This window comes from Anopheles bellator, chromosome 1, assembly GCF_943735745.2.
Source record: "Anopheles bellator chromosome 1, idAnoBellAS_SP24_06.2, whole genome shotgun sequence".
NCBI lineage: Eukaryota > Metazoa > Arthropoda > Insecta > Diptera > Culicidae > Anopheles > Anopheles bellator.
Genome location: NC_071285.1, coordinates 20,668,352 through 20,812,197, shown reverse-complemented (window position 1 = coordinate 20,812,197; position 143,846 = coordinate 20,668,352). Strand labels below are relative to the sequence as shown.

Sequence of the window (143,846 nt, the reverse complement as noted above, 5' to 3'; positions counted from 1 at the left end):
AGGACTTTGAATTAATTCATTCGGTTTTACAAAAGATGGCATTACTCACCTAACCATAACGCATTTAACGCAGCATAGGTTTTTGGGTTAAACAGTAAACAACACCTTTTCTAAGCATCTGAAAATATCGAATTTCGTTCCTGGTAAAGTGTTTTCCGGGGAGTACTTCTTCATCACTTCTACATGAAGAAAAGTGCTACCGAAGGTCTTCGTATTTTGATAGATGTTTATGGTGAACATGCTTTTACTGAGAGAACGTGTCAGATGTGGTTTCCGCGGTTTAAAAGGACTGATTTTGGCTCTCCAGACCAAGAGCGACCTGAACAGTCAAAACAGGTTGAGTATGAAAAATTGGCAGCATTGCTCGACCGGGATGGTTGGTAGGAGTTGACCACACGACAGTTTCCCATCGCCTGAGTGCTGAGGGAATGATTAGAAAAATGTCTTATGGGTTCGCCATGGATTGAAAAAAAGAGAGATTCAAAGCAGAAAAAAATTTGCGGATTATTGCTAGCAAGGTAGAAAAGAAAGGGGTTCGTCACTGATCATGAAAAGTGGATGAAAAAGGATTGATTGCTAAAGTCTCAAACGCAAAAGGGCCTGGATATAGCATAGGGAACCAAATCCATCGCAACCAAAGCGAAATATTCACTGCAAAAAGGTTATGCTGTGCATATGATGGGATACGAAAGGTGTGGTGTACTGTGAGCCCTTAAAATCTAATGAAATTATTGATGAACAACGCTATCGACAACAATTAATGTGTTTGAATGAAGATTTGGCCAGTAAAAGGATGAGAATGGGATAAATAACATGATAAGCTGATTTTTCAACATGACAATGCTCGACCACCCATTGTAAAACCTGTCCAAACCTATCTCGAAAATTTTCGGGCAGGACTGCTCCTTCGGACCACTAATATGTGTATTAACAATGTTGAAATTATCTCCCAAAGATTATGAAAACCGAAGTTTACATAATTTTTCATTACCGGCGCCGGTATTCAATTATGTCTCTGTTGCCGAATGCGAATGTCTTTACGGAACATAAGCATCGCTTCGCTTCAAGTCCGTGACCCGTTTCGTTAGAGTATTGACCGAAAACACACCCCAAACACGACACGACTCCAATCAAATGTGTCGAATTTGCGGTGGGGGCCGGCAAATTGTCATCGGAACCGTTCCCCGAGACACGCAATCACAAGATTCCCGCTGGAATTCAACCATTTCCCAAGGAAAACTATCGTCCTTGGCAAATTTCACAACAAACTTGGAACTGGAAGGCGCTGCGGAAGGCTAATGATCGAAAAGGTCCTGATCCGCCACCCAACGCTCGGGCGGATACGGACACTCCGCCAATTCCGACGGATCCGAACCCGAAGACTTCGGAGTCAAACAATTAATTACCTTAATTAAGTTACTCCTCCGTTCTCCTCAGCAACACCCCAGAGCCCACCCCGTGGACGCAGCGGGCTTCCTTCGCTACCTGCAATCAAGAAGTGGCCCCAGGAACGGGCGGGCCGGCCATGAACTGCCGTCGGGCACATCCAGTTGGATCCAGCGAATATTTGAATGCCATCCCCATATATCCATACCACGCCAGTTCCGGGTCCGCCGCGCACTCCGGTCCGGGCCCGCATGTATATTCATTCGACGAATTGATTAGGCAAACGGCAAGAAAAACTCTTTTCACTTTTCCGGCGTTCGGCGTTGTTGTTGTTGCCGCTAGGCGCCGTAGTTTCTTTTCCCATCCATCCGATTCCCTGAATCGAAAGATGTCCTAAATTATTCATTTATTCTTGCCGCCTGCCCGGAGACGCATCCTGAGACATCTTAAGCACCACCAGTGAAACGGAAGAACGGAAACGGAAATTCCTTCGCCCTGGCGTGTCCTCTTCGAACGAAAAATATGCAATCACAATAACATTCATTCGCAAAAACCGGACAACCGGAGCCCGCTCGTCGTTTGGCAAATCTTGATGGCATGGAAATGAAGATACGCATAAATGAAATTGGTCTCTTAATTAAAAACGGACCCGGAGCCGATGGATTGCAGAACGTCCTTATGGCCCCGGCAAGCAAGATGCTTCTAGATAAATTCTTTTCCATGCCGAACGATCCTTGCTGGCAGCATAACGAGCCCGGGGCAATAACGAAAAAAAAAGCAACGACGATAAGATTGATTAGACTTCATAAAACGGACTCGCTCGGCTCGGCCGGCCACTCTTGTTTTGTGTTGGCTTGGAGGGGATTTTAAAACTGCGCAACGGAAGGGTTTCAACGCTAATTGTGCACTTTCTTTGAAACAACTTTAAGGGTATGCCAGCATGTGCCACCTTTTACTATAACTTTGTTTGATTAGCAGATAGCAAACCTTTTCCGTTGCTAATCGCATCTGGATAAATTAAGTAGTAGACGACTCATGTGCAGCTACTTTCATGTTTATCAAAGTTTTTATTTGTACTATTTACGAAAGACAAACCAATACTCTCAAAATCTTTCTATGGTAAGATTTGTATTCTTTTACAGTTTATTCTTATTGTTTGATTCAATTTTGTTTGTTTCTACTAGTTTCTACTGGTTTTTTGTTTCTACTGGCAATAAAAAATATTTCGATCGGTCAACTAGTATGTCAGAATATCTGTTTTATAGTGCTTTTTTATAAAAGCCTTGACATGATATCAACTATAAAATGTTTAACTTTATAGTTTGATAATTTATACTTTACGTTTAGTATTTCCTTTTAAATGTTTTTCGTTTAGAATATTTTGTTATTTATTTTCTTTTGGTGTCGTTTTTCGTCCAGTTTTTTTTCGATTCATTCGATTCAATCTGGTGTTAACGATTACTTTCATTTGCCTTTGAGCCAAACATTGATTTCGATCAACTTCACCTCTGTCATTCAAATCAATAAATGTATTGCTTGATTCGCTCGGAAGATGATGCGTTCTACAATTGCTTCCAAGCAAATGATGCTCTTTAAATGTAGCTTTAAATCGATGAATGTAATTGAGTTTGTTTATCTGATTCGTCACCATCAAATCCTGGTTGGGTAGCGAGGAACCACACCACAAGTTCCGCTTCCCGGTTCGTGTAACCCTTTTATCGTGCCATCAAAACATGCTAACCGTGACTCCGGTACCAGCAGCATCAGATACCGCCCGAAGAGCATCTCGAACAGCAAGAATCCGTGTTACATGATCGATGTACCGCATCCTAATGAACAGCTCAAATTAATAGCCGGGTTTATCGGCATGAACAGGGTGGCAGGGATTGACAGGTTGCCGGCGACGGTTGAGATTGATTTGTATGGCACCGAAACCGAACGCTCATCACTAGTCATCCCACGGAAGTTCCTTTTAATTACGATGGCTCAGCCGAAAGAAATGATCATCGCACGACTAGCTGACTGATGGAGGCGGCCGGGAGAGATTGATTGTAAATAAAATTCGTGCAGGCCAATAGCAGACCCCACGGGTTTCCCAGGCGAAGGAAGGTGTGACACGAGCGCAGTGTGCTGACAATGTTCAAGCCCTGATGGTCTCTGGCTTCGACGATGATCTCACCCTTCGGCGACAGGGGCTCGTTTCGTGGTTGTCATCGGCCTTCGACAATCAGCGTTGATTAAGTTCGAAGTCGGCATGACAACTTGCCGCGTGGCTCATAGACGAAAGGGAACCGACCGTAAGGATCGACAGCAAATTTGACATCAATTACGGGGCAGCCCATTGTAGGGATACGGTTCTGTAGTGTTTATAGTCGTATAAGAACGCACAATGGTTGAAACAATGGGTACAATTACGCACAACGCCATGCGCTAATTACGACAATTTGTGTAACTTTGGTATGTGCCTTGATTGCAGCGCTGGCGAAGGGATGCTAATTCAGCAATAAAGTCACTCCGGCGAAGCACCGGCCCGTGTCATAAAAGAGAACCGAATGGCAGATTTCCTCCACTTCTTTTGTGTGAAAAAAAGATTAAATTAGCTGCGCTTTTGGCTTTTGGAATTCTGAACGGAGGATTTAAGGACTTTAATGGTCTTAAAGTATACCCTAAAGCCGACGGTTTTTTGATCTATACCGGAATTAAAAATATTGACACGAAAAAATTCATTCAAAAAGACTTCCGATTTTAAGGAACGTACTGCGATTAAAATTGGCAAGAGTTGCCAAACAGGTACCGATCAGATCGGTTTCCCTTTTCGCCCAAAACGAACATTTCGAAGAATTAAAAAATGAATTCCATGATAATTTATGCACGGGACGGTTCCAGGGGTCCTCAAAGTAGGTGGATCGAGAAGTTCCTTGATTTGGCACTTAGAAGTGTCAGGGAAGGATTTTAAATCCCAAAATGCATTAGCTCAAAGGTTGACGTTCGGGACATTTGGATCGAGACTGTTACCTCAACGAAACGACACCAGCAAGCAATCGAGCCTTATACGAGCACAAACCAAAGGCCAATCGCGTCCCAGGAATCAAAGAATGTCATTAAGCATCACAATCCCTCCGGTTCTCCCGTTCCATGACCGGCTCTGAGAAAAACGCGGTCGAAGAAGCGTTGCGAATCCGTTGGTAATTGGCCGTAAAATTCCCGTTCCCGAGTTGTCAACGAAAACGATCAAAAGACACAGAGCGCTCGTTTCAGGTCACCTCAATATGTGGGCACGCTCAAGTGGGAACCCGCGTTCGTGTTTCCCGGGTGATCTGCTTTCACTTGAACGCTTTCACTCTCAACCCTTCGGTCGTGAGCGAAACGATTCCGCACACACATCAAACTTTGGCACCTTCCAATTGTTCGGCCCAAAAGATTTATGTCAAAAATGCTGATTAGCTGATTTACATAGCCGTTCAGCGATTGACACTGAACTTGAGACGGACGTTCCGAACAGGTTACAAGCCATGAGCCCGCTCTCCGGGGGTCAACGGAGCTTCTCTAACCCATCTGCTTTGGCACTCATGGGGCATCATCTGGTACCCTTTCGAGCTCGGCACGAGCGGGTTGCGAAGTCACGATCTTCAGACCAGCTCAAGACGTACCACGGTTCCGCGCAGATCTCGTCGGCTTCAGTAGCATCTCGGCGGTCGGCGGCTCCAAACGGCGCCTCGGTTCCTCGGTTCGGTTCGAAAAAACGTGCTTCGAAACAAACAGACCCGCCACATTCGCTCGCGCGATCACCTGGATCACTGGCTCGTGCTGGCAGCACTGCCGCCGCTACGCCTGGTGTGCTGTCGTGAGTGAATATCCGTTCCGTATTGGCGCGATGGCGTTGAACGCTTTACGCGTCGTCGCCTAATTGCTGCAACGCGGTCTTAAGTGCACTCTTCCCGTTCAGCGTTGCAATAATAACAATTGCTCTCCTACTAAGCGCGGCCTCTTTACCATCTGAGGTGCACACGGCAACCATGGCGTATCGCGCTCTGGAGTATCGCTCGCCAACTAGCTGTTGAATTATTGATTGGTGATTTTCTCGATGGCACACACACGCAAACACACGCGTAAAACCTTCAACAAACGCCATCATAACCTTAACCTTCGGCGGTGATGGTGTCTGGTGCCTAGAAAGATGCTGACTACCGAGAACGTGCGGGTTTCTCGATCGTGGTGCAAGAGTGATTCGAGAGGTCGAAGGTCCTGGATGAATGATCGGGCTCGATCGGGTGAATTGAGGAAAAAGAAGATTTACGGTGAAGGTTACAACTGTTCTCTATTACACAGCCGCTCAGCAATATCGCGTCAGAAGCACGAGTCACGGTGAAAAATTAGTGCGGTGCTTCCAATTGATCCGGGGTTTGATTGGCAAGCTGCGAGCATGAAGATGAGAGTAAACGACCGAAGTAGCCCAGCAGTTGCGGCACTTGGTGAAGGTTGAGTAATAGACCTACTTCACTTCGATTGCCAGTTATCCTGATGGAAGGTGCTTGTCTAGGCTAAAGCGTATTTGATATAGGAAGAAACAGTCCTAATAACCGAGGGTAATATTCTATGAATACCAGAATTGTTTTATAGTTCTTGAGGATTGCCAATGAACTGATAGAGCATAGGACTACAGTAAATCTACTTTATAGAGCTTTCTTTATTTTTATCGCTCTTTGAATCATCGATATTTATTTTGATGGTAGTCGAAACCATCGTTGAGATTGTTTAATTTCAATACTAATTGAGATATGTGCCACTTGACATCCACTAATAGCGTTGGAGTGTTTGATTGGGCGATTGAAGATAGTTTACCGTTGTTGACCAACCATATAGTAGATTTTCAACTTTTCCTTCTATCATTTCACGGCGTTAACAAAATCTGTTTAATCAGTTCGATCAACATCAAACTGTGTCACGGTTCCTCCTTTCGCCGCTTTCGCGAAACCACCCTCCAAAATAATCACTTTCTCCTCAATAAACTTCGAAACCAGTCGGCTATTTACGGCCCTGTTTGCCCAATTGTTGCCCAAATTTTTGCCGTCCAGTATCAACATACGGCCACCTGCTACTGCTGCTGCTGGACAATTGTGTAGACAAACACTCTCTCGTCGATGTGTGACGCCGCCAACCTCCTCAAGATGGCACTCTGGTAACATGTGACATGACAAATAGTGGCGTCCACACGTGACGACCAACTGCAAATGAGGTCCTTGATGTTGTAATTAATGGTCTCTCATATGCATCGGACGGCCCGATTTAATCAGGTGCTAATTTAGAATCATTAGCACTTAACCAGACGATTCCCATTCCTGTGGAAGCACACTCGATGTCAAATCAATTTGTCCGATTTTGGTCCCATATTTGTGGTTGGTCCAATAAAATGCCACTCCACTCCAGCTAGAATGCATTTCTTTGTGAGGCGGACAGATGGTGGGACCTGCGGTGACTCCGACGAAGCAATCCACCAAAAAAGCCATCCGTCTCCCCCACGTAATGCCTCACAACTTATTGCACGATGGGTTGGGGAACGATATGCAAAAGTGCGGGTTCTCGGGCAGATGGCACGCACTTTGTGACATCTGTCAACCCTCCGGCGTGTGTATAGTGAAGTTCTCGAGCGAGAGAATGGCAGCACTTCACCATAATGACTGCGATTACTCACCGAAACTAAATCAAAACCCCAAACCGTCAGCTGTGGGCACCACGTGTGAGCCAGAAAAGAGAAGGCATTCCGAATGGCGGCTGCGGAAAATGGCTGCAGCCCCCACGTGTTTGACATATCGCTCCCGGCCAGCGTCTCGCCACGCACAAATCAAGGTCACGGGCCTCGACACAGTTCGTGGAAACAACCGACGCACAGCCGAGATCGATACGAAAAGTAGCACAGACGCTCGCGTGGCACGGGTTTTCCCTCGGAGCGAAAGACGCTAGAAAATCCCAAGAAGACCAACCGACCGCCAAGCCGTCACGTGGGGCGACGGAAAGCTTTCGGGCCTATTTTCGGTAGCACGTGGTGTTCGGATGTTTAATATGAGTCGGCCCTCCCCGGCTACTCATTTGCATCTGGAACGGAGTACGAAAACATAGGTAGCTACCACCACGCGGGTTCTATAGCCACCCTAATGCGCCGAAGCCGGCGAGTGTCAACGGAACCAGCAATTAAGGGTGGGCTTTGAGCGGCCCCCTATACCCTGGTTGGCCAATGATGTCGGTCCGCAGTAAGGCGTAAAATGAAACGAGCGTTGCTACGCCGCTAACTTTGGCATTGGGCGCGCCAGTGAACAATCAGAACTTTTGTACTACCTCGCACCGTCACAGGTTTTAATTTGAACGAAACTCTGGGCCGAATTTACGAAGGTATTGCGGACTTTGAGCAAGAATTGTGGTTTGGGGAAAGGCGGAACACCTTTCAGGGCTGGTCAGTCAGACTTGATGACTTAAACCTTAAAGCTTAAACCTTAAGAGAAATTCTAGTCAAAAGCTGGAACTAACCAATCCACGGTGAATCACCTTGGGCTCCTTACACCTAACGGAATCGGTAGTCGGTGGCAACGTGCCAAAAAATCGCACTTCACATACAATACCCGTCAACCGTTCCGGTATCCATGACGGTCCCGGGTAATGGACGACCCGCTTCTGGTGGCCACAAACAGCATCCCTTTTCACGCCACCATCATTCCCACGATTTGTCTCTCATATTCAGCCGGTGGCTGTGGCCGGTTTAGATGTGCTGAAATGAAAAATGCGACATTAAAGAAAAGCGTGAAGAAGGCCATGTTGCCATGTTGCTCTTTTTTGTCTGGGCTTTTCGCAACCGACGCAACTGACGCTACATTGCTCAGCTCATCAACTCAGCACCACGCAAGCTCCGAAAGCCTTCAAAAGCGCCCGCTGATGAGTTTCTCGATCTTGGCACGGCTTGGCGATCTCCGGCACGGGCTGCTCCGGTTGCCCAGTAAATCTTGTCCGCCATTGTCCACGGCGCCAAGGTGCAGCCCTCTCAGTGGCCAGGGCTGGCTGGCTGTATCCGCATTACTGCTGGCCGTTTCGCTCTTGGCAGACCCCTCCAAAACCCTGCAGCAACGGGGGGCCAGGAGAGCAAAAAAGTTAATAATAATAATGGAAGAGTGCGGATCACGTCATGGCCCGCGTCCAGAGAATGAAACTAACTTGACATTTGATGTACATCGTCCATTATTCTTACGAAAAATCAATAAAGCTTACTGTGAAACGTGACTTGATGTGTCTTTGGCCGTTCGCTCCCTTTTTCTGCGATATAAATCAGTGGAGCGCCTTTTTTTTGTTGATAAATTCACGCCATGTATTGTGTTGGAATATATTGTTTGCCGTTGTTTGTTGTAGAGCGCAAGATGTACGTGCTGGGAGCATAACATGTTGCGGTGGCTTTAAGGCGACCACGTGGCGACCACAGATTCGGTTGGAATATCGGCAAGCCAATTTAAACGGGTGCCTGTGAGATTTAATTTAACAACTGGCTCTTAAAGTTTGTGATCAACTTATGCTCCAAGCAATGCATTTTTATTTTTGCAATTACGCATTAATTTGAATACCATATCCATAACCGAACAGCAATTGCGACCCCTGGCCAAAGGGGCCCAATGTTCAGAACGTCCAGAATGCGACGAAGAGTCTGGGCTGTGTTGGAAGAGAATGTTTTTGCATTAAAAATTCCTTACCAAACACAGACGCGGGCACGTGTTTTGTCCGTGGTCCGGTTTCGTATGTATATTCACTCAAAATGAGGCGGGAACTCGTTATGCCGCGCTAATTTGAATAAAAACAGCGCGCGGCATGAGAAGCGAAAAACACATTTCCTCTGCGCATCGATTGACCCGCAGCCCAAATAGCGGAGGGTTGTTCCAAAAGTGCTTGCAAGCGGCAGGCTGACGCATAGATATTTTATGCAATAGCTCGCTCGCATGTACTGATCAAAATCAATAGCATAACTTTTGTACCGGTTTCACCATCTTGACGTACGCCGTGCTTCTAGCGGGGTCGTTGGCGCCATTTAGTAACTGTAAATGGATGTCTTCTTCGGCCAGGAAACAGCAAAAACAGGATTGTTGAGATCACCTCAAGCAAGTGACAGGCCCGTCGCTTCCTCCGACAAGGCTTCGTCGCATAACCTAGACCTTCACTTCTCGCAAGGTGGCCAATACGCCCTCGGGCTCAGACTAGGACCAATTCTCGGAGTTATTGAAAACACCTGATTCGGTCTAAAGAATTTTAGTTAGTTCATTAGTTCTCTTCTTCTACGGTTTGGTTTATTGGGATGCGGTATGATACAAAGTATCGGTATTTTTGTTTTTTTTAATTGTTTATTTATTCATTAATATCTATTTTGTCCCTTTCAAAGTAATCCCCATCAGATATTATACAGTTGTGTCAGGCTTTTTCCCATCATCGAAGCACTTCAAAAAATCATTTTTTGTGATCTTGTTCAGTACCTCGGGGAATCCGGTTTTTTCTCCTCAATCGTCGCGTGGCGTCGTACTTTCGAAAAAATGTAAAAGTGCCCAGATTTGGGAAATACAGTGGCTGTGACATCAGTGAGTTGTTGTTGGCCAATAATTCGCGCACAAGCAACGATGGTCTTACGGCCAATTTAAATTTTTCCAAATTCAGGCATTTCTGGAGGATTGCTTCGCGTAAATTTCAAATAACTTACAGATTCCTTATTGACCATTCTGCCTTGTGGCTAGAACTCATGATGCACCACGCCTCTGCAATCGCAGAAAACTGTAAGAAAAACCTCCACATTCGGTCAAATTTGACGCGCTTTTTTCGGTCTCAAAAGGCAGCTTTCATTGGGATGATTGAGCTTTGGTCTCCACGTTATAACCAAAAACCCATGATTCGTTACCAGTTATGACCCTCTCGAGCAAATTTGGGTCGTCGCGGGCAGAGTTCAACAGCTGCGTAGCAATGTTAATGTGATGCTGTTTTTGGTCGCATTCGGTTGAAAATCAAAGATGAGCCAAAAAAGAACTTGCTAACATAAGTGGCTAACGTGAGTAGCAACATAACCCCACAAACAATTCGAAAATCCAATATACCCAAGGAAATGCAAAATTTCTTATACTTTTTGAATAAAAAACGTAAACAATACCTCAAAGGTTCCTTACGAATACAGCAGAAATGTGCCAATATTGGACAGCTTCAGAAAATGCACTGCTTATTAAGTTAGCTAAAGGACACTGCTAAACGTACTCAGAACAATTCACCCATTTACGCCCTCTCCCCAAAGACTTTCCGAGCAGCCCTCGCCTTGTTTCACACGCCCACAAGCTCTTCCGCTTGCGGGTGTGTCTGAGGGAATTTGTGACGCCAAGCGTCATGGTATTCAAATGGACCCGCGATGGTCAGAACAGAATTTAACCGGCCCAACAGGAGATCGGAAGCCGGGTTGTCTGGACGGCGTGGGTTCCGACACATACATAGGAGCAAACGATTTTGGGCAGCGTGTGACTTCATCGCCACGGACCGTCGGATCACGGACGAGGAAGTGTTACTCATTCTCGCGTCTGCACCGAAACCGGTCGAAACCAGTCTCGGCAAACGTCACACATTCATCGTCAGAATTCGGTGCTTATCAGTGACGTAGTGCGTGAACGCAATCGTGAAGCCCGCGAACCGTGACGACACGATCGTATTTGTTTACAGTCCCCACGCAACGACAGAAGAGTTGTGACACTTTGTTTACTTTCTCTGAAACGCGTTAGTCGGACAGAGAGGCAGGTAGTGAGTGACAGAGAAAAGAGAAGCCTAGAGCACGGCGGAAAAAGAGTAAACCGGTTCACCGGCCGCACAGTGGGGAATTTGTATAGGAAAGGCGGACATATTATTTTTAGGAGGAACCTATGGACTTTTCTCAACCTTTTTTGTTGTCTTTGCATGTGTTTTGTTTAAATTCAACAATTTAAACAACAATGTGTAATACACGCGTTCAAGGTTTTACGAGGTTTTTTCTTTATTTCGCGTTCAAGGTTTTTTCGTTATTTTAAGGTTTTTAAACGCCTGACCTATGCAATCTGCATTACACCAAAATGTTTTAATGCACAATCGTAAAAGCAAATATCGAATATCTGCTACAAATCGATTTCCTTATACAAGATTAATGCCGAATGCCAGGTACAGATTTTACTTAATTTATTTAAATAATGGAAAAGGCATAAAGGCAAAATGTTTTGTATGACCGTTTCATAGGCTACAGAGACCAGGCGCCTCCTTATGCACCTAGAGGTGTTTTCTTAATAATTCTAGCGGACAGGGACGGATCGGGCCGGATGCAAAACTTACTGGAAATAAATAAAATTGCCTAAACTTTAATTGTAATACCTAGTTCAGTTTCGCAAAGTCGCGCCAAAATTTAGCTGCATTACCAAAGTTTATGAACTGTAGTTTTTCGTAGTTGTCTATACTAATTCCCGATAAAAATATACTAGCAACGCCAAACGTAAAAATTTGATCATTTCATATGAAATAGGGATTTATTACCTTTCGAATGATGTATAATATTGCAGAACTGTGCTAACGATCGCGTTAAAGTAGCTGATAAAAGTTGGTTTTAAAGAGCCATTTTTATCACTCTTTTGACTTCGACAGATTAATTTTCCGAATCTACGCAACATGGAAGGTTAAAAATTAGGGTTTGTCATAGATAACTTATCAATTTAAAAAAATATAACTAAACCCCTCTGCTTTTGGAATCGAGCAATGACCGCCTTTTCCCCATAGTGGGCCGGCTCCGAGTGAGCAAACTGTCTCGCTCACTCTCTCGAAACGCACTCGCGGTTCCGTTGAAATGCTTTTGTATTTAGCCTGACTGCATCTTCTCAGTCAGTCCGTCCCAAACCGCCAGAGAGAAAACTAGTGTCACAATACGAGAGCGTTTGTGCTTCTGTGTGTAGCTAACGGTGTGCGTTGCGTCCGTGCCACGGTTACTGAACGCGCGGCTCTCCCACAGCTAAAAGCGTGCGCGAGATTGCGTAAAGGCGTCGAAAATTGATGAAACCAACAGCTAACCAAACCAGACCGTGGACCGTGAGCGTGTATGTGGCGGGCCGTTGTTTGTGCGAAGCGTTTGTGAGCCGAAAACAGTAAATCCCGCGGACGCCGCGATCGCCGATCCGTGTGTTTGCCGTTTGACAGACAGAATTGTGCGTCCGAGCAGCCGGTCCGGTATCCCGTCGTTGCAGTCGTTGTCGTTCCCTACTAAACCCCGATGCTCACCACCACCATCAGGCACCGGCGAAAAACAATGAGTCCTCTTCACCTTCTGATCGCCCTGTGCTCGTGTTACGGTAAGTGAATCTCGAGACATCTGAAGCCCTGCGGTGCGCGTGTCTATTGTTTCCTTTTCAGCCACCTGACAATTATCGTGCCCACGAAGACGATAATATATTGCCAAGATCCATCGCCAAATCTTCCTAAGCCTGAGACTGATCTTTGGAGTGACCTTTCATAACTCGCTTATCCTGAAGCTTTGGACCAGAAAAAAGCTACCCAAAAAGAGAGTTCGCGAAAACCAGTCGAACCGGCTAAGGTGGACATTCGATCCTGTGCGATCGCAACCTTGAAAACTGACCGATGCCGATGCGTTCCTTCGCCGCGAGCTGGAAGCCTTTCCGTACATGGAACAAAACGGTCCATAAAAGCCCAGAATATCAGTCCAATTAGCAGTCGGTGGCGTCGATCTAGTTGGCAATGATTGGCCGATCGGGAGCAAAAGTAAAAACCGCAGCACTTTCACTGTCCGCTTGGCGTGACGTGATCCCGTAATGCTCACTTCCGATGGCCTCGGTCAGCTACGGTTTTTGGCGGTTCTATTTTTACAAAACCGTTCGCCCGCGATCGTGTATCTTTTTTTCGGCACTTTGCCGCATGACAGATGTCAGAACGTTACTCGAAAAATCTGATAAACGATCACCGTCGGCTTCTGCTGAGGAACAGCCAGGGCGTCGTGTTAAATAACCACAACGGAATGCGTTTTGCTGCTGCTGGTGAGCACTTCAAGGGCCGCTTTCGAAGGCTTATCGTTGAACACGATAACGGAGCACGATGGCGCCTTATCACGACAGCATCGACCCGCATCGTTGTAAGCTCTTAGTGAGCATTTTTATCGTCACCGCCAGTCCGAGGTTGAATGGTATTTTTAACACATTCGTCAAACGCCCGGCCATCGGCATGTTAATTGGCAATTACGTGCGCGCGCTGCCAACGGTCTTGGCCTCGTAAATTGTGATAAGACATTTTGAAAATACCATTCCCAAAACTGCGAGCTAGGAGAATGTTAGCCCGGAATCGGTTTATTCTATTGACCCATAGCTTTGTAAACACTGTAAAGTAACCTGGGCGGCCTTTATCGTTAAAAGTAACCCTCCCTTACTCGGTACAATTTCGAAGAGGACCACCATTTGGGCCAATCATTCTATTCTGACAATGTGACCAGTGTTTACGCTAGGTGCTGTTTGCGCAGCTCTATTGATACCTTCTTCGACGAGAGAACACCACATGTTCGGTGATTCATCTAGAATTCCTCAGAAGGGTGTTATCTACGCCGCACGGTGTTATCAGAGCTGACTCGGTACATCGGAACTGTTCGCAGGAAAATACCTTGACTAACTTCCCGTTCAAACATGGAGCTGCTAACGGAATACCTAATACAGTTTCAATTGACTTTTAGGTGGACCCCAGAACTGTTGCCAGAATTGCCTATGCATCACATCATTCGATCGCCGGTCGTTCGATCGTCATTCCGGACCCGAATGCCGAGGATTCAAATTTCGAAAACCGAATCGAAATATGTCCGACTCCCAGCGGGAGCTGTCCACGTTCCAAAAGATTGATTTGCTCTAAATTCCTTATTTGGCTCACGAATCGCACCCTCTCTGGGGCTCACAACTTGTGGCGTGCCGTGAAACCATTTCGCGTTTCAGCATATTTTTGCAGCAAGAGCACAGAATGGGCTAGCAATAAATCATTTAATTTGGCGCTGCTCTCATTAGACACATATGTTGCCGTTTCGGTCGTCTCGGGCGCCAATCTCGGACTCGCCCCAGCGTTCCATCCGTGCCGGCTCGCCAGTGGCAGTTTAATCATTAACTTAATCGATGTTTATGCTGCCCGCAGCTCTTGCCGGGTGGGCCCTCGGGCTATAACAATCGCGTTGCGTGTTGCAAAAATAAAACCTGGCAAATTGAAAAAATATGGCCGTATTTAAAGTGCTTCACGGTTAAGGCCACGCTCCGCCGTTCAAGTGGTGGCGATTGAAAAGATGCAGATTGGGCTGACCACGGCAGCTCGAAAACAAATTTGTTGCAGTCCAATTTGGCGCTACTTGCATCTAGCTTCTTCCAGCGGTGCTGGAAGTTTGTTCCTCGCCACGGAGTGAAACGAGAAAAACGTGTTTATTTTTGAAACTTGAACCTTGAACCGAGCCCAGCTTGCGGGGCTGGAATGTAGATTTGGCAGTTGCTTTCTTTTCTTTTATATCTTCACTACAACAATTAATTTGACGGAACTGATTCTAAGATAGGAGAGAGTATAAAGAGTTATCTTCATAACGCACGAAACACTTAGAATGAGAATTCGCAATGTTTGTCATTCAATCTCTAGAAGCAACCAGACCACGTTTAATAATACATTTCACCCGGTCTAGAAATGGGATTCCAGTCATCCTGGCTCCAGCACTGGCGTTGCTCGAGACATAAATCAGGGCAACATGCAATGAGTGAACTGTAACCATTTCAATATGAATTCCTTGTACGGCTTGCAGTACAAATGTCCTCCTATATTGCAGAGAATATCTTCCCGATGATTAATGGGTGAAGCGTTTAACATTTCGAGACGCACGTACGCCGGGCGAACATCAGGACAGACAATTGCTCCGTGCCGCCAGTTCGCGGGACCGGCTCGGAAAATTAATGAGTCACTCAATGTCGCCCCATCGCGTATATGAACCTCATCACGAAAATGGCATTCCCAGATCGGAGGCGACCCACGACCGTCGCGTCTAACGTGCTATCCTGAGCGTTCCGATCTTCCGGTTTAACCTTTGCCAGTCGTGAAGTGTGCCTTAGAGTGACTGCAGTTTCTCAATCTTGATAAGTCACGAGCGCAACAGGACTGAAAGTGTGTCTGTTGTACTTACCCGAAGGTGTACCTCGAGAGGTACCTCCACGAACCGGGACAGATTTTTAAAACAATGCGCCAACGCCATGCAAGGTTGGGCCATGCCGACAAGCTGAGATCACCCACCGGATTGGAGCACTCCCAGATGGCCTCGAAGGCGCGCCGTTAAAATGGAATCGATGTCTGGCAACCTTCGAACTGCGCGTTGCCCTTCGGCCCAAGACAGTACTCAGTGGCGAGGGTGGAAAATCAATATTTACATTAACTCGGACCCACTTCTCGCGCTCTCTCCTCAATGGCCGGACTACATTTGAAACTCTGTTCAATTACCGTCCCTTTGCAGGTCTCGCGGCGCCCGCCTTAGCCCAGCACATCGAGACCGTCCCGTCATCGATGACGTACTACAAGCCGCGAGAGAAGAACGTCGATTTGCTGTGCCGATCTGACAAACCGATCGAACGGTGCCACGTCCGGTTACCCGGCTTCCCCGATAGCCCTCCGGAAGGATTCGATGTGACCGCGCTTCCCGATGGTGTCAGCTACTACGGCGAAGGTCTCGCCCGCGGCGAGTGTGGCGTCCGTTTGGCATCGGTACGAGCCGACCGGATAGGAAAGTTCGTCTGCCTGCTGACGATCGGTGGCCAGCAGCACGAGGCGGCCATCGAGTACGGTATCCGGATTGCGCCGCAACCGACGGGGCTAAAGATCTCCAAACAAACCGACCTCGTGGACGGTGGGATTCGTGCGAATCAGCTCGTGAAGGCACGGTGCGTGTCACGCCAGGGACTGCCGGCAGCGAATCTGACCTGGTTCCTGGACGACAGCCCGCTCGATGCGTCACTGTTGAAACCACTCGAGATCACCCAGGAGCTGGTGAACGATCAGCTACTGCAGACGGTTCAGCAGGATGTGCACATCTTCGTGACGCCGAAAGACAACGGCAAGATGCTGGTCTGCGAAGCGCAACACTACGCCCTGCCCAAGAACGTCCAGCGCATCCTGCTGCCACTGAACGTGAAGTGTAAGTTCCAAACTGCTGTCTGGCAGGTGAATCACCGTAGGGTACCCGGTTTCGGGGGACAGATCCCACGGTCATCGGAAAGTACGCCATGATCCGACAGTGTGGACTGTGTCTCTCGACGAGGGGCACTTCAAACGCCAACCGACCGCTAACTGTTTGACCAATAATCGGATTGGATCGAGTGCTCGTTCGCTCTCGTAACGAGTGCCTGGGCTGAGAAGCGGATTATTACACTTTTTGTGTTACTTTTGGATTTCGCCAAACGAATCCGGATTACCGATGATCTCCCGCCCCGGTTAATCTTGTTTGGCGAGAAATCCGTTTATGTTTTACGAGTTTCCAACCGAAACGTGTCTTTTCCCATTTATTTTTTCGAAGCATTAAATCGATCCCGAAAAACAGGGGCCCCTGCAAGGTGTTTACCTTCGTCCGGAGAGTTGGCCACTAAAAGCTTAATGGTACGCCGGCGGGGGGCGTAAATCAATGGGAAGTTTTAATGTGGGCGATATTCGCCTTGTGTTTGACCAACATAAACAGAGCCGCCACTTTTAACGATCCCCCCCTCTTTGGATTTGGTGGAAAACTCACACTGGGTGATCCTCGAAACGATGGAGGAAATTTCCATTTCAACGGCGTTTTTATGCAAGATTTAGAATGGAAATATGACTCAAGAATAAGAGGTGTGTGGAATGGGCCATCCTCCGGTAGGACATGAAATATTCATAGCCACGCACAACCCGTGTGTCACATTTGCGCAGTAATTAAGCGGCAAATGCCTCTACCGAGCTCCATACCGGCCCATGGGAGGCCAGTAATCGTCATGCTTATGCTAGGCTGGTGGTTGGTAGGAACTTGTCAAAGTTGACACAGTGCCGCCGACAACAGTGGAGTCGATTATTCCAACCGTTTCCGTTTGATCAGTGCCGCCCATGAACAGTCTCACTGTTATCGATCCGCAGGAATGCGTCTGAGTAGAGAAGCCTTTGCATGTTGCTTTAATGTTCCAGAGGCTCCCGGGGTGCTTACGGCTAACCTCACTCGCTATCATTTCCCGTTTTTGCAGTTGCACCGGAAGAAATTCCTCACATCCACATCGACGAGCTGCCGGCGACCGGAAGTGCCTCGGTCAACATCACGATCCACGCCAATCCCCAGCCCACGACACGCTGGAAGGTGAACGGGCGTCTGGTGAAGGAAGGCGAAACGGTTGACATCTACCAGGCGTACATCCCACGGCAAACAGTAAGACAAGCCCGCTTCCCGTTTCGTTCTTATCAAACGTGACCACCCCTTGCTTACCCTTCCCTTCGTTTTGCAGGGCGCCGGCGAGTATATGGTGCTGCTGAAGAACAACGACTGCTCCCAGGAACGGGCGTCACTGTTTACGCTCGAGGCCTCGAATGCGCTCGGCACGCAAAGCTACGTCATCCGGGCGCTGAAGATGGACGAGGAGGGTGTGCCGGTGGATAACCGTGTCCGGGACGACGACGACGACAGCAGCGGCGCCACCTTCTGGCTGATCAGCGTGTGGACATTCTTCTGCTCTGTGATAGCGACACGTCTGTTGTGAATCCAATTGTCCTAACCCAGGGGGCTGTATCCTGGGGCTTTCGGGGAGCCGCAGCTTTGAGAATGCTTTCAAACTCCTGTCCAGCCCACCAAGGGGTTAAGGGTTGTTGGTGGGTTGGTTGGCTGGGCTTTTCGGTTTTGAAAGTATTCTCAAAACGGACCTCCCGCGGGGCGCCCCGGGTGTGTGTGTAAATGGGTTCCAAGCTGTACAATCATGCGATCCTTCTTCCTTCGTGTCATAGTTCCTCCACCGAAAGTATTGAAAATCAGCCCTCGAAATGTGGCAATGTGAACGGGAAAGGATAAAACTCGCAGCGCCAGGCATTCAGATTTCAGATTGGGATTAGAGTCCCCGAAAAGTGCTTAACCAAATTTCTTTACCATTTCTTTAGAGTAATCGCTGCCCGCGGTGTAGCGATGAGCGTGTACAGTGAAAAAAAAAAAGAAAGTAAACAATGAAAAATGAACAATTGGCAAAAAGTGATGACGACGACGATGGATATATCGATGTGAGCGCATTTAGGAGAGCAGAGAGAGAGAGAGGGAGAGCGATCGGAAGCCTGTAAGGCGCGGCCAATGTATTACAATATTTATTTATTTCGTATTAACTCTCTACGAGGTAACTGATGATGCTTTAACAAGTACGATAGTGAGTAATGAGCCAGATTAGTGTTTTATTGTGCCCGCCTAAGATATGCCCGTGCAAATATAGTACAAGACGATGCCGAAACCTGTTATCGATTGTTTTTGCTGCCCCAAAATCGTCAAATAAAGTAGTTTTATCGTCAATTGAATGCGTCGATTCGATTTGAATTTGTTCCGAGCAATGCGAATTGCATACATTTTGGCGCATATTTGGTGACGACTCAGAGTGTTTTAAAGATCTTCCAACAGCTGAAATCTCCGTTTTAGAATCCTGAAACAAAACCCCTGGTTGCTGATACTCCCTTACCAACTGAATTCTATTCGACGGCACAGAAATCTCGGGCAGTGGACCAGGAACTCCATGACGCATTCTTATTTTTACACAGTCTACAGTCATGCTCCTGCTGTTTACATTGGGCCCGAAAACAAAATGAACGCTAGACCGATGTGTTCCGATCCATTAACCGATGACCATTGCAAACATTAACCCGCCACCACAAACCACCCGCCGTTGGGGCAGAGGATTGAATTAAATCGCGCCCACCGCTAACTCCGCAGAGGCATTGACCGCTCCCGGGGGGTGTGATTTGCAAATGGCAGCGACACCAGGGTGTACCATTTACCCAAAATTTTCTATCCACCCCAGCCCAGCGAAATGGCGATCGGGTGGCGGCGGGTGGTGGGCTCAGAGGGGGCGCAATCGGTGGTTGCCATAAAACGATAAAAATACTTCCTTCCGCTCTGCCGAGACCAGCCAGACCTAGTACCGGTATCAGGTAAGTGGCCACATTTCGGCAGTCGATGGCGAAAAAAGGCTCGGTTAATCGACGTGCGGCCAAACAAAATGCCATCATCCGGACCGTACAAACCGTTTCACGGCCCTTCCGGACACCGGAGAGTCATAAAACCGGGGCGTTTATGAGAGTTCGTTAGGACTTTGGCTCTTTGGTGGGGCTGTGTTTCGTGGAGATTGCCGAAAAATTTTAATTCCACCCAGCTCCGCGAACCGGTTTGCGGAACCAAAACAAATAATTAACGCTGACTGAGGATCACCCGCCGTATGGAATCCCCGCCGGTTGTTGGGGATGGGTGCGACGTAGAAAAAACGAGCATAAATTTTTGGTTTATTGCCATATGTCTTGTGTTGTTCTTATTTCCGTCAGCCTCCTCCAAACCGATCCGCTAACGCGCCACTTCCTTATGCGGAGCTTAAGGCTCCCCCTTGCGGGGTGATTAATATGCACCCGAAAGGGCGGACTGCGAACTCGAACTCTGCCAAGAAAGCCGGCAGCGCGCGATAATTAAGGTGCCGATCGATGCCGATAGATGAAAGAGGAAGTTCTTCAAACAGCAAGCGCGCTATAGAACCGGTCCCCGAGAACGCCCGCGAGCGGAGTTCCGGATGCTTGCGATCGTAAAGATGCGATCTTCTGGTTTGACCGTTTTCGGGGGCAGGTCGACAACTTAAAAGCGACCTCCGCGACCGAGCGGATCCTCAGTTCAGTTCAACGGGTGCCCGTTGAAGGAAGTTTGATCCGAAGTAAGCGTTCGAGTTCGAGACCTCCGGCCTCCGGCGAATCGAAGCGAAGCTTTTGTTCTAAAGTTGTGGAAACTCGTTGTGGACACAAAATGTGCAACAGTTGGATTTATGGTGCTGTCGTCCTGGCGCTGGTGGGGTTCACTGGGGCAATCCAGGTGCAGACGGAACCGGTGGGTCAGGTGACCGTTGCCGAGGGCCAGAAAAATGTGAATCTCCTGTGTCTCGTCGAGGAACCGATCGACTTCTGCATGTACGAATAATTGAGTGAGTCTGGGTAACGTGTGCTAACGTGTCCTTTTCCTTTGCCTCAGAGTGAAAGTTCCCGGAGCGCCAGCCCCGTTCGCGGCCAGCGATAAGCTTCCGGCTCCGGTCGAGGGCGTTCGGTTCTATGGGCTCGGCTGGAGCAAGGGATCGTGCGGTATTACGATCGACACGATCAAGCCGTCCCACGACGGACCGTTCGAGTGTACGGTTTCGGTGAACGGTCAAACCTACAAGGGCCAGATCAACATCAACATATCAGGTGAAGGTTGCAACCGATATCCACCACCGATATCGAAAGACCGGCTTAAAATGATGTTCCCTTTGTGGTCCTCCTATCCCAAGCAGTCGCACCACCGGAACCCCCAAAAATCGAGCTGGCCAGCAACGTGGAGTCCTCGAACGGGGAGTTTGAGTTCGGCAAAAAGGTGATCCTGAAGTGTACGTCACGGGATGGCTGGCCATCGGCCAAGCTGTCCTGGTACCTGGACGGTGTCCGGTTGACGGATGATCTGGGGGCCGAATTCGTGGAGATCAGCAACCGGCGTGCCACCGTCCAGCAGATCTACCGCCGAGCGATCGCGGTCGAGGACAACAAAAAGCAGCTGACGTGCCGTGCGGAACATCCCGCCTACGAGGGCGGCTTCATGGAAACGAGCTTACCGATCAAGCTGAAGAAAGGTACGTTGAGTGGTGCGTGCTGAAACGAGTTAGGCCCTTAAATTCTTTGTCCTTCTAGTGTACACCAACGAAAAGCAGGAGGTGAAAAAGGAAGCCCTATCAGCGCCAGTTAAGCCGAAATCACCGCAGCTGATAGTGTCCAGTGCGGTGGAGCAACAGAAAGGATCGTTCAAGGAGGGCAGCGAGCTGGTGGTGCAGTGCGTGTCCCGGGACGGCAACCCACCGGCCGGGTTCCTCTGGTTCGTGAGTAAGTGTCCGGCCCAAGGAAGGTTCTCTACGAAGGTTCTAACCCTATTCCGATTCCACAGACGATCAGCTCATCTACGAAGGTCTGTCCGCCCCGTTCGTTAGCCGTAACATCCGCGGCAATACGGTCCAGCAGACGCTCAAGTACCCACTGAAAGCCTCCGACAACGGCAAGACCCTCATCTGCAAGGCACGGCATCCGGAGGGCAGCGAAGAAACGCGGCTTCCGATCCGCACGTTTTAGGAGCACTCTAAAATAACTGTTTTGTTAGAACCTTTTTCGGTATTCACGGCCCTACTTCAGCCATTGCTTGTCTGTTTAATAAATTATGTCTAGTACAACTTTAGCAACCTGATCGCTTAATTTAAATTAAATAAACTAATTTTAATTTAACCCTATTTTCGATCTGCGACGCGACTTTGTGTTGCAACGTCGCATGACGCTCAGCGCGTTGCGCGCCGTGGTGAATAACCATTCCATTTCACCACGCGCCGTTTAAATTTGATTTCGCGTTCGTTGGTTCGATTACTGCCAACGGTCCCGTGTTTCAAGTTTGGCATATATGCGGACACACATACAGTAGCACGGGCAACAAAACCCCGTATAAAACGGAGCGATAATCCCTACCGAACACATAATCAATTCCGTTGCTTGTGCTCTCGTTCTGTTTGGGGGATGTTTCAAACATGCGGCCGATTGCCCGTGGTGGAGTGTTCTGGGGGTTTGTAGTTGCTCCGCACCTCCTCGCCCTTCCTCGTACCATAAAGAAGATCACCAACACAACGGACGACGGAGGGCTTTTGACCGATTTAACTTAAACGGCTATCGCTCACGGAAGAATCCGGCTACGGAGACCTCCGACCATCCAACACAGACCCAAGCCAGAACCATAAACTTCGCGTGTTCCGCCGCCAACACAGAAAGCGCCTGCCGCCCCCCTGTCGGATCGATTTTTCTCGCCCACCAACCACCCACAGCCCACCAACCCCCGGCGGTGGTGGGAGTTCGTTTCTTTGCCGTTCTGTGCTTCGAACTCTTTTCTTATTTTGACACCGCGCAGTCAACATGACAAAGAGAGAGCCACAACCCACCGACGTTCTTTTGCCGCATCCCTCTGCCGTCCGCCCTGTGCTTTCTTGCCGGCCACCATCCCTAATGACCCCTCGGAGAGGGAGCTCAAGCATAAAGAGAACATTAAGCGAGAAGTGGCGGCCATGGACCAACTGACCCGAAACCGGCCCGCCGCTGGACGGACCCCAACGGACCGGCCGGTGGCTCCGGTCGATAGCTTCAAACCCTCCCATACACACATACGCAGCCGAACGAAAGCCTTCCTCGACGAACGAAACCAGTTTTGGGATCGCACAACCTCCTCGCTTCGGCTGGGGCTATGGAAGTCAAGGATCAACGGTGTGTGGGGCGCGCCCGCAACTTGGACGATCATAAATCGAAGATCACAGCCGTGAGCACGATCCATGCGCTCGGCCACCCCTTTTGGACCCCAAGAGTGCCCCAAGAGAGTTGCGGATTGCGTGGAGGCCACTGCGAAACATGATCTTACAGTACGCGAAGGCATATTGTATCCCCCGCCGCCTCCGACCTCCCCCAAGAGCTGGGCTGATGCTGCGCCGCATTCTCGCTTCATGGCGGAGAGCGTTTGCCTTTCTCTTTTCGGTCCATTCCATTCTTCGACCCCCGAGGAGGTTCCGTGCTGGTAGTGGTGTGCTGGCTGATGGGGTCTTTTCGTGGTTCGCCCCTACAGGGGGGAGGGCCTTGGCGCGTAAGACGAGTAGCGAAAAGGATCGAATCTTTTGTCTGCTATCTAACGCGTGGCAAAATACGGAGTCCAGGACCTTGGCGAACAGAGTGCGCCGAGGAGGTCCATTCTTGGACTTCTCCGCACTTTACGAACTAGATATTCTGGAGATTCTTCCACAAATTATATTCGGCCTTACTCGATGGATTTCTGGCTGCCCAGCACCGTGGATCAGCCGGCCGCGAGGGGGTCTTCAACCGCCGCCGCGTACTTCTCCTTTTTTCTACCGGCGCGTCATCGCGACGCCGTCGTCGTCGGTGTGTTTGTGATGGCGCGCAGACCCGCGACCTGTTGTATGGCCACACAACCTCAAAGGGGGGGCTGTGGAAATGTACATTTGCGGCGGGGGGAGAACAAAGCGAGACGATAATGACGAAAGCACAGGTGGGCCGCACACATCTATTGGCCGGCCGGTGCGCTCGTCTGTAGTGGTGCAGTGGGTCCCTCGGACGGCCGCTTTTTTTCCTGGCTTCCCGCGTTTGGGCTGTGGCGTGGTTGGAACACGTCCAGACCTGTGCCCAGCCCAAGAGCAGCTTGGGACACAGGAACGCCACAAAAACCGCACACTTGAAGTGTAGCGCAATTTGGCGTGACGTCATCGGGAATGAAATAGTTAAGGCCATTAGAGGGGCTTCGGGATGGAGAGCATTAGGAACGACTTAGCGGTCAGCAATCCTGTTTTTAACCACCGCCTCCTAAAGTCCGAAAGTAGTTCTTGTAGTGGAACCCTTTCCTTTGGGAACTGGACGCGTAAGCTTAGGACTCCAGGGAACACCGCGAGAGTCATGAGTCACTACCGTAACACAATTACGTTCGGCCCTGTTTCACCACTCTCCCTCTCTCCCTTTATCTCGGGCACTACGAATAGGCGCGAGAAAGAGAGCGAGCGAGACGTGCTAAGAAAGCGAAGCATAAAGGAACATCGAAACGGGTGGCGCAGCGTTTGCAAGTGTTTGGCCCGCTGCTCGCGGTTGGCATGGCACACAGCTACACGCGCCGCATTGTGCCTCACGCACACACGCGCGAGCCGCGGAGGTAGGCGCGTGAAGCGAAAGCCGCGATCGCCGCGCCATTTCGTTGCGCGCCGCAGAGAAAGACGGACGGGTGTGTGTTCCGGTGGTTGGTTCTTCGTCCCAGAGCTTCGTGTGTTCCCTTCTTCCCTAGCCCTCCGCCGGGTCGTGATAGATCCACGTTGTTTCTCGCGGTTCCTGTGTCCCCCGTTGTACTTCTTCTGCTGTTTGTGTCCAGAGAGTGTACGGTGTGGGGTGAGTTTGTTTCTTGGGCGCACTGGAAGTGCCCCAGTTGGGAGGAATCCACGATCGGTGTGTTCCGCTGCAAAAACCCCTCTACAGACGTGAGTGCAACAAGTGTCCAGATCGCCAGAAGGTGTCCGCCGACACTCCAAATAGGAGAAGACGAAGTCACGAAGAAGTCGGTTGCCGTCGGAAAGTGGCCATCCGCGCCACGAAAACAACAACCTGCTGGAACTTCGCGCGCGCGCCTGCTCTCTGCTTTGTGGCTGGTTGGAGCCTCCGGCGAGAGTGCCGCCTATATCCGGTTCAGTTATGGGGGTCCCCCCGCGACCCAGCGCTTGATCCTGTGCCTGGAGCACGCGGTGGCTTTTTTGCGTGGAACAATATTTGTTTAGGTCCTGAGAGAGCCTTGGTTTATTCGTGGCTGGTCGGTAGAGTGTCCTCTCTGGGAGGGGGACCCCCTGGCTGCTGCCGGACAGTAATCTAAATAATTAAAAAGATAGCACCCGGATAATTGTAGCAGCCAGCCAGAGTCAGGTCAGCAAGCCATTCCGGTGGCGAGAAGGGTTCGCAACCTCAGTAATGGTTGTTTGCTTACCCCGAGAGCCGCAAAGGCAGAGAGCGAGCGTGTCGCGTCGTCCTTTGTGGGGGTTGTTGGGACATTCTGGCTTTCTGGTTCTCCAGTTCCGGGATGGAGCCACCCGGAGCGAACCTTGACTGAGCTTTTCTCCTTTCTCTAACTCTTCTACGGCCGCCCCGCGGCGGATTAGGTCCACGACGCGCGCGAGTGTTTATTCGACCGAAGTGCCACAAAGGAGTTAAGATTGTTTTTTCAGCGAATCCTGCCGTGGTGAGTGAGCCCCCCACCGGGTCACTCGGGTGATTTGGTTGCCGGTGTGTCAGTGCCCCGGAGTGTGTGGTGGTTACTAGGCCAGAAACCAGACGTCGCGTGAGCGCGCCTACTACGTGAGGCGATTGATGTAGAGTTACTACACGAGGTGTCTGTGGCTGTTTCGCTTCTCTGACATAACACATAACACGTCTCCTGTCATCTAGTTCCCATCGTCGCCAGAGTTTCGCGAGCCGATAGAAACAGCGCTATCGGGTTTCTGAAGTTCTTCGAAGATTCTTCGTCCTAAAGTGTGCGCGTGTTTGCGTTGTGAAAAGTGCGTGCAAGTGTCCTGTGAAGACCACAAAACACAACAGCCCGTTCCAGCTGCCGGTCAAAAGTGTCAAGCGGCCGATCCAAAACCGCGCACCAACGCGTCGACTTCTTGCAGAAAGTGCGTGGCAGATAATTGCGATGCGCTCGTCGAAGATGCAAACGTTCCTGTCCTGCCTGGCGGTGTGCGCCGCGTTCACAGGTAATTACACTTGCAGCATCGGCGTGTTGTTTGTTGTCTAGTGTTTCTTCCACCATTTCTAACCCGCGCGCGCCCTTACTAGAGACCGACACAGTCTGCTGTCTGCTATTCCGGGGCTCCCATTTCTAGGTGCAGAGAGAGAGAGAGAGAGAGCGACCCGGAGGGGCCGACGGAAAAGGTGATTGTGTTTGACTATTAATGATAAACTTCCGGAAGAGGGCGACCCCGGAGATAAATTATCTCTCTGTTGTCCCCTGACAGTGGATTGGTTCCACGCTTCGGTTGCGTGTGGGGGGTTCATCATGCACTTGGTCCGGGCGCTCTGGTCTGGCCACGGGGTTGTTGCGTCAAGATGGAAAGCATTAAGAGGGAAATTAAGTAAAAACCTCTCTATTTTATTCTCCTGCGCAGCAGCGCAGTCAACCTGAACGCGCGATATTCGAGTTTTCGGGTCCGGAAAGACTTTTCCTTCCAGGTCGATAATGAATATGGGAATAGAATACGATATTTTTTTGTTGGGGGGAGTTCTACGATTAGAGTTTATCTGTGAAGCATTTTTCATCCGATTCTTCGAGGTGATAAAGTTGGCGGAGTGTTTCAGGTCTGTTGTCCGCCCAATTTTCTCAAGGTTGGCCACCGAATCGTGTCTGGGATCTTTTCCAGATGCCACCGGAGGGCAGCTCTTCGAATGCTCTAATGTGTTACGTGTTAGAGACTGTTGAGGTTTGGATCATACGTGGTGCTAATGGTTTGCAGGTCTCCCCACGCACCACCACGAGTGTGAGCTGGCAAATATTGCTCGTTAAAGTGTCGTGTCTGGCCAGAGTGCTAATTTATGGCAATAATATTCCTATATATCACCTCGGACGAATGGGGCCGTTGGGCCGGCGTTGTAAAGCGGGCGATTGGGGGGTGTACGCGTCGAGATCACTCATCACACGGCGCATGATGCCCGCTGCATTACCTGTAAGTGCACAACAAGAGATACAAGGAGAGAAGGTCATAAAACTAATCAACATATTGTCACGCAAGGGTATTAAACTATTTGTGGAACTCCTCTGTGCTCTTTCAGCGGTGCGCGCCATATAGATTAAGTGTCAGTGTTTTCATTTCATTTCATTTCATGTTATAATAGGAAACGACGCTCTGTAGGAAGAGAGGAACAGGCTACGACGTGGATCGTCCCAGGCGTCCATGTTCTCTTACATTCCAGCGCAGCGTGCCTTATTACCGTGTGCTGTAAATTCCTCTTTATGATGGCTTGTCTCGGTTTGTCACAGCGCGAGGGGGCGTCCAATAATCGGGGCCCCGTTTTAATTTCCTCCCAAACCCGAGGAGTGTACGGCGCTTTGTCCGCAATTTTAACGGCTGTGTGCCTCTTCCGCCTGAAACCCCCGATGCAACAGTGTACGGGGAAAGCACCCTGACAGAGGATAATTCTCGCAGGTCAAACGATCACGTAGCGCCGATAAAAGGTAATCTGACTTTCGTTCTGACGTTCGACAATGGTTGGTGGTCCATAAAACGTTCTGGGTCGCCGCTGAGGTGCCGACAAAAAATGGGGCCCTCTGGTCAGACTTAAGTATGTCGAACTCTGAATGCCATGAATTGTGCTGGTTTTTTTTCTCTCTATTCATCGACTTCGACACACGGAAAGATGTGGTCCTATGACTTTTTGCACACTTCCGGCTTTGATACCTATTTTTCAAATGATCCAAAGTTGCAGGCTTGTGTCATCATAAACATGATATTTTGCGTAGCCCCACAAGAAAAAGTCCAATGGTCTTTTTTGTCAAATCAGGAAAAGGTCATGTCAAATCGCATGATCTTGGTTTGGTGGCCAATTTTTATCAGTGGTGGTCCATAAAACCACATGTCTTCTAAGTCCATATTCCATACGATCGCTGCCAGATCATGTTTTAAGTACCACAGTTACGGCTTTTACGTTGATTTTGTTTGTCTACGTAGCCACCAAGTGAAACATGTGCCTCGTCGCTGAAGAAAATTTTGTTGTGGAAAAATTAGCATTTTTGAATTCCCATTTTTGTGTAAACATTTTAATAATTTTAGTGCGTTGTTCTGTTGTTAAACGATCCATTTAAAAAAATGGCAAACATTCGACTAAGTGTCTGTGATTTCGAAACTATGAAATGCATAACCTTGAACCTGGATCTTGATCTTGCATTGTTTTGGTGCGGACCATATTTCCGAGGAGCGGCAGGTCTTTCTTTGGAAAGTTAAAAGACATGAAAATGGCAGGAGCGTACAGGTTCACATCCTGCATTTCACCAGAAATCAAGTGGCGCACCTCGAGAGCCAGAGAAGAATAGGGTCAATAGGGATCACCCAGCTTTTGGAATCGACTTGTCGTCACGCGTCGTTCAATTGTTCGTTCGTCAGCAGCGTCAGTGCTGAGGTTCCTGTAGGAAACGGGACGTGTTCGTTCACGATTTTGGGACCTGTTTGCTTGGGGGGTACCCTATTATAACGCGCAAATTTGCGCAGTTTACCCAAAACACACCTTGGTCTCGCCCTGGTTTTTGTGTCATCCGGGAAGGTGCCCCACCGCAGATAAACCTTGTCCGAGGGATGTAGATAAACCTATGGGGAGAGAGAGCGAGAGAGCTATCGAAGACAAAAAGTGTAGTCATCAAAGCGCTACATTAATCAAACAGCACGGCGTCGCACTCTCTCGTCACTTTGGGGGCCAAAGCATATCAGCGTCACGAACCTGTCGATGCAGGTTATGGCGAATTCTCACGTCCGACTCATTCAACTGGCGCGCGCAGCAGACAGAGCCACTATAATGAAGTGTGGTGTGTCTGCCATTATTTTCCACATTTCCACGACCCGACCCGAACGAGGCCCGGTTTTCCAAGGATGATAAACAAATGGGGAGGCCAAACTCCACTCTCTCTCGCTCTCGGTGTGTTCCGTTTTCCGTGTGGCGGTGCCCCTTTCAAATAATAAACCCCGTTTTGGGGTTGATTTTTTTCTATTTTATGAAATTTCGAAATGCAAAATACACTTTTGTTGCTTCACGCGAGTCGCGAATGTGCGCGAATTTTGCGCGGCCGCGACAAACATCACGGACAGTGCGCTCTGTGTGTTTTTTTGGTGCTTCTCGTCGACACCTCATGAAGAGGAGGGAATCGCCCCTTGTTTCGTGGGGTCCCTTTATTGACGAATGTTGAACGGTTTTCTTGTTTATTTCAATATTCCCCTCACGAGGGGGGCTGCCTTACGAGTGGACGACGGGTCTTTTTCAATGTCGGCTGTGTTTTGCTTTTCTGTCTCCATTTTTTACTTTATTAGGTGCTGTGTTTGCGTTTTTTAGATTTTTTGTTTGTTCGAGTTTGGCTTCTTACTCCAAGCGCTGCGCGCTGCCCAATATGTGTTGACACGCTGTAACGATGCGTCACCCTCTTCATGGTCACATGGCGTGTGCACTTTTTCCTATTTTATTTTTGCTCCAACACTCGAGAGGGTCCCGCGGAATCGAAAACAGCTGAATCGGTGGAAGCAGCAGCACGTTGCGTCTAGTGTGTGCGAGGAGCCAATTTCCAGAAGAATGTGGCGGTGTCGATTGGGGGGAGAAAACTCAAGAATTTTCCAGCCGTGTACCGTGGGGGGGAAGGAAAATGATTTCATTTCCAAGACCGCGGTCCCGAGAGTGACGGTTCCGCAGTTCCCTCCTTTCGGGAAATAATATTTAGAACGGCAAGAAGAATGTGCACCCCGCGCAGCAGAGCGACCTCGATGAGTCAATCGCGCCGCGGTGCTGCTGCTATAGGCCAGGGCCACCAGGCCGCTCCAGGGCATCGAAGAATCGCAGGCGTCATCGCGTGCTGTGCGCCTTTTCCCCCCAATATATCACGTTATGTTGTGTGTGATGCACTCCGTGGAACGGGTTGACTGACTGGCTTGCCTGACTGTTAGTTAATATCCGATGTAGAGACGAGAGGCAGGAAAGTTGACGAATGGCAGAAAAGTTGAAGGACCTCCGCGAAGAGAGAAGGGCTCACATAGAGGTCTAGGCATCCACGAACAGGCTGTCAGAAGAGTTGGTAAGGTGTTTTGGGAGCTCTCCTAATAGCGCGAGCGGCAGGTCCGCTTTTCTTGACAGACATACGGCGAAGCCATGCGAGGGGCTTCACATACACATGCACATCACTAGAGGGGGGAACCGTTGGTTGATTTTAAAAATATCGTGATGTAAAACGGGTTGTGCCCGCCGCTAACCAGACCTGCTTCGCGGCTCTCGTCGTCGCGGCTTACACAAACCGGGACGGGACGAGATTGAGAAGAGAAAGTTTGCCACAAGCAGCGCACACGGCCCCTGCCCTGTGTGTGTGTGAGTGTTGGAGTAGGACAGGTCAGGCGTCGCGGGAGACGCGCGGACAACACAACCCAAAAACGGGTTTCGGACTGACCGAGTCGTTGAAGTTGTTTGATATGGTGTGGTGTAAGGGAAAACGGGAGTGATCTTTAAATAATGACGTGACAGAGAGAATGGAAGACCTGAGCGAGAGAGAGAGAGTGAGCGAGAAATACAAGAATTGGAGGTATGATGTTCATCTATCCCCACAACACCGAACCACACGACCTAAGATGATGATTTAAGCGCTGATGAAGAAGAAAAGGCCGATAGAGCGCGCGCGCCCGGTCCGGTCCGGTCGCTGGAGATTTCGGAGGAAGATAAATAAAATTGGCGCAAGTCCTCGCGGCTGGCTGGTCTATGAGCCGCCGGCGCTGTTGTCCACGAAGGTAGAAGCGAAGCGGAGACCCAGAGAGCGAGAGAGGCTTTAAATCTTCATCGGACTTCGTGATGAAGACGCAGACACAGCGCGCAACCTCTAAGGCGAAGACAACGCGCGCGCGAAGAAGAAGAAGAAGGCAGTCTGTTGCGTAGGCAGGCAGAGCCAGTCTTCGTCGTCGACTGGACCCGCTTCTTCACTGTTACGTCTCTGTTTTTCTTCGCGGTCCCCTGGTGCTTCTTCTTGCCGTCCGGGGTTATGTGTCAAACTGTCAGATAGAGAACAACAGCGAAAACCGGTCCGCGGTGGTGGCGGTGTGGTCCGTTGTCCGTACTCTCCAAAATCTTCTTTTCGGATATTCGTCCGCGATACCCGACTCGCGACTTGACTGCGGCGCGGACGCGATAAACCCATCAAAAGCCCACGGGAGAAAAGGATCTAGTTGAAGTTGTGGGGACTGGTAGGTGAGGTGTAGGGAGACAAATGGACTTTTCGGCACCGCACGCCACAACCCCGGCGACACTCCTCAGAGACAGTGTCTCCGTTCTGCTCCGGTGGGTCATTAAAATGGAATAAATTCAAATTCACAAACGCCGCCATTTCTACACGGGCGCGCGCCGCGTCTGGTCAGTTTTGGTCCCCTGGGTCCTGGGGTAATCTGTTTTGCTGGCCTACATATTCTACCCCTCGGTCCTGTGATCTCGCCTAGACTGAGGCAGACAGAGATCCTTCTAGGAAGCGAGAGAGAGAGGTCTAGGGCTAACTTCTCGATTGCTTGGACCGGGAATACCTGAGTAGGATACCTGGACGAGAAGGCACACTCCTCAAATAGACTCCGCTTTCGTTTATTGAACACCAATTAGCCTATATCGGAGGTATGTGTTATTGTTCGGCGATTTAATCCCCCCGCTCGCTGGGCTCTGTTTTTACAACACACAAGTCACCACGACAAAGTGGAAGGTTGTAAAAAAATTAGATCCGACTCGCCCGAGGGTCTCGTTTTTGGGCCGCACCCAGGACTCTCTGCGCTTCCGACACTCGCAGGCAAGCAGGCTTCACACTAATTAGGCTAATAGGACGCGGGCGGCGCTCACCCGCCGAAAGGGCAGGGTAAAATATAATAATAATAATGCCAAAGGATCCCTCATCCGCGTCCGCCTCTAGGCCTAGGCCTAGGGAGAGAAGGTCCTGGCTCTCGCGTGCACACACCGCCGCCGGTCATTAACCCCCGCCGGCGGTAATGAGACGCGACGGATTTGGTAATTAGCTTCGTTTTAACGAATCCTCGCCGGACCCTCGGCGCTCGGCTTGGCCCGTTGTCTGTCCCTCAGGATACAGTTTTGGACACTTGGAGCAACAACGCAGAACCGAACACAGAGCAGCAGGGGTGGTCGCCGCGCCCTTCACCAGGGAAAGAGAAAGTCCTCGTTGGACGCGCGCAGCGTTCGGCAATATTTATGTTATCGTCCCCGAAGTTATCGAAGACGCGTGTGCGGACGAGAAATGCGCGGGGATCTCTCCTCCAGGAGCAGCAACCAGCAATGAACGAGGCGTGAACGGGAAAGGGAGAAGCTAATTATTTCCATTATGCAAATTTGGCGATGGATCCCCGGGAAATTTGTGGATTAATAAATGCGCAAGCTTGGCTCTGTGGGTATGTGTGCTGATGTTGCTGATGTTGGCATTATTTCCACATTAATCCAGCACGACCTGCAGCGCAGAGCGCCAGGCCCTAATGACGTGCTTCAAGCGGAGCGCGCCATCTGCTGGATGAAGTCAATGTCTCCCTCACAATGCGTCGCTCGTCAACATGGAGACGTCAATCCCAAAATAGTGCAACCCTCAGGAATGGGGTCTCTGCCGATGAGGTTGACGTAGGACCACTGGCGGCGCTGCGTGGTCGGTCGTATCTTACTCATATCTTATCTATTTTCATCGATAAGTAGTAATGCGTGCTTTGCGAGGCCAGCCTGACCTTCCGTAGAACACGGCCTAACGCTGGTTGTAGTGGTGCAGTAGTAGTTCCGGCCACTGACACGATGGAACCAGTGTTGTGTTGATGTGTGGTCAGTTACTAGCTGTCCAGAGAAGTGTAGTTACAGCCTCAATAGTGTTGAATCATAGTTCCACTAGTGATTCATCTGGCCACTTCTACGTAGATTGAATCATCACTTAGGCGTGTAAACGACTCTCCATAGGTGTCAAGGCGAGAGAGACCTGAGCGGGCGCGCGCGCTCAAGTAAGTCAATTAACTTACCTGAACCCGCCACCGCCTGTGACTAATGGACCGTAACTCATCCGCAGATTGGTGTGCACGGAGTGGATAGACTCTTCGGTCGTCTATAGACCCAACTCAAAACTTCTGATCGATTTGGAACTTTTTCGAGATACCCGAAAAAAAATCTCTGCCCTGGACATCCGGGAGGGTCCAAGTCCACCACTCTTGTGGACGTGATTGAGGCGATGAATTTTCGGGGACAACTGTTTTATTTTCTTCTCCTGTCGGTCGAGTGAAAAAGTTGTAAATTATTCAACGGTGACTCCCCAGGTTTTGGAAAATAAACGAAACGATACCATCCTGCTCTGGTTCCCCCGGTGGGGATTGTCCACTGGTCCACTCGGCGGACGTGAACATTATCGGGGGGTGCACACGCTCTCTCTCTTTCTTCCTCGCGGTGCCCTGCAACCGGGTGAGGTAACAGTGTTCTGCAGTGTGATGGATGGACACGGTCTGTAAACTTTTGCCTCCAGTCACTGTAAATAATTTTTGCATACACCACCAGGGCCCCTGCGGCCTCTCAACGTTACGTTTCGGGTGGTACTGTACCATGGGGTCCCAGCCACCACCGGAACATGGCGAGGTAAGGGAAGCTGCCATCGCCGTCCGTAGCGCATGGTGGTCTACACTTTGACTGACACTAACCAGGGTGAGTGACAGGCTCACTTGGCACACACGGGCCAGGCAGGCAGCTGGTGGCACATAATCGATGCACTGGAGAAGTAGTCACACACCGCGCCCCGACGGCGCTTCCTCCTGTACAGTTCGGCCCGGCCAAGCTGTTGTTGCACCTCATGAATGTATGTGCTCTTTTGTACGGAACTCGCTCGCTCTGTCTCTCTCTATGTTGAAGTTGCAACCCGTGACTGCCACGGAGTTCCCATGGTCCAGACCTGCCCGATGGACAGGAGGAGCTGTTCCGCCCCATGTTTTATTTCGACATCCTGGACCTTAAATTGTGCACACATCACCACCACTACTCCTCCAGTCACATTCACAGTTCGATATGGGCCAGTGAGTTCAGGTTCCGCCTATTGTTTTATCGCAAAATCCATTCCCTGTCGCCACACAGGTCTCCGCGGTCCAGGAGGGTGCTCTATGACGCTCTTTTCCCCGGTCTACCCCTGGTTTGTTGCCATTGTTCTTGTTCTGCTTTCTCTTGGCTCCGAAAGTTGTTGAATACCCGTGACGTCATTTTGTGTCCGGTGGACCAGCTCAGTGATTCGTTAGTTCGATGACCATTGCGCCGATGTCGCAGCGCCGCGCGTTCAGACTTGCGGATTTTTGTGTCTAGACTAAACAATTGGCACTTTGGGGTGCCGCGAATGCACACACATAAAATCAGCGGCCCCAAATCGTTCAACCGTGTTGGATGGGGACGAGACCTGCACTCTAGGGGGGGAGGTCTATAAATCGATATTTTACTGCCGCCAGCTCGCCGGTGACATCATCCATACACCCTCTTTGAGAAAGGGTGTTAGAAATGAGTAAGACCGTTGGGGGGTAACATTTTGTTTTCGCTCCAGTCAACGCCGCGAACATTGGCGCCTTTAGACACGGGGATGATGCCCTGGCTGGGGGTCTCTATAATATGTTGCGCGTCCCATATTGTGAAATACAATGGCCCGCGTTCTTGGCCTAGTATTTGGTTTTCTGGTTGAAACCCCCCAACGAAGGCCAAGAAGTCGACATGTGAGGTGTGTCAGCGGCTGCGACGGTGGCCCTCTCCAGACTTGAATGAGGCGAGTGCGTTCTGAATACCGAACGACCGACGTTCATCACACCGGAGGCCGCCTTCTTCTCGGCGGAGTGAGCTCATCAATATTCTCGCAGCGCACGACATGCGTGCAGAGCAGTTTTGCGGAACACTGAATATCCCCGGGACCTGGGACGCGGGACCGAAAGTCCCGTTTTGTGTCCCGGTGTGTCGCACCGGGATGGCGCTGAAATCACGCTTAGCGAATTAACGAACTCTCTCTCTACCACGCGATGACTGACGGCTTCAAATTTCACCGAGCAAATTAGTTACTAGCAGCGCCAGATCAGCACTTTTTCACGGCCAATCTAATCTCTTTCGAGGATTTTCGAGGTGATAGGATGTGATAGGGTGCTTTGGAACTGGCTCATCATGGAGGGAGATATAAACTATCTGGCACCAGAATTTTGGGGCTTTTGTTGGGACACTGACTGTTTTGGTCAGCGTAAACACCAACGTTATGTCTCGGGTTCCTCGGATGTCGTTTCGCTGGGCAGCAGTTCCTGGTCTTTCTGGTCGTTTTAATCAATTTAGTTGAGAATGACTCTATACTGACGACTTTGTATTTTTTGCCAAATGATGTGTCACATCATATTCGATGTTATTTTCGATGTTATTGTTGTACCTAGTATTTTGGTCTACATCATCCAAAGCCTCAGATTCATAATGAGGGGGCCAACCCATTATGATAGAGGACGTCGCTTTCTGGACTCTCCCCCGTTTGTTTGCTTTATTCAAATTGCGCCGGTTTGTTTGTTTGTGGTCCATGAATGTTTCAACAAGGCCTAATCGGTCGGCTGTTATCGATGGCCATAGGAGAAATTCAAATTAGGAGTTGAAGTGAGGTGTACCACTCTCTACACATTACTCTGTAGCTAACTGCGTTGGCACGTTTTTGCGTGCTTTTCTCTTCCGTCAACAGCGACGCGCGCGGTGATTAGGTCACCACCACCAAAGGAGTTCTGCGCCGTTTTCGCAACACCTCCCTATCGCTGCCCGGCGCGGTTCCGCCCGAGACATTCCACCTCGGTCTGCTTCCGTGGTCCGTGGTTGCTGATAAGATATAAAAATACTTATCGCCTGTATGGGTGTGAACGGCTGTCACGGCAAATTGCGGCAAATTACACCGTTTCCAATCCCCCTGCATTATCAGGGCACGCAATGTGACGAAACGAGAAGGAGAGACAGATAACACCTTCGCCAACACTCAGCCGAGGTCGGTATTTGCATCGCGACGAGTGCCTTTTTTATGGGCTCTGCAAATAAACGCACACCACCCAGTCAAGTGGTTGTGTCCTATACGCTGTGGGGTGCAATCGAACACCGCCACCGGATGCAGCAATGTACCGTAATTAAGAACGCAACTGAACGCGCCAGGCAGAAAAAGCTGATCTCTTTGCATTTGCACGCATAGGAGACGTGTGGTGCTGTTGCGTGTGCGGCCTGCCTGCCGCTCGCTATGTCGCAAGAAGGCCTCCCGTAGCAGCAGCATACTCGGTAGCTGCTGGGCCCTTCTATCAATTGCTGGCGGCGACCCTTGGAAAGGAACGTGAAACGACTGCGAATTCCATAACACAAAGAAATAGTTTCACTCACTCAGAAGCGTCAAGAAAAGTGGGTAACGCTCTAGAACCCCAGATCTCTCGGTGCATGCTGAGAAAACATTCTTGGCCGAGAAAAAAAGGTCAACCGCCATTGGAGGTTGTTTGCGTTGGCGCTGGAAAGTTTTTTGAAATTACAACACATCAACCAACACTCTGCTCTGATTGTCATGCTTTAAAGGTTAACCATAAGAAAATGTGTCTGTCTGATGGAGACTTGAAAACTGCGCCCAACCAACCTATTGAGTTGCAACTTTCAGGATTAAGTTGTATATGAAAGAAACATTGGTCCTCCAAATTGCTAACAGTTAAAGTTTTTTTTTGATAATTATTATAATGATAGTAGGTTTACAATAAATTCATTTTTGTAAATTAAATTGCAAAGAGTGTGAACAATGTTCAACATTCATTTTTTGGTGACAATTTACTTATTTGATGTTTACGTATTTCATGCATTTAATATGTTTCTATCGTTCTACTCTTTTGTGGAGTGTTTTGGTTAGGTTCAGGTTTTTTACAGGTCTATTTAGTGTTTTCTTGTATTTTATGCTTTCAATTAGTATATGCTTGTTGATGCTTGTCTTACTCTTGAACCAATTGGACGAATGAAGGATTAGTTCTATCTGGAATATTATAATATGGTTCAATGCATTCTTTAAGAGTGTATCCGAAAGAGTTAAGCGTGTGTTTAAAAAAATGCGTTCAACATTTTTCTAACGTGTTCTACCTTAATATACAGAATTAAAGTTGCGCGCGTTTATAAATCTTGTTTAATAATTGTTAACGATTCCAGCTTTCAAACCATTCCATTTTAGACACGCTTTGTGGACAATTGAAAACCATTAAAGCGCAACCAATTTGAGAGTAAAAATGTTGTGAAATAAATTAAATAGATTTTAAGGGGGTAACATATGGGGGATAAGATAACAACTTTATTTCTAATGCTTTTCTGAGCCCTACTCTTAATGGCTGCTCAACCTGAATTTTCATGACATCGACACGCGGAGCAAGCGGTTGATAGGGCCAATTAAAGGAACCTAATACTACCACCGCCGGACACATACACACGACGGAAGAGACGTCTGCGAGTTGCTATCCCTCTCTAAACGATCGCCCAGAGTGTAATTGGTCAGCAGTTGTTGCGTTGTGGTGGGATTTGGTCGGCAGCCTGTTTTCTGTTTAATGACCATTTTCCCTTTCTCGAACCGACAGATAATCGAAACCGGAAGTGTAGCTTTCGCTCTCTTTCTCTCTCTCTCACACACAACAGAGCCGTAATAGGCGGGTAACCACAAAACAGGTGTCCGTCTGGCTCATGTTTGCTGCTGTAGTGGTGGGTCCAACGTTTTCACGGTCAAAACTGCATTCTCGGGGGTTGCTTTCTGTGTCTCGTTTCTTGTATTGTGGTGGTTGACGTGAAATGGGATCATTCCCGAAAAGGAAGGATTCTTAAACACAAACCGAACGGAAACGGGTTCACACGGTACGCTGCTCACGCTTTTGAGGGACAAAGGGATAAAGAACGCGCTCGACCTTAATAACGTTGTTTCACAAGGAGGGCCGAAGGGTTCTTTCAAAGGTGGCGATACTTTGGCGGTAATAAATACCGGGTCCTTCCAAAGCATTTGACTCCTGTTTTTTTTCCCCTGGCGCGTTAAAGTTGGTCGCAATATTTTATCGAAACACCTTCCGTAAGCCATCATCGGCAGAAAGGCAAGGCTGTGTGCAGTGTAGCGCGGTGCTCGTAATATTTTAGGGCTTTCCGGGATCGCAGGATCTCTGTGTGGTGTCGCCCCAATGAAGAAAGAGAGAGGGTACGCAGAGTAAGTTGTCCTAAGAACCTGGTGGGGTAGGCCTTCAACCGTTACCAAGCCCCCGACTGGGCGTTGCGGTTCAGTGGTTCTTCCCGGGTTGAACTCTTCCATTTCGTTCCCTTCCCGCGTGCATATGTGTGTCGCTGTGGTCTGTTGGTCTGAGCATCTCCCCAGGTTGGGGTTACAGAAGCAGGAGGTCTGACTTCGGCGACCAGCGGTCAGAGGTGTTCGCTTGACCGAACTCGCACCCCTCATAAGCACCACGGGGAGCTCCATCATGGATTTGAATATATTTTGAAAATAAAACGTCAGAAGTAGGAAAATAAAAGACCGGTCTCCGTGCTGCCTGCGACTCAGGGAACTACAGCATGCCGAGGGATTTATGCTGAGTCCACGGGGTCCCTTTGTTGATAATGGTTTTTTTAATGTCAGCATAACAAAAATTGTATTCGAAGACTGCGCGTCTTGTTGGAGCGTGCGACGCTTAATCATCATCGTCATCGGGGTTTCAGCAGACTACCAACCAGAGTGTGCGCATATTACTCATAAAGTCATTTTTTAATGCTCCGAACGAAAAAGAGAAACTATCCGAGGTTCGAAGATCACCGGACGACGGCAAATGCGTCGGTGGCTGTCAAGAATTCTCTCTGTTAATGGTGTCCCTGTTCAAGACCTTCCCCAGTTTTCGAGACCAACCTCTCTAAACCTATGCTTCAAACATAGCGCGCGCCGTCCACGCACGGTGCCTTCGAATTAGAGAAATGAGTTTCCGGGGCGCGATAAGTTCTCAGTCGTGTTTGGTGTCTGAACCCAGCGGACACGAGCAACTGTTGGCTACAGATACCCCGTTCTCTGGGATTACGTGAGTTTGGGGAGGTAGATTTCTACCGGTAAGGGCCCGAAACCCCACCGAAAAAAAGGTGACGACGATCGGTTCTTAGCAACTCTGGAATGCTGCTGGGGTCTTCGGCGGCGAGGCCCAAGTGAGGAGATTTTTCCAGTCCGATAAAATGCATTACCGGGGGTCACGGATCGGTGCACTGGCGGGCGGCCTGTCCAAAACAACCGCCTGCCTGCCTGCCGTCTCCCAGCCATCGGTCGGTCGGTCGGTCGGTCGTTTGCGCGTCGCGTTGACAAATAGATTAATTAAAAAGCGACAGTTGACTTAATGGTGCGGAAGGCAGATTATTTCCCTTTCGTTCGTGATGGGTTGCCGGTTGGGCATAGGCGTCCCCCAGCCCAGCTTTTGTGGTCTCTTCCTGGATTTTGGTGATCCTGGTTCTCCGGGGGGCGGGTTTTTTACAGTAGCAGATGGTGTGGCGTGGTTCGGTGATGCTTGGGCAAGGGCTTCTGTTACGTCTTGAATTTTGATGTAGAGCAACCAAACTGTAAAGTTCACTTGCTTGGAGTTCTTTGGATTACTCAAATTCTCGACGCTTTGAAATGGTAAATTATTAAAAAGTACAGCAAAACAGCTGGAAAGTGGGTAAAAAAGATAGGCATAAGTGAAAAGAATATAGTTGAATAAGAAAATAGTGCGAACAAGGAATAGAGATAGACAATTTTATTAAAAAGAATGAAAAAATGTAAAACTCAAAAAGTAATAAGTAAACACATAGCAAATGAAGGTGAACTCTACTGTTGAGTGTTTTCTAAAATCATTTAATAAACATTAAAAATCTGAAATGAAAACGTTAGCTTGAGTATAAAAAGATAAAACAATAAACAATAAAAAAGAAAAAATGGTCAAGAACTTTCAAAATTGAAATACGAAAAGAGCGACAGAAACATTATAATAAACTGAATAAGAATAAAAATATCGAAATTAAATTAAAAATGATGCTCAAATGTGCAACAAATGAAACGATTTATAATTTCGAAATAACCGATAATCCATTGCGCGAGACCGCGTTTCCTTTTTGGTTTTCTCTAAAAATTTCCAGCGCCAACCGATCGCTCATAGTGCATCGCGCACGTATCCTCTACATAATCGCATAACTCACACAGTACATGCGCAGCCCATTTGCCTTCCCAGTGCTGCTGCTACTGTTGTGTCTCTCCTTCTTACGCCGGACCACGAGGAGGCACGCACAACGATGGCCGTTGTGACGAGCGGTGGCCGATTTGCAATGCAAGTCAAGGCGGCCAGTCCAGTCCAACGACGACGACCTACTTTCCAAAACGCGTCGCGTTCGGCGTCCGTTTTATGTTTTTTTTTTGCTGCTGCCGGCGCTTCCCTCGAACGCAGCAGAGAAGCGAAGCATACAAACAAAGCGTTTAAACATCTCGCACCTCCACCACCACTACGGGAAGCGAGTATCTTATGCAAAAAAGTGGATGGCAAAACATAATATTCACGAGAGAAGAGAGAGGGTTCGCGGAAACACGGCGCGCGTTCGCTCGGGTGCAGCGCAATTGCATCTTCGCAATGCAATGCATCTTCTCACACACCGGCACCTCTTCCGGTCGTTGGTTGGTGGCTTCTCAAGGGCGTTCGCGTGCTCGTGCGCGCATCATCATCGTCGTCCACAAGTCATAAAGCCCAGAAGCGCCCAGAAATTCCGAGGGAGCTAGAGCAAGTCGCGCCCATCGAGGTAACATCAATGTGTATGTGTTTCTTTCTGCGCCCTTTCTTTGGGCGCTTCTCAAAACATACTTTTCTTGTGGGGTGCGTGGCGTGTGGAAATTCCAGCGACCAACTAACCAACCAACCTACTGTCTGACTGGTGCCCAAACCGCGGGCGCTTCTTTCCCCACATGATGTGACCGTATGAAGATATCAGAGTTGCTGTGTGTGGACTTGCCGTTTGGCGAGCATTTTTCCAATATTTTATGTCGACGGTGGCTGTGGTGGTGTTCAGCACAACAATCCCACCGCCACCAGGGCAAGGGCTTTAGACTAGGGCTTGAGAGGAGGATTTAGTAGGGCACTGTGGCGGTGCATCTTCGCGTGTGCGTTGGTGGAACTTTCTCACATTTGCCCGAGCGCTGCTGTTATCCACCACATCCGGCGCGCTGTCTCTTGTGGACACACGTATTCCGGGCAGTGTAGGTTGCTGTGGCTTTTCCTGCTTGCACTGCACCGCTACTGCACTGGTCGAAAGTATTCGAGCAAAGGCCCCCTCGGGTTTGAATGCTAAATATTGGACATTTTAGTGACACCCCAGCGCAACCAATTAGAATAAAATTAGTTCAATTGAAAGTTGAGTAAATGAAATGAAACCAAATATCGAAACCAAATAAACCACGGTTACGGTTACTGATAGGTCCTGGGATAGGTTTTCACCGAAAACAAATGGTGTATGTGAACAGAACAGAGTTGAAATCATCAGATTTGAACTGGTCTTTTTCGATTTGATCAATTCTTCAGAAGTTTTGTAAAGTTTGATCGACTTTCCAAGATCTTCACCCAGCCATCTTCACGTAGTTGTTCGATATGAAAGATGTTATAGAGTTCCTTCTACCACACTGTGACTAATCTCTCTGGAACATTAAATAAAATATAACCAGAAGGCAATTTTTTATGTCTCACAATTTGTTTTAATTCAAATCACATTTTTTGTGTTTTTTGGTCAATGATCATACCAAGAACATTGTTAAACGATGAGTTGTGGGCTTTTTTGATGGCTGCTCCCAAAAAACCCTCTGTGTTCGTTCGAATACTTTCGACTATTTTTTGTTCCTCGTTATGGACCTAACCAAGTCCGTGTTTCTTGTGGTTGCGTGGCGGTGGTGTATCCTTCCGTTTTGGCATCATCACCATCGTCATCAGCATATCGGGCCCAGAGAGAAGAAGAGAGAGTAAGATGCAGATTTTCCAACAGTGTGTCAGCAGTTTGTGTGCATTACAACGTGCTGCTGCTGCTGCTGCAGTACACATCATCATAATCACGGTGATTCAGCATTTCATTTCTTCGACCCCTTTCTTTTCTCATCTGTGTTTACATCTTTCTTTCGAGCAGCTTATCTGGATTGGTGGTCTTGGGTTTTATTTTTCCAACCCAAAAGAGACGATTTGCCGCTTCTGGATCACGGCGCCGCTGCCTTTTACTCTCCGGTGGGTCCTGTGGGAATGTTCTCGTAACGGGTTGGCTGGTGGTGGTTTGTCGTTGCTTCTGAGAGGCGGCCCACCGTCAAGTAATCGACCTTCACTCTTCGACATGATCTTCATTTGTGGCCGGCAAAACTTTTACTTTCACCTTTCGCTCTCTTCTCTCTTCGGAGTCACGAGTATCTGGGCTGCCCTGAGAAGAACAGAACTTTTGTTGGAGTTAATTCCCTCAAACGATGTTGCGAGCCGCATCGCATAAAAGTGTGACGCATGGATGCACCTTTTTTGTGAGCACCAATAGACCTTAAGTTAGACAATGCTTCTGGATGCCTTCGGGGGGTGATGGGAAGAACTCAACTCCATTCCATTCGCATTCTCCCGGGTTTGGTGGGAGCCGCCATAAACATTTGGGAGAGGCTCTTTATGAGGGTGCTGCTGCTGGGTGCGCTCACTCAAAAATTGAATGGCACATAAAAATTCCCCAAAAATCTAATTTCAAACCGCAATCACCTCATATGGCTCTCTCCGGCGGGGTTCTCGGGGTTCAGGGCAGGGCTCCGCGTTCTGATGTGTGATGGCGGTTGATGACGCGCGAAGAATCGCTTCGATTCATCCCTCTTTTGTTGGGTGTCGGGGGTGTTGGTATGGCCTTTCGAAAGCGTGTGCACTGTGTCGCAGGATGTGTGTTGCGTCTTCCGGTTCCCGGTTCCCCCAAGCCCCCGTGTACGTTGACATCATTTACATGGGTGATGGGTTAGAACGGAGAGATGGGAGCCGCCTCCCAATGGGTGAACTAAAAAGGCATCTTTTGACAGCAACTGTCATGTTTGTTTATATTTTGTGAAGCGCGTCGTGCTCCATGAACGGTCGAAGTGTGTGATTTGATGGCGGAAAGTGTTTGTTGATTGTGGATGCGGTTTTAGGGTCTGTGGGGGTGCTGGGTCGAAGTCCATCCCTGTCCTAAATGTATGTCATTCATTTTTCTGCGCCCTTTACATGTTGGGATGTGCTGGGATGTAACGTCTTTGAATAGAGAGAGACGGTAACAGAGAATACGTTCGATCCATTGAAAGATGACTGCTCCTCCCACCGAGCTCTTTGGAAAATTAGATCGACATCCAATCTCTGATAGCGCACAGAGCGTGTGCGTGCTCACCTTGCGTTACACTTTTGACACACATGAAACGACAGACGATGGAAGAAATGGTGAAAACTCCTCATGAAAATGGGTCATATTCTAATGAATTTTCTGTAATGATTTTTCTCTGATCGGGATCGAACCTTTCTATAGGATTTTTTTACGGCTTAGACTACATTATCTGAATCAATCTACAAATTATTCTTAGGGATAGAGGATTAAGAATGCATCAGCTTATTTCCCTTATGTTTGAAATCATTTTTATTAGAAATGGTGAAATGGAAAGCAGACTATGTTTTTCCCTCGATGAAAAAGTACCGAATCAGAGTTGCAATAATGCTTTGATCAGTTAAGCAACGTCTCTTAAAATACTTGGAACATTCTCAGGATACCCCGAGGTCTGTTTTAGGGTGAAATCTTGATCAATAATACGTTTTCATCCATGAATTATCACTATTTTCATCCAGTTGTAGTAGGATTTCCAGTTAACGGTTATAAAACGGAGAAACTAAAAGCGTCGTGATTCGTAATTCAATGAACCTGTGAATAGCACTGCTCAAACTCATCGCCATAATCAAGCCTTCAACAATTGTTATTATATAAGCGATTAAAAGGCAAATAAACACATATATTCGAAAGCTATCCAAATGCTCAAATGATGAACTTTAAAGAAGTCTGTCTAATGAACTAATGCATTTAACAGTTGTTGTTGTAACAGCTTAACTATTGTTTGAGGTTAAAAGTTATTTTCGCTCGCTTTTGGAATCGATTTTTTAAATTTATTTTTACTGCAGCTTGGTAAGTGAACATCAGGCTTCTGAAGTTAATGGAGCTGAAGATATTCAGTTATTAGAAAACACATTTAACACGCATTTTCAAGTCACCTATTAAGACACGCACTTTTGTCTGATAAAACTTAAAACTTTAAAGCAGTTTAAATTGCGTTGTTTGGTCTGACCGAACGCTGAGTTACTCATCGACCCGTTCCTTAACATGCTTAACGCTATTAATGTTTATAATGTTAGTTGTTTTGGCGATTGAACCCCACCGCACCCGCAGACCAATAGGCAATCGAGCAGACAGCCAGCCAGACGGGCCCGCCTAGACTAAACACTTGGTAGCGGTTCGTCGGCCGCAAATCTCTGGCGCAGATACGGGGAACTGGGAACTATTTATTTCGCTTTTATCGGCCCAATTTCTGATCCACCCTCCCCGGCAGTTCCGCGTTCCCCGGCCACCTCTTCCTGGTTCCCGGGACCACCGACCCCCTTTTGTTGTGGCTATGCGCGACGGCGCAGCCCCACTGAACTTTGTGCCGATTTTCCCGATGTGTTGCGTGTGCTGTGTTTGCGTGGAAACGAATTTTCTTTTCCATCAGGCACTGGCCGACAGGGTGTGGTGCGGGGGGGGGGGGGGGGGGGGGGGGGGGCCCCCAATGGATGGCGCAGCAATTCGTTTTGTGTACCACCATCCGCCACCCGCAGGCTGCTGCTGCTGCGTTGTTCCGAATGAGAAATGGCAATGTGGGCCGCGCGATTCGCGCGATGTTGAGAGAGCGAGGATAGAACGAATGGACGCGGGTTTTTCGGGACCACCTATTGGGGTGGTGGAGCTCCCGGTGTGGGGGAACCACCCCCCAGTCCTAGTTTGGGCTACTGACTGGCTGGCTGGTGGCTGGCCACCATTAAATACCGTGTGGCCGATTTTCGGTTCCGATTTGCGCACCACACCATATCTTCATCGTGGATGTGTGTGTGCTTGGAGAGGGGTGTCGGGGTGTACTGTGCGAAAATGTAGAACTGTGAAAACGGGACCACTTTTGGGTCCCGACTGGGTTTTGGTGTCCCATTCGTGCCGCCGCCGAGGCCTCGAAAGCTTCTCTAGAGTGGTGAATTTGTCATCCCCGGGCATGTGGTGAAAACGGGTCGCACCATCACCACATCGTTAATTATGTCACCTCATTTTGTTTTTTTGGGGGATAACCCGTTCCGGCTCGCTAGTGGTCCGGCCCCCAGTAGTGGCCGCCGGTCAACACTTTCCCGGTGCTCCGGAAGGGTCTCCGATTGCCTCCGACGCCCTGCGCATAATTTCCATCCCCCTCTAGTAGTGTTGGTGGTGAACAACAGAGCACTATGGGTATGTCTGTGTACGTGAGTAGTGAATGCCGAAAGAGGACAGGAAGAGAGCACGCGTGCCCCAGTGGCGCACATATGCAGATGACGTTAGCGTCGGCTGTCATATCAGCGTGGCCCCATGGTGAAGTAGTAATTCGTGGTCTCAACAGCAGCCCCCACATACACACCACCGTAAAGGGTTGTATGGGGCAGGTAATCATACCGGGAACCACCCTCACACCGCGTGGGGTTCTTCCGGTGTTTGTGGGGCCAGTGAGAGAAACTATCACCCCCAGTGGTTGCTGTTGTGTTGTGGCCGTTGCTCGCGGGTGGACGCCACTTGACGACGGTGGAAGGAAAAATAAAACAGGTCGCGCGGGACCGGCGACCGCCATTGCCACATGCGCGAAACACAAACCGCTCGACCAATTCTGAAATAGGGAAAATATGGCGCCCCGTTTATGGTGCCCGCGAGAAGAGCGTCGAGTGTTTATTTTCCCTTCCATTGGCAGCCTGTGGCTGGCTGACTGGCTGGCTGGCAACACTGGAATGAAGCGACCACTCGAGCACCACCAACGAGAAAGAGAGCGGTTTAAATGCAAAAGCGAAAAAAAGTAAAATAGGCAAAAATAATATGTAAAGGGGGCAAAAAGTTATAAAAATGCAAAACCAACAGACAAAGAAACAAATGAATAACAAAGCAAAATAAGATCAAAATAACTGTGAGAAATGAAAAAAAAAACAAAATGAACAAAAAATTAATATAAGATTGAAGTTGATGAACAGAGAAGAGCTCTTCGATTCTAATACTAAAACTAACGTAATAAGAAATGTTGAAAAATTGTTGTAAAGCCAACGTTGCTTCAACTTTCACTGTTGTAAATAGATGAAAATAAATTCATAATTTTTGTTGATATCTAAGCGGACGACATGTCCCCATTGCGCGGCCAGATAGATAGTGTTTAATCGGCAGCCGGTCGACAGTGAGCAAATTTACGTCCACCTCCATCTTCTTGGCAACTTTGAATGGTGACATACTATGTACCGCTACCGCTTCAAACGAGCGGAAATGGTGCACCCGACAGTAGTAGTGCTCTCTAGTGCCGGCTTCTCTAGCTCTCGCTCCTCTCAGTAGCAGCCTCGGTAGCTTTCCGGCCAGCGCGCGCTCTAGTGGTCCGGGTCTTTGGCGCTATTTTGCCAGCAATTAAATCAACAGCTTTACACAACGCGCACCGTCGTCGTTAGTGTCGGTGGTTGTGGTGCGGCGGCAATCCAGCTGTACGAAAAAGAGCTTTATGCAGCAAGCAGCATTACACGAATGTGTTGCTGTTGGTGTGGTGAAGGATGTTAGAATATTTATTCCACCGCCCGCCAAGTGGTCTACTTTGAAATTTTCTCGTTTTAACGTCACATTTCCGTCGTGCGGACTACGGCAAATAATAATAGACCTGTTTCGGCGGGCGCCTTTTTCGAGAGCCGCACTTACCTATTGCGTACTGCGCACTGTTCTGAATCGACTCTATGCGGGATGCTCTGTGTCCACAATATTAGTTGTGCGTTCTTTGCTTTTGAATTTTCTGTTCTAGACCACCTCCACCCCTTTCCGGGACTTCGTGATTTTTTTGGGATCCTCGTTACTCTTGAGGAGACCACCAGATAGATGCGCTCGTTTGGGCGGTTCAAGTTTCTTTGCGATTTTTGAACGTCACAAATTGAAAGCCGTTTGTTTTTGTTAAAATTGGAAATAGCATGAAACGTAGAAAAAAACATAGAAACACAAAAATAATCTAGAAATATATAAAAGAACATAGAAATGCAAGAGTAAATCATAGAAACATCATGGTGAGTGCTCATAGTATGCGCACAGCAGTGGAAAACAATCCACAGTAGAAGAAGTAGTAGAATACCATTGAACAGACACTGGTAATTAAGCGGTCCAGGCGCGTCCTCGTGCGGTTCACCATGATTTATTTACTGCAACTTTTCTATCACGTCGCCTGTAATTTGTGTTGCTCTGTGCGTTTATGTGGTGGTACCATTAGTCATTGCTTTGGGTGCTGTGGTTTTCAACGGCAGATTGCAGTGACGGAGGCTCTCACCGGGGGCACCGTTTTTCGAATGTCAACTACACGTGGAGTTGCTTTGATCACCGTGCACTTGATTGTCTTTAAGAAAAAAATCCTTGTAGTCATTTATACTGGATACTGGATTCCGGAGAAAATTTAAGATAGCAGATAAGGAATTCAATTCAAGATCGCTATCGGAACACAGGGAGAAGTAGAGAGACGGCGATACTTAATATCTAGGATACGCGTTCGCGTTTCTCTAAGCCCAATTAACCTTTCGCAGATTGGTTTGGTTGTCCTGCCCTCTCTCTTGACCGCGACCACCGATCGGTTTCATTTTCCTAACGCCCGAGCCATCGACATTCGTTTCTCCGGCAACCCCCCTCAACCCAACAACATTGAAATTCAACGCCCCGTCGACTGCCGTCTGGCTGTTTGCTAACGGTTGGCGTTTTAAGTGTTCAATTACAAAACATTTATAGTTTTATTTTACCGAAAAGATGTCAGCGAACAGGGCTCTCTTTTTCTGTCTCTCTCCTTCCCTGTGCACCAAATCTCGTTTCCGACATCTTTAAACGGTAAACAAATCCGGCTCGGTTGCGAATTCGATTCCCTCGCCCCTGGGGCCTAACGGAAAATGAGCAGCTAGCCAGTCTGGCCTTGGCAGGCGTTAAATGTACGCTCTGAACGGTTAGCTATACGAATGTGAGACATTCTCGAGTTTCAAAATAAAAACGTCTCGGAACCGGTTACTGTGGCGCGATGCTGGTTGTGTTTGCCTACACACATCTCGCTCAACTCTGGGCCCCTTCGCGTGATCCCGCTCAAGAAGAAATGGTGGTGTTTGGTAGCGTCTTTTGAAGAAGGCTACTTTATGATTTTCTGTTTTCGGCTCATGATTCGTGAGATTGTTGTATCAACAACATTCAACTGCAACTTGTTTCGATTTCGATTTGAGCTGCTCGAAACTTGTCCTTGTATTCTTCATGGTTAAAAAAGGAATAGGATTAGACGACTGGGCATCGGTGACAGACCATGGTGTGTACACCGAACCAATACCATAACTTAAGCAAAAGGATCTAGATTTCACGTAAAAATGGTTCTCTGTCAGCGTTAAGGACAATTCCCCCAACTGTTTAGTCGTATAATGGCCAGACGATTGGCTTCTGATTACGACTTTAAAAAGTTTACGTGCGGGGGCCCGTACCTAGCTCCCCCCGACAGATTGGCACAGTCCTGATGCTCTCTTCTACGCGCTCCCCCTGATTTCTGGATGCCAAAAAACGCCCAGAAATAGAGGAGTGTCCCGCTGGGATTAGCAATCAGTCGCTGCCATTCGTCGTCGCTCTCTTGCTCTCGTGCCAAAGTTAGCTGGAGGCAGCAGCAGCAAGTAATTTCGATTGATTGTAGGTTTAGTTGACTCTTCAAGTCAGTTGTGCAGAGAACCACCCAGAGGCCGTCGGGGCCGGTCCATAGACAAGGGTCTATTTTTCGATGGACCAAATCAATCCCAGAAAGTTAGCCAACAGAAAGAGAGAGTTCCCCCAGGAGTAGTCCCCATGCCCAGTCCAAATCGTTCCATTTCTCATCTGGAGTTGGGTAGAATTTGGAAGCAGCGGTTTAGTGACAGCGGCAAGTTTCGGTCGAGATAACAGCGCCTAGCCTGGGCCATGTCTAGAGTACGTCGCCTGCAGCATCGGCCAAGTGAGACGGTATCACGGCACGAGTTAATTGCTTTAATAACGTGTAATCACTTGGTTAATCTCTCAATGAGGGGTCGGTCGGGTCGGGATCCCTGGTTCTGGGCTGCACGAAAATGTTTTTCGAGCACGACGTCGGGCGCTCTCCTATTATCTGATCGATTGTGGAAAGGTGGTCTGTGTATTCGGTTCGGACAAATTGCTAATGGATTAATGGCACACGACGTCGAAAAAAGGGGGAGCCCTTATCTGACGGACCCGAGTCCGGGAAGTGGATGTTGTAGTTCCAATTAACTCGCAAGCAATCGCAAGCAGAAAATGTGCCAAGTCTCTTCTCCAATGGGCAGTTGTTTCAACATCCCATTTCTCGCTGGGTCATCGTTGCCGTTGCCGTCAACCAATCGATCATCTCAGCAAAAAAAGGAAACGTACTCCACACCACTTCTTGGTGCCTGTCTTGGTGGTGCCTGTGTCAGGGGATCATAATTGCATCCGAAGCGCAACAATGCTGTCGCTGTCAATCACACTGAGTCACTCCCGGTCCCCCGGGGAAGTCACTTTCTTTCGCCGTCGTCAAGTTGACACTTGTGCACTTCCGTCCGCATTGGCTAGGGAGCTTCTGGTACTATCGCTGCTGGAGACAGGTTCCTCCTTCCAGGTCCCTAATGAGAGCCTAAGCTTTTACTATCGATTTTCCGCGTCCGATCGGGCGGTTAATGAGTCGAAGAACATGATGGATTGGTCCGGGCCACGGCGCTAGAGAGTCAGTCACCACCAGCAGCACCGAGCGAGAGAGAGAAAGTGAAGGAGCTTTTGCTTTGCGGTGGTGACTCCCGTGAAAAAGGTGGCCGTTCGAATAAATCTGACAGCACAAAATTAGAAAGTGAATATCTGCGCGAATGCGCGCGCACTCAGTTTCACTCTCTGTTTTTTCCCCCCGTAAGACTTCTAATGGCCTTTGGCTAATTTTTACCCAAGGTGTGTGCATATGCGCAAACAGGCAGACACCGTACCAGGGATGCTAAAAAAGAGACCGCGGATCGGTCAGAGATGATGGAGGTCGCCGCTCGGCTCGACCGTCCGGAACTCCGTGGTGGGGAAGTTGAAAGAAAATCGAAAGTCCGGTGGCGGCCCCGGCCGGCCCACAGACCCCAGTCTCCAGGAAGTCCGTCTGATCCGTCGATTTGTGGTCCGTGGTTGTTGGCGGGTTGTGGAGGCTTGGCCCAACGAGAGGGAAAAAGGTGATAAATTTTCGAAGGGAAATTCGAAAGCGCCTGGCTGGTTGTGCTTTGTGCGCTCTGTGCGCTTGTATGGAGTTTGCTCCATTATTGCTCTGGTTTTTTTCTGACCTCCGAGACCAGGCTAGCAAAAGGGTGGAGCTCTCTGTTGTTGCGGTGTTTAGAGTTTTGGGCACAAACTAGAAGACAAGAAGCGTGCTCGTGCCGTCCCTTTCGCCGCAAGAGCAAAAGGGCCTCAGTCTGTGTGGTGACCTCCATTTACGCTCTTGCTCCTGGAAGTCAGAGATTGTGAGGCCCCCGTGATTAACTTCTTCTGGCCGACAGCTGTCGTAAGGATTTTGAGATGGCGCACACCACAGTGCGGTGGTCGGTCTCCATTGAAAGTGCTTCCCCCTGGGGGCCTTTCTCGACCACATTGATTTAAACTTTCTAAATAAAAACGATAACAATTTCTAATGGGTGGTGGATACATTTACTTTTCTGTGGGGTACTCCACCACCAAGAAATCAAGGCGTGTTCGATGGCGTTAAATTATGGGCTATTTCTTGCCACGGCGCGCCAATTCTTCTCGGCGGAAACTCTTGTGGTCTGGTCTCGGGGTCGCCCTGAGTCCGGTGGTCCACGCCCATGTAATGGCCCTGTGACTATGCCGGGTGGCTGCCACTCTTCCCCAAGATTGTCGTCGGTGCGGGCGCCAGATTAATGAGATATTGGAACAGAATGGAACACCGAGCACACCGAGCTGCTCCATAATTCACCGACAATGATCTCCGCCATTAAACGAAACAAACCGTCATTTCGGTGCTCGATTTCGATCTTTAGTGAAAGCACTTGTCTTCATCGGTCGCCTTCCACCAAAATGGGGGCTCGCACCCACCAACCCCGGGGCTTTTGTGGATTACTCGAATCGCCCCGGACCCGGAAGCGAAAAGAAGTACGCGCGGGTCCAACTGAATGTCGGGCTGAGCTTTTCATCATCGACACCTTTTCTCCTAGCGATGGATGGATGGTGGATAAGTTCCCGGCGGGCTGGGTTGACTTCCGGTCTCATTTCCCGAAAGGGGTTTAAATGGGTTTCATTTTTTTCCAGCAGTTTGGAGCAGAATCGGTCTATCTACGACCCAAAAAGTGTTAGTCTGGGATTTATTTTTTTTTCCTTCGGCTTCGAATTTTTTTCTCTCCGGGGTAAGCCCGATCAGGATTCAGAGACTCTACTGAGTTTATCCTCACACTATGCTGTGTGGGCCGCGCCTCGTCGTAAGGGAAATTTACTGCCCAATGGAGGATTTAACCTTGCGCGAGCGTTGGGAGAAGGTAGCATATTTCACACCCATTATTGTGTTTTTTCTGCCTCTTTCGAGTGTTATTATTTGCCACAACTCGCGCAGATCACCCCAAAAGCGCGTGTTAAACCCCGCCGGCGCTCTCGGCAAGGCCAATGCTGCCAATGCCGCGAGAGAGAGAGAGAAAAACGAGGTAAAAAATGCTACCAAAGGAATGAAAAATTCAAAATAATTACTTTCATTTGGTTAATTTTTGTTTTGTTTTTTTTGCCTTGTTCGTTGGCGTGTTTTTTGGCCCTCGCCAAAAAGAATGGCGACCTTCCCTCGTCGAAAAGCGCGGTGTGAGTAGGGGATACAACCCCCCCAGGGGGCTGGATGGAGGGTGACCTCAAGACCGTGGAAAATGTTAAAATTACCGAACATGATTTACAAAACAGCGTGCTCCCTGCGCGCACTGTGTTGGGGCATATTTTTCATAATTTTTTAACTGCTAGCTTCCTCTCGAGGCATGTGAGAAAATCGCAAAAGGACCGGCGCGGTGTATGTTCCGTGGTTCACTATTTTTGGCTCACCGGCTTGAATCTGCAAAAAGCGCGACGACGATGAGTGAAATAAAGTGCACTTCGCACAAACCTTGCTCAAAGTTAAATACACAAATCTTTTACTATGAAAATAATGTCGGCAAACACATCTCATCATGTGAAGGGCGACAAAATGTTTGTCCGGAGGTCTGCAGGAAATGTACGACAGTGAGCGATATCGACATCCATTGTTTCTCAAAGGCGGGTCCTCCCTTAACAACCCAACAGCATATTTGCATATCCGAGAACCAGAAAAAGAAGCTTAAAAGTAATGCTTGGAAAGTAAGCAATAACGCACAGCCACAGCGCCCACACGGCCCCAAAATGGATGGTCGCGCAACCGAGAGGCCCTCCCCAAATGATGTGCCTTCGAAGGCACAAAAAAGCCATATTTTTGTCATATGTTTTCGGCAACTTTCGCGGAACGGCGTGTGCCGCGGCCTGTGGCGGGTTCTTTACGATCGCGATGCGCGACGTTTCCAAATTGTGTGCCCTTCTTCCGAGGTCTAAGTTTTATGAGACTATCCCGTGTTCTGCGCGGCGCGAGGAGTGAGTTTTTATTTATGATGGACATTAAAAATAGTTTTCACTTTAGAATTGTTCCCGGCACAATAAGCACGAATGCGCGGGGATATGATGTAGTGTCCCGGCGCGCATTGTATTCGAATATGCTGCAAAAGTGTAATGAGGAGAGAGGATGCTTCCGATGGGAGCAAGTGGAGATCCTTGGAGTGGCTGTCGCCGAACTGTTTTGGGTTTGTTTTCTGTCGAGGATAGTTTCGAAACAATTACTTAAGCGAGCGCCAATCGTGTACTTTTTGGTTTCTCTTACCGCCGGAAGTTGTTGGAACAGAGACACAATAGTAAAACATGGCAATTTCATCAACCCCTGTGCAACTGTTCAACACGATACTAAAACAAAAACAGAAAAGAACGAAAGAAAGGAAACATGTGTTCAAGAAAGGTACTAAATAGCAATATAAAAAAGAGAAAACAAAACAAGAAAGGAGCACTGTTAGATAAGGAGAATAAAGTAAAAATAGTAAAAAAATAGAATGAAAGATCAAAATTTATACAACGAAAGATAGAAACACTTGAGATTCGTGTAAGCAAAAGTATATGTGCTGAACATAGCAAACCATTTTTCACATTTATTTCCATTTCACATAGCATTTCACACAAGAAAAACGAACCATGCCAAGACGGCCTCAAGAAGATCGACGAAAGAAAAGTAACCGAAAATTTATCAAATGAGTTTTTCTTGCTTGAGAGTCGCTGCTTTCTTTCTGTTCTACGCTTTTCTCATGTCGCCCACTGAATCCAGTGTGGTTCCGGTTTTCGGGGGAATTTTTTTGTTTCTTTAAATTTGCACGATCTCTCCTGAGTGGGCTCTCCTGAGTGGCAGCAAAAAGTGTTAGTTGCGTGTATTTTTTTTGTCTGTGCCACAGAGGAAGATGATTTTTTCGAAGCATCGCCCCCCGGCTCAGAATGGGGGACTCCTCCGGTCTTTCTCGCCCTTCCAAATGTGCCAATCTTCTGTACCCCCTCGATTGTGGTGGAAACAGCGGCGGCAGCTGGTGTGGCTGACTTGGCTGGATGGATGGTTCAAAACCAGGTCCAGAAAAGCCACCGCAGAAGCGCAGCACAGCGAAAGAAAAAGATCCAAAGTCGTGGAAATAATTTATGACCGCAAAACAATTTTCCATTCATATTCTGGTTTTGTTGTTGTGCGAGTTCCTCTTTTGGGTTTTTTGTTTGTTCCCGCGTCTCTCTCGCCCAAGAGTTAAAGTTTGTTGGTGCGACGCGCGATACATCGCGTGTCCAGTGCATTCTCTCTCCGTCTCTCGGTTGCTGTTTGAAGTTTTATGTTTGCTTCTCCAACACCGGGCACATCCTTAGAGCCGCCGGAGGAGCTCGCATCACCGACGGTCAGCGTGAGGTGGGTGCAGCATTATCACGAAAGGAAGCGGTGAAACTTCACTTTTGACCTTTTGAGGTGCTGCACACACACGAGGCGCGCGCGATGCTCCTTCTTTTTGCGCTGTATGCTGTTGTGTTGTGGTCGGTTTAGCATGCTCCTGCAAATAATAGGGACCGCGCACCATAAAAATAGTAATAAAACTGTGTGGACACAATGAAACCAGCCAGCAGCCAGCCACCGAAGATGATTTCCGGGCTATGGAGATCGCAAAGAATTCCTTTTTCGAACGGAAGGGGCACCGACGAGCGTGTGAAGGCGAAAATGTCCGTCACAAAACGCATTTGTGGAGGTTGAACTGTAGAAGGCTGAATCTGACGTGCATTGTGTGTGACGAGAGCCGTCTTTGTTATTCGATAATGTATGGTTCGTTTTGAAATGCATACGCAGTGTACGAAAATCGCTTTTACTGTCCTTTAAAATTTTAATATGTATCCCAGCCAGATACAGTGCGGCAGTTATGTTTCGGTACTGTGGCTATTGATGCAACTTAAAAGCACAAATAGTATAATGGGTGAAACGATGAAGTTATTTGTGATAACTTTGAATGAAATTGTTAAATTATTTTGAATAAAATTGCGTTTCATTTCTGATCATATAAATTTCTCCGCTCAAATCCAATTTTTTGCCTCCTAAAAACCATTTATTTGACATTCTTTTGCCGTAATACTTCCTCATTTCTTTCCTTATAATAATTTCTGTTGTACTATGGATTTTCATTGCTATGGACCTTAACAAAATAGGTAAATGAACGCATCTAATCTTAAAATGATGATAAATAAAACATCAATTTAGTGTAGCTATGTTTTCCCGAAATATACTTGCCACCCTGTGCGGCGCGCATTTTAGTCCCCACATAACAGCTTTTGCCCATAAATGTCTGACTCATCATTAATATTTTTCACTTCATCGATGAATCTAATCAAACTTTGTCCTTCCTTCGTTTTTTGCAGGTAAGCATCAACGAGCATAATTGGCCCACAGCGGTTTGCATTATTCAACTATCAAAAACCGACAGAGATGGGACACTGAACAACTATCCACAGAGAGAGCGAGAAAGTGAGAACCTCGTAAGATAGCCAATAAAGGGTGGTTTAAACCCAACGATCCTGGCTGGCTTGGGGTTTGAGCTGCGTTCGTTAACATTATCGCAAAATGTGGAAAAGTTTCCCCCCTACATCATCAAAACGTACACACACACGGCCAATAAAGGGACGCGCAAGACTCCGAGGGAACCGAAGTTTCGAGTTTGACATGCTCAGGATATGGGTTTTGGGTTTGAGAGCGCGAGTGAGTATATGAGTCGTTGTTTCAAAGGCGCACACCGGCGACGGCCCGGCAATCCATGGAAATGAGTCGATGGGATATCCGGAACGATCCTTGCATGGGTGGGTGGTAAGTGTGTAGCCCGACCGGCCAATCCCCGTAAGTGGATCGAACGGTGGCGGTGTAAACCCCCACCAAGACTGGCAGCCCTTTCTGTTGTGGTGCAGTAAAGGATGAAGGATAGCATGTGAGGGCACTTGTTTGTGGGGGCTTTGGGTGGAAATGAAAGCCCAGGAGACTCCTCACCCACCTATTCGCCACATTTTCTGTACCCCTTCGAGCAGCACAGATAGTTCATCATTATGAACCAGTTTTTTATCATAAATTTTCACTTGCAACATACTTTTCCCCGAAGGTCCTTTTGCGAACCCTTCTATCAACCCCTCGGGGGCACGCAAAACACGCACTTAACGGAAGGGGAGGAGGGTAGTAAGTACATTTTACAACCCTCCCCGGTTCTTTACCTTCCGATCCTGATCCGCTTCGGGACCAGGACCAGGAAGGTCACCACCACCTGGTTATGATCGACAAACACCGGCCTCCGAGGTTCACCGCATCATCAAAGCCATCACTTGACGGACGGGCTGGGTTCGGGCTGAGCTGGGTGCCGGGTGGGTGGAATTTCAACCAATCAACCCCTACCTGGGGCGCAACAACCGCTCCATTGTGGTTTCGTGTGAGGATGCTGCTGCTTCGAGGTTTAGTCGCCCCCGAACAGGGGGATTCGATCAACTGTGAGGCTCAACTCACTGTGAGTCTAGAACTGCAACCCACACACCCATACAAACACACTCACTCTTATGTTATGGGCCACATGTTTTGGTGCCGCGATTAGCAGAGCGTTCGAACCTTGAAAAGAAGCATGCTGCTGCTGCGGTTATTGTTGTGTTGTACTTGTCTCCTTAGAGAGACTCTCGCTCTATGTGTGTGCGTTTTCATATTCATCAATCATGCGGTCGTGATCCTGGTGGCCAGTATCACCATCACCCCCTTTTTTGTTGGGGGTGCTACGGAGACTGGTTTCTACAGCCCTTCCAGTGAGTCGAGGACTCAACTCGCTCGGAATCAGCAATCCCCTGAGTCGAAAAAAGAAGATCCTTTTGTGCGTGTTTCCTTTTTTGCAATCATCCTCTATTATGCTCCTCTTTGAGGTGGGTGGTTACAATTATGTTGCGCCATCGCGCTCCTCCCGTGTGATTTATAGCTTCTCTCAATCGGCTCTCGAGGACGCGATTTGTGTTTGTTTGAGAGTGTTCCTGGTGTTCAAGAGAGAGAGAGAGAGAGAAAGTGAATAGCACCACTTTTCGGTTGGCTTTTTCTGTTCTGGAATTTACAACAAATACGCGGGCGGGTGGCGCGTTGTGCGTTCCATTAGAAATGATTTATTTTTGCGCGCAACCCTTGGAAAAGCGCATTTTGATGGTTTTGTTTATAATCCTGCCGTGCACTTTCTGTGCGCTGTTCGTTTGCAGCCTCTCGTAGTTTGAAGCAGTTATTGAGTTATGTTTGCTCGTTGGCAGCTCGGTAGGATATGATTAATCATGCTTTGCTTCTTCCTTTTGTGCAGTTTGGGCGAATAATGCGTTTGGTTCCAATTAAAAATGGAGAGACGATAGATTGTATGGCTGGCTAACTACAGCTACATTTCGACATTTATCATTCAGCTTGTATTCTATTTTTTTAAATTCATTTATTGTTATTATCATCATTCACTACACTATTGTCTACTTTTTATATTTCTTGTTGTTGACTTTGGTTATGTTTCCTGATTTAAATGTTGTTTTATTTGATTTTATTTATCCTTTTTAAACGACATTTTAATAACAGTCCAAGAGAGGTGTTTTAGCACCATGGTGCAACATTGAGGTGAAGTTTGATCATAAATATCCGCTTTCGCCCATCATAAATGGTCGTATGCGTGCGAGAAGAATGCGAGAGCTTTTTGTGATTGTATTGTGGATGGCCTTCACCGATCTGCTGCGTTGCGTTGCGGTGGATTACTCGAAAGGGTGTCAATTCATAAATGGGAAAAGAATCCGTTTTCACCCTTTCGCGCGCATGCAAAAGCAACATCACAAAACGCGGCCCGCATTCCTTGACAAATGAACCCATCAGCTGCTTGCGCTCGCTCTGCCATTGATGGTGGTGTTACCTTCTGGTGTCACTTTTCGTTTAAAAAAACATTCATAACCGCGCACACGCACGTGCCTCTCTTTCTTTCCGCGTAAGACATTCACGAAGACGTTAACGACTTGTCTTGCAGAAAAAAAAAACCGCGAACACATGCCCAGGACATCTTTAGGTCTCCGCTGTGCTGGGTGCATCACCTTGCTGTTTTTGATTTGGTGGTGGGTCACTAAATGTCGACTTATGTCATCGTGCACACAACGCTTGCCTGAGGCGCAAAATACACTGTTGCAGTTCTCTTTTGGGGTCAATATCGATTTCCTTCTTCGCCAAAACGGATGAACGGCCAGCCATATAACACCTAAATCATACGAGAAAGTACTCTATGGAATTGCCCATTGGCATCGACCTGGCGTATAAGGTAATGGAATGCTATCCTTTTACTAGTACTATGCTGTTATTAATTTATCATCATTGCAGTCACCATCTTACAATTTTGCCTTCATGCAGATGCGTTTCGTAACTCGTTTAGAATAACGAAAAACAAAGTATTTGGTAACTCGGAAACTGCTTTTGTTGAGTAGTTCAATTGTGACTTCTGAAATCGTATAACCGCCAGACGTAGACTGGTTTTAATAATCCTTTTAAATTTAGAAAATATAAAATACAATGCAGCATATTTAGTGGTTTAATGACATAATTAAAATAACTAACCAACTTCATCCTTCGGTTAGTATCCCTGCCCATGACACCGGAGAGGTATTCGTCGATTGGCCATATTTTCGAGCAAAATTGACTAACTTTGCAAGTACAGTTACTATGGCTACTATACAAGCAAGGGCCCTATAAAATCTTCTTACTTAAAATAAATGTGTTACTTGAAATAATTTTGCATTTTTTTCACACAATGAATAAGTATAGTTTCTAACATGTGAGCTTCTATTTGGCATAAGCCCACTCCGAGAACTCAGAATTTCTGCACGATCGTCTCTCATTGAATAGAATGACCTGCATAATGTTCCTTAGTTTTTGTCGCTATAGTTTTACTTATGTCATCATGGTCTCTGTTCCCATAATTGTCTAGACCGTTATCTGTTCCTAAACCGCGGTTTGTCAGTTGTGATTTATTCTAGGTTATTCCTGTATGTCGTCAATCAGGCCCGGGTTAACTTTCTAATCATTAAAGTACTACATATAAAAATGCAACTGCATTATAAATTAATTTAAACAATCGAAAATTATTTTAAATAAATGCAACTTAAATTATTCTCTCTTGTGGATATAATGGGGCCCTACCTTCGCCTTATGCTCTCGCTAATTTTCACACCATGTAGTGCTGTGAGGTGCAGCGCCGTTGACATTCCCAGCGCCCGAGCTTTGGCGATTATTCGGTTGCTGGCGGCTGGTGGTTGACAGCATCGGAAAAATGCAAATTCTACGCATAATTCCGTCCCCTCCCCCGTTGGCCTCTTTTTTCCGATAAGCCAAATTCCCAGTTTTCCACACGCAACCAAAACCACATGGTGGGGATCAAGCGCGTCGTCGTTGGTTTGGTTGGCTGCGGACACAGTAGCGTGTGCGCGGATGATGCTAATTTCAATTAGTTATTTGCCAACGGCTCGGACCGGCCCGGACCGGCTGGTGCATTGCATTAAAAGTCGTTAAAGTAGATTCAACTACCCCCCACACATGATCAGATAGCATATTATGTAATGGTTACAAAATAAACAAAAAAAACACCAGAAAGTGGGATGCTGGATAACACAGCCGAGGCGCGCGAGCATCATTCGCCAGGTTGGTTGGGCTGGAGGTTTTGTGGTTGCGGAAATGCCCAAGCGGCCCTTTTGAAGTGTTTTTGCATATTTTTCGCGCCCCCCTTTGCTGCTTTGTGTGTGATGTGGCGTGGCGCGTAGGGTTTGTTTTTCGCAAGCCAAATAAAAAGGAGACACACCAACACAATTACGACCTGTGTCTCTCTAAACTCATGAAAGTAAACCGCACATACGAACAACGCACTGCTTGAAATTGCCTTTTCTTGAGCTGACGACATACCGAACGGAGAAAAACGAGGAAAACTTCAAACCGCGCTCCGCGGGCGAGGGTAGAATTATGTTTTCCTTTTTTAATGAATTTTATTATTGCGTCTAATTCCGTACGAGCGCGCCCGAGCGGTGCATAATGATATTATGCTGTTGCTGTGCTCACTCGCCCGGTGTTTTTGGAGGTGTTTGGGTTGAAGGCCTTTTTTGCGGCCCGAAACACCAAACGGTGCCCCATGGGAAAATGTTGCGGCTTTGGGTAAGGTTCACCACCCACTTGGCTTGAGTTTGGGAAATGAGCGACCGACCAGTGCGGTGTGTGTGGCTATTGCGCGTGCTGCACACGACGCATATGCAGATGCCGCAATAATGGCACTTTTTGAACAGTGAATGACGCGGAGTTAGAGTACTCAGCAGCGGGGGGCGACACACAATGTCATCTGTCTCCCTGAACATTTATGCACTTATGTGTCGTTTTCGGGGTGGTTAGGCCATAATATGATCTTTTTTGTGTGCTGCCGTCTGGGCTCGGGCTGTTTTGGGCATTGTTACGCTCTCTCTTCTGATTAGCGGTCGCTTAATAGGGTGTTGACACACATTCTCCTTCAAGGTGGCGTTCAGGTCTATTCAGGAATCCGGGTGGGTGGGTCAGGAATTGGGTGGTGTGGATCCGGAAAATCTTATGTTGCCACCACCGGCAAGCGGCAGCGAAAATCGGAATTCTCCTCGAGCATCGGTGCATGTCGAAGTTGTGGTTATGGTCCCAAACCCAGGGCTGCTGCTGATGTGGTCAACAGCTGGGCTCTCTCGGGCCGGAAAATGGGCGGTTAGGTGCACAACCTTCGCCCCACCGGTCGTGGTACGGTCCGCGCATTGTTTCGATCGCGATAAGAAACGACGGCGGAAGATTGACCATTGTGTTCGGTTTGGCAGCGAGATTGCAGGTTGTTGCGGAAAGGAGTTCCAGGAACAACTCGCTAGAGCAGTGCTTGCCTATTGTTGGGTTCAGTTCCCATTGGCCGCGGTGGTGGTGGGAGAATCTGCGTGGAGAGAAAACGTTTAATTTCCGCCCACGAAGATGGAGGAGATTTTGTGATGTGTTGGTCGTTTGATCGTTTGATCGATTATTGTCCTTCTTTTATGTAAATAGAAAGGGGTTTTCCTTCGCTCTAAATGGCACATTTTTCTTCAAATGCTGGTGTAGAAAAAAAAATCGAGCAGTTTTGATGGCCATCGTTAAGGCTATAAAAACTGCTTGAATTTATTTTATTGATTATTTATTCGCAATCTCTATAGAGGTTCATTATTCTGGTTCGAGTATGTGAAAAACTGTAGTTTTTTGTCACATATTTTCCATCGGATACATGAATCTTTGACTCTATTTAGATTGATTGTTTGATTTAGATTCGGTCAAGAGCACTCTCCCTCTCGAAGCAGACATCAAGAAGGGGTCATTCTTGATAACGTTCTCCTAGGGAAAGCTTTGCCTGAATGGCACCATAACAAATATAAACTTAGGTCGACTAAACTGGATCGAAAGTGTCGTTGTAATAAAAAAAAATCACAATTAAACGTAATGCACGTCATTTGACCTCTGCTGTAAGTAATTATGGTTGGCTGTCCTCTTCATAGTCTAGACTTAGAGTATAGGTAGTGGCGACGTTTCCGAAGCTCTCAAAGCATATTATAACCCAATGGTACTGAGCCTTCAGGTTGACGTTACTAACGAGATAATCATGAGTTGGGAAGGTGCCCTGCGTTAAACCTTCGAGATTAACCTTTCAAATCTTCCCCGACCAAGGCCTCCGCCAGGTTTGACACTGTTCAGCGTGTACTTAACCAGTTACGTAAACCCCTCTCCCGAGGACGTAGGAGAAAGTCCTCTAGTCCTCTCTCTAATTGCTTCCCATTTTTAAATGTGAAATGTAAAAGTTGGTTCCTTTTTAAGTGCCGAAGAATATTCATCCGGAGTGCGGTGTTCGGCCACCATCACCTTCCATCGGCTACTGAAAACGATATTCATTGGTAGAAGCAATTTGGCGCCATTATTCACATCTTTCATTTTCATTGCTGGCCTGGCCCGGTGCCCCTGGAAGCTATACGGGTCCACCCCCTCCCGGAGGGGGAGGATAATTTGTCATTTCAACAAAGTTTGCCCGTCGTCAGTAGCCGAGAGTAGGGTGTGATGTGGTGGCTGGCGCGTAGAAGAGATGAAGAATAGTTAAAAGTTCATTTTCGGCTCAATCTATTTCTCGTCACAACCAACACCTCTCTCTCTCGGGTGTACCACGCCTTTAAAAGTCTCATAAGTTTCTCGGGACGCCGGTTTAATAATTACTTTGCCCTCAGCCAGCACACACACAGCAGCGTAGCGTTTAGTTCCTCATTTTTCTCGTTTGCGCCTTGGGCGAGGGACGCCTAAGTCGAGGAAAGAAGTGGATCACTCCCCAAGACCGTCCGAACGCGAGGGATTAGGAACACAGAGCGGCAGCGGCAGTATACTTTCTCAAAAACTAACATTTTGGTCCATCTGTCTGTCTGTCTTGTGCCAGTCTTTCTGGGGCTCGTCTCGGTGTGAAGCAGGTAGCAGCCCGCGAAGGTGGTGCTAACCTATTTCTGTTGGCTACGCCGGCTTGTCGTTTTGTTTGGGCGGCCCAGACCAAGCCCCATGTTTGTGAAAAAGCGACCGAGACACGGGGGAACCATAGCACAGCGCAACGCGCAGTAGTCACTAGACTCTCCTGTGACTTTTACCAGCTGGTGCCGCCACGTCGTCGTCGGCGTAACGTGGAAATAATTCTTGCCTCAACCGGTTCCAATCCGATCAGGTACGGACGGTGTGGTGTTGTGCCAGACGACCGTCGCAACCACGTTGCTGTTTGTTGGATCCCCAACGCTGGATGGCTGGAGCTGTCTGTTGTGAGGGCTTCGTGTGGTGCTCCCGATTCGGGAAATGCTATTAAATATTTGAGGTCTCGCACTCACTTTCTGGAGGCCCCGGTAGTTGAAGTTTGACAGGCACACTCTTCGTCCTCGACTCTAGCTGGGTAGAGTGTGAATTCGGGAATAGGCGAATGGATGGAACATCTCACTCGGGGGAGCGCAGTAATCGAATCCGAGGAGAGCTCTCGCGCAAGTGTTCCAAATCAAGGTCAGCGACCCTTTCGGAAGCGACAGGGACGCGGGGTCCTAAAAATCAATCTGAAGGTCCCACCGACATGAAGGGGGGAGAGATAAACAATATTTTATCAACGCCCCACGGCCCGTGTGTGCTGATGAAGTGGTGACGTTAATGAAGTAGCTGCTCGCTAATGGACGCGCTCTAGTACCGGGGGGCTAGTGCTTGACGTTGTTGGAAAGATCACCATTAACCCCTTTCTCCTGTCTGGTGTACATCATCTGCTGGAGAAGGTGTGGATTGGAAGCTGCCCCATTTCGGATCGGTTCTGATCGCCACCCCAGACACACGGCCCCGGCATATCTACTGAAGACAGGTCGTCGTCGTCGTGTTCCAGTGACGTACCCTACCAATCCTAGAGCTGCCCCGTGAGACATCTGTTGGGAAGAGGTCGTGAAGTGGAAGAAGTCACCGAACGCGAACCACGCGGGTTCTTCTATTCTCCTTCTGTTCCATTTCTTCGCCATCTCACGTCGGGGTTTGGGAACCCTGCGAGAGATTGATGGCGGGGTTTGTATACGCAGATGATTTTCGGCCGGGAAGAGTTCATTAACCGCCACCACACGCCAGTCCAAAGATGACGAACGGCCGTCTTTTGGTCTAGTGCGGACGTTCAATGACCCCGGGAAAGGTGGGATGCAAATAGAGGCCGCGCCGGAGTGCGAGAAGGAGCGAGCGAAGTGTGACGGGCGCGCACGTTAGTTGTACACGAACTCCTATAACTTCAGAGACAGAGAGAGAGGTGGCTGGGGTCACCGAGCGACCCTCTAAACCTTTGGGGTTTTTTTGGACTTTCCCTCATCTATCGCCATGTTCCGCCATCATCATCTATCCCCACATTCAGCTGGTTTATTCGCGTGGAAAGAAGTGAAATGAAAGTGGATCCCTTTTTTCGGGAGATTCCCCGGGGACCCTCTTGGACCCACGGACCCTATCCCCGAAATAATGGGCAGTGAGTGACGAAAGCAAGAAAAAAGGTTCCACGCGGTTCCAGTCGGATGAACTTGGCTTGGCGGCGGTGGTTGCTGGTCGCGTCCGTCCAGCCGCGCGTGTCCAAGAACCGTATCACCTCCCGCTCTCGATTGGGCGGTTCTTTCGAACCGTGTGAAGATTCTTTTGAGAAAGTGTTACACTCCCGTGCACACAGCCAGCCAGCCAGCCAGGCATACCTTGTGGAATCCTCTCCCGTATAGAACTGTGTAGACCCCCAAAAACAGCGAGAGGGATCCCCCAGGATGGCGTCCCCGGTTTGTAATGATGACCCAGCAGCGACGGCGGCCATCGTCACCACATCGCTCAAAGAATCGTTGTGTGGGATATGATGTTGTAGAGAGCCAGCCAGTAGTGGTCTGCTGTCAAACATTCATCTTCTTTCCACATCAGGCACCAGCCAGCGACCCAAGGGTGGGGATACAATTTGAAGGATTCTTCAGCACGTTTTGGAGCTCGTAAAATTCTTTACCCAGCCCGCGTTGTTCTGTGTTGTTCACGACCCGGCCCCCGGAGTTCGACGGAATGTGTGGCACATCACAGCCCCTCACCACGCGGAACACTTCTCTCCCCCAGCCAGCTGGCTGTTGGGCGCTGCGCTGTGCTCTGCACCACCCAAAACTCCCAAAAGGAAGAGGTGGGAAAAAATCGACATCTCGACGGAGCGAAAGAATTTGACGCATAATTTTTGCCCTCTAGAGAGTGCAGGGAGGGAAGAGATAGAGTTGAGCAGGGCGCGATGATCCCAAGTCGTGACGCGCGTCTCCTCTGCTCGCTTCGCTGTCTTTGGTCTGGTCTTTTATTCATGGACACAAGCATCAGTAAACCCCCCGAAGCTCGCCTTTTTTACTTTCTGACGCGCGGTAAAACATTCAGTTTGCATCGTCCTCGTCGTCGTCAGCGACTGCATTTACAGTTGAGAAGTTGAGGCGGACGAACGCGGATGTTGTTTACTTGCTCCTCTCCATTGCCTGTTCTCGGGGGGTTCTGGTGTGCCTCTCGGTGGCGACCTTGCAGACCTTCTTCTTAATCTTTCATCGCAAAGCGCGATGGGAACTACACGCTGGCTGGCTGGCTGGCTGCTGCGGTGCATGTTTTATTCAAAATTTATTGAATTCTTTTTGAGCGAACGTAAAACTGCTATCGAACAGCCAGCACGGCAGCAGGGCAGCGACTACCGAGGCGCAAAAAAACAGGAATTTGAATGAATTCGCGAACGTATGAACTTTTAAGTGGAGCACCGGAGCCCCGTGGTAGATCACTCGTGAACGTTGTGAATTTATTGGTCCGCTTTTGTTGGACAGGAGTTATCTTCATACTTTTGGCGAGCTATCGATTTCATTCAAGGCGCGGCCCCGAGGCTGTTCTGAAGAATGCGCGTCAACATTTTTACGTCTTTGTCGCACAATGTTTCGGGGCGTTTGCTGTTATTATTACGAACAATTGTAAACATTTAACGGTAGTTCTTCAGCAATGAATTAAATTTGTTACTGCATTCTATATTAATTCGAAAAATGTGTTTAAAATAACAAACAAACACGCATAAATAAATCAAGCTGTGTAACATTAAAAAACAAAACACAACAGAATATAATGGTAGCTTGCACAAAGAAAAGATAGAAATGAAACGAGAAAATAGCAATTATGTAACATCAAATATTAAACGAGAAAGTGAGAGTAAAGCAATGAGAGAAAGCAATGGCAACAAAAAACGAACGATGAAAGGCACAAATAAAAACCTTATCCAAATTTCTTGAAACAAACATAGACAAGAAAAATAGTCGAATATAGACATTTAAAATGTGTACTGTTCGGCAGTCAAACAAAGAAAAGATAAACTCTATAACCGACAAATGCAGGCAAAAGGGAAGAGTGTGAAAATAAATCAAACAACAAATAGAAAGTCTTTCTAGATCAATCACTGTCGGTCATATTGAGCGATTATTCGCTGATCAAGCAAAACAACCAAAATCTGTCCGGTCTCTCTCTCTCTTTATGACGTGTTGTGCGTGAAAGTGCACTTTCATGTGCGAGAAGTGATTTGTGTGTCCAGTGACCGGTCTGTGTGTATTTTGGGCATTTTTTTTTTCATCTTTTACTCTCTAATTCAGAGAACAACACGCCGCGGGTTGTCACAAAAGTGGTTCATTTTATGTCCCATTTTTTTTTGTAATGTTTCGATACCGTGTTCGGTGCGGCGTACCAGACGAGAATTGTTCGTACGTCCGCACTTCCGCTGCAGTGCGTAGTCAGTCGCACTGATTAGCATTTACATGCGAATGAGAGGTATGTGTTGTGCAAATGCTTTTGTGGCCTCTTTCGCTCACGTCACAATTTGTGTGACGTGTTTTTTTGTCGATGCTACACGTTCACGATGCTTTTCACTCTTCGATGCGATCCCGTTTTTGACACGGCTTTTAGTTCAGCGCTTTACGACAGAGAGTGAGCTGTGAGAGAGTGCAATGAGTGAAAGCGATTCAAATTGTAATCTTTTTGTCCTTTTTCCCATACCTCTCTACGGTCAAGTTGTGGTGGTGGTGCTGCTGATGAATTGTTGAGTCCATTAGGGCAGTCAGATTTGACCAGCGTTGCCTCAAGATCTCAACAACGCCCATCTCTGGGTAACCTTTCTCGCAGCCAGGCCCCGCGTATCCCGGGACTCTACAATTCTGTCAGTCAGCGATTATCGATGTTCCGCTAATTACAACCGTCGTGGATGTTGCCGTCACGCAAACTAAAAGCCAAGAGGAAGAACCTCTGACGGATGTCTTTAGACGTTCGTCTTACTGATTGTGCATCGTCTTACGCGATGTAATCGTACGCGCTGAGTGTGCGTTAGGCTGGGTGAATGGGTGGATGCTGTTCCATGCAAATGTGTCGTACACTGGCAACAATGTCCACAAAAAGGCCCGTACATCCGTGTCTAGTTAGTGGCGCTCGCTCTCTAATGAACGCGGGGTCTGGGACCGCTGGTGGTGGCCATTTAGCGTGTTGATGAAAGGTTGACGAAACAAGCGTGTGACTAATACGCGTAGTAAGTGACCACCGACCGCGGGACTGGGCGTGTGTGGAAACAAGGAGAGACACATGTTGACATTTGATCGCGCTTTTGTTGACCATACTCAGGTTGGTCAAGTTTCTCAAGAGAGTGTCCGAAATGTGTTAGTCTCAGCTTTAGTGCTTAGGCACACCATTCACATGCCACTGTCTGTGGTCTTTTGGCAAACATTTGCTTTTTTACTGTCAACTACTGTGCGTCACTTTAGGTTGTTTGTCGTCTTGTTTTCAATTTGCGACTCTACATGCTAACTTACTACGAAATTGTTTCACCTTTAACACTCGCTTTGCAATATTTGATGATAGTTTTGGTGGTCTTCAAAAGACTGTTTTCGTTTGTTGATATCAATTAGTGTTTTGTTATGTCATACTTGATTTAATATACGTACAACAACGTATTCTTTAATTACTTTTGTTATATTTACAACTCATTAAAAGTTTTCTTTTTAAATTCACCACGAAGTTAGTTGATAATGATTGCATGTAGACTTTTGTGTGTTTTTTCAACTAATTTTTAAATGTTTTTCTGTTCGATTTAAATGTTATTGCTAATATTGCCAAATCGTTCGTTCTTTTTCGCACTTTTTTATTAACTAATATTTCGAACCGTTCGATTTTGCTAGTGGTCATCTTATTCGTTCTTTTTCATGTTTTTTGTTTCCCAAATTCCCTTTAAAAAAATGTTTTCTGCGAATGTTCTGTTAACATGCAAATAGAGCTATAGATCCCACAGAAAATAAAACATCCACACCAGAACCTTAGTACCAAGCGGCAGCTTCTTGTGATTGCTCCTTCGAAGCCTGTGAAGCACAAGTGTATCGTAAAGGGTGCCTAGTATATTTGTATCGATGTCGTGTTCCCGCCAAATGGTTGCGCTCCCCTGAGAAAGAGCGAGGGCATAATATAAGTTCCGTTCTACGGCGTTCTTGCGTTGAAGACGATAGGGGTGCCGTGTGAGTGAGTGTGGGAGAGTGCACTGCGTCAAGACCGTTACACACCGTAACAACCGGTTTCGGCAAAGGATGTGTTAGTTCCCCATTCTCTGTCTGTCTGTCTCGGGCCACGGAAAACCGGTCAGCCGATAATTCGCTGCAAAGGGATTCCCATTGTAGCCGCACCACGCGCACTGGACAACCTCGTGTGTGCCTGTTGCCTGATTAGCGTCCATAAAGTGACCGGAAAACGACAACCTTTCTGTTGGAGAGGACTCGTCAGCCTGTGGACGGGTTTCGGGTGGCGGTACCTTGACCGATAATATTATTAAGCCCATCACTGTTGGTCAGTCCTGCGAAGATTGACGGCAGATAGGTAGAGAGATGCCTCTGTCCATCGTCCACCCATCCCGTCTGTAAGTGCTGGGACATGGTCCCAGTTTGACCTTCCTGAAACACGACCGACCGGTGTGTTGCGCGCCATCAGGATGATGGTCCTCTGAGGCTGTTGATGTTTCATCTCTCGTGTTACCGTGCGCGTAACAACCTGCAGTTCTGGATCCCGGTCTCTAGTAGCGGACAAGGACAAGCTCCCAGCATCCCATAGAGTGCTGTACAAACTCTTGTTTTGGGGGGCCATGTTGTGTTATGGGCCTATGCTGTATTCTAAGGTAGGGCACCCATAGAATCCTTCCCGTGGTTCAGGTTGTTGCGCGAACACAAACACGCTAAGAAGCGATCGTTTTGTTAAATTGCAAATTAACGCTATTCCGGGAAACGCGCGTCGGGGAGAGGTCTCTTTGTAGTCCTGCTCTCTGTATGGTGGCTGGTTCGGTCCTGTTCGGGTTTCGTGAGCGGCTTTGGCTGTGGGGTTCTGGATGTTGGGGAAGTAGAAAGGCAAACGGTGGAAGTCACGACACACGTGACCCACAAGAGAGGGCCAACTCAAGCGTGTTGTGCATGGATCGGTATACACGAAACACTAGAAAACCAACAGCGCCGCTCCGCGCTGTTGTAGAACTTTGGTCTGGGCCGGTATACCGGTCCAAGAACAATGGCGCGCTAGCCCGCCCGAACTTCTTAGCAGCGCTCTTCAGGGACCTTATTTGTCGTGCCAAAGGGATAGCTGTTGTTGGGGAGCAGCGCCACTACACAGCGCAGCAATATGCAGACAACAAACCGACCAACAAAAAGGCACTCTCAGCCCTCACTCTAGAGCTAGAGCCCCACCAAAAGCACTGACACTGGCCGGTGGCTGCTGCTGCGCGCCTTGGTAACCATTTTGCATTTGAAGATTGTATTAACGAGATGCAAACCCCAGCCCTCAGGCGGCGAGGTACAGCATTATGCTGCTGCCGCGCTGGTCAAGGACATTGCGCGTTGCTTGGTCGGTGGGGGAGGTATCGTGGAGTAGTAAACCACGGAAATTGCGCGCCGGTTGCGTTGGCAGCAGCCGGTGGCCGCGCCATTTTAATTTTTCATTTTCGCAATCTGCGCCACCACGCGATGCTGTGTGACAAGAACCTTGACGACAACAAACGGCCACGGTTCTTTTTTTTTTGTTATGTCGTGCGAAAAACTGCGCTGCTTTGTTTGACTTGACGACGACAGGGGTTCATAAACGCGCACCGGCGCTAGAAGAGTGTGGCGTTAACAATGTGAAGTGTCTCCGGTTTCGTTGAGAACTATACCTGCCATTCTTGGACGCTAGTAATTGGACATCTAGCAGCTACTATGGGGCGCCCCTGTAGCGTTGGTTGAGATTAATTAAAAGATGTTGTCCACACACTCTCCGTCTCTTGTTCTGTCGTTTGGTGGTCTCTATTACGTCATGCGCTCAACTAATTATTATTAGTGTGCGGTAGTGTAATATTAAATTCTGAGCCAACATTTAAGGAACACCACCGAGTGGACAAGGAGGCAGGTTGTGCCAGCACAGCTCGGAGGATGCTAGTTATGCATGTAGGTGTGATTTTATTAAAGGAGTGTTTCGAGTCTTCGAGTATTTTAAAACTGCCGATCACTTGACTTTTAAAACGTCAAACATCATTCTGAAAATTGTCAACATTTAGTAATCACTTCGACAGTTACGAAATGGGACGCTTTACGCTTACAGCAAATTGAGAAATATATTAAAGTCTTATCTCCAAAGCGCGTGAATCTTCTTCTCAAACTGTACGAAATTTGAAAAGCTTATTTTATTTAAGCTTATTTCCACCGTCGTGCCTATTTTAATAAGCAGAATGGTCGTATTTGAGGAAAACACCCGAGCGTCGTGCAAGCGAAGCCAATACGCCCAAAACGAGTGACTATTTGGTGCTGCAATTTTGGTCTGCATTGGTTCTTCAGCGACATTGACGTTGACGTTTGACTCCCTGGCCTTTTGGCTTTTGTGTCACTTTGCTTTAATCAATCTAATCAGATCCTATCCTTGTGATTAGTTTTAGTTCTTCTAAGTTAAGTGGTAAGTAAAGTTGTTTATTGTCCATTAGGCTAAGTTGCCCGTTGATTGTTTTGTAATGAATAAATAAATTATCTTGTGGCCCTTCGATTTTCGATTAAATGAAGGGCAAATAAAATACGCCAAATAAATATAGGCAATAAAGGGCAAATAAAATAAAAATTAATGATGGCCACTTGAAGAGGCAATTTTGGATTGTATAGCAAAATATTGAGAATCATTAATACATGAATGTAGTTTTTATAAATCTCAAAGAGTCTGTTTCACGAAGAATGAAATAAAATAACCAATCAGATACAGAGTTTCGATTCAACAGCCTGATGGCGCGCTCATCAAACTTACCAGAAGACTCTTTGTGCGAGGCTTACTAGTAGAAGCATATATCAGTTGGAAGATAGGGCACCACAATGAGTCTATCCAACGATACTATCGTCCACAATGACGCTATCCATCGAAGTCTAAAAGTAGTTTTTAACGCAGGACGACGTCCTTTCTGCCCGGGGAACGAATGTCTACGGAGCGATTTTCCGATCGTGTCCTGAACTAATCACCAGAGCGAGTGAAACAGAAAGTAGGGTGGCTTGTTGCATATTGCATCATCGCAAGCAACACACACTACAGATTTTCTATTGATACTATTGGCAAATATAGGCTTTTGATGGCGGGGGAGAACAGCAAGAGCTGGGATCCTCCCCTGAGTGTGTGCTGCTCACCGGGAGATAACATCGTCCCCCCGAGGGATCATCGTTGTAAGCGAAGAACAAAGAACGAGACCATAGACACACCATCGTTGTGTGGGTGGTGCGCGATGGTGAAACATCGATAAGAAATCAATTTTCCCAATACAACACATGCTGCTGTACCATCCCGATGTGTAGAGTAGGGGGTCGGGCTCTCGAGCTGGAGACAATACCCTGCACCGCCCTACCGGTGCATGGGAACACCCCATTCCGGGGTGGTGTTGTCCAGACCGGGGCCCGAGACCCCGATAGTAACATTCTAATTCATCGAGTTGTGCAAATCGAAGAATCGACGGAATTTGGGTGCTCATTGTTTGTTGTGTGTCCAAGGGATTTCGGAGCTACCCAACCCATTTTAGGGTTCAGCGAGCTCTTGCCGCTTCGCAGCTCCTCATACATAAGGCGGACAAATAGAAGAAGTGCGCCATGCGTTTGATCTTCGGAATCGGTGGCGCTGCGCCACAACTCTGATTGGAGGGTGGTGTGTGCTTGAAATTTAATTCTCTCCGTTACCATATTCAGGGGTTTCGAACCCCGGTTCTGTTCACGGCCATCATCAGAGATTCGTTGCACGTGCTGCTCGGGGCGTTCTAGAAGCCGAGAGACTAGGCGTTGTTAAGAATGTATCAATGGCATAAAAATGCATCGATCGATATCATGTTGGCCTTCTCTCTGTGTGGTTGTTGTGTCCACCTCTTTTTCCGCCTTCCCTTGGGTCCGTTGCTGAGCTCATCGGTTTTGAATGTTTTAATAGCGTACTAATATCGTACTCTTTCTTTGTGTTGTTCTACTTTCAGGTATGCACGGTGTTACTGACTCGCGCACGTTGCGATATTCTCGTGAAGATATGAAGTCATCGGTGTACAAGCATCGTACGCTGAAGTCGTTCCCACGCGGCCGGCTGGGCACCTGTAACCGGTCGATAAATCTATGGGCTGCGCCCCAGGCTCATGAGATTGTGTCCTTCGAATGCAACTTCGTGCAACGACGGGGCCTGCAAATGACGGCATTTATGAACCCCACCAGCAGCCACGCCACGCCACACGTCATCAGGCGTTTTTACTACTAAATGAGCATCCTAGAGATGCCGTCAACTGGTTCGGAATGACGACGGATGTGGGTTGTTAATTGCATGGGCTCTCGGAGCTCCAACGAGAACTGGTTTCTACAGCTAGTCGCGGGGTGCAACCTGCCGACCTTTCTGAGTCAGCTGACTGCGGACTGCGCGTGGTGTAACGGAACGGGAACGAGTCACATAGCCTCTCAGTCGGCTTCCGCCTTTCTGCGTTCTGTGAGCGTGCGAAATGTGTGTTTGCTTCATCGTCGTCATGGTTCAGGGTGTCTCGTATTAGCTAAATCGTATTAATACGAAACCACCACCTCTCAGACGACGCCTCTCAGAGAGGGACCGAGGGTGTCTGGGGCGAAAGAGCCCACGTTTGTTCCGCCATTTTTTCTGCTTCTAATTTCTGGTAATAGGCGACTTGAGGTTGCTTGAGAAAAATTGGAAAACGTGATTAGTCACTAATCGAGCGTCACTAATCACACCCAGCACTCACCGTCCGCCGCGGCTAATCCCCCGCTCTAATGCTAACACCTCCCCAGACTTCACACGGTCTGATGGGGTTTAAAGCTCCCGAAAAACCCCACACGAAACGGACTCACTTCGAGCGCTGCGCTCTTCTACAATGTGATTTATTGACCGACGAGAGAGAGATAGGTTCCCAATCATATTGATGAGAAAAAGCCCTTTGTGTAGGTGTGTGTGTGTTTGTGGTGCTTTTCCGGCCAAGCAGCTTTTCCGCCGCTGTCATACACCACCGTCATGACGATGGCTGCCCAATCGATTTCTGTAAGCAGATTATAATTAATTTATTTTCAATAATAAATTATTTCGTTACGTGTTCCGCCGGCTTCCTGGCTCTCTCCGGTGTATGTTGCAAGGAGAGAGAGCCGGGAGGGCTATATGTGGCTGTGGAGCCCTCCCTTCACTGGTCAACGCTACACCCCGGTCAACTACTTCACGAGCTCTGCTCAAGTTTGTCCCCGCGTATGCTGGACCAATGTCCAGGGAATGATTCAATTTTCCATCGCAGGACACGCAGGAGAAGCTGGGTAGGGTTCGCCTTTGGTCCTATGTTTCTGTCGTTCAATTGTCGACATTAGCGAAAGCTTAGCCCAGGGTCCCTGTTGCGAACAGCTAGAGCCTGAGAACTGGATCCGACGTCCAAAACGGAGATAGCCTGAAGTATCGGATCCAGAATCGAAAACGCGAGATAAGCAGCGGTGAGGTGACAAGCGCGAGCAGAGAAGACAAACGGTTCTTTTCCGTTTGGACCATCGAGGAGAACAGAACCACCGGGATACAGGAGAAATACAGGATTTTGATCCGCATAAAAAGAAAGCGAAGATCCAAAATTGTATTATTTCCTAAATCGTGGCTAGCGCCGCGAACAGTCCCCTTTTCTCAAGAAAGTGACCGGAAAATAGTCGTGAGTCCTAATTAGTCCCGCTCGCTGGATATGTGTCTTCAAAAAGGGGTTCAAAGATTATAGAATTCAGGATAGTCCTGAGGCCAATCAGTAGTTGGTTTTTAAATGGAGTTCCTTGACGACGATCTATGCAAGTCAGCAGACCCTTCGATCGATTGATAATTAAATCAAGAAGGAGTTTCATTGTTGCGGATGTAATGCGCTACCAAATGTCCAATACATTTCTTTGGCATGTTGCGTGTGGAAATACCCATTGTCATCGCTCTGTTTGCGTTTCACGAACCAACTCTTCTCATTCGCTCCGTTTTTCTTACTTGATTGTTCACTTGCTTGCTTGTAAAAGTTCGAGTAAACTTTCCCGCAATTTTCTGGTCACTTCTTTCCACTCTCTGTTTGTAACTGTGCTCTTGTTGGTCGCTTTTTATTGTGTTGGATATTTTCCATTTTTTCCCCTGTTGTTGCAACGGTCAGTTTTCCCTTGCGAGTTTGCCCTCTGTTTGCACCAAATAGCACCAACTACAGAAAAAAGCCAAACTGTGTTAGAAAAGGAGGAAAACTTTTCGACTCCCAACTCTGGGACCTCTGTGGACACAATGTGGATACTGTTGCCGCTGAGAGAGAGAGAGAGAGGGCGGCTTCCTGTGGGTGCCGTTAATTTCCTGTGTGCCCTTGATGGCGCAGTCCACCGGAAGGATCATCGCATCCGCCCTGCTCGTTGCTGTTCTCCTGGAAGAAAGTCGACTGCTGGTGGTGCCCTCTACGGAACATTCCCAAAGAAGCTGGCCACCAAAGCAGCCGTGGAACCACCATTTCCGGCAGCGCGCGCTCGGGCTCTCTTGTTTGGGCCGCGAGCCGGGAAACGGAAAGAAGTTTTAATTCAAAGTTTGTCGTCGTCTGCCCCGTCCGGCGGACGGGATGGTCCTCCTTTTGAAAAGTTTCCCTCTCAAGAGGTGCCCTCTCCAAAGGCCGCGCGCTATGCATCTCTGGGTCCAAGGACAGCGCAATTGGCGGGGAAAACAATTGCGCCCCGTTTTTTCGGCTGGATGCACATCTCTCCAGCAGATGATTCGCGATTCCTCATGAATGCTGGTTATGTCCGGTGGTGGCCACAAGAAGATATGCAAAAGATAGAACCGAAACAAAAAGGTGGGATGGTATGGGGGAACTCGGAACTGCTTCTAACGAGCCCCATCGGGGGGTGACCCAAACGGTGAAGGAGAAAATGTCTGGAATGACCAAGAATCGCGCGGCGCAGGTTGAGTGGTAGCTAGTGATTTAGTGTGCTCCTTAAGCAATTCGCTCTCTCTCTGTTCTGTTCGACGGCCCATTCAAGACTTCTGTGTGCAAAGGCCTGGAAAAAAATGCAGAAAACTTCCGCACTCAAGAAACGAAGACGCGCGCGGACGATGGAATTGATTGAAGTAATTACGCAAAACTGATTCCGAACTCACAGAGAGGAGACACACGATTTGTTGTCAGAGGTCGTCTTGAGACTGAGATGGATAGAGTAAGGGACAAAAAGAGAAACCGAAAGGAAGCACGCGAGAGAAGTACAAAAGAAATCAAAAGACTCCGGAGATAAGAAACCCGGGGCATTACCACCGAACGGACGAGAACTTCTTGGACTTTTCAGACCCCAAGGGTGATGGCGGGGCGCTGTGACAGAGTGTGGCTTCCTCTTAGCGGCAATTGGGGCTCTTGACTGTAGAGCGATGCAAAAAAGATGAAACGCGCACGCCAGAGCGGTGCTTGCGGTGGTTGGTGGGCGTCGAAGAACTGAGAGCTAAGCCGAGAATTGTAATTGAGTTTAATTTAATTAAAGCACAGTCTCAGCGTGATGTTGTTGTAGCATCTCCTCTGCTGTCTCTGTGGATCCCCGCTCCAACCCAGACGTGTGTCTGGCCTATGGTCAGGGGTCTGGTCCAGCATTAGTCATTGCGCGCGCTCTCCGCGCGGTGGTCGATGGGAACAAACTCACCCGATGCTCTTGATCTTGTTTATCTTCACCTCCGCCTTGAATGCAGTAGTGAGCTCACTTCTCGGGACTGACGGGTGCTCCGGCGTAGGTCGTCGGAGCGACGAGCATGACAGAGTTGGGACAGAGAGCCCCTCTATCCCCACGTTCCTGGCTTTCCGAGGCTTTTTATTAATTCCCGGATTAAAGTGGCGACAAGCGGTCGGTCGTCGTGTGCATTCTCCTGTCCTGAACCAAAAACAGACACCTCTCTCGGTGACGATCTTCTGTTTGGTTCGGGGGAAGCCGACGTTATTTGATGTCGGGGTCCGTCCAATCAGGTTGATGGCAGTTTGTGACTGCTAGCTAGCATTTGCCATCATTTTGATCTCTGGATATCGCTGGATTAATGATTTTTGTTGGGAACTCGATGTTTTCTACAGATATCGGATGTAGGTTCTGTTTATCTAAATCCTGGACGGGAACCTGTCACGAATCGTGCTGTACTTGGAACGCTGTCTAGTTCTGCGAGATTCGGCTTCTGGTCAGCGTGTACAAAATAATACTGACTCACGAAGCCATCTAAAGTCTTTTTAATTAATAGACACATCTTCGAAGCATTTAAGGCCAGTATTCCCAACAAGACCAAGATATCCGACAAATCCGTCAGTGAAGACATCAACAATGACGCGAATATAGCGGTATCTTTCATTCTTTCGGAATTCTATTAGCTCAACATCATCATCGCCCACATAAACGTCGCTAAACTATTATTAGGTTGGGAACCCTAAAAGTTCTACGTAAATCGATGAAAAATGACGCTCTCTACGTCTTGCGGTGGCTTCTCGTGCCAACTCGCCGAATATATGGTGTCCTCCACCAGAAGGCTGCGTATGCTCTACCGGAAGCGCACACAGATCCTGCGCGATATGGGGAAGAACATTCGCCTCCGCTCAAAATCTGTGTGTTCTCGTTTATTTTGGGTGCTTCTTCGGGTAGCATAAATCTCGGCAGCAGCGGCCTTGGTGCCAAAGGCGAACGGGGACGACGTGGAAATGGCAGCTTTTCTACGCGTGCCCGCACCACACCGCGCGAGGGTTGTTAGAGATTTTGGCACAGTTTCTAGAGCGAAGCGCGAAGCCCTGATCTTGACAATTTTTCGTCGTGTCACCATCACGGGCAGCAGCTGCACCGCCAAAGGCCGTTTCTTCCATCGAAAAGCGGACTTTTCTCAGCTGCGAGTCAGCTGAGGGGGCCGATTGCGAATATTGTCGCCAAGGTTCGTTTTTTTTTGTTAAGTGATGACGATGAACGAGCCAGAAGCAGCCCAACCAAACGGTATGAGGTAGGTATCTCCACCACACAATAGCTCTCTCGGTCGCTTCCACCGACAACAGAGGCTATGTGGGGGGGGCACAGCATGAAACGAACATCGGGAAGATACGCTGATGCTGACGATGATGATGATGCTTAAATGGACTAAGGAGGCCCATTCCGGCAGCGCTCTTTCAGGCTTTCCCAAAACCGCCTTCAACGAGAACCAACTGACAGTCGTCGGCTGGCTGGCTGGCTGGAGGAGTGGTGTCACATCCGGTGTGCCGCGGTGACCTTTCGCCGCGCGACACTGGACACGTTCCTCTCTCAGACACAAACACTAAACGACAGACGACAGACAGACGCTGACTTTTCCGAAGATTAAAGAATTGTGCGTCGTCTCCCACGACGGTTGCGCTGTGTGGGAGCCGCTTCTGAAGGTCGTTCTTTACACAGATGTCCGAGAGGTACTGCGAGTGTTTGCGCGAGAGGTGCCCACTTTTTTGAGGTATTGTAGTGTAGTGGGCCCTTCGGGAAGTCATTGGAATTTTCAGAAGAGCGCAATCAGCTTCTGTCTGGAAAAGGTAGTCGAGAAATGTCTCCTGGGCTTTCTAAGTTACCAAAGCGCCGAGTTTGTTTTAGAATATCATCTACTTGATGACGGTTACGAGGGAAAGGGGAAAGATGAGTCCTTGAAGAAAAAAGCGGAGAATGCAAAATACCGTCAAAAGCAAAAAATAAATAAAAAACATAGTAAGATAAGATAAAAACAGAAAAGGATACAGAAGATAGCGCAGAACAATGAAACGAAGAAAAGTTAAGCAATCCAACCAATAAAGTAGTAAAACATAGCCATAGCATGTTTGACCAAATCAAAGACGACCCATTCCTACGTGTCAGTCTTGGGATGTGGCTGACGGCGAACGTAACAACAGCTATATTGGGTCAGCATATTAAGGAAACCTGTCAAACTTGTCTCCATTTTGGACGTGCTTGGGACGAGTCTGAGTCTACGCCATCTGCGTTCGTCTCCAGCGGTGCATCCAGCTGGCGCTCCAGCGGCCCCCGTGAGGAGAATCGTTTTAATTTCCATCTGTGGGGACTTTCTCTCTCGAGGGACTTCCAGTTGGTGTGTCTGAAGGGCGCTCGGGCCCTGTGGTAAGGAATACGTCAAGTGGTGCAGCTTATGGCCGCCTCCTCACGTAACTCCGGTGTGGTGTACTTTTGAAGTAAAAAGTCCCAATTCATCTCCAACCGGCGTCCAATCCTTCTGGGGCCCATCTTTCGTGTGATGTGGTGGAAAACACGACGAACGCGCACAGGAAAACGATAAATACAGAAATGGAATTTCCGGTTCTGTCTCTCGAATCGCGCCGTTGTGAGCCGTAGAAATACCATCACCACACCACATACGTTCTCACATTTGCGTACATCGGTGTTGTAAGGCGCGTGTACCGTCATCATCAGCGAATGGGGAACGTACGTCTTAAATCCTATTTAAATTAAGCTTGTCAGCTTACAGGCCCCAACAGCGCAGCGGTGGTGCTCTTAAATCCCCGAAGCGCGCGCCCTCTCGCGGGAGAAGACCGAACTCGAATTTGTGTTGAGGAACGGGGGCGACACAGAGAACGTTCCCAAAACGCACCTTCAGCTCGCATCGTGTTGTCTGCTACAATCCTCCCATCTGGGCGCGAATTTTATGAGCGCGAGAGTCCACGTCGCCTGGCCTGTTCCGACGCTGGGCGGCAACATATGACGGGTCTAGGGTATTTATTTATTTAATGTTTTATCATCTGCCGGCGGTGCGGCTCGGAGACACATATCGAATCGTTACAGCGTGCCGGGCCGAATTGAAGAAATGGTTCCTATTTCCGGCGTTGTCTCGGCTGAGAATTGGAAGTTGATTTTCGAAAATAGCTACGGATCTGATTAGCGTAGGCGAGACTGGGTTTGTTTGGTCCTGGAAAGGAAACGCTCTGTATTTGGGTTCCTTCAGCGACCCAATCCGTATCGCAGTTGGAATGCCTCACTGTCACTGAAGATCCTGGCGCGGCGCCGGAGCTGGAAGCCGACACCCTCATTTATCACACCCTTGTTCGCGCGCCCGTTCCAATCCTCGCCATTCGCCGCCGACCCCCACGCTTGACACCCTATTGATGTGTAATTACGAGGATGCCTAAAATGGTAACACACAGGAGCTTCATTCCTCCAGAGGTCTTTCCCCAGGATCGTCGCCGAGAAAGCTATTCGGAATCTCGTGTGGGAGTCGGCGGACGTGTGGTGTGGTGTTTCGGTGTGGACACAGCGAGACACAAAATGATGATAAATCTTCCGACACATACACGGGCACACTGCAATGCTGAAATTTGGGCAATTTTCATAATATATCGGTTTCTAACACATATTTCGGCGCAGATCGCGCGCGCGGGATCACCCTCGACACTAAACCTCCCCCGTTCTCTGGTCTGGCCACGCGTTGACTAATGGTCTGCTGGGAGAGACCTGGGGAACTCCTCCTGGCCAAGAAGGGACGCCCGGGGCAACTGGAATGTGTGTTCCGGGCAATGGAGCAGCCTGGGCCTGAACTCCTCCTCGTGTAGATTCTGCTGTGCTGTGGTCGACCAGGTTCTCCGGCGCGGCGTCATCCATAAAAACACATTCAACACATCCAACAACAACCACCGGGGAGGACCCACCGTGGCCGCCGCCGCTGCCGCCACACATATGATTCATATCAGCTAATTAATATCAAAAAGACCCTTTTTCGCGCATTCTCGCCCGCCTGAGGGCGCATTCGGGTTAGGGTTTGTTTTTATTGGGCAAACGGTGTTCCGTTCCGGTGTTGGCCGAGACCCCACAGACCCCCGAGACCTCCACCAGGCGCAGAAGGAAGCTGTTTATTTTTGGGCAGACCGACTAGGGGCGATATTTGGCCAGGAGTTTGTAAACGTCATGGTCTCGATTCTCGGGCTCTCGGGTGTATGGTTTTCTTATCTCTCTCTCTCTCGCTCCCCATGTTATGCGGTGATCATAAACCAGAAAACAACCGGGTCAAGGTTCCGCGGTGGCGACGGGTAGCAGCGATTGTTGTGTGTGACTCTTGGAGGGCTGCTGATTCGTTTTCAGACTCGAATTCCTCTTCCAATACCCACCGACATTTGTTTAGCGGGTTCGACCGCGCAATTCCACGACATATAAAAGGCTTTTGTTGGAGTAGACTAAAGAGCTGGCGATCGTTTGGTTTTCCCCTTTTTCATCGCAACTTCAAGCGATCGGAGCGAACTCCTGGAAAAAAGAAGACATTGACCAACAAGAGTGACAACGTGTTTTTGGCGATAAGCTGCTGGTTTGTGGTCCTTCAGAGGACACCAATAATTCCGTGCTTATAGTTTGTCCAACCACATTAACTCTGCTTGTTCCTGCCTGCTGCTGATCCTTTTGGTCTGTTGTAATCCCCGACTTCCGATGGTAAATTGAATTCAACAACATATTTTAATGAACACCACACCACTCCTCTTACACAATGCTGGGGTGTTGCTGTCAGTATTGCTCCTGCTGTGATACCATCCTACTGTGTCGTCCTCACCACAGCACCCAACACACTCCGAAATGCCCCATCGAGAAAGGGGGCTTTGATGAGCACAGCCATATTTTAATTACCGCTTAGTGAATGGTTCATTACGCGAACTTTTTTTGCCCACATGTGCAACATAACAACACACCACCAACACCACACATACCGCAACATGTAATGAACTTATGCGCCGCGCGTGAACACAGTAGCAGCCGCGGCAGCCCGGTGGTAATGTCGAAATACTTTAACGAGGGTTTTTATTCAATATTCTAAAGATAACTTCAAACAACATGGTGGCGGTCGTGGCGCGCATCGGTCGGTCTCTCCATTATTAAATTTATGTTCCCCTCGTGTACTGTGCGCGCATACTTTTCCGGTTCCGACGAGCTTTTGATGCCATTTTTTCCCACATTATAGAATGCTGCTAACATGTGTGCGCGCGGCATGAGGAGTTCCACCCGGCTCTCTCAGCTTAATCATCCCAATCATGCGGGGAATGTATTATTTACATTGTTTCCGAAACCCTTAAATCCTTTACCATTTTTAATGAATTTACTACAACCGCACGGCGGCGGCAACAACAGCAGGGGAGGTCCTTTCATGAGCAGGTTCGTGTGTTTCGTTTCAGATAATCAATTTGTGTGTGTTCGATGGAAGTACGCAATTTTTTATGATCCTATCAAATGGGCCTCAAATAGTAGAGACACAGAGAGAGAGCGCTATTCTGGTGCTGCTCGGTAACTATTCTAGCACTCATTTTCTGCTGATTCCGCCCAGCACACTTAGTAGACGTCAGACGATGACACTAGAGATAGTAGAGTTCCTTGCAGGAGGATGTAAGCAGTGTTTCCCTTTTATCGATCTTGTCTTTTCGAAGAACTGTACACTCTGTTGATCTTCTCGTGGTACGTTATTCAAACAATAAAATTGAGGCCAGCATCCCCCCGAATTACGAGTTACGGGCCGGAGGAAAACCTGCGTCGTATATGTAACGCACAGCGGGGAAGCATATTGTGCAGTGACGGGCGAGCAAAGTACAGACATCATTTCGCCTCTCTCATTCTCTCTCTCTGTGTCTCGCTCGCAGTACTTTGTGTCATAAAAGTGTCATAAAAAGTGCAATAATTGTGATAATCAATGATAAACATAAAATTTACGATACGATTCAATCCACAACACAACTCTCCGGAACGGAATTGGAACGATCTAGCTACTGCTTGGTCGTTCCCTCCGAGTTCCGATGTTTTATGTCCTTTCGGGACGGGAGTTATTTGACGACGGCACATGGCTCTCTACTACTTACACTGCTGAGAGGAACTGGATTGCTGGAGGCAATCTTGTGGAAGTTGATGCGTTGGGTTGGCTGGCCCCCCGAGCAGGTCGCTGGTAGGCAATTTCGGCATTCAGGTCGCACCCACAGCATAGTCCCGTCAATCTGTGAAGGCCAAGATCTCTGAATGCCGTAGGGTTTTCCCAAAGTTTTCCTGGGGATTCTCGCGATTTTTATTGTCCATTGGCCGGGAAGTTTCGACAGGAAGTCGTTCCTCCAGAACGACGGATCAGAGTTCCTTAGACCAGGGAGAACTCTGGAGTCGGGCAAGGGTTTCTCTGTTCTGTGACAAGTTTGGTCTTCGTCGTCGGCCGGCCTGTTACGCCATTACCCTGACGTCGATGTGTGTTGTGTGTGGGGTGTGGTTTTATGAGCGCAATATCACAGGTTGGCTTTTTATTTACTTGTATGCGAACCCTTCAGCGGACCGGACGCGCGGGGTGTGTAGCCTCTAACGGGATGCAAAATGGAAAGTGGTCCGGCGAAGTGACCCCCTCCCGATAGAGCTTGACTCGTTGTACGCACTTTCTTCATATTCGTATGCCTGGCATTGCACCGGGAAGGCGTGTTGTAGCTCCCAAGTTTCTTGAGCTGAAGATTTAGAGCACAAACAAGAGGCGAGGCGCACATACTGTTGAAAGCTCTGTGGTGTGCCGGCTTCCAGTCTCGACTCCGGTAGTGCGACTCATCGGTGTTTGTTCAGTTCGCTCTGTTTGTGTTAAGCATTTACACACTTCATTGTTTTGTTAACTACTAGACCCCACCACTAGACTAGGTGGGGTTAGTTCTTTGCCGACTGGTCTCTCTGTGGGTTAGCTCTCGTGACGGTGCTGCAAGTTTCCGATAGTCTTGTGGGAACCCCGCCACTCGATGAGCACTGCAGGCCTCCGGTTCAGACCATGGAACGAGATGTGCTACTCGAGCATTGGACTACTTTTGGACATGCTTTTCGAGTGGAAGTCTTAACGTGTGCGAGAATGGCTTTGGAGAACCTATTCTTTAATAGCTTCCGTTTAACGTCTAATGTGGCTGGAGTTTGGCTTGGAACTTGGACCCAGTACACACTGCACTGTTGGTTATGTCATATGATTTCAGCTTTCGGAACTGGAACGCTCTATGAGAGTTGTGTGGTACATTCCTTCAACTAAAGAGCTTTTGATTTGCTCAATCAAAATTCCAAGACTCTGAATCTGATGCCACGTTTGCTTTGCTGTACTCGTTCCGTAGGTAGTAAACCGCAATTGACGTTTACATCAATCAATTACTCCCATACGCGATTCCGAGCTCCCACTGGCCGCGTTCGCTCTCTCTCGCTACATCAAACAAATCTCTCTCGACAACCGCAACCACAACGGGCAGGATTTATTTTTCAATTCTCGTCCACCATGCGAAATAAATTGAGCCTCTCGTGTCCTGACCACCAGCAATTTGCGAATATTATCTATCCCACCCCACAGGCCACCACCATGAGAACACACAGCTTTTCGTGGTCCAGACTTAAAGCTTCAGCGTGCTGGAGAAAATGGAGGGGTTGTCCTGATGATGCGCTGTCCTCCAACTAATATTCTTCCCATGGGGCTCTCGCCGCAGGCTCCCCCCGGGGATGTGATGGTCTACGTTTACTGTGTCCATTAAAGAGAGGATGTGGAATTCGTTCAATTGTGAAAACCACAGAAGAGAGGAGAACTGGACCGTGTTCTGGCACAGTAAAAAAAATGGGCTTCATTTGTGTGCGTTGATGCAGAATCATGATAGCAATCGAAAAAACCACAGCCACAGCGGAAATGTTATCATCGTGCCCGGGGAAAGGCACTCGAGGTGTTCCCCTGGCTGGCAGGAGTCGTCATCATCGAAGAGGTTTAAATCTACTCTTCCAGTTTTTGGCGCGTCCCGATGTGGGCTTTGGGGTAGGTTTCGGTGGGGAAGCATTTTCCAGTTCGTCGTGGTTCCTGTGTGCGGTGCTACATTATTGGAGGTAGAGGTGCGTGTCACCAACTCCCGTGGGGCTCTCTCGGGACATGCAAATCAATCAAAACGAGAATGTCCAGCTTGTGGTGGGGACACCCTCGTCCAGGCTAAGATAGGGTCATCACGAGAGGGAGTAGAGGACCTACTACCCAAAAGAGCTGGGTGGTGTTTTCGGTTTGGTGGTTTTCATACACGGCGGTCAGCATCGTCGGTTAGACGTGGTCTAAATGGTTAAATTTGTCCACCCTCTCCCTGGTTCGACACCAATCGCGTACGCGTGTGTGTCACTGGTTTCTTCCAGCCTCCTCTATCAGACCTGTGGTGAAGGCATTGGAGTGTGTTGTGGCCACCGCTTGTGGTGTGTACTGTGCTGGTGCGTGAACCGCAGGGATACGTCAGGGTCTCGAACGAGAAGTGGCCAAATAAATCTCGTCAGAGATTGTGAACGCGTGGCGTGTTGTAGAACGGGTTTTTGGCTGACTCAGATCGATTGATGGAGTCGAAGAAGATTGAATAATGATCCGCGCACCGTATTTTAGGTCAAACCGTTCGCACCGTTCGCTTTTGAACGGTTGTTTCTTGCCAACTACTAGCGGGACGACGGCACACAGGCCGGGGGTATCTCTGGGCTCTATCATCACTAATGACTTCATTGGGGTAAGGTGAAAAAGAAGTAGATATTGGCGCCACGGGCCCCACCGACATGCAACGTGCAGCTCGCTCACACGTCAAGGTCTGTCTTAGGAAGTGGACCTGTGGATTGGCGAATGTGCTGTGTGCAAATATTTTATGCGAACAGATTGACCACTAGGAGGGATACTCTATCAGAGAGCAATCCTACGGAAGATAAATATATGAACACAGACGATAAACCTCTATTCTATACGTATAAGTGTCAAACTAGAACGTCAAACTTCGTTCTGGGAATTGTAAGCATTTACTATAAACTTTTTACGAAATGGGACGCTATACGGTTGTAGAAAATTGGAAATTATTCAAAATTTATTTCCAGGAATTTCCAGGAGAGGAATCGTCAATTCAAACTGACACAACACAACGAGTGTCTGGTGTGGATTCTGGCGGCCCATAATTGGTCCATTTTTCTTAACAAATGAAGAAGGAGCCGTAACTGTCGATGGCGTACGCTACCGAGAAATGTTAACTGATTACTTCTTCTGCTGGACAACAATTGATATTTTCTGGCCTTATGTTCGGAATCCAAACATTATCTGGGCAACCCTATAGGTCAGAGCGTGCTTAGCTCTATCGCACCCAGAGCGCACCTACATTATACACCTTTACGTCCATTACGTGCTCCTTCCTATGCATCGGACCACGAATACCTCGACAACTAAATTCCAAACAAATTGCGCGTGGTGGTGCTGGCGTTGGGTTTATCAAAACGCTTCTCGCCACAGAGCCAAGGCGGAAGAAAAAATCTTACGAAAACATAATTAAACTGACTTGACTCCACGCCGAGGCCGGGGCCACACTGGGAAGTGGTCCGCACTTGCCCAGCCGCAATCCGCAATGCCCACCGCGGCCGCCCCTATCAGGAGGTATTCAATGGCTGAAGAGAAAAGGTCCCACAAAACGGTGTGCAGCTTCCTGTTGGGGTTGGGCGGAATGATTAAACAAATACTCCCGGTGGTGCTCTCGCGGCTCGCAGCATAAAAAAGAGGCGTTGGAAGGCAAATCCACATCGCGCAAACCTCCGGAGGTTGCATAAGCGCGCGAGGCGAGAGGCACACACAAAAGACACACCCGGGTCTAGGGGAGGTCCTACTACGCTTCTCTCCATAGCTTTGTGCGCGCGGCGAATGCAGTTAAGGATAGCCAACGGTCGCGCGTTCCAACAAATGCAAAGGTTTTCTTCTTATCCGGCAGCAGCGAAAAGATCACAACCATCATCGTGAGCGCGCTTCTGGCCTCAGCGCATAATTTCCGCCGATGTAAGCGCGCTCGCGCTCGCCGCACTGTGTTTTGGGCTTTGGACGGTGGCGGCGCGCTGTTTTCTCTGCATAAGCATTTCTCGACCACCGACCGACCGGCCCGGTGTCTTTTCTAGCAAAATAGAAGACGTTTTACTATTCGGTGGGCCCTCTATTCACAGAAGTCGGGACGGCGGGGGCACACAGCATCAAAAACGTTTAGGTGTTGCTCGCGGTCACGCTGGGCCCTGGTGGCAGCAAAAAAGACACCACCCGAGCGCGGGATGTTTGCTTCGACGGGCTTCGTTTTGCATATCAAATGAAACGGCGTTTTAACCAAGCGCGCGGGGTCGCAATGTTCGCGCGAGAATCATCTTTTCTGCTGTATCTTGCTTTTTGGTTGCTCATTTGCTTTTAGTTTTGCCAAGTGTGCACCTTTTTCCTGTGCTTGATCTCTGATATTGCGTTCGTTTTGTGACTTCTTGGGAGTTCTTGAACTGCTTTGTAGATTTACCTAGTTGTCTTTATTTTTACATTATAAATGTCTAAATTCGCTGAAATTGATGCTCTTAAATTGTCAAAAATATTACCAAGCCATGCGAGGTGATGGGCTAAAAAAGGACCAGTCTGTCTCCTTTTCAACATCACGCTGTATTGAGACTCTGGAATGGAGATCTCCTCCAAGAAATACTTAAAGTCTAGCCTATGCCAATGAGACAAACATTGTGTAGATCAAAGGCTCTCCGATGTAGCTCAGGTCTTTACACAGGGATTGAGCAAGCTGCGGACAATTTCGGTCTGCAGATAAACGAGAACTAAGTATACATGGCGTTGACGTACTAAATAGATGACCGAAAGTCGTCGAAGTCGCCCCGAATTTCACATATAATGGATAGCGGAAAGAAGTTTAGCTACTGAACGTTTGAATAATACATGAAAAATGTATTATTCGTGGCTTTGCCTAAAATGGAAGAAACCCTCCTCAGGTTGATATGGTTTGGCCCAGTACATTTGGAGATTTTATGGAGATGCCGCTACAACGGCGAGCTGTACGACCAGTTCATAAATGAAAAGAACAAACTTCTTGCTTAGAACAAGTAGCAAATAGATAAGCAAACTTGTACAACTTAACTCCCTAAACGTGAAAGAATCAATCAAAACAATCAACACTAAAGTGACAATGAAAGAAAAAACTGACAACATTAATGGCAAAAAGAGAACAACAATCATATACACCACAAAAGACACAAAAGAAGTGTGTGACTTTTCTGCAGAAGAAACCCCCAAAGAACTGTGTTGTAATAAGTTGGAACCCCAAGACAACACCAAGCTGCCTTGAGCTTCCTTTCAAACTAAATTCTCTCACAAACACCGGAGATCGGTTCATACCCCGGATGTGTTTGTTAATTAGTGTGACCACCACCAACTGTTTGAGCTCTGTCGCTGCTTCACTCCGCCAAGTGCTGGTGTGCTTCATTTGTTCTCTAACCGGAACCGGACCATACGCCAAAACGATGTAGTCCAGCCAGCTAAAGCCTGGTGATGCAGAAAACATCCCATGATCTGCTGCCTGTTGGTAGGGGTGGCTGCAACGTGCCGAGGAAAACTCGACGTCAGTCATAGAGGGCAGAGTAAATAAAAGGACCAGGAACATTTAAACACGCGGCGGGGGGGTTGGGTGTATTTGTTGGCACACGCAACCAACCCACCCGACGATCGACCGCGTGTTGTCGATGACACCGGCGCCGCTCTCTCTCTTGAATTTGTGGATTCGTTTCCAACGAGGGCGCGACACCCCGTTGTGTGAGGATCAGGTGTTTCAACACCCCCACCGAGGAAGAGTCGGGCTTTCGATATTTTTGTGACCATTTTCCCGGATTCCCGGGACAAAGGCACACTTTCAACTCTGCATCCGTCCCGTCGTCCGTCCGTCCGTCCGTTGAGCATATAAAGTGTCAAGTTGTGGAACAAATAAACAAAGAATGTCACCCACGGCACATACCGGTCCCGGCGTGTGCATGTGTGTGGTCAGGTGCATTACGAAAAGTTACGCACCCACCCAGGAATGGTGTAAACGAATGAATTTTCCAAACATTTCCCGGAGCAGCAGCCGGCAACATGGGTGGATTGTATTTGATGACGATGGCGACGGGTGTTGCTTTTGGACTTTTGTACCTTTGACGTCCACGCTGGACCACTGCAGCAACGGTCATCGTTTTCACCGTTCACCTCTTGGCAGCTAACGCCCGGCCCCGCCGGTGCATTGTGATGCAGCAGAACAATTGCGTCGATCGATGCATTCCGACCGTGTTTCCGGGGGCCGGTCATTCTCCGTTCAGCGAATCCTCCCCGGTATATGGCCCGTGCCGTGGCCGTGTTTTGTTTGCATTATTGCCGGTCCGAGGTCCTCCGATTCTCTGCTGTCAGGATTGACAATCCGATGGCCCGATAATGATGCCAGGGGTGGCGATGGTGGTGAGAGGTTCCATTTAATTGTAAACGATCCGGATTCCGGGCCGGACCGGGCCTCCCGTAGTCTCTGGATGTTGTCCCCCGAGGGGGACCAAGAATAAACACGCAGACCGCGAGCGGTATAGAGGTGCGTGGTGTTGTTGTGGACTCCTCTGCCTAGAGGATCCGTTGCAGAGGCTGGCAGAGAGATATGATATTGCACTGCATTGTGCATTGCAACTGCAATCCCGCCTCCTCAAAGGCCCCACAAACAGAGGCCTCCTGTTGTGTTGTGCCTTTTTAGCGGCGGTCACGTCGATACCGAGCCCTCCTTGGTCTCTTGGATATGATGCAAAACTTCCTTTTAATAAATGAGTAAAGTTTGCAGAGAGAGAGGGCCGGGCCCGGGTGGTCGGCTTGGATTGGTCGGCCTTTTGTGAAAATTTGTTAGAATGTTGCGCCTGCATGCTTCGGCCGCGCTGTCTGTTTTGGTCGACGCGCCGCCCCGGGCAGCATAAAGTGGCGCATAAATTCTTCCGGTATTATTGCAGCAGCCGGAGCCGACTGTGCCGCCGACTAGAACTAATTGTTGACCCCCCGAGGCTCTCGTAGGATTGTAGGTTTGTTTTAGGGGGGCGGCCCTCCCATGTGTGTAACTTTTACCCCCGACCAAACACATTTCGGAAAGATTTACGACACAAACTGAGATAGCACGTATCGAGCTCTTGAGGCGACCGAAAACGTGTTGCGTTTAGTGGTGTAAAACCGATAACCCTTTCGAATGGTCCCCCTTACGATAATGTTGCAAAAAGAGAGAGGTTGCTTTGCAAGTTGTATCGAATTTAAAAATAATGAAACACACAATTAAAACAAATAAGAAAACAGAGGTTCAAATAACAAACAAACAAAATGAGAAAAATTGTTGAAAGTGAACCACAGGAAAGATGGAACATAATGAAAACGGATAAATAATCCTAGTACCAATGACTTGTTGAATAGAGCAATGGAAAAAAAGTAACGAAAGCGCAACAAAGGAGAATAAAACTATAAACTAACAGAAACAAATGGAAGCAGTACTACAAACACAATGAAATTGGAAAACAACTAAAGAATGGCACTATACAATCAAAAAATGATTGAAATGTTGCTTCTCAAACACAAATATGGCTAACCGTTCGCTTACTGTTTGCAGCAGGTGAGTTCCCAAAGGCGGATTTGTTGCAATAATGGCGCACTGTACCTGCAATAAAAAAAATCAACATCAAATAGTTTTAATTAATGTTCCTGTTCAGCGCAAGGAAGCGTTTTAATTTGCGCTCATCTCTCTCTCTCTTTCACACAGGTAGAGAGCACCATTTGAACGTCATTTGCCATTTTATTGCCCGTGGCATTTATCAAACGTCGAGTGTGTATGTGGAGTGTGGTTATAATGCTCTGTCTCTGGCCTCTCCCAGCATATCATACTCTCATGCGTGCGGCGGCCGTTAAAGCAGAAGGCGAGCGGGCACCGCACGATAATTATTTGCTTTGTGACGACGATAATCTTCCCAGAAAACAAATCCTTAGCAATAACATAATCCCATTTGGCGCGTTATCTTTCAGTTGTCAGGCGCGCGACGGCGTGCGGTGGCAATGTCGTTGCGCGCTCTCTCTCTCGTCAACGTTAAGTCCCACAACTCGCGGGGGCGCATGAAGAGGAGGAAAATGGGTTGGGTGGGTATGGTGACGCTGGGTAAAAACTAAAATGCCTCCATGATCTCTCTCGTGTGCCTGTGTGTGTGGTTCTAGATGAAGAAAATAAACAAACAGACGAGTCAGCAGCCAACCAAGGGTTGTTGTGAGGAGCGTATGTAATCCTTGGAAAACCCATTTCCATACCGCTCGCGTGTCGTCCCATCGTTGTGTGTGTGGGGGGGATGCGGTTGAAGTCGTCATGTTGTTACGGCCACGGAGAAAGGACATTCGCGCGGTGGGGTTGAGCACCACCGTCAAGCGCGTGTCCTTGGGCATGGTGGGAACCCCGCGCGTCGGTTGGCCCGGAAAAACTCAATTAACTTATCCGGGCAACGTCCACCTCTCAACCGTTGGTGTCCTTTGTCAAGCAACGCCAACTCGGGAAAATTGAAAAGCGCAACGGGGACGGACGAGAGTGGCACACACGAACGGGGACGGGGTCAAAAGTGCAACGAAGAGCTGTTGGTGCGCAATCCTCTAAAACAACACAACGACCCCTGGGTCAAGCTGGGGTGTTCAAGTTTGGTCTCTCAGAATAGGGTGGCGGCGGTTTCGTTGGACTCTGGAGGCGGCTGGGATCATAATTTAATTTCAGTTCCCCGCCCGGTGCCTAATTAGGCGTGATTTTCGTATTCAAATCCGCCACAAATCGGACACAATAGACGACGGGGCACACTCACAACGGACAGAGCGGTGAGCCCTGCCGTGCGAACAGCCAGCATTAATTAGTCACAGCACAGAAACGACAAATTTGGCCGTTTTCGAGCAGTTTCGAGCAGTGTTTCGTGGTGTATGTTTCTTCAATTCAAAATACTGTACTAGAAAAATATTCGTGCAGTTCGTACTTAAATTAATATTTATTAGTGATTCTTAATGGCAGTTGATAACCCAATGGGACTCTTCCATTCACCGGTTTCTCGAATTAATTCCTATTCGAGTAGTTTCGAGTAGCTATCGAACTCTTTATTTTTTGGGCCGACTTTAGGTCTCTCGTGCTGGCGCAAATTTTGGGTAAATTAGTTAATGAGCCTCGAGGGAAGTATAACTAAACCGGTTGGCTGCTGGGTGAAGTGTAAAAAGTGGGTTAATTGTGGTGTGGTGCCGCCGTCGGGTTGCATAAGTTTTTCTGCTGCCCAATCGAGAGAAAGAGTGAGGGATGTTTTGATCTTCTAAATGCGGCCACGTAATGATGATGAGGAGGAGACCGCGTTCGGTTCGGATGAAGGCATATTATCGTTCAGCGAAATTGCACCGCCAATTGCAGCGTGTTGCAGCTGCAACTGCCGCTGATGGCTGATTGATGGACGTGCGGCGGGAGTATTTTTCTCTCACCGTCGGAAGACGTCGCGCTGCGGCAAATGAGCATTTAAAACTAATAAAGTAACCGTTTTTATGGGTAAGTCACACGAAAGCCACATTTCAGCATCATCGTTTGTGTAAGACGTTTACTCACAAATCCTTCACAAAGTTGCCACTCACATTTGTTGACTCTTCGGAACTTTTGTGTCGCGGCGCGCGGAGCAAAGTGCAAAAGACGCGGCTTTCAACTGTCGCAGTTCCCAGCGCCCGGAGCTTACGTTCGAGCAGCGACGACGAGCACTTTTAGTATCTTTCGATGTTTTGTGAGATGCTGATTAGCGTTTATTTCGTTTTGTGCCGTCTTCTATTGGCCGAGACAGATAAAGCAAATCCGCTTCACAGAGCGCGGTGACTCACAATAAAAATTGGGAAGAAGGACTTAGCCGCAAAAGCCAAGCCAACCGGCACGACGACGCGTGCATCTCGGATTTCCCATTAGAAGCAACAATACCTCCTTACGTTCGGGGTGCTCACAGCACAGAAAACCATAAGCAGCTTAATTTGGGTGTGTATACTTTGTTGGGGGCTTTGCCGCGTCGGTGCAGTTGCGTGTGCGGAGCGCGATGGGTCCCGCCAGCAGAGCCAGCATAAAAAGAGGTTAACAGAGAAAATATGCTCTCCCCATGTTGCTTCCATTCCCCTCTTCCGACTGTGTGGAGCTGATTGATTGATTTAACCGAAGAAAGCTTTGCGTCCGATGCTGCGGAGTCTTCTTTTTCGCGTGGCTGGCTGGCTTCCCGAAAAGCAAAGCCAAGCCGCGATCCCGCCTGGGGAGCGTTTCTTGGGATTCCTTTACTCAGCCTGTGCGTCGCCAGGCAGACGGCTTTGGATTATTTTCGGAGGCCCCTGTGTGAGTCTGGGAAGCAGAGGCGATTTACGGTATTGGTAAATAAGCGATTTTCGCAGAACATAAACAGTTCACAACCGACCAGCTCTTTGGGCGCGCGTTCCCACACACAACAAGCACCCGTGGGAAGGCAGCGGCGGGAGCCCTCTCGGTGATGTAATGTGACGCGCTCTCTGTCGGTTTATGTTTTCTGTTTTTGGTGGCGCGAAACCTATGCTGGGCTGGGCGAAACTTGCAAAACCGTGTTTCGCGGTCTGAGCAGCGCGGTCTCTTCCTGGTTCGTTGTTACTTGGTGTGTGCCTTTGCAGCGGTTCCTTTCTACCTCTGGATCAATTCTATTCGTGAACAGACGTGACACGGCGATGCTATTTTATGCTACTTGTGCTACGTGAGCAACGGAGCGATTTAACTTTCGTCTCGGTTTCGGACAGAAAATCATCAACAGTCAAGGAAAGGTCTTTTCGCATAATCGATCATTTGTTTTGGTCCTTCAATCAGTGCCTCTATTGATCACTTGCTGAGTTCAAGGCACACACTTGGGTGGTTCCAACGTTCTGTGAGTGCCTGTAATTTAATTATTATTTCGTCGCCAATTTTAAAATAACTTGAGTCGTTAAATGACGAATTTGTATGGGGCAGGCGGACATAGCAGGTTTCAGGAAGAACTTGTTTGTTTGCTTTGCATGTGGTTTGATCAAATTCAACATTTTATAACCCTAATACATGCGATCAATAATATTAATTGGTCTTTTTTTCGAAATTTTAAGATATTTGAACACCCAAAGTTATGCAATCGGCGTGACAACTGCCCCCTTTAAATTAAAAAGTCGCCCAATGTCCGCCTTTTCCTCCTAGTGCGTCATTTCTTAGTCTTAGTCTGTCATATAATGGGACTACCGAGAAAGAAACAGATACACCTGCCATTCGAACGGGGTTGGCATCAACCGCCTTTTTTGGATAGCTGCCCCTCACAATAAACCCACCTGCTGGCTCTGCTTTCTATTGCTTTCTGACCACCCAACTGTGCTGTGCCGGGCGCTAATGAAAACAAATGAGACACAAATGGTGTGTAATAACTGGCACTTTTCTCTCAGCCGCCTGTCTGCATTGTGGTGGTTGACGCTTTGGTTTTTAATAGTTTTCCAGCATTTATGGTGGTGACCATAAAATCCGGTGCGCTCCCCGGCGGCAGCGGGCCAAGCATACCACCCAAACCTAAGGTCCAAGTTTTTTTTCCCAACCCTTTTGGTGCCCTGCGGCGAATCCAAAAAAGGTGAAGGGCGCTTGCTGTGGATTTATGCGGTGCAGTGTGCGTTTGGCGGCTTTTGGTAAGATTTAATCACTGCTGCACTTCTGCCCGCCACGAGAATTTTGAGATGAAGACCGGAGAGGGTGGGAGATTCGTGGGTGAAATGTGTTTGACCCTTTTTCATGGGTCCTCCCGTAGGTGATTCGTAGCCGATGAGTTACTCTATAGTAGTGTTCGATGAAACTACAATACCGATGGTTTATAATTGTTTCATTTGTTATAAATGTATTTGTATTAGTATTTTTAATGCACTTACTACTTACTATAAATTTATTGTTAATATAAATAATTAATTTATAACTATAACATAAAAGACCGAGTTGACTCATATCGTAACACGTTTTTTGCAATTTGCATAAGATTCTGTCATCGTAATTAATGATACCATTGCCAGAAGAAATATTTGTTACGAGAAGGAATACTAGGACCAATTTTTGTAAAATTTAACTATTTTTTTTTGTTAATTTCGTTAATTTCTGTAATAATTTATTTTGAACATAACTTGTAAAATTAAATGCTGAATACCAGTTTTTCAAATATTTACTTCATTATTTGTTAGTTTTACTCATTTATTTATTTCGTTATTGATTGAAACCATGTCAATCAAGTTTAGTGACTACATCATGTTTAGTGATTACAATCCGATCACGTGTTGAAGAAACGAGCATTGCAAACGTACAGATACCTAATTGATTGAAGCCAATGTATTTATTTACTAACATGTTACCATCATGTCATCCTTTTTTAGTTATAACACTTTGTATTATAACCCTATCCCACGCCACAAACCTACTTTTCCAATCACACACTGCAATAGCCAAAAGTTGAAGAGCTTTCATCAAAATCATAAAGATTTGAAAATGCTTTTCTCAAAACTTTTATGTTGCTTTAATGTTTTCCCGCGGCTTTCTCAAGATTGCTTCGCGCAGCTGTGTGTGGTGGTTCTGCGTAAGAATGCGAAACACGTGGCCACCGATTGCACGGAAAAGCGGAAGATGAGTACAAATAAGACACCGGTTAACACAATGCGAGAGTGCGTCAATATGCTTGGCTGAACAGAACCCCCCTCCGAACACGTTACTGTTTTGCGAGTGCTTTGGGCCTAATAGAGAGAATGTGGAGCCTTTCGAGCACGTTGGAATCGAGCATTTCGCCGCGACACGGGCACAAAGTTGTCACTTTTTCGTCCGCAATTCAAACTAGCTCTCTCCGAAGGACCAGACCAGCATCCGACACAATTGCTTCCCGGAGGCAGGGCGGCCGTTTTACTTGCCCCGGCTCTCTGGTGACGAGCGCGCGCGTCAAGCATTACCAGGGGAACGATGGAAAAACTTTGAACAAACCCCAAACTTTGGCACACACGCGACTTGGGGTACGGGCGGGACTCCACGGAACACAAGATTTTTTTTTTCTGTTGTGGAGTGTAGAATTGAAAGTAGACCAAGAAAGAGAGATTGAAACTTTACTTTGGCAAACGGCGAACCGCCGCTCTTCGCCCTGTGCCGGGCCTTTTCTTTATCGGCCTCTCACATGTGTGGCTGGTGTCCCAGAGACATCGTTGTCGCGCCGACGAGAAGAGTGTAAAGTTTTGTATTTATATTTTTTGCCTTCTTCTCTCTCGCCGTTCGATTGCTCCTTTTTGGGGGATCGGGCGCGCGGAGTTGAAAAATGCATGAAATCCAAAGTGCTTTTCTTTCGGAACTTTTGCTTTCCGTGACAGCAACCAAAATGTGCCAGACGCGACGACGACGACGAGTGGAGTGACCCAGTGGGGCTGCTGCATCACGTCAGTCCTCAGCGCGCCACAAAACAACGCCGTGACAGGACGCGCGCTGGCTGAAGTTTCATATGAAACATTGTCAAAAACATGCGTTGTTCAACATATCACTGCGCGCTCCAGAAAGACAGAGAAAGAATCGTTTCGATGGTCCCACGGTGGTCGCGAAATGCGTCGTGACTCCCGAAAACGCACGCTCCACTCATCACGACATCCTGGAATTTGGCAACCCATTGCCAGTAATGCTGGGTGGGTGCTTTTGGGGGATGTGGATATTTATGTTCTCACCAGCAGCACAGACTCACAAAGCCAGCCCGTGACGTGTGGAGTGCGATGAGCCCATTCGATTGGACAAATTATGCGAAGCGTCTGCGCCACACCAGAGAGAGCATTTAAAACCCAGGACTATGGCCTGCGGGCGAGAGTGCGAATGAGGTTCGTGGAAATTTCCAACCTTACACACACACCCCCTATGTGGGGAGCCCTTTCTATCCCCTTTCTCTATTGGAGCGACTCAAGTTTGTAACGCAAATTTGCAAGCTCTTCGGAACTTCGAAGTGGTGCCACAAGAAGAAGGATACAGAGAGAGCTGTTCTCACAAACTCTCGGAACGTGCGTGCCTCTCTCCTTTTTCTTCCTGGCGATGAGGTCTCTACCCCTAACCAATCGGTGGTGTGCTGTTCCGCCTGCTCCACAGCATTCGCCGCAAATGGTGGCTTGCGGCCACTCGCGCTGTGGCGGCCAACGAAACAAATCTCCAAGTGCCATAAATCAGAACATAATGAAAACGACGACGACGACGACTGGTGGCTAAGTGTGGAGCGTAACAGCTGGGAAACTTCTTTCTTCCGCCAGTGGTTTTTCACCGCGCCCATCACCACTACTGCGCTGACCATGTGCCGCTCGCCCGGACCCGGGCAGGCCGACTTTTGGTGTGCGGCTTTTGCAGATACCGCCGCCAGCGGGCGATCGACAAAGAAAGGATATGCTTGGGCAGTTCTGGAAGGCTTTTTTGCCTCTTATAAAATCCGGCGCAGAACAGCGCGATCCGGCTTTTACTGTCTACTACACGACTAAGGCGCGAGCAGCACCGTCTGTAGTGTATAAAGTAGCTCTCCCGATGCTGAGACGCTGACCACTCGGTACTGCTGGGTTTTACGCTCTGGTTTCTCTATTCCGGGTGATTGAGATTCCGTCATTTTACACTGTTTTTTACAGCTACATGATAGGTGTAACGAGCACGGGAAAAGGTCGCCAGAAGTATCTTATATTGAAGATATGGCATAGGAAGCTTTGTAGATTCTGTGAATGAGTCATTCATGTGAACGATGACTTCGTCGCTATGTCAATGCGAATTAGTAGACAACGGGAATCGTTTACTGCTGAGAAAGGGAATTCTGGCGAGGCTCATCGTCATTTAGAGACTGTTTATTGTGACGGTATATGTTGGGACCACCAAGTCTATGAATCGATGAGTCATAACATTTCGCGACTGCCCATCTGAAACACTTCGATGGTGGACGCTACTTTTGATTGATTTCCTTGACTCCAGGGAGACCTTGAAGGTGGTCTTCCCAAGTCGGACATCGATGTGGAGGCATCTTTCGCTTCCCGGCTTCGAGAAAAATCGGAATTGGGTAATTTTAAAAACTATCTTCTTCAAAAAGGGAAATATTAAATAGCTTCGAAACAAACATAACGCATTTCATATTTTTGCTCTCCAATAAAATGATCTTAGTTGCGATATGATTTATGTTGGAATACTTGATAGGTTGGTGGTTTAGGTGCTGCCGCAATTCGGCCTTCTACCTGACTGTGTATAGTGTTCGTTCGACTGAACACTTAATCCCCGCTAATTGAAACGAGAAAAAAATTTCATCATTGACTCTCGGAGGCCAATGGGTGGCTTACTAAATTAGTACCAGTGTTTCCGACACTGTGTTTAATGTTTCAGAATCAACTTCGATTACAAACGGTGGTACGTAAGCGCCGAGACCAACTTTCCGTCCATTAATTGAAAAGCTTTCAGATTTGATGCTTCCAAAGACACAAAACAAACAACCGAATTTTTCGGGTCCATTCGGTGCCCCGCGCATTCATCAGGAAGGCAGCAGCTGGACGAGAGATTAATTAGGCAACTTTCGATTATCAATTTGCGTGAAAAATGGCCAACACGGCAGGAAACGTGCCGGCCGGCCCGGCCCGGCCCGGCCCGGCCCAAATCAACATATGTCCGGGCGGCCCATTACCCAGAAACAACATTGTATGGAGGAGCAGCCGTCCGTTTCTTAAGATCGTGCTTGTAAAAAGTTATTATCGAGCATCATTTGCTGTGTAACGACGTGGCATTAATAAGAGGAGGGACCCACTTCTCGACACAGTACTCAAACTCAAACACAAACCAAACGGCGGCGGCGGACGGACATTCCTTCGGCTGGTGGTGTGCTGAATGGCCGGCCGGAGGCGCGCTTTGATCACCAAATTTGCGAATCCCGGCGTGTCCGGTTCCGCCGGCATCGTCCAATTCTTAGTGTTTTTCGTGGAAACTTCACAGCCCCGCTGCTGCTGCTGATGCTGTTGCGCTAATAAATTGATTTGCGTGTTATCAACGGGAAGGGGCGCTCGTCCTATTCATTTGTCCGATGCCCGATAAGCGAAGGGAACGCTCCTGGCTCCGCGCCGGAATGTGGTGTGCCGCATTTGGCGCAATTTTAATGATTTTTCTTAATGTGCCTTACGGCGGCGGTGTGGTGTTTCGTGGAAATTCACGTGGCCGACCACCACCAGCGAGAAGGGCCCGACCGCGTTGCGCGTTGGTCATTTTCCAATTTAATTTTCCACCCTCACACATTCTTGCACAGTGTGGTGTGGTGGGGGAGGAAAATCATTCTTTACTTCTCTTCACTTGAGCAGCGTGTTTTCCCGAAAAAAAAAAACGTCAAAAAACGTTATGTGCGCGGACACACCTAGTGTGCCCTCGGTTGTTGTGGTTGTTGTTGGTGGGAAAATCTTTATTAATAACGTTACTGTTAAAGTTTGACAAAGCGAGCGGCGAAAACATAAATGAATCGCGAAAAGAAAATTGAAACGGAAGCGCGAGCTTCGTCTTCTCCATTTTTCTTCCTTTCACTTCCGTTTGGGACCCCCAACGCGTGCCCCGAGATTTTCATCTTATCGGACGGGAGGCTTTTTCCCACCCGTTTGGCCGTTTTTCCTTCTCCTCCTGGTCCTGCGGTCGTCGCCTTCGGTCCCTCGTGTCTCGGGTATTTTAAACTCATAACTTGCTCTCGGTACATTCTGTAGCGCTCCCTCGCGTCTTTCTCCTTCAAATTCAGGTGAAGGTCCACCGGCGCGCCCCCTAAAAGGAAAAGCCTTCTTCCTCAAGGGCACGCCATCGCGCCCCACAAATCGCATTGTTTTTTTCGGTTTCGATGGTCATCGATGGGAGAACAATTCGTTGGAAAAATCACGCGACGCTGATCTGGTCTGGTGCGTGTGGTTCCGTGTTGGAGCTTTTCCGGCGTTTTTCACAATTTTTCCTTTAAAATTGTAAACCACAACGTTTTCGGCACAATGTTATCGATGTACTATTTTGGTTTTCGGTAGGTTGTCCCGCTCTGTCAACGGTGGTCGTTCCGCGATTTTCCAAAGCACACTACCGCCACTGGTTGGAGAGGTGCCATTTTCCTGCGCCCATCACCACCCCGGTTGGGGGTCTTTCCGCGTCCCACCGGCGAATTCAATACACGCCACGCGGCAGTGACCCCCCTCTTTGCGAGAGATGTGGTCGCGTGATTTTGAATAATGGGAATTGTTGGAACCACCACCGGCCAGCCTGCGGCCACAGAGTCCTTTTCGTCCTCTTTTTTTGTGGGCTGGAGGTAAAATTTTTCATTACCCATTTTGCAGAAGTTTTCCATTTTTTCTTGCACAGCCGAAATTTTGTTCAAAAGTCCTCCGCGAGAAGCACGACGGACCGTGGTCGGGGTACAATAAAGAGCGGTCAAGCTCCCCGTGCTCATGGCGCACTGCAGGGGGTCCTCACCGGGAAGGGACCTTTTTTCGGCCGTGCCAGGCTTCTGCTGCAGGGAACCGCCCCCCCCAATATAGGATGGTCGTCCTTCGAGGGCCAGTTCTCGGTCACTGCAAAGGCTTCTCTGATGATGTTTTCCCCGCGCAGAGAGAAACGAGAGAGGCTCATAAAGTGGCCGAGCACAGATAGCGGGCCGCGAATGTCGGTGACGTTAAAGAGAGGGCCACATTGAGCCAAGTGAATTTAATTGCGTGCATCGAGCAAATGGGCACGACCCCCCCCGCCACAGGACACGCGCTGACGGGGTCTGGCCAACAAAAAAAAGAACTGAAGTATGGAAAAGAGTGGCTCCAACTCTCGTGGTTAGAACGCGTTTGACAGAGAATTTCAAGATTCTCCTTCACCGGCGGACGCAACAGACCGGAAACTCGCCCACTGCGCGGCTGTGCTTGGCTGCGAAAAGGACGATCGCCGTGACACGCGGGGGCGAAATGAAAGTTATTACTTAGTGGCCCCCGCCCCGACCGAGGGGGAGCTTGGGCACTTCGCTTGACTTTCAATTGGAAGATTGGTTGAGTACCGGACCGAACGACCGACCGGACCGCGCGCGCCGACCGAGCTTTGATTGAAGTGTGGTAATGGACGAGATAGAGCAATTGGCCCTCGGGGCGGGTTCTGCGGCCAGCTACTCCGAAGGTCTTCTTCCTTCGCTCGCCCCACCAACAACCCCCGCTGTTGCTGCTGCGGGCTGCGCGGTTATTAACGATGTCCTTTTTTCCGTGCGGCCACGGCGCCCGCTTTCCAACGAAGGAAGCAGTTAATTATGGGGCCAGCAAAGGAACCAGGAGGATGTCTCTTTCCTGACGGTTAGGGTGGTAGTGGGCGGTCGGAGGCGGTGGTGTATAAATCAATTCTCGCCAACTGAAGAAGATCATCTGTCAACTTGTTTCCGGGGGCGCGCTGTGCACACTTTCTTGCCGCGATGAATTGAATTAGATTTGCGTTTAATGTTTGGCTCATTTGTTTCACTTTGCGACGGCGCGCTCTCGGCGATCGCGCTTGACTGATGTTGGTCGATTTGATGAATTTTTCCACTGCATTCTGGTATCCCTTTTTCCCTTTTTGAGTGTCGCTTCATTAGTTTTTGACAGTGCATTTCGTCGATTGTTTGAGTCTGTCAAATGTTCTGAAGTTTTTCGGGGCGTTTTTGGCGCAGTTTGATTGAGTATTTTTTAAATTGTATTCGAGTTCAAACATTTCTTATTGGTTTATCTGTTTTGGCATTTAGTTTCTAGACATTTGATCAGCTTCCGTAAAAAAAGTTGCAGTCTTTCGTTTTTTCAATATTGCTTTTCGTTGCTTCAAAATTAGATTTAATCGATTCAGTTGATTTAAACATTATTTTCTTTCTTTAATAGTATATTTATTCTTGTTGTTTTTGTAACTTTTCATGTGTTATCGTGTTTAAACAATTCTTTTGGCATTTGCCGTTATTGTGGTTTGCAATTACGTTGCTTGGTTTTCTTTGTGTTTCTTCGTTCATTTGTACCATTGTTCGTTTACTAAACTTAGTCTCTTAAGCTTAATCTGTTTGACGGTCAATGCTTTTGGTACACAACTTTGCGGGCTTTTAGGTTCGGGCGTGTAGGTTCTGCTATGTTACTCATATATATGGGATTTTTGACAAATTCTAGACTGTTTTTGTACTGATTTTTCTGTAGGGCAAATATGAAGGATCCTTCAAATGTCTTGCAACTCCCGTTTAAAGTTCCACTAGTACACTCCACGTCCCCATTTGCACACATACCGTTTGTCGATATAAAAATTCTTCTTGCCGGACGCCTTGTGTGGCCCTTCGTCGACAGCAACATACATACAGTAAAATTGCCAAAATCATTGTAAATCATTCCTAACTAATCGTTTCCCGTCCGTTTTCTCCAAATCACCGTGTGAGAGTGGAAGACCGGACACCTGGGGAAGTCTAACGGTGGATAGGAGTAACGAAAGTGAAACCCCACTGGCCGTCCCCTGTGGCGATTTAATAGAAAGAGCTTCCGTACTTACCGCAAGTCCGCAAAGTCTTTCCGGCCATGCAAAATATTTCCCGTGGTTGCTTTTTTGGGCTGGTTTTGGCCAGGGGAGTTCCACCCAAAATATCTGAACGGGGAGGGTTCAGATAGGAACTTCGCCGGCAAGTCAACATTTCCCACGGCTGCTGCTGCTAGTCAACATCCGAATTTTTCCACTCACAAAAAAGTCGCCTCACGCAAAGACGGCGCTATGTGTGCGTTGCGAGGCACATTTAACCTCCTTTTGGGGAACCATAAAGCAGAAAGAGAGAGAGACCCCTCATCGGGGCTGGGTGAAAGCTTCATCAGAGTGGGTTGTTGCGTCATCTTCTCGGTCTCGGTGTAACGACCCGTGGAACTCTCGCGCTCATGATTTAATCATTTAACAGTGGCTGGCGGGTGGGTGCCGTCGCCCCATATCGCGCTCGCCCCCACCAGCTCAACATTATGTTACTGAACGGTGTGTTTGCCCCAGTTATGTTGGCAACCGTGTGGAGCTCGCGGACCATGCGGATGCCCACGATAAAGTGGCGGATTTCCTACTGTGTGACTCCTGGTCGGGATGTCTGTAGACGTCTGTAGATGAACCTGGTGGTGACTTTCGATGCTAGTTGCGCCCACCAGGCGAAGGTTTAGTGTCCCCGGTGGTTGATTACGGGCGTGGAGCTCTAAACCCTTGGATGGTAACCCTTAGACTGAAACCATACAAATGCTATGCGGTAACAGGAATCACCATAACATGAGAACTTCTTCAGGTTTCTTTCAGGTCCCAAATGATGGACCAAAAGCACTCGCGCTATATTCCATTTGTTTGGAAATGTTTTGACGAACTCTTCACTCTGGTTGCCCAATCTCTGGTGTGGCAATGGTGATGATGTTTATGTTTTTAATTTCTGTCATTTCGCTGTCGTTGGAAATCCGTCTTTCGACATTGGTACGACCCCCGAGACACATCAGCCAGCCAACCAGCAGGGAAGCGAGGCCTAGAACCTTTGGAAACTTTCGAAATTTTTGCCAAACGGCGCTAGGTGAAGTGGCAAGTTAGCGGATCCTCTCCTGGCAAGCCTCTCTTGGCACATACAACAACAACCGGAATGCAGTCTTTTTCAGCCTCTCAGAAAGCGATCTCTTGCCAGAGTTGTTGGAGCTTGGCATATTAACCCCCCGTCGTCGGGGTAGATCAGCTGCAGGAGACCTTACCGGTCTGTGGGGAAACCTAACGGAACTGCCGAAGGGACGGAAAACCGTTTGTGGAAACTTTTAAATGAAAAAGTACACACTAAACGGTTACTCTTTCGTTCCTTCGACTCCCCGGTGCCGGAACTGCTCTCCCCACTTCGGAGCAGCTCGGATTCGAAACGCGCGACCAGGAACAGTAAAAGTGTAGTCATGACGGCTGGCTCGGCTGGGCTGGGCTTGGCTGCTCCCCACGTCGAAAAGGACAACTTCGCTGTGTGCCTCTTATGTTACTGCGCTCCTGTGGCCTCGTCCACCCTCAAGAGCAGCAGGTTCGCCTCCAGAGTCGGAGTTGTTGTTGACGATGTCGTCCTAGTCGGCAGTTGGGCTCTTTGGTTCTCTGGGTGTGCTGTTTATGCTAGAATCGTTATTTATGGCTCCGAAAAGTTTTGGCAGCTCCTCTCGTATGCTGTGTCTCGCTCACGCGGCCTGTGCAGGGATCTGGCAGCCGTCTGGTTATGTGTCTGGGGGAAGCGTCGTCTAATGTTTCGCGTTTAGCAATCGTAGTCGGTCGGGTGGGTCGGTCTCCCCCCACCACCGTGGGGTTCTACCACTAGGGTGCTGTGTCCTTGTCGCTGTGTGGTGAGCTTGAGCTTGTATGTGGCCGGCCCGTGTGTGCGTGGTGCAGTAGAAAGTTTAATTTCGGTCAAATGAAAAAGCTTCTTGTTTTGCGAATGCTGACGCGGGACACGATAGTAACGGCGTCGTCGTCTTCCTCTCGACTGGTGGCGTTTTGAAAGCGGAAGTGCACAGGAATACCTCCTCTAGGAGAGCACCGCTGTTACCATCGCCATCTCAAGACGCGCGCGCCAGAGGGGCAATTGGCAACGTGCCGCGCGCGCGCGCTCACAGGAGAGACACAAGCGCTGCAGCCGGGGCCTTAATTAATGTACTTTTTTGATTTAGATACATTAGTGAGATTAAATTGAGGGAGCCGCCATTTGGCTGCTTTGTGTCGAAGCGGGATTTGCAAGGAACAGCATAATGGGGGGGGGCAAACAAACATGGCGAAGAGAGAGAGAGAGTTATGGAGGCGTGGAACACACGGTCGCAAGATGCAAATGGCGTACTACATTTGTTAAAAAATGACGAAAAATGCCCGTTGAAATGAATACAATGAGCAGGCTTAAGCATTTCGATAGAGATCTTTCATCACATATCCATGTTTTGAATAGTTACACTCTTGGTTAGAATGTTTGCAATTCTACATTTACTTATCTAGAAAAAAGCGAAAAATAATGTTCACAGAATGTTGCTAGAAACCTTTCAGTGAACATGAGAATAGAGAGGTTTCAGTTCATTGAGGATAGAGGATTAAGAAAACAGGAAGCATCCCGAAGGAGCTTCCGAAATCGTCGATTTATAAACTTGAACGATTGAACTATACGATTTAAACGATTTAAAAAAAATATATTATTGCAGCCATATCGATTAGTTAGTAACATAGTTTCAAACGCAATGTCCAATGTCATACAAATCGAATGACAGATTACAAAAGTTACGCGCCTGGAAGAGGGACTTGGAGGGGGACGGCGAAAGCCTGGGCGTCCGCAAGACCGAACTCATTTACAATTGCTGAAACTGAAAAGAAATTTTACTGTAAGGATCTTGGATCAAGTAACGTCACTATTTTGAAAACTGTACGTAAAGATGAAATAAGAGAGAAAAGTTTAGAAGAAATGAACAGACGACCAAAATGACACTGCTGTAGCACATTCGATCGACATTATTTTAAAACCTCGGAAAAAAGGACAACAAATTTGTGAATTAAATTGTAGCCGATGATGAAACGTGGTGTTCAAAGTACGATCCTCACACAAATTATGTTTTCAAAAGAATGTTGATAGCCTTTTACGATTCGAGGGTTTTTTTTAATCTTAGAAGAACGGACGTATTTATGATTCGAGGGTATCAATGTACAAGAAATTTGTTCCGGAAGGTGAAACGGTCAACGGGGAATACTGTTTAAAAGTACTGAAACGATCATGGCTAAGAATATAACGAGTACAACCTGAATACACGGTGAATAAGCAGAGATGATTTTGCAAGCAGACGGTGCCACCTCCTCACAAGACCGTCGCAGTAAAGAAGTTTTTGAACAATCAATGTGTGTCTTGTGACCACTCTACGTGTGTTCCTCTGCTCTGTCATCATGTCACTATTTCCTATTCCCGAAGCTCAACTTAGACCTCCGTGTAGCTGGTAACCGATAACGGATAGAAACAACATTGAGTACCATTGTCAGTGTCCATTTGTGGCCAAAGGAATCAATTAACACCATGCGAACTTTAACTCGTCGCTAAGCTCAAGAGGTAGTCGTCGAGATGATACAATGATTTGAGTTATTTCAGAACATGTGAGTTGTTTGCTGAAAATATCTCAATATTTCTTACCTACAGTAGTACATTATGTAAATGATGTTGATATTTTCTCAGCTCCCATCGTGGGTAGCTCATTATTTTGGGTTTATCGATTTTGAATACGATGTGTGCTTCAAACCCTGTGCTCTGTGTTTCATTCATTAAAACGCGTGTGCCAACAATAAGAAGGGTTTTTTTTTTTAAACCGATGGGATATTTTAGTCACACTTTCGCTCTCGCGCCCGCCCGCGTGTGTACGGTCGAAGTCGGACTCTTCTTAAAACACTAACAAAGTTGGTAATAAATTTTGCTGTGCAGATAATTTCTGAAATCAGCACTCTTAGCAGCAGCAGCATTCAACTCATTAAAAAGTCAAACTTTCTCTCCTTCCGTCGGTCCGTCTGTCTGCGTGCCTATCTTGTGGACACCGAGGCGACGACATTATTACTTCTTATGCTTTTCTTCTTCACGCGCCTGTGTCGCGACTCTATGGCGCGCGCGCTTCTCCTTACGACAACGAACGGCGGCGTCATTACGATCGAAAGACGACGTGTCCTCCTCTTGACGGGCGCGCGCGAACGTGCGAACGTGTGTAAACTGAATTAAAAAGTATTTTCCAACATAAGAGCGAGCTGCTCTGGGTAGCAGGAAAAGCACCAGCAGGAAAGGGGAAAATGCAGTTGCGGCTGTGTGAGGTTGTTTTACTTTCGTTGGGTTTTTTTTTTTGAAAAATCACTTCGGAATAAAACCCGCCATAAGGAAGAAAAACACCAGACGAAACAGATTCAAACAACCATTTCATAACGAAGTGTGCTGTATGGTTTTTAGCAACTTAATCGTGCTTCAATTTTCAAGTTGTTGATTCCGAATGTTTGATGAATTCATTTTCGTGTTTGCCGCTTTCATCGCCGCTTGTTGATGTTTTATGTTGCGAAGCTTTCGATGAGCGAAAGAGCCGAACTCCTCCGAAGGGGGATCTTACGAACTATCCGTGGTCCGGTATTTAATTACTTAAACTCACTTACAACCAGTTTAATTTCTTGCTCCTTGGCAATGTTGGACGAGGCGATAGTAGCAACATAATCACGCGTACTACGCGGGGCACGTGCGTTTGGTGTCAGTCGATGTCATTAGAAAAATATGTTCGCTTTAAAGGATGGTGTGTCTTTCACTCTGTGCACCAGAGACTCTCGGGGGATCTTTCGCGCGGATCAAGTTGATGATCATCAGCGGCGTTGTACAGATGGCAGAGAGAAGGTGTCTCTATGACCAAGTGGCTCCGTATGCGCCACCACACCCCCTGCCTTCCGGTCCGGTGAATGTCACCTCTTCAGCCCCTGGTTGAAGTGCCTTCGCGAAGCGGGCGAAAGTTTAATTAAACTCGTTGCAGCGCGGATTAAGATGTCAGCGAGACGGCTTTCTTGGTGTCTCGTTTTTTATTAGTTTCGTCAAGTGCTAACGTTTTTCCTTTTTTTCTTTTTCAATTACAGGTAATTTCCAATCTGCGCATGGAAGCATGGCATAACTTTCGGCAACGACAACCTTCTGAGGAGTATACTATTTTCCTTAAATTATTACATCGTCCTATAAGTAATTAGGCTGAAGGGGTTTCAGAGCTTGGTCCTTCGCCTAGCGTCACGTGTCACGATTGATGGGATGTTTAGTAATAATTGTCGGTCTCGCAAACGACCTTTAAAATTACTTTTTGCATTTGGGGTGAATTTGCTTCAAATGTGCTTCAATTCGGAATGAAATTGAATTTTCGATCAACGAATTGATTGTGACGCTCTTTTCTTTTTGTCATTGTCTCAATCCTGAAAAAATCATGAAAATGTACTAGAAATCGTGTAGTGTTTTGCCCGTATGATGTAAAGCACCGAATTTTGAATCGGTTTCCTATTTTCTGTAAAAATGGAATTTTTGTAAGTTTCTACAGGGTGTTTCACCTATGCTGTTGTTGTGCAACTCCACAATTTTTAGTCGATTTTGATAAAGCTAGTATCACAGCGGAAATTATTAACGGCATTTTATACCCCAAATAAATCTTGTTCATTTCTCAAAATCGACTGACAAATAGCGGATTTATTCAACATTTAAATAGTAAATAGTGATAGTTATGGAACACCCTGTATATAATTTTTTCGAATTATGATACGCCAGGAAAGCTAGACAATCATTTGTAGAGGATCATTGGAGTAGTGGATCAAGATTTTATCCATTGGAACAACTATTTCGCCATCCGATCTTGTTGAAAGATTACAATCACCGTACACACATTCATCAATCAAGGGTTTTTTCTCGATATGTCTCATCTTCATGACTAAATCATGATTTCACGATTTCTTTCTGTATTAGTACCGTCGAAAGTCGCTACTTTTCACGAACAAAAGCCAAAATCGCTCCACCAATCAAGCTACACTCAACTCATTGAACCCCACATTCGGCTAGTAATTCGATTTGCACAGTTTTCATCTAGAGATAGGCATTTCCGAATACGAAAAGCAAAATTACCCTCCTTGTTTGCATGCCCACTTATTGACCCACGTGTGAAATGCCTTCCTATGCCGACGACTGGGGTATACCCGAATTTCCGACCAAAAATACTCTCAAATATCTGTCTCTCCATCGTCGTGTGTCTCTGTGTTCAAACTGCCATTCAAATCCATCAAACGCGGGGTGATTGGCGCGCATTTTCCGGCTCGGAGCGGAATTTTATCTCGTAAAATCTCTGGTGCCTGTCTGGTGCACCTGTGACCACCTGCCTTGTTTGTGCGCTCGCGACTGATGTCGGCCTGTGAAAACATTCAACGGCCATACGGCGGGCATCGAAGACCGGGCGAGTGAGTGGCGCAAAAATGTCCGAGAAGGAAGAAGAGTCCAGCCAGTCAGCCAAACAAACGATGACAGTTTTGTGGGCAATTTTGCGCTGCCATTCCCACGCGGTAGCGATCGATCAGCCCGCCGTCACCAGCCCACTCCTGTAGCCTAGTCCACGGGGCTCTTGTTTTGGAAAGCAAATTGCGGTCTGTCGATAGGGGGCGCACCCCCGGCATCCATCTCACTTTTATCCATCTTGATATTTCATCACTCAATCCATCGGAAGGAAGACCGACCGCGGGATCGATTGGCATTCCGGCAAATGTTGTTGTTGCTGCTGCCCGGCTGTCATGAAAAGCCCATCGTCAACTTCCTCTCAACCAGCCAGCCAGCAGCCTGGCCTGTCTGTCAGTGATGATGATGACGACGATGGTCTGTTTATGTTATTCTTCATTCTACACTCTCTCGCTCTCTCTCTATCTTTCTCTCTTTCTCTGTCATTCAAAAGCGTCGAAAAAAGGTGCTGCTAAAAGAAACCAACTTGAATCTATAAACGCCGGCGCGCCACGTTGCAAAACGGTTTTATCAAGTGTTTATCTTGCCGCCGTCGCCGCCACCGCCGCCGGTTTCCGTCTTCGGCGGTTCCCGCCGCGGCTGAAGTGAAAATGATTTTCCTTTCACTTCATTTGCTGTGCTTTGGCCAATGGTGCGGCCACCATCAAGAAAAGGTCTCTGCGCTGTGTGGAACTTCATGATCTCCAGCCGCATGGACGCCGCGTGTGATGGACTCACTCTCAACACAGAAAAGAAGGTGGCCATTTGAAGCCATGGGCAGACAATAAACAAAATCTTCAAGTGGGTTTGCTGGGCCGGTGGGCAGCAAACCTAACCTGTCTCTACGGGCGGGTTGTACCATGTCAACGTTGCGACATTCTAATTTCGATCGCTGATTCGACGCTTCCATCAGTTTCAGCAACACATCGCACTGTGAGGAGTAGATCAACCGAAAGGGCAGCATCTCCGAGAGTGCACTCGTGGCCCTGACAATCGCTAGGGGGAGTTCGCGAAATCATGTCGTCCGGGTTGTGGTTTCCATTCTTTTCTTTTGGGTTTGCTGTGCTACTGTTGTTCGGGGATGTGGTAAAATAGCACAGCACAACCTATAATTGTACAATGTTGACTTTCGTAGAGAACACAGGGTTCACAGTGGCTAAAGGTTCTGGTCTTTTGCGATAAGGTTGTCTTTTAATGCGTTTTCGATTTAATTTTGCGTGTTTCTGTTCTGTTGTGTTAAGTAATTTTTCCTTTATATTTTAGTAATGCATACCATTTTTATGTTTCAATTTCAATTATGCCATTCTTCATTGTGTTTTGCTTAAATTTTGATTAAATGTATGTATTAAATTATCTTTTTTTTTGTGTGAAGTTTTTCCGTTCGAATCAGCTTTATAATGCTAATACATATTTGCTTGTTTGTTTTTCATCTTGTTTCTTCTGTTGCCTTGTATTCATTTATCACTTTCCTTATCATATAGAATTATTATTGAATTATGATTTTCATATCTTTGTGCTATACACACTTTTTGTTTGTTGTATATGTTTTCTCCATAACAATAAGACCAAGAATACCTTCACGTTCTTGGAATAATTTTAAAGAAACACAAAACTATTAAAAAAGTTTTTAAATCTATCTACAACGGATCGACAATGGATCCTCCACATCGCTTCTCATATGTTAACAAATCTGTTTTATAAATCATCATAACCGGTGTATTTGTGCAAATCAATACAATTTTATCATTTCTCAACACATTTCATTTCATGCAGTTACGCACCCTGTTGGGTTTTTCTAGATGATTTTCAATGTGAACCCCTTATTATTATTTCAAGAACTTGACTCGAATAGGTACACAAATTGTACAAAACTTGAACTGAAAGAGGATGTACTATCGCTACTACGCAACTACAGTGGGCTTATACCCAAACATTCTCATGTCGAAATGCGGTTAACAAATAGCCGAAAATATGTCTTCTATGAGTGGGATCTGATTTGAAAGATCCTTTAATCAACACCAAATCCCAAACACGCTACAACGCGTCAGTGTTGATGTTTCATTCATGTTTTATGACATTAATCGCCATCGGTGTGTCTTTCAATGTCGCTGATTTAGAACCACACCAACCGACCGATGTGTACGTCGCCGATTCCCCACATTGATATGTGGACCGAGATGGTTCCGGCACGCGCGTCACGCCTGATCGCGCACTTCTTCGGGCACCAGACTGCACCCGCTAATGACTGCCCAAAAGCCACAAATCGAACGGGGCGGGAATCGGTGTGATCCGAATGGCGGAAAAAGACATCGAGAAGCAGACAAAGAGCCCTAGCGCCACGCCGCGGATCCACTGGGATGATGTGCTCAATGTCCCAGAACGAGGCGGCCGGTCGGCCGGTTGGGGACCGCGTTTTATAGTTCACTGCATTTGTATGTTAATGATAGTGCAAATCGATTTTGCTCCCCCCGCTCCGGAGTTCGGTTCCAGCCGAGCGGACATGGATGTCACCGCCGGGCCGCGGAGAGTAATGCGTTCGTGTGCGGGGCGATTTGTTGCGCGCTCCAAGAACAACACCGTCTGCGACGTCTCCAAACGGTTCTTTGTGACCAACCGACCGAGAGCCCCTCGCGGGTCCCGCGTAACGAACAGTTAATTCCGTAATTGCAAATGGCCACCGCGCGCGCACGGTCTTGGAAGATGGCTGGGGTGTATCGGAAAACGGTAATCTTCGATTAGGTCCATTTGGTTTTGTGGTGCGCTGCTGCTGCAGGTAATCGCAGGCAAACCCATAACTTCCAGGCGACCGAGACGCCGGAACCAGGAGCGCTTAGTTTGATGTGTTTCCCTCAGACTCCAGTATTCGGGTATGTGGGTGTGTTTGGGTGGTGGCCCCGACCATGTCGTATGCCGCCTTCCACACGATCTCCAGCTTGTCTGGCAGGTGCACAATTCCAAGTCCCCAATTCTGGTCTTCCTTGAAGCGTGTCAACGGTGTGACGCATAGTTTTATGGAAAGGAACCACTCTGATGGCTATTTCCAGAAGTTCCAAGACATCCACGACGATCCAAGCGGAGAGGAGTGGCAAGTTTCTCACTTATCCCTGTTTCCTGGCACTACCACAACGCGTGCCGTGTGTCACGGTTGAAGGGCAAACAGTTTTTAGTTGTCTGGTCTCCGGTCTCCGTGTCGCTCGATGGACTACTCGAGCCTCGAGCTTCCAGGTTCTCGCTCGTTCCTCCCCAAGCATTTCTGGTCCACCGACGTAACACGACTTTTACAGCTCGTTCTTCTCCCGGTGACACACAGGCTGCTGCCGGCCGGCCGGTCGGTCGGTGCCCCGATGTGGTATCCTTGGAGATCCACTTTTTGTTGCTCGTCTTGTTGCGGGGACACCGCACCGGGTATACGCGCTCTATATAGCGGTCGTCGTCGCCATATCGTCAGGAGCAACGGGTGTAACGACCAGAGCGTCGGAGTCGGGGACTATGGAGACGTTTTTTTTTGGACCACTCTCTCTCTATCGCACATCAGAACTGTTCACGAAACTAGAACAAAACTCGATGAACACCACACCCAGCCCAGCACAGCCCAGTTCCTCCCCGGGGGTCTGTGTTTTTCCTGCAGCTTTTCCAGATATAAAAAATTGATCTCAATTTCGGAGGAGTTTCTCCTTCGCGCTAACCGGTTACCTAGAGTTACAACAGCGCTCTGCTGGACCCACCACCTTCACTAAGGACAGCGTCCTCAGGAAGACCACGAAGGGGTGGACCTGAGCGGAGGTGATGAGCATTTAGTTTGTGTCTGCTGTGCCGAGCGCGCATCGTCGGAAAATTCGAACCAGATCGTTTTCATTGCCAGAGGCGGCTCTGGCTGGGGGCCCTCTCTGGAGCTGGTGCTGCAGCGTTTTGATGGCACAAAGCGGATGCAAACGGATGCGCCCCCCTCTATACTCTGTCCTCTGGTCCGGGTCCACACAGGAGCCGCCACCAGGGTAATGTAGCATTTTCGGGTTTTTTCTGTTGTGCAGTGGCTAAAAACGAGGCGAAAGATAGTTTGAGCTTCGGTTGGTTCCAGCAGCGTTTTTTTGGGGAAGCTGCTTCACTTTATCTGTGGGGGGACTAGTGTTGGAAGTTATGGATGATGGCTGTGCGATGGCCCTTGGCTCTCGTTTACACTCCACCGCCGCCGCCGAGGCGCGCTTCCTGGTGGGAGTCTCAAGTTTTCGGGCGGAACTAGTTACGCCGGGCGCATGAAGCGGATTTGGCGTTTTTCCCGGGTCCCAGGGTGCCCAACGGGGACACATTCCCTATATCCCGCTGATACTCCTCGTCGTGTGGTGATATACCGGAGCGCGGGCATCATCTGCCCACGGCAGCAGAGTCAGCCGCGGGTGGAAGGTATCGCCCGATGGACTAATAATAACGATGGTCGAGCATCATTCAACGAGCGAGAGAGTGAGTGTGGTTTTGCCGCCTACACCACACCCGGTTTGGCCTGGAGCAGAAACATCCCCATTACTCGGTTTCGTCCTGTGGTGTGGTCACCTATCGCGTGTGGAACCTAGCCCCTCAGGGCAGACTGTGTCCCGCCCAAGTACAGCGAGGATTCTGAGTCCAGTCCAGACCAGTAATTCCCCTGAACTGCTCGCTGTGGAGTCCAGCAACAAAAAATTGAGGGAGATGCGCCGGCAGAATGACCCACCGGAATGAATCTCTTGCTTTGACACCTCCCGGGCGGGCGGGCGGCCCATCAGCTGGTCCGCTGTTCGGAGGGAGCGAGCCGAACTACAATAAATTTTATTTAACTGACAGCAAATGACAGCGGCAAAAATATGATATACGCGCGCCTGGTCCGGTCCACGCCACAGGACTTTCCATCTGGAGGCAGGAGTCGCCGGTGGCCGGGTGTGGTGTTTGTCCCAATTCTCTGTCCGCTTCGTGCGGCTTTTCGGTGGCAGTGCAAGTTTTTGGACTCTCCCGGAGGAGATCCGGACTCCCAGGACTTCCGGGGATTTTTTCTGGTTTTCCTGGTCGATGGGGACAAAAACATGTAAAAAATGGTGCTCATATGCCACTCCAAAAGTACACTCTGCCCTGAGGGGTAGATATCGGGCGGAGGGGCACCGGGTGTTCCGGTTTTGGACAACTCATTGAGTAGTGGTGGTGGTGGTGCTTCTGTGTATGTCCAACGCAATTTCTAATTCTGTCTCTCTCGGGTTTGGCTATATCCAGGAAGGCAGTGGTCCAGTGCGGGTGTCCAGAGGTCACCCGGAAGCTGGACCATGTACTTTGTGCCTGTAGTGGGTCGCTACAAGTTTCACACAGAGCCACAGCTAGTAGGTGGCCCTTTTTTCTCAATTTACTGGACTCTCTGGTGGACGTCCTCCCGGGCGGGGTGTGGAGATCCTGTGGATTGCTTACACAGCTGCAGCCGAGCAGGGGGCCCAGTGTTTTGGTCCGCCCCACACAACTACAGCAGTCGGTCACATGCAGAACACATTTGACAATTGTGAACTTTGGCCAACTGTAGCGCGGGAGATTTCATCGGTTGGCCGGCTTGGAAAAAAGAGCGGTGCTGTGTGGATTGAAACGCGCACAGAGTGGCAACACCCGTCCGGGTCCGGGTTTCTCTAGATGAACCGGATGTTCTCGTCTCGTCGTCGGTGCCGGAACGTTTTCCGCTTTGTTCTCCGGAATTGCGGAAGGGCGTTGGGAAAATATTCGATTTTGTTTGGGGAATCATTCACCCAAACTTCGGACCAGTGAGCACTGGGGATCAACCCGAGGCGGACACTCGTTCTTCCTCGCGCCGGGCTTATGCGTTTTAGTTTTTCGAAAAGCTAGTAATTGGCAAAGTTTAACGCGTAAGTTTTCGATAGCAAAAGAGAGCGAGGTTGAGCAAGAGTTGCTGTAATATTTATGATGTGCTTTTGATTAAAAGTGATTAAATATTTTCATCAACATCCACGTTTACTTCACTGGTCACTTTATTTTATAAAGTGTACATTCTGTCAAATAAGCAACGGGAATTTGTAATTTAAAGTTTTTGCGTTCTAAATTTTTCAAACAAATTTTTTCTCAACTTGGTACAATTGATTTTTGCTGATTTGATGTTTTTTAACATGGATAATTCTAATGGTCTAAGATATTGGGTGAAATTTTGTGTTGCAATCTGATAATGTTTTATATATCAACGTTCATATACGAACATCGCCATCTATCTGGTCACACGGATTGCTCCTTTATTTGGAACATCATTTGTGTTTTAAGCTTTTTGGAATTTATTACTGTTAATTTTTTGCTCGGTTTTTAGCATAAACGACGTTTGTTTTGGATGCTCTCACAAACAGTTCTGTAGCGTGTTGCATGTATCTGTGCTTTCAGCATCAATCAGAGCACGGTACATGAACCGTAGAGCCTTTAACGTTGGTCAAACATCGAAACATCAGTTCCTTAGAGAAACAAATTTCTTCCTTAATTCATCTTCCTATTGAGGTGCTCGAACGAGATTGTAAAGTAACAGGGCAAGTTAGGCGATTGCATAACTTTTGGCACATTAACTAACGACAATCACACCATTCATTTGCCGTTGATATGTATTTGTGACAAAAGCGCGAAAAAGACGCGAGTTCCGCGAACGTCAGTTTGTTTGATCCCTCAGCTCACTGGACGCCCGACCCACGGCGCTCTTTTGTCAAACTTTCATTAATCTCTGTGCCCCTCGTTCCGTTCGTGGATTTTTTTCTTCTTCGGGCTGCATCTCTCAGCACTACACTTCCGTTCCATAAAAGTGGCACGTTGGACAATATTTACGCGACGCGACATGAACTGACAATTACACGAAGTGCAATTTCGTTTTGAACTTTCCGTGAGCCCCGTTGCCTTGTGCTTTTCATATCCCTTTCCGAGCGATCCCCGGCCCTGTGGCTCGTTCCTTAGCCTGTGCAACGCTCTCACAATTGCACAACGTGGAACACACGAAACGGAAGCAATAAGGCATCCTGCTGGCTGTGTCCTGCTGCGGAGATGAACAGGAGATGAACACGCTCCGGAGTCTCATTGATGTAGAGCGCGGGGTGGCCAATCGATAGACCATGAAAATCGATTGATATTGCTCTTCCCGGCGCCCCGGGAGTAGAATCTCGGCGGCATCCCAACGGCGCTGCCCGTTTGGATGCAGCCCGAAAACACAATAAAGTCATTGCGCTTCCCCGCGGCCGGAGCCAACTAGTGTATATCATCAGCCCGAACTCCAAAGAGTAGGGCATCGGTGATCCCATTCGGTCGTTACAGGAACTCACTTTTTCCAATTTCGCACGGGGGCGCACGGCAGCACACTGTGTACAGGTTGTTCAAACAATTTCGTCTAAACCCCCGCGGAAGGCATCACAGGGCGACGCACAAAAACGCCGGAACTTTAGCAAGCGAAGAGGACACACATAGAGGAAACGAAGACAAAAACAACGAAGATTACGCGAGTAGCATACCAATCTCTGTGGTCTTCATTGCTCTTCTCCAACACAACCCTCTAACTACTACTGGCTGGTGATGATGTCCGCGGGGTCCCGTACGTTGAAAACAAAAAACCCATGACGTTTGTGTGCAGAGGAGAGGCGCCTAGGTTGTGCTATGCGCCGCGCTGCACAATCGCCTTTTCACGACCACGACACATCGATTGACCAACTACGGACCTGGTGGTAAAAAACAACCGGCGATCGTATAAACCCAATGTGTCCAGAGAGACACCGGGCACCCAGACCCCTGCGAGAAGGACAAAAAATTGATTGGAAATGAAAGATCTGGTATAGAGGGACTCTTGCAGAGTAGCTGGACATAGTCCGGTGCAGTATTCGTCTGCTACTCTCCGGTGTCAGAGGTCGTGTTGGTCCACCACGGGAGCAAAAACAGCGTGGCTATACGACTCTCGAAGCATGTGCGGCGGTCATTTCGGTGACCGTCGTCATCCTTCGAGGTTGTTCTTGTGGCGCCCCGAGCCCCCGTGAATTAGAATGTAGCAAATGTTTGAGCAATGCAAAACGAGACCCTGGCCACCGTGCTGCAGTAGAGAGTTGCGCTAGGTGCGCCTTCTCTGGAGATGCCATTCTTTCGAAGGCTCCCGAAGGTTAAAGCAAACAATCGGCATCAGGGGATCGGAGAGCGCACAAAAAAGATGTCGTATCCTCGATATTGCATCCAGCTCCCCAGCTCCAGGGACACACCGAGTGGTGCATCTGAGTACAGAGAGAGCCAGGGAGTAAGAGAGAGAGAAAGAGATGTTAAACGCGATGCCAAACATAGTGGCATCTACCAGCGGCATTTACAGAGGCGGTATGTAGAGGCTCGACTTTTTTGTCACCGATTTGTCTTTCTCCGAAGAAGAATCCTTTGACTCTTCGACCGTTTTATGCAAATGCCGAACGTGGAGTAATGGATTTGTTGGCGGCACTGAGTGCTGCTGTTGTTGATACCATTTACCCAGACCCTTTCTGTAATGGTGAAGCGAGGTTTTTTGGGCAGATATTGCTTTCTGATTCGTAGTAGTTTGATAGAAGTCACTAAGGTACCGCGCTACCGTGGGTGATAAGAGGCTAATCATGTCGTTCATGAAAATGTTCATGTAAATTGACTCGCGTTTCTACGTTTGTCGATATCCTCAAGTACAAATGTCTTACATGATCCTAATTAGTTCATCGCAACATGAGACAGATAGGCTAGGCTAAAGAATGGACGAATTCCTAACACCAATTTCAAAGCATCAACAAGATTTGGTTTAAGAGCCCCGGAGAAAAAGTCGGCTATTTTATTCAAATCCACACATCTTTTTTGATATTCTGACTTGATTTTAGCCCAGAGATAACTATAAAATGTAAAATTCTCAAGAATTCTTGGTTGCCAAGAAAAGGCTCACAAAAAGTTGCTGAATGTGGTATACGATGCCGAACTTGTCCCTATTTATGGTGAATCAACTCTGGTTTAAAAATAATTTAATTGTGGTTTTATGTAGAGCATTTTTCTGCCGAGTGTTCCATTGAAAAAGGACCCTCGATCAGAGAGTTTGCCAAGGAGTCACCCCGTTTGCGTGAAATTCCGCAATTTATACTCTTCTGGAGCGCGCTGTCAGCACAGAAAACAAAAGCTTCAATTAACAAATTTCCTCCTCACCATCGCCATCCTTACGATCATTATCATTATTATTTGCTGACGAGCCCCGCGAAGGGCAGCGCGCAGAGAGAGGAGGATAACGATTTCCCCAAGCGGGTGGAGATGAATGCGGCCACCCAATTGGAAGGAATTTTTGGGGACAGGCTCTCCTAAGAGGCACGGGGTCGCGCCGTCCTCATCAACCCCAGCGCGCGTGCCGGTAATCTAATTTCTGTGGCTGAGCACAAAATTAGCGATCGGCGGGCGGTTTGGGTCTAAAAAACAGGGGGAACGAATATGTTGTTGAATCATCACTGCTGTTCGCTGTGTCCTCGCGAGCGCTGTCCTTGTTGTTGAACGATAATCACAGGGCGCCGGAATGAATCACCCATCGCCAGTTGATGAGTCATTGGCCATTTCAATCGGTGTTAGTGTATTCTGGTGACAGCACAGGGAAGTCACCAAATTGAATTATTTTAATAAGGTTTTTCATTCATCATCGCGTGAAAAATCAGATCGAAATGTTCGAAATTGGATTAATGGGCGGCGGTGTGTGGGGCTTTGTTCCGTTTTAACAGCAGATAGCCGGTTTCGTTATTATTTGAAATTTGAGCTTCCTAATGAGAAGCAAAACGAGGCATTTTAACGCTAGCTTTTTGCACGCAGTGTATTCGCAAAATAGAAACAAACAAAAAATGGGAAAAGTATTATGAGAGATCCCTAGTACAGGATTAAAAATGAATAATTATTGGTGTGGATGGATATGGATAAAAAATGGATGTGTTGGTACACACATCAACTCATATTAGAAAATAACTGGAGAACCCTACTGAAAAGCGCTTTCCATTTTTGTTGCATGGAATTTGCATACTTTTCAGGCGTTAATCAAATTAAAGTGCGGAACTGTTTGCATCTAGGCACAGGGTACCGGTTGATTCCATTCAAAGAATTATGTAACACATTTTCTCTCTCTTTTCTCACCCCGATTATAGCCCTGTCATCGGCACAGCGAGTCGATACCGATCCGAACGCCATAACGGTGGTGGAAAACCAGGAAAATGTAACCCTCCACTGCCGTGTTGGGCGCCCGGCCAGGCTGTGCCTGTAAGTATCTCTTGCTGCCGCCGCAAGACGACTCCTCGGTGCGGTCTCGTGTGTAATAAAATGCGTGTTACAAATATTAATTCCTGCCGTCCTCGCTTTCACCCCCCATTTGCACAGCATCTCGATGCCCGGTCTCAAGGGCCAGATTGTGCTGGCACCGAACGAACCGCCACCGATGGCCGGCGTCGAGTACTACGGCGAAGGCCTGGAACGGGGCTCGTGCGGCGTACGGATTGCACGTATCACCGCCGACAATGCCGGCGTCATGAACTGTACGCTGATTGTGGACGGCATCGGATTGACGGGATCGATCGACGTCGTCGTGGCATGTAAGTCACCGCACCAGGGATTTATCTAGTGGCATAACTGTACGAGCACGCGCTCTCTCTCTCTTCCTACAGTCCCTCCGGAACAACCGACCATCCAGGTCCTGTCGGGTGACATTGCGAACGTGATTGTCGACAGCGAGCTCACCTTCGAGTGCACCGCAGCCCGCGGCAATCCGGCGGCCAACCTGTCCTGGTTCTTGGGTGCGTATTATTGCTACTCTGTGTGGCGCCCTCATTGTTGACCCGCAACTAATCTTACAACACTATCTCCCACCGCCTGCCAGACAACGAACCCATCTACGAGCGGGTGCATCCGGAACAGCCGGAAGAGTACTTCGACGACCGTTCCAACAAGCGGGTCTTTTCGGCCACCTCCGTGCTGGTGCGCTCCATTCGGGCCGAAGACAACGGCAAGCGTTTGACCTGCCAGGCCCAGCACATGGCCTACCCGGAGGGTGTGTCCCGTACCGACCTCGTCCTGAACGTGAACTGTAAGTAGGACCAACGAAAAAGCGGACTATCCGAACGTCGAATCTGGATTTCAATTTAACGCCTCGATTTTTGCAGTCCAACCCCAGGCCCTACCGGACCAGGTCGTCTACGGGCTGCAGCTCGGCCGTACCGGTTCCGCCAGCGTGGTGGTCATTGCGAACCCACCGCCGAAAGTGTTCTGGAACATCGACGGAGTCGATTACCAACAGGGCACGGAGCAGGGTCGCTACGCGGTCCCGATTCCGGAACCACTGGTAAGAAAAGGACACGCTCTTTCTGAAGTGAAGTACTCCTCTAATACACCTCCCAATCTGTTGCACAATCGTAGGGAAACAATCGCTACAACGTGACGCTGACCATTGCCGGGCTGTCGCTGGAGGATCTGTCGCGCACGTACACGCTGCGTGCGTCGAACGCGTTCGGCTCGGAGGACTACCGAGTGTTCCTGCGATCGCAGAGCGACGAGGTGATCAACGAGTCCAGTGGCGTCGGCATCGGCGAGATCGTCGGTCTCGTGCTGGCCGTGCTGATCGTACTGACGGCCATCGCCCTGATCTTAGTGGCCCGCGCCACCGGCAGATGGTGCTTCCGCGGTAAGTCCTTGCTCCGCTCATCATCATCAACCGCTTGAGTTCGAGGTGTTCTGTTTACCGCCTTACAAGCATTCGCCTAACTCTCTGGGGGGCACACCACCCACCACCAAACACGCCCACACACATCACCTCCGTTTCTAATGCCTATCGGTGGGGACTGTGAAGACACACAATACTAACACAAGTGCGCACTCCTTGCGGTGGTTCTTTTTTAGTTGAACGAACGAATATAGAGTAATTACTGTTTTTCTTTGTTAATTTGTACTTCCAACCGAACATAATCACACACCCACAAACACACTCACCTGTACGTTAGGAGGTCGTTAGAGAAGCGACACAGGATGGGAATCTGAAGAGAAAGGTTAGTCGTGTCGATAGCTTCTGAAGGATCATCGATCAATGCACTCGCAGTTCCATCTCTGCAAACACTCGCTTATGATGGCTTGCGCTTTATTATGCTCGAGTTTTGAGTTGTTATGCTCAAGCTATGCTCACAACAAAGCACACTGCAGCCGCGGGGTGCAATCGGAGAGGGGTCAGTTTGAATCCCTGAAGCGCCGCACACACACCCACACCCCCGAATGGCACTCACTCACCCATTCGCATACGGCAAGGAGTCGGCGGCAGCACCACCTTCTCAAATAATTTCGCTTTCGAAGTGTGTCACGTCGTAATCACCGGAAGCAGAAGAGAGATCACCATTTCACGTTCACGGGGCGGCACGTTTTCCGGCACCGTTCCCGGGGTTTTCCACGCTGATGTGTTCTTTCGAGGGTCACCTACTTCCCCCCGCGTTAGTGTGTTTTTGGCTCATTAAATTTAAATGTCCTCCAAATGATGTGTACTGGCTTCCAATGATTCTTTCGCGCGTGGCCTGAACCGAAAGCCTCCTCTAGCCGTCGTTTGCCGCCTTTCTTTAACTCGTATTATTCTTTTCTTTCTTTTCTTTCTTTCTTCCTGTCTTCTGGTTTTCCCCCGGGGGTCCTTCTGCGGCCGGCCCATCACCCTGTGTTCGGTGTTTTCTTCCAAATCTCTCTCCATTTCAGTGAGCTTGTATTCGTAGAGTCCCATCCCTGCTCAGAACACAGTAAAAGCTCAACAAATAGGTGTGTGTTGTGTGTCCGTGACATGAAGTGTTGTTACTTTGGTAGCTTTCTTAGTTTGTTTTCTTATCAATCACACCCCCCAAAACATGATGATTAGTCTACTGTGCCCGGGCACGACGATAAGGAGTTGCTAAACGAGACCACCAAAAGAGTGTCCACAAAGAGGCTATAAAAATGCGCCTTATGTAAACTTTTTCGACGATAGAATGTAAGCTTTCGACGTGAATCACTTTTGGTGGCTAGAATTAATGTCGTATCCCTATTTAGCCTTTTACTCACAAGACAAAGGTGTTCATGTGCTGCCTGAGAGAGATTTTGTCCGAAACTCAAATACCTGATCGTGTTTTTTATAGCGCTAAGCAATGGTAAGATCGCTACATCAGAAGCAGTTGCTGTGTTCAGAACCTTCCCAGAGATAGCAATGAGGGCTGCGCGCATATTTTAGGGAAAACAAACGTTAATTAAGTGCTTTTTCGAATTTAAAACGATAAAATCGCTCAAAGCGCAGTACTTGGACGGTAGAAGCGCAGCCGAGCCCCCGCTACACCAGAGAGGAGAGTATTACATATTAAGCTGAAGCTAATTTATTCCGACCTTTCTTCGGCGTTGGGAGAACGAAAGAACCGAGAGAGAAAACCTCATAAAATTCATTCGTATGGTAATTAGGTACAGATAGTTCTTCTGGTTTTTGTCCTTTGCGCTTTGCCGCAGTGCCAACCGTGCCTTTGGCTCCTCCGGTCCCCTGTTTTTCTAGTGGAATTACTCTCTGCGCGCTTTTATAATTACTTTACTCTTTATTCTCGAGCTCCGAAAGCACTAGATTTCCGTTCCCTGTCTCTCTACTCCTTAAGTGATAGTGTGTTCTGCTTATTATAATGCAAACAAAATGCACGCTCATGACAATTAAAGAGTTGTTTGCGATAATTGAATTGAAATTAAGAAAAGTACAAAATACATTTACAAAGTATAGCACCAGTGTGCAAAAAGCGAACGAGAGAAGTTGAGCTCGGAGAGATTAAAATCGCGAGAATAAGAAAAAACTAATAAATAGCTTCGTCAATACACACCACCGCGCGAAGTGCGTGCCAAACTGGGACAAAATGCAACAAGCTCTCTACGGAACCGATAAGAAAACGCCTTAACCAAAATAACGAACAAGCAACAAATAACTTCTACTACTACCCGTGGGGGATATCAATTACTGAGAACTGCACTTGTGACGATCAAGAAACAGAAGGTAGGGACAAGTTTTGCGAACAATATATGGAAACGAACCAACAAACTCGATAACGCGGCCAATTGGAAGACAAGATTTCATTTTGTGGTTTTTAACCGTCGGTTGGAGATACAGATATCAAGTTGAATGTGGAACAATGTTTCAACGATGACGAATGACGGAACTGCTTTCAAAAACACTAAAAAGAGCGTTGTGTTGCTGCTACTTTGCTAATAGCTTTTTGTGTGTGGCCAAATAATACACTGCTGCGCCGCGCAAGCAACTGTTTGTACTAATGCTTCGAAATTATTAATCGGATTCGTAAAAAAAATGTGTGATGATGTTAAAATATTTAACACGCTTTCGGAAGCTTCAAAATAACAGCAGCAAAATGGCATTGTATTTCACGGGCCAGGGGGATCCGATCATAAAAGCATCCCCGGCCGATGCTCAGCGCTTTTTCTTTTGCCAACCCGAAAAACGGCTCTTTTGAGATACCGTCGTGGTGGCAGCGTGTCAGAAGGCGGCTTTGTTTGTGTTTGGAAGTCCTTTCAATCATTCAACGAACCGCCCGGGGGGGAGTAATACACACAGTACCGCCGCCGCGTTGAGAGTCAATCTGTGTCCGGGAATCTCTATCTCCAACCGACAAAACAAAAACCAATTAACGTGTGGAAAAGCGACCATAGACACACTGACCGATCAAAAGAAAGAGAGCGAGAGCCTCGCGATCGTAGAGAGCATGTCCTGATTCTGTTTCTTGGTTGTTTTTGCAGGCGCTTCGCTCGATACCGATATCAATCCCGACTCTGAGGCACAGATTACACCGCACGCACACGAGGACGAGGTGGACGAGAAGCACCAGGTCCCGGATCCGGCCGCCCACTTCGTGCACGAGGGCGACGAGAAGCACGCGGTCACTAATGGAAAGCACGAGAACGGGAAGCAAACAAAGGCCCAACAGCAGCAGCAGCACCAGCAGCCGCCACAGCAGCAACCGGATGTGTCGAAGCAGGAAAACGGCAAACCTGAAAGCAAAACGAACACATCCGTGTAGATTCGCATGTATCCCGTTCGTCTGGTGCTGCTGCTGCTGCTGCGGCGCAAGGATACTTGTAAGAATGTGATTGGATGCGAGCAAAAAAAACAAAGGAAAAGTGTGTAGAGAGAGATCCCACAGAGATAGGGAAGAACCGCGCGCGATAGAGGTCCGACGTGTTCGCGCGCGCACGGATCATTTCCGAACCCGAGACGAAAAACCGACAGAGAGCTTGTGTAACAAAGAACGAAGGGAGGAAAAAAAGATGGTGTCTCCACCGGCCGCAGCCGAAAAACGACAACAGCACCGGAGGGGGGAAACTAATTAACGACCCTTAGTTGGAGGAGGGCAAAAAATGAAGATCCCTCATTTGGTGTTGTGCGCCATGAAGGGGGAAAACGAAGCTAAAAGACAGAGTCGCGGCGGCCCCCCAATCCTGTTCAATGAAAATGAAAGACTGTGTATAAGATTTGGAGCCGCGTAGCAGGAAACAACAAAAAAACAATAGAGAGTTACAGATGGGGTCGATCCATCGGAAGTGAGAGGTCCACGGAATGGGTTCTCAACGAAGCAAAATATTATGCTTTTGATGTGTTGTAGTACCGGCCACAATCTCTCTCTTTCGATGTTGTTGTTGCGGCAAATTGCGCCATTTTTCCTCTTCGTTGTTCCCGGCGATGAAGACCGTCGCCGCCATTCTAGCGGCTGAGTGTTGTTTCCCTCTAAGTGCGCTTTCGTTGCGGTTCGTAGGCGCAGAACAGTTATTAATGATCGAATCAATATTGGAACAGATCAGACGCACGGAGGATAAGCAGAATGAGAAACGGCACGAAATACTATCGGCAATTGCTTGATGTAAGGGTTTCTTTTCTATTCGTTTGGTTCATTAGCAGTGGATGCATTGCAACGTATACTCTGAGCTGAACGTGAGTTTGTTTGAAGTAATAAAATGAAAGGATAATGAAAAAAGTTAGGAACTTTGGAGGCAGCTACATTCTTCTATGAAATATAAAATCGTAGTTCTACCCTAGGTTTCGAATATCGCCGAGATATTTACAAAGAAATACTTAAGTACATAGGTAATAATCGAATATTTGTAGTGCAGATGCGTTGGATTGGAAAGAGAATTTAGATAGGCAAACTGAACGCGGAAAACGGGAACTGACTGTGAGAAGAACACGGCAGCACAGGATTATTTACAGATTCCATCCATGGTAGGTTCCTTGCGATGCGCACATCGCGGTTGTGTTTAGTAGGGGCAGGCAGGCCGGGTTTGGAAACGAATGAATTCCTGGATTCCTGGATTGGCGTGTCCACTTTTCGACGGCGTGTGTACGGTATTGGAGGTTATTTTGTACTAGTTAAAGAGCGAATAGAGCGTTTTGTTTTCATTTTATTTTTAACTTGGCGAAGCTATTTAATGGTTTAACACGGAATTCAGATTATCGGATTAACACACGAATTCAGAAGAAAGCAAAGAGTGAGATAGAGAGAGCGTGTTGTGCGGGGAGCGTCGGTTAACGCCGTTACTAGACCTTAACTTTGCACAAAGTGTCCATATTCAGGAATGCCTTAGATGTGTACGTTTATATTATTACAGTTTTAATCACGATGTGCTCGGAAAATCATTGTCTCACTTCACGAGAATCAAGAATCTCCTCTGCCTCTTCGAGTGCGCCTCCCGGCACCGAGAAGAAGAACGGTTGAATCTCAATTTTTATGCTCAAAACATTAAACTTTTAAACCATATTTTGGTGACATTTTTCATTCGAAGCCCAGCAGAAATGGGCAGGCAGCAGCCAAGCTAGTGGTTAACTTTTGTGCATTTCACAAGAAACATAAATCACACTTTCCAACACATCCGATGTTGTGTACTTAAAGAGAACAGAGCGACCAATTACTTAAAACTTTACCCAAATCGCACAAGATAATAGCAGCACACCGATTGGCCGGTAGCGATTGGCTGGCGCAAGTAGTTCTATTTAAGGGTCGGCTGCTGCTGGCGGGGTGGTGCCGAAGCGAAACAACAATCTCTCGAAGCGTATCGAACTTATTTTAAAACAACAATCAGCTTTTTTGTCCTTTTTTATATATGAATCAAGTGTATATACTTTCGAATCGAATAAATCGTCTTTCAACAAATAAACGTTTATGATGGGTGGTGTCGCATTGTTCTTACGGTTCTGCGATGGAGAAAACGCCGGTCAGTAATTCGCGGTACTTAGGATTTAATGATCGATGAATGGCGATGAAATCTTCACTTTTAAACTTTTGGGAACGTTCTACTAACCCCGTTTGATGCAAGTGCATTGTGTAACCTTTACTTCATCCTGATCAGCAATACTCCATTAATTCATCGCAGAGATTTCATCGCAAATTTGTTTTGAATCTGCTCTCATTTCCAGGGACGAGCAGCTCGACGTCTACCAGTGCAGCGAAAATTGGCGAAACGTAAGTATGAACCTCACCGGGACCCGGACCGTGTGAAGGTGTTGGACCGTTTAGGAGTGTAGCGTACTTTATGTAGAGATTCGTGTGCCGATTGACGTTTGCTTGTTGGTGCCATTTTCCTGCCCTGTTTTCCCTGTTCCAAATCATTTGTCGTCATTTCCCGTTCGTATCCCCGTTCCCTAACTCATGTAGTTTGCGTTCCATTTTTGCGTTTTTGTATCTTCAAATCTCGTTGTCGAATTAGGTTTTTGCCTTATTTTCCGTATCAACTTTAGTTTAACTTGTATAAATATTTCCCCTCTTTCTTTCTAAAACCAAACCGCGTCGCGTCCCACCTATCTTGAACACACCTTCCCGCGCCTATCCTTCGCTCTCGGAACTCCTGTTGGAACTAATTTAGTGACACTACAGACAATGGTGTTGGGGAAACAATGCTACCGGGGACGGCTGCCCAGCAAACGAATCCGTCCGAAGTGCTGAACGGTGGCGGCGGCGGTGGGTCGAGAGCAAATATCGACCACCACCTCCGCAACAGTGCCGCCGCCGTGCCGTTCGAGGCAGTTACAACGTCCAGCGCCGCCGGCGGCAACATCAGCACGTCCATTCTGCGGCCGACCAATCTGCGCAATCCATCGGCACTGGACGCGGCCGGAAGACGGGAACCGCAGCTGTCCGTCAACAGTAGCAACTTCGATAATGCGAGCGTCCTGTCGACGGACTCTTCGTCAACGATCGGCGGCGGGTACGGCGATCCGAATCAGGTCGGTCTGCCCGGGGTGGTCCAGAAGCGCTGGATACCGCAGCAGCAGCGCGAATTGCTCGAGAAACAGGCCCAGCTGCTCCTGTCCGGCGCTTCGGTGCGCCGGAAACGTGAAACGGAGATTCTGTAAAGGCCTGTGGCGTAGCGAAAAAACGAAAGCGAAACCAAAAGCACTCCTCGAACCGTTTTGCTGGCTCTTGAACGCCCCGCTACCTAATGAGTTTTAACTTAGTGTGTACTCCTCGTCGCTTTAACTTATCCGTGACACACCGATCCGATCCCGAGATGCCATTCGCCGGAGAAATGGAGATTCGACTAACGGAATAGCTCTAAAGAACTCACAAACTGTGTGTCGTCGGTCGTAGGCTTTAACTTAATAGCGTGTAGATAATAATGCCCGTTAATAACTATTCTCGATGCAGACGGAAACCAAGCGCCTCTAGCTGCTAGTGTACAATGGATGCTTTTGATTTATTTATACGATGCCTGTTTGCCTGTTTTGTACGAGAGAAGCCCAATAAAAAGCATATTTTTATTTGTTTATAGTTTGCCACTCTTTTGAAAACCTACATGTTGGTGTTTGTCTCTGATTGCTTTAGTTGGTTTTGTATAACAATTCTCTATTTTTAAGTAACTTTCTATCGCTTTTCTTTCGAACTTTTGGCTTTCCCTTTACGGTTTGATCGTTTAGGTTGCGCTTCGACAAGTACTGCTACTTTCAATTACCGTTTTTCTTGCTTGGTTCTTTAGTTTTGCTTTTGCAATTTTCGGTATGATTGTTTTTTGTTTAGATGTTTGTACTTTTGGTTACAACTTTCGTGTGTGTTCAGTTTACTAATGGATTATTGCCCTATTAGTAGCGGCTTCAAGTCTCCGTTAGAGGAGCATATGATTCACTTTGGAACGCTCCACATCCCAAGCACCCTCAAGCCCCCAAAAAGAGCCGCCGGCAAAATCCGTAGTTCCCGCTAGTAAAACGCTCGCATGCATGCCCGTGCATCTCTTTACTTTTCTGCTCTCGTTTTCAACACCAAACACAGAAGTGACACCGAGAGTGCGGAACTGAAGCAGCCGATGACAAAGGCGCAGCGATTGAAAAACATTTTCGCCAAGCGTTTGCAGCGTCCTGGCGCTGCTGGCAAGGACCAGGCCGAGGATGCGGCCGTAGCAGCGGTGCCGATCGACGAACAGGACACACTGAAATTGGAGGTTCCTGATACTGCCAGCTCACCGGCCACCAATCCGAAGCCCAAGGTAAGCATCAGCAGACAATGTTCTCAAATCGTCCTTCAATGATTCGAAATCGTTCTTTGGGACAGGACGATCAGACACTGGTATACGCCGAGCTGGAACTGAAACCGGCCGGCACCGAGATATCGTTCGTGAACAAACCGGTGGCCAACAACGAGTCGACAGAGTACGCCGAGATTTTGTACGTCCAGCAGCAGCAGAGGGAACAGCAGCAACAACAGCAACAGCAGCAGCAGGGAGAGGTTGGCATCGAATCACGACCAGTGCTGCGATCGCACTCCGGCGAGGACAACCGTCCAGTGATCGACGTGAGCCTGGCGAAGCCGAGCAGTAAAGCCGCTACCAACGCCTCCGAACATGCGAAGGCCGCTTCAAAGTAAAAGAAATCTCATGCACTCGACGTGCCCCTAACGGCTGCGGCGCCTATGCTGGTGATGCCAAGAAAGTATGCTTGGTTTTTATGCTCTTACTCCGTCCAACGTGCGTAGTCTCATTTTTATGTCAATCAAAAGAAATGTGTTTTTAAATGATTCTCGAAAATCGTCTTCTCGAAGGTGTTGCGCTTTGCGTGGAGCCTGTTTTCGGTTTCGCGCGTAACACACGTAATTTGTAAGGCGCGCGCCGCATGTTGGCAGCGGTACTGAAGATTTCTGAAGCAAAACGTGGCTTCCAACATATTACTTACCCGGGAGGTGACTGAGACTCGGAACCATAATTCGTAAGGAGCGATAATTTTTTTTTCTTCACCCTTTTCTATTCTTTCTTTCGAACACTTTCTCCAGTTTGTCGAATCTTAGTCGTTACGAATTATTTTAGCACCGGAAAGGGGAACACAAGAAATGGAAATAAAATGCTCCACTTGTGTGGAGATTGAGGAAAGGTTTTCAAAAGTTTGAGGCGATTTGATTTCGAAGTCACGAGAAAGAAATGTAGAACAGCTCGAATTAGAAAGTGAGTCCTCGTTGACGGTTCGAACAGAAAACTTTATACGATGAACGCAAGCCGGTGGTCGCCGGTGACAGATATGAAGCCTTTGGAAGCCTTTCCTTTGTGCCAGCAGCAAATTGCTCGAATTAACTGCTACTTAGTATCTACATTACTGATCTAAATAATAAATCTCCGATCAGCAGCGGATCCTCATGAACATGATGGCTGTTCCCCATTATAACACGCGTTGCCTTCTACTTGGCCTAAGGTCACATGAGCATCGTGGACGGCCGGATCAGATCGTATTCCGTAAGATCGAGCGATAAATAAAGAAAAGTGTAATAAATATAAAAACAGTACATAAGGACACCATTTAAGCGCGAAAATACGCCTGAAGGTATGCAATTATAGTATGCGTCTGTTACCTTGTTCTCAATATTGAATGTTGCTCAGAAGTTTTTGTAAGTTTATGTTGACAAACGAAACACTTACATCACCAAGCTATCGATAGTCTGGAGGATTATTCAACCCAACGGCTTCCTCCGAACGTGCCAACATCATCTCTGCGAACACGCGCACCGATGGTGAAATGATCTAAGTTGATTTGTGTTTGGACACACACGAAAAGAAAACAGATGCTGCTCGTCTTCGGCCAGTGGTCACAGCGCACCGTTTGACACTATTGACATTATTCAACCGACAAACGAATCCACTGCGGAACGCAAACGTCCCTTTAGTGGGCAGCAGCAGCAGCAGCACCAGAAGCAATGATTATCGGTACATATGAGGTGTACACCCGGTCGCCGAAAGGTGTTCGCTTCGCTGCTGCTGTTGCCAACTCGAACGGTTTTTGTCCGGAACCGTCGAGCTCGGAACGTCGAACGAACGAGCAAACGTTCGCAAATTAGCAACAAACAATCCCAAACGAGAGCGCAAATGTCGTCCCCACGCGTTCGACTGGTGTCCGGATGCCTGGGACGATGCTGCTCCGGGTGCTCCGGAGCCAAAGGTGATAACCGTCAAAGGGCAGCAGGTTAAGAGGGGTGGTGCGCACCGGCGATGCAATAAGAAGCAGGTCCTATCGAGCACGAGCCAGATATCGTTAGCGAAGACAGCACCCCGCCGGTGTTCTTTCAGCCCTTTTTCTTGCGCCAGTGCCACTCGGTGTGACGGGCGTTTCGAAGACGGACGACGGGGCAAACTACCGACCGAACTACCGTCAGGTGATTGCGGAAGGTCGAGGGCGAGGGTCTGGACGATTGTTGTACTGGTCAGTAATTAAATTGAGTTTAACGAGCGAGGATTTATAGAATTTCTAAACTAAATTAATTAAGGCCATGATGTCATAAAATAAAACGCCACCTGAACCTGAAGGCTAGCCGGTGGTCCATTCGGGGCTCCTGCGTGTCGGCGCGAAATGTTTCTGCCAGAACCGAGCATAGGAATAACCTTCATCAAGCGGGTGTGTCACCATCAAACCGCCGGATCGGATAGCGAAGAGAGCTTCTTCGCCGGAAGCAACGCTCTCGACAATACACTCTCAGGACCTGGCAGGTCCTGCGCCAAGCGTTATCAGCCAGCCGTGCACACATTAGTTCCGCTTGGCCGTGCGTAAGTTATTGCGTGGTGCCGGAAGTGCCCGGAACACCCGAGTGCCGCTCATTTGCTCCGAAGGGTGAAGCCGTCCCGACAGGTGCGCGCAATCGACCGTCTGCCGGCGCCGCCATCGGGTGCCAAGGAGTCATAAACAAGCAAACAAACGATTATTGAAAGACGTTAACGCTTTAATGGGACTGAAATCTTAGATTTAATGAGTGACAATCAAAAGCCGTCGCCGAGCTGGAGAGTCCACTGGAGACGAGCACGCGTAGCCATTCGGGGAAGCCGTAATTGGAAACTATACGTCACGATAAGTGCATACCTAGAGCGTGTGTGATTCGCAAGAGAGCCGCAGAGCACTTCCGTTTGACTGCACACCAAACAGCGATTTGACATAACAAACTTCGCCCCGGAACGGCGTGTTCGAGCAGAAACCCGAGCGACAATTAGTGGAGTTCGAAACACGGTCAGCACCATTCCATTTTTCATCCAATCCAATCTTTTCGATCAAAGGCCGGCGCACCCGAAAGGCAGTACAAATCTTGGCCGAGATGGCCACATTTGTCGACGCGGCCATTATCCGCATGCAAAAAGCACATTAGTGGTGATAGTACCCGCTAATTTCACCTGCTGATGTTGGGTGCTGCGGGATCGATTTGCAATACTCACACCAAGCGGAAGGGGCGGAAGGAACTGGGTCCGCAGCGCACGATGAACCATTACTTCCGTTTGCTGTTTGAAACGCTTTTAAGTGGTCAATTATAATGCCATATTTCAAAGCGCGGTATCCTGCGGTCGCGTGGCGGTTTCCGTGCACGGGTCCGTTTGTGGCAAGTAGTGAAGGGATGCGGAACGGGCTTGAAGAAATCATGGTACTATTTGTGCGAACTGCGGCAGTTTAGAAGAATTAAGTTTTTCGGTCGACCAGAAAAACAAAACCGTTTCTAGAGTTGTAGCACTACTTTTTACATTCAAGGTGTACCCATCCAATGAGTATTTGTAAAAGTAACAGGAGATCAAGCTACAATGTGAAATTTTAGGAAAGGTGAACATTTTGATGACATAAATTCGGACGTAAAGAGTTTTGCGCCCAAACATAGGCAATCCGCATGCACTGCATCTAAGACGTTTAGTTTTGGTTTGTTGTTGCTCAATTTAGTAGTTCATAATAGGATTACAGACCTCGTAGCGGAGCTGGGGCAAGATCTCAAATAGCTCGTCCAAGGTCAATCATCTCACCTGAAAAGACACAGAACAATGAAAACCGAGTTAATTTAAGAACCCTCTAACAACCGAGTACCTCATCACCCCGAAAGGTGGTGAGTCGAACCGAATGTGAGAATTGACTTCCCCGACGAAGAAACACCTCTAACTCAAGACCACGCCATCGATACCGTGGTGACGGTGCCGAGTTGAAATGAAACACCCAATTACGAAGCAGCAGCCCTCAGCAGGCAACGCTATTGTCGCTCGTCTCTCGGGGTAGGCCAATCTTGGGACCCCGGACTCCGGCTTGTTAGGGTGAAGACGCGCCAAACACAAACGCGCCCGTAATGAGCGCCAGCTTCTCAGTGGCCCCCTTCGTCCTTGGCGGACATCGATCTGCGGCAGACGGCGACGACCCCCGGAGGGCACGTTCCACCCAAGTGGAGCTCCGTTTCCGACCGACGTGAAGTGTTTGGCACCTTCGTTATACGCCACCGTTCGCGCCAATTATCCGCAATCTTTTGCCCTCCTTACCGGGGCTACCGAGTCTGGCCGTCGATTGGCTCGATAGTTGGCGGGCACGACGGGAAGAGGATCCTCTCTAGGATCCTGTGCTGGTGCTACCTTTCTTCACGCTTTTCTTTCGCAGTACCACGGAACCGTCGTGTTCGGGAAGAAAACCGGAAAAGGGAGACCGGAGACCACCACCACAAGTTGTCTCCGTTATCAAATTTAGTCCTTCGGAGTGCACCCGATTGGCGGTATCGGAACCGGCGATTGGCTGGAGTGTTGGAGAATTGATTTTCGCACCGTTCGCAGCAGGAAGTGGCAGTGGCCAGGCATTATCTTACTTTACGACCGACTAACGGTGGTTTCGTTAGCGGAGGCCGCGTAGCCAGCGTAGGTCTGGCGCTGCGTAAAGGATGTGCCCTCCGGTGAATGGCTTATTACCGCGGGCGCGGGCGTAACGGCTGTGGCAGTCATCATAGGTCGTGCTCGGTTAAATAGGAAATCATTAGACCCACCCAGTATCGGTCGGTCTGTACCGGAGGATGCCCTTGGAAAGAAACCAGAGAAGCTCGGAGACGACCACACGAAGTAACGGCGAGAGGCGACCAACTCCTGCCATTGACAGCATCATTCGAACCCGGCACAGACCGCGTCCGAAGCCCAGAGAGCCCAATGGCCAGGAACCGAAACCAAAGCACGTAGCTTCCGGTTCCGGGGCAGTTGCGTTCAACAACCGATACTGCAATTTAACCCCGATCGGGGGTTAAGAAAGGATGTTTGGTTTTGCAACCGCAACATTCGATCAGCAGTCAAAACCAATAGATGGATCATCTCGGCATGCGACCCGCTGGCGACCGTACACCGACTGCAGCCGGTGGGTGTCTCAATCGATATTGACAGTCTATATTCGTGTCTGTGTGTGGTGAGAAAACGGAAGTGGTTAATCTTTTCATTTCCTGAAGTAAAGGAAGATAGGCTGAACGACAGCGATTTATATTTCGAGCAGATGGTGAAGCAAATCAAATAAAAATTGAAGAAACTACATATGAGTATGAACAATAAAAAACATGAAATAAACGAAATGTGTGTCTTGCAATTAGTTTGCAAACACAGAGCATGTTAATCAAGGGGACCGAAACATATTCGCGCCGTTTCTCGAATGTGTTCTTTATCGTTTTTCATGTGTCATGTGATCAAAATTGAACATTTATAAAGAGTGTTGATCGATTTGCCATTTTCATTCTTGGTTTGATAGTGTTTGGTTATCAGATTCTGAGATTCTGAGATTCTGAGATTCTGAGATTCTCAAATTTTCAAATTCTCAGATTCTCAGATTTCCGGATACTGAGATTCTCAGATTCTCAAATTATAAGATTCTCAGAATCTCGAATTCTTAGATTTACTCAGAGTTACGTATATCTCATTTCGTTGGCATATTCTTTTATTTTTGTGGTTTATTGTTGAGATTTTTTATACTAAGATTAGAAGATCTCATAAGAAACTTTAGCAACATGAGGATTTTGAACAGTTCCCATCTTTTGTTCTTTATAATGTTTTGTTGCATTTTTGCTGTGCCTTCATATTGCCTATCGCTTTATGCTTTTCGGCATTGGATGTGCTCAGCTCGAGCCTCGGTTCGAATGTCGATTAAAATTTCAGAGAAGCATTTGCAGGCTTTCAACCGATTGAAATGTGAAAAACAAATGCTCACCGAGAGAGTCGTCTTTGTAAACAAGAGTAATGGCAACAGCATTCCCGGTTTACTTTCAAATTTATTGCAGCATTCCCAAGACGCATTCGCATCCTCCTTCCTTTCAGCCCTCAGGAGGCACACCAAAGTCGCACCGACGGAACGCACAGAAAATAATTGTTTCATTGATTTACAACTGCGGTTACCCGGTGAGATGTACGCTCCCCAAACCCGGCCAGGCAGTTCGTGCCTCCCAAAAGAATCCTGGGAATGGGAATCAATCCTGACAAACGGAAAAATACTTCACCTACAAGCAACGGTACGCACCCTGTGCTTCTAATTGATTAATGTTTCATTGACAGCTGTAACGCAAAACCACAGCAGCAGCACAGTCTGGTCGGGCACAATTAAATTCCTGTGCCGACTGCGAACGGTAAGAAAATCCGGAGCAGTCCTTTGGTGGGCGGGTTTCGTGTATGATGGAGGCGCATCGGTGGCAATGGCAACACAGTGACAATGACTGACCCAATTAGGCATGTAACCGATGCGCTTGCCGTCCACGTCGTCTCCGTGTGGCACAAAAAAAGCAAAGTCCTATACTAACCTACTAAACGATCCGGGCCCTCATAGGAGTGCGTCTCCGATGGCAACAGGGCCGGCACCGGCCGGCCAGCCGTCCGGCACTTGTCATAAATTATGCACTCACCGTTGCACCATCCGGTCGACGGAGGACGGTCACCAGTCCAGGCAACACTTCCTTCGTGCCGACCGAGTGTCCTGCCACGATCGATTCTGCAGCCGGGTGGTCGTCGGCACACGTAAAGGCGACTTGTGTGTGCGGTTGCGACAGGATTGCGAAATGTTAGACAAACATCCCCAGCTAGCCGGTGGATGAGGTGCCACGGCCAAGGATACGACCGAGTGGTGGCCATCTGCATCGTCTCTCTCTCTCTCTCTCTCTTTCTCTTCGGATGCTTTTGTGGGGAAGTTTTTCCCAGCAACTGCCGGGCACTGCACCGGACCGTCGGCGCTCGCTCCGGACTGCCTTGTTCGCAGCGCAAAACAAGGACCCCCGTCCGGTCCCGGGTACTGCCGCAGAGAATTGGCAAAAACGGCAGAACATCATCGGCACTTGTACATTCAAATTAGTTACAACGTGGAGGACTCCGACGGGTTCCGAGAAGCCGGTCGCAGGCAGGCAGGCAGGCAGCAGCAGCAGATTATTATACATAAATATTTACAGACTACTCTGGCGTAAAATTGCTTTTGAATACGAAAACCGGCGCGAAGCGAAGCGGAGCGGCACCGAGAAAGTACAGTCGGTCCCCCTGTGTGCCTGTGTGCGTTTATTACTCGCCCCGTGTCTTGTCTGCCCTTTAGGAGGTTGCTGGAATCACTTGAAGTAGGAGTGTGTGAGTGGTCGGAAGGATTTCTTTGTGATTTTCAGGGATCATGCCGTGCTTACATGGACTGCGCCACACGGACAAGGCGATGTGTTTAAGTTTGCGTTATCAATGAAGAGCTATCAGCTCTGGCGCAGCGCACCGAACGAGGTTCATCATGCGGCCCTGATGCACTGCCCCGTGATCGAGAGAGGAAGAGAGAGAGAGAGGGGAAGCCACTGAGTGACAAGGACTTAGTTTCGGGGTTTCTTTTTTCCCTCTGCACCGGGCAGGACAAATCGGAAGGTCCCTTATAAGCGGACGAAATGTTGTTAACCATGGCAAAGCCCTGGCACTCCGGAATGGATTTATAAGTGTGTGCCAAGGCAAATCCGGCACGGAGGGTATTCAAATGGATAGTCCTAGGAACATGCTCCGGTATTCTGTGAAGCTGGAGCCTGTTGTTCTGGAGAAACATTACAACGAAACTGTGAAGAGTTCTGATTGTTTCGACGAAAAAATGACAACAGAGCGCATTGGTTTGTTTATAATTTCTTCATCATTTTTTAGCAATTTTAGAAAAGCATTAGCATACAAACAAATAAGCACACGTTCGCTTTTGTAAGGTAACGTTAAAAGAATCAAGAAATTTTGTACAATGCAAATTCCAGACAAATTTTAATCAAAGCACCGGGAACTACAAATTCTACATGTAAAGATATAAACGAACGAACTTCAGGATTAGACAAAGAAACTGCATCGACATCAAACACAGCCGTACCTGTTGTTAACCTGTAGTTAACAGAAACGGACAGAGATTTTATTATTGTTTTCTACTCACAAAAGCCACATGAAACGTTCTCAATGAAAACATCAAAATTAATGTATTTTTTATTGACGTTAATGATGATAACTTTTTCTCTTTTCAAAAGTTGCGGTTGGTTTGCTTTTCTTTTTCAATTAAACAGTATTTAATAATTGGAAGCAAGGTAGCTTAATGATGGTAGCTTTATCTTGAAAAACTGAAAAACTTTATCTTTAAACTGATGAATTGATGCAATTGATGTAATTATTGCCCTCAGGTGAGTATTTAATGGTTGAAAGTTTGAAGTCGTCAGAGACTTTACCCATCTTATAGTCAATGGTCTTATGGCCTGAGAAGCTCAGATTTGTTTTTGGCAAAGAACTGCGAAGGAGTGAGCTGTACGACGACCTCACTATACTTGCAGTGTATACGCCTCACCAGGCTCTAGTGGGTAGGTCATGTCATGTGAATGGCGGACGATGAACGAGCCCACCAGTCCCATCAGTCAAATACTGCCAATATGAAAATAGCAAATCAAATTGAAATACTTAAGCAAGCTGAAGTGAAAGTAGATCTTCTTAGTGCTTCAGAATCGGTTGGAACAACTATCATACTTTCCCCAAAAACCATCATTTCACTAAAGGCTGTTAGGTAAACCGTAAAGTTTACGCCCTCTCTATCACACTAAAACATACCGGATCTGAGCAACGGCAATGTTTTTGTGTGCCGTAAAGAATCTCCTCAACTAATCCGATCTCGGACAGAGCCCACTATAGTAGCCATGTAGTTCCGCACCGGACAACGGTCGTTACCCGTCTTCACGCCCGTTAAACAGTTCCACTTTCAATCACACAACCAAATCGGACGGACCGGACACAATACAATGTTTACGGCACTACGTTTGCGACCTGTACCGGGCCGGCTGAGAACGTTAAATTACTCATGAGCATGGGCGCGCATCTCGTTTGGGTCCGTGTCTATAAAAAATGGCACCCGGATAGAGACATCCCCCGGCTGGCCCGAGCAAATGTTTGCACTAGTTACACTAGCGAACACAGTGTTTGAAAATTATGGCACAGTCCTCCCCAGGCCCACCGGGCAGGGGAGTGGTCCCTCCCCAGCTGGAGCGGAACCTTCGTCGAGTGGGTGAGAATGGCTATCGTTAAACTTTACTACACATCCAGCGGTCCATCCGTTGGAACCCCGGGCAGACGGGACACAAGGAACATCCCTGTTGCCAGAAGAAGATACCGAATCCTCCCCAGGCTTAGAGGATGGATTGCCGAACGGGACGATAAGAGGACAGCGACCGGAAAAAGAACACCTTCGAAATAAAATTTGACGATGCCGGCGCTTCCGTAGAGCTCCGTTCCGTCCCGGGCGAGAGCTCGAGAGTCTAATGCTCGGCCGAAGAAACTTATCAAATGCAACCATTTCTTTCGCCCTTAACTATTTCCGCTTTTATTGCAATGACCATATTATAAAACAGCTTGTTCTTCAGGGGAACCTTCACCTTCCGGAACGTGACTACGTGAGGTGAGGACCACTAAGAATCGGGCGTGAGTGCTTTCGGAGGCGAGAGCCGAGGTGAGCTTTGGTCGATGGATTCCGGAAAGAAGTTTATCTCTTAATCTCGATGTGTGTAGCCACTACCGTCGAAGGTGGGTTTTCTCCAACGGATGCCTCGGGTTCTGTTGTGGAGATTTCTTGTAGAAGCTCCACCATCACACACATAGAGCCAGCCGGTCTTGTTCAGTGCATCAGTGAGGCCGGTCGGCGATGCATAGGGGAGAAATAATATTAAACTTTTCCCATTTCTTCACGGTGGCCGACGATGGCCACACACTCACTGTCGTGTGGTAGTCGATAACCAGAGGAGAGCTACTCCTATAACCGGCGGAAGTTGCCGGAGGTCTGCTTTCGCCACTTGAGGCCGATGGGTTTCGGCCAGCCTGCCTGCCAGCTCTCTAGCGTGGTCAGCGTATTGGAAGTTTTGCCGGAATCATTTTTCTGGTATGCCCAAAACCGTTCCCAGAACTAAAGCGCTGGTAGTTTGGGAAAAACCCTGTCCTCGTTTGGTGAGGCAGTCATGGAGGCCCAGCCCAAGTCTTGGATCGCCCTACACACCTCGCCCCAGTGGCCAACGGTATCGATATTGAATGGCGTACTTTCATCTTGCCGTTCCTGGCCACGCGAACGAAAAAGTTGAGCCTCATGTGGCTATGCTCATCGTACAACGTACACGGTGTGGCACCGAGCCGAAATGGCGGCGTTTCAAGTGCAATTTTCCATTAAACTGCATTATCTCGGGGCCGTACAAATGGCCGCAAAGGATCGGCGGGCGCCCCAGAAGGACACTCGTGGAAAGTTGCGTCCTTGGGAGCTGTTTCGGATACCGGCTGCGAGCTGCGCACTGCCGGTTTCTGCTCATTTATGTGGCCACTTCGACAGGAATTTCCATTCCGTAAGTCTATTTGTGGTGTCATTTTCAATCGGGGCCACAGCCGGGCGGCCCACAGGCTCGATCCGTTGGCGTGCGCCGTGTCTTTGGAGTCGGAGTTGGGGTTTTTCACTTGCCACATATGGGGCGGCAGTTTAGGAATATGTCTGTCCGTACTGTGCGGTGGCAGTTAACAGTAAAACAACCACGCATATAAAGAGCGTGTACTTTTGTGTAAGAAGGTTTGCTCTAATTTCAGTCAGATGCAGATGCCAAAAAGGGTATGTATCGATTGGTATTCCCTTTCGGAACTATTAGTGGTTCGGTTTTACTTCAGAAGCTAACGATCGTATATTATGGGCCACATTCTAAATTTATTTGATCAAATTTCATTTACAAAGGGCCCCTGAAAAAGATATAAAGTTAAAAGGAGCAACCAGGCAAATAATATTGATCTGGGAAGAGGGAATTAATGATGCATCAAATAGAAATAAAATTAGACCTTGTTATATTGTGACCAGTTACGCTGTTTGATAAAGCTAATTCTGATACTTGTGAGATAACTCTAAAGTTAGTCAGATGAATTTATCAAAATTGTATACCAGATCTTAAACTATGAAATAGATTTTTTCCAAAGAAAACAAATGTTTATTGCATTGAAATGAAAAACCCCATTTTATTCAAAGTATGTGCCATCGACCTGGTTTTGCAGTCGTTCAGTTCGTCAGTTGTCAAGTTGATACTTTTCCCGGACTGAGTCATGTGTTTTTTCTTTTTAAGATTCTCAAAATACATCCACTTTCCATCACCAATCACGATTTGATTGGCAAGTAGAATTTCATGTTTGAGTTTTCAGTTTTCCGGCTGCCTTTCACTCAATTCATTTTCCAATCGTCTGTATCATTCCCAGGACCTTCAAATGTAGGAGTTTGGCATATTGGGACACATTTTGCTGATCTGCGAATTAATGTTGCGTTTACGTGTCATTTTCGTTCAAAAGTTCTTGTAGTTCAACGTCCTCGAACTTTTTGGAGTCCTCCGACACTCTTTGTTAGTTATGTCAAAATCGCAAGTTTTTTAAGTTTCAAGTTGCTGAAAGCTCTACGCTCTTTCAAAAGCATGATCCCCGTAAGCTTCGACAAGCACTTGATTTAATTCTGTAGCAGTCTTCTTCAGCAGTTAGTAGAAAATCAATGACCACCGTAAAACGTTATTTTCAGCCACAAAAGTTGGTATAACCTAATCTCTTCAAAGATAAGTTGCAAGATAATTTTTTTCGACCTCAAATTATTCGCCTGATGTAAAAATAATGTAATGTTACAAAAAAAGCCTAATAAGGAGGGCCCAGAGGATCTGTTTACACAATCTACTTTCATACTTTTAGACCGGCTACTCTAGAATATGTGTCCTATTAAAAAGTATTATTACTAACTATTTAGTCTTGCTAAGCTTTGTGCTTATCGTGTCGTAGTTGTTACGCAGACAACGGCTTTTCTTGTTTATTTAATTTTAGATTCAACGGGACATTAACCATTTCAAATCGATTTGGTTAGGATTTCATATAAATGACTTCATTAACGTAGCTCAGGTCAAATCGGGCACCCAAAGGCTATGCCAACCAATGTTTGAATCCGAGACAAGCGCAACGTACCGGACATGCGTTTTTATGGGTTCGATAGGACCCCTCGCCTCGCGAGCTTCCTCCAATTTCTATTTGCACGCCGTAAAACCCGGTACCGAAGATAAAGTGACAGTTAATGATTGGTCCCGCCGGCCGAAGGCTCGGGTAATTTCCCAATTTACGACAGTAAGATGACCGTTGGCGTTGGCGGTGCACGAAAAAGATCTATCGGCCGCAGTTAGTCCCGGCCTTAACCCGCTTCTTACGACCACAATCCGGGTGGGGGCCATCCGGTGTCATAATTATGGTAATTAATTATGCCAGCGAGATAACCTTGCGGTCGGCTCACGTGTCCTTCCGGCACCGGGAGCCGGTGATACGCATGATGCACGGCGAGCCCCGGGCTAATGTTACGGGAGATAATGAAGGCTCATCTGCAAACACAAAATTACTCCCCCGTCAGTCACACGCTGGCGATGACGGTGGTGGCGGTGGAGGCCGCCCCGATGGGTGGCTAGTCAACTAGCCAAGTGTCATCATAAATTTCTCAAAGTTTTCCAAACCAGTCCATAACTCCCGAGAGAGACAGAGTCACCACACCCTGAGACAAGCCGCCCCCCACGCCGGCACTAAGCCGTAAGGACCCACCAGGAGTGGTGATTATGGTGCGCTAAATTATGATATTCAAATAAAACCTATGTCCTCGATGTTTGAAGTACGATCCGGTTCGTGCTACGCAGCAGTGGCTTCAGATGGCGTGGGGTTCCAATGGCTCCAAACACAATCTGGGAGTGGGACAATCCTAGCAAAAGTGTGATTTTGTCGAAACCGGATTAACATCCTAGGACCACCCGAGCTCCAACACACACATGCAGCCGCTGGCCAACCGGCAGAAAAGCCTATTAACGTATTGCGACCGGATAATGGGGTGGAGTCGGTCCAGTAGGAGGATCAGCCGTAAAAGATGTACTCCCGGTGCGATAATCAAGATTCTCATTAATCACTCACATCCTGCCCGGAAGACACGGACGACACGGACTTAGCCCTCCCCCGAAATGGGCGACGCTTTGGAATTTTCGGATTCGCAGCGAAAACAAATAAGATAAGTTGGGTCCATTCTCTGGACTTTTGGCGATTGACTGACGCCGGGGCGACGCCTGGCCAAGTTCTCGCCGTTATCTTCGGGAGAGACAGAAGAACAGGACACGCTAGGGAACGTTCTGGACCAACGGCAGAGGGAGAAAGAAATTAGTTTCCAAGAACAGATTATTTATCTCGCTTGCGCTCACTTGCGGAATTCCGATCTGGTCTGGAGATTCACCCAGCTCCTAGCACCCCGAAAGGTAGCCGTGTGACAGCAGAGAAGAACATCGGGCGGTAAAATTTATGGCCATTCTGGCGAATTATTAAAATAGATAAAGCGAAAGTAATTTGCTGGAGTGAGCTGGGCCGGCTGCAGCTGTTTCGATGCCGGGCCAAGGAGATCCCAAACTCCGATACGGAGAAGAAGCCCTTCCAGACTTCCTGTCCAGTCCAGGGGGGTTCAGTTCTTGTCTGCTGTTGTTGTGTGCAGTTTGATTTCTACCAGATCTTATGGGACGCGCGGGAAGTTTTGACGTGTAAATTGTGATCTCGACAGGCAGGCGGCACCACAGATCAGTATCTGGAGTTTAACGGTCCGGCCACTGTAAAACTGTTACCCCCAGGGCTGAATCGAAAGTGGCACTCGGATGGCAAACATTTCCGACTCGTGGCGGATGAGTCCGGCCGTCGGTTGTTGTTTGCAGTTGTTTCGTTTAATTTAAAGCATCATCTGCGTGGACTGCTAGTGGGTCATCTGTCATGGGAAAGTCCAAACCACATCACGGGACCGGGACCGTTTCGCCTGGGTCGAGTTTCGCATTGGGTCGAGTGTTGACAAAATTATAAAACTACACCATTTGTCCGGGGAATCTGTTGGGGATTTGGCCCTTTTCGGTGGGGTGGAAGTGGATCGAATGATGGACGATAATGGAGGCGCAAGAATGAACTCGTGTAGAACAACAGAGCCCAGAACGGGAAGCCTGTTACAAACTATCACCTCGGCGGCTCCGGGAAACGTCCGGAACGGAACCCCACAGATATCGTATCCTGGCGCCGATGGCCTGGGCAGACGAATGATGGACGGGCCGGAGTCTGGCGCTCCCTCCGGGCACCAATAGATAGCGGGGCGAACTAGGGGATTAGTTTCTTTTGCCGGGTCTTTAGAGTGTTTCGGACTGCGGACACAATGGTGGTGGCAGTGTTGGCAGAAGAGTTTTGCTTCGAGAATGCTGGAAGTCTGCCGTTGGGGCGGCTACCGAACTGATTCTGGACATGGGACCGGATTTCCGGGCGAAACACGGGGAGGCCAACAAACGGATTAATGCTACGATCCAGTCAGTGTGGTGGAAATTAAAGTTTCTCTCCGGCAAATGGCAGAGCAGCTGAATTGTGGCCGTTGCTTGGCCGGGGACTAGTTTGGAACGTAATCGCTGGTTTGAGTGACGATGTTGAAGCCGTCTCTATCATTGCGATGCTAGTTAGGTTCTCGTTCATTAAAAGGTTGCTCAATTTTTAAATGGCAATCAATCTAGGATTTGCGCACATAACAATGTAAAGATCCATAGGATATCGAGTAATGCTTTTACAATTTGATGTCATGTTTATTTTATGTAATAAAACGAATCTGTCCAATTGAACAATCTTAATTTCTTTGAGTGACTATATTCTATTAATATAATATTTTACATTCTGTCAAATAAGTAACGGGAAGCCTTGGCTTTGTGGTGGATAGTCTAAAACGTTGACATTTTGACTTTTGAGGCATTGCTATTTTAGCCTTTGTTAGATTGATGCATAGTCCTGCTTTAGGATGAAATTCTCACCAAAGATCGATTTTCCTGAAAGTACGATACTTCTTCCATCAGTTTCGAGTAAATTGTCGAGGTCACACGACCTTGAAGAGTCCCTGGAACTTCCTAGTGCCATGTGCAAAAATTCATCCCCAGACCATGCTTACATGTGGCAATGTTTTAGCTACGTGGCCAGATTTGGCTGCCTCTATTTGCCTACGTCGTATGAAATGTACAGAAGGTGCTTCTGTAGTCTCTGATTTAAGTTTTTGTCGTATATTTTTGAGATAGATACGAGAGTTTGTAGTTGAGATGTTGGAGTTGGAACGAATGAATGTTTTTCATGTTTTTTTTATTCTTGCAATATCTCAATTATTTTTAACACTAACGCTCATATTAAGAACTAATTCACGTTCTTCTTCGGTTGGTATACAATATTTAGAGGGTTCTGTCATCTTAAAAACTCAGAAACAGTGAGGTATCTTGTGAATTTTTCACCGCGCTTTTCTCAGTCCTAATTTTGATATCAGCCCTATGAAAACATGTAAAAAACCTAATTGGTTTTACTTAAAAATAACCAACCTTCTACTTTATTCGTTTTTTATGCTCAGTTGTTCAGTTGCTCAACTTCTTTTCGCCGTCCATTGTAGTTATTTATTTGTTTCTACGCTTCCCTGGCTGGCGGTTTCCTGGTAGTTGTTTTTTCCTTGGTGGTGAATATTAGGCTGAGGATAAGTACTACCCAGAGTCCACGAAATGCGCACGCAAATGCTGTCTTTGCAGACAAATAAGTTACAAACCCTCGCCTCTCTTCTAATGAACGTTGAATGAATGCATAAACATCTGATTCTTTGTTGAACTTAATTTACGTTTCAAAATCAGGATTCGATGTAAGTCATTTGGATGTAAGTCATAAGGACGGAGGACCAAACGAATCGATGAACGAAATTATCTTGAAGTAAAATTTTCATAATAAATAAACTAATATTTAGTACCCAACATTGGAGTGGAATCCGAACCATTCCGCTCCGTTAACGTATTCAAATACTCTTGAAACAGATAATCATGCGGGCACATCTTTCATCGCACAAATCGAGCGCACAAATGACTGACCGTACCCCCGGCCAAATAATAACATTTTCGGATGGATTAATTAACGCGCTCGTCCGAGTTAAACCATTAATGCAACATTTAACGCCCGAAGATGCTTCCTCTTTTCGACTCCGGCAGGGCCTTCGTCGGTCGTTTCCGGTGCGCGGGCCAATAGTTTCGCGCATGAAATGATATTCACATAAGTAAATAAACACGTGTGACATGCATAATGAATGCGACACACGCGTAAACACCCCCCGTACTGGCCATCGATTAAAATTATTTATTATCCGAAGCATTGCCACAACATTAAATCCGTCAGCACGTTCCGGTTTCGTTATGGCCCATTTCGACTGCTTTATAAGCCGAGTTCTTTGGACGGCCGATTTTTTTTCGTACCGTTTCGCTACAGTAGTTTATAAAAAATGGCGCCCT

General features: G+C 47.9%; 3 protein-coding genes across 4 annotated transcripts; all 3 read left to right on the top strand.

Moving 5' to 3' along the window:
- Nucleotides 1–12,299: 12,299 nt before the first annotated feature.
- Nucleotides 12,300–18,884, top strand: LOC131206345 (fasciclin-3-like). The gene is made up of 4 exons (XM_058198869.1): nucleotides 12,300–12,740; nucleotides 15,914–16,591; nucleotides 17,655–17,833; nucleotides 17,910–18,884. The coding sequence occupies exons 1-4, from the start codon at nucleotides 12,662–12,664 to the stop codon at nucleotides 18,159–18,161; spliced, it is 1,188 nt and encodes a 395-aa protein (XP_058054852.1). The 5' UTR covers nucleotides 12,300–12,661; the 3' UTR covers nucleotides 18,162–18,884.
- Nucleotides 18,885–20,434: 1,550 nt separating this feature from the next.
- On the top strand, nucleotides 20,435–21,777 carry LOC131215194 (fasciclin-3-like). The gene is made up of 5 exons (XM_058209582.1): nucleotides 20,435–20,595; nucleotides 20,657–20,868; nucleotides 20,955–21,287; nucleotides 21,346–21,534; nucleotides 21,596–21,777. Exons 1-5 carry the CDS (start codon nucleotides 20,435–20,437, stop codon nucleotides 21,775–21,777), a joined length of 1,077 nt encoding a protein of 358 aa, XP_058065565.1.
- Nucleotides 21,778–25,573: 3,796 nt separating this feature from the next.
- Nucleotides 25,574–127,954, top strand: LOC131215485 (fasciclin-3-like). 2 transcript variants are annotated; one of them, XM_058209877.1, is made up of 10 exons: nucleotides 25,574–25,967; nucleotides 117,918–118,029; nucleotides 118,147–118,358; nucleotides 118,431–118,559; nucleotides 118,643–118,849; nucleotides 118,926–119,104; nucleotides 119,179–119,443; nucleotides 125,210–125,255; nucleotides 127,056–127,269; nucleotides 127,335–127,954. In XM_058209877.1, exons 1-10 carry the CDS (start codon nucleotides 25,907–25,909, stop codon nucleotides 127,644–127,646), a joined length of 1,737 nt encoding a protein of 578 aa, XP_058065860.1. In that variant the 5' UTR covers nucleotides 25,574–25,906; the 3' UTR covers nucleotides 127,647–127,954. The 2 variants fall into 2 exon arrangements, with proteins under 2 accessions (XP_058065860.1, XP_058065868.1); XM_058209885.1 differs by lacking the exons at nucleotides 125,210–125,255; nucleotides 127,056–127,269; nucleotides 127,335–127,954 and adding an exon at nucleotides 122,542–124,223.
- Nucleotides 127,955–143,846: the final 15,892 nt, after the last annotated feature.

What these genes read in the sequence shown, in the direction of transcription:
- LOC131206345 (XM_058198869.1), top strand. Translation starts at nt 12,662, where the DNA reads ATGCTCACCACCACCATCAGGCACCGGCGAAAAACAATGAGTCCTCTT. An exon ending in CGCCCTGTGCTCGTGTTACG is followed by an intron (nt 12,741 to 15,913) that starts GTAAGTGAATCT and finishes GTCCCTTTGCAG; the next exon opens with GTCTCGCGGCGCCCGCCTTA. An exon ending in GCTGCCACTGAACGTGAAGT is followed by an intron (nt 16,592 to 17,654) that starts GTAAGTTCCAAA and finishes CCGTTTTTGCAG; the next exon opens with TTGCACCGGAAGAAATTCCT.
- LOC131215485 (XM_058209877.1), top strand. Translation starts at nt 25,907, where the DNA reads ATGCGCTCGTCGAAGATGCAAACGTTCCTGTCCTGCCTGGCGGTGTGC. An exon ending in CGCCCGGCCAGGCTGTGCCT is followed by an intron (nt 118,030 to 118,146) that starts GTAAGTATCTCT and finishes CCATTTGCACAG; the next exon opens with CATCTCGATGCCCGGTCTCA. An exon ending in CCACCAATCCGAAGCCCAAG is followed by an intron (nt 127,270 to 127,334) that starts GTAAGCATCAGC and finishes TCTTTGGGACAG; the next exon opens with GACGATCAGACACTGGTATA.
- LOC131215194 (XM_058209582.1), top strand. Translation starts at nt 20,435, where the DNA reads ATGTGCAACAGTTGGATTTATGGTGCTGTCGTCCTGGCGCTGGTGGGG. An exon ending in GATCAACATCAACATATCAG is followed by an intron (nt 20,869 to 20,954) that starts GTGAAGGTTGCA and finishes TATCCCAAGCAG; the next exon opens with TCGCACCACCGGAACCCCCA. An exon ending in ACCGATCAAGCTGAAGAAAG is followed by an intron (nt 21,288 to 21,345) that starts GTACGTTGAGTG and finishes TTGTCCTTCTAG; the next exon opens with TGTACACCAACGAAAAGCAG.